Raw genomic sequence first — 119549 nt, 5'->3', positions numbered from 1 at the left:
GAAAAAGAATAGAGTATTTTATTATTTTTGAAGTATATTTTTTAATTTTGGTGTTTCTGATTTAAAACTTCCGCTATGGGACTTTAAATTACAAATGTATCTCGAAACTTATCCTGCATGATTTCCCTACTTATTAAATGGTCTCATTCATTTTAAAAATATTTTTTGAAGCAAAACAATGCGAGACAAAATAATTCTGATAAAATTGAAATCGAGGAGATAAAAAAGGCAAGAATGAAGGAAAGATACAATAGATATTTACATCAATGCGTATAGAGCAAAATTCTGTACCTCTGGTAACACTTCGCATGCTTTCACCAGTAGCGCGTGGAGAGTCATAGAAGAAGGAAGTACGTTAGATTCTGTCTTGATTTTCAAATAGAATAAAGTCTTTTAAGTTTGGAAACTATATGGAACTGACAGCTGCATTAATCATAGTTCTAAAAGAAAGCGTCATAGAAATTTCGAAAAATGTTTTTAACAATTAAATACGAGAAATATTAAGAAAAGGAAAAATATCGTAGTACATTTTTATACAACTGAAAAGAGGAGGAGAGGGAAGGGCCAAAGGCATGGAGCCGCTCTTCTCCCCAGATGGCATATTCCAGCTTTGCAATCCCCTATAATATTGAAATTAAATAAATATTATTAAAGAATCCTTTAAGATCTATCAATCGTAATAAAAGGAAAGAGAAGAATAATCATATGGATTTGGAGCCTTATATTTATGGGAAACACATTCCTCTCTTTTGCGAAGTACAATGTGCTGAATAAAATTTGACACCTCGTTCTACTAAAATGAAAAAAAATGGCGGTGTTTTTCGGACGGTATGTAAATGTTGCTTGAGAATGTGTCCACGAATACCAGCAGCGTAAAACTCACATCCACTTTTAAAGACGCTGAAACCGTAGCCAAATCCCATACGCATGAATAACGATTAAGCGATAACGGTGCTGACGATGATTAAGTTGGCCAATAAGATTACTCTATTTAGTTATTAGTCTCGGCTGCTAAGCAACGATCCTTAAGCACTTGTGAAGTTTTTAATGTTTTAGATTTCAGAAATTTGGCAACATTTTCATGTTTAAAAAATCAATAGATCAACCAAGTAAATTGATTACAGTTATCATTTCATAAATGGGATCATGTGGCGGGAACACTAGACTCCACGCGGGAACATCACTTTTGTTTATTTACAAAGAGCATGCTTAAATAATGTTTTGAGGAAACAATGTAACACCATCAAACTGACAAATCATAAAAGTTTTATCTGTTAGAAAGAATGTTACTATTTATACTTCATATTTTTCGATAACGTGTGCTTTTGTTTTCATTTCTTTCATATTTAGGGTGTAAGGGACGGGATGTTATTGCGCAATATTTTGGGGGCGTTCCGTGGGCCAAATGGAAAAAAGTATAATCATTTGGGTCCTACGCAGTTTAGTCAGATATTTATTTTAAAAGAAACAATGACAACGTGCGTTTACGAGGTACGAATTAAATTACCATATATTAGTAATATCAATAGTTATTCTTGTATCTGAAATAGTTCAATTAAAATTTTACCGATCATTATTAGTTCAATTAATATTAAAATGCATTAATTAGTTAATTTCCTCCTTGAAGTCTGTTAAATATTTTTTTAAAACAAAACATTTTATAGATATGAATATTTTTATACTCTAAAATTTCTAAATTATGACTAAACCATTAATAAAGTTAATTAATTAGTTAGAAAATATAAATTAGTTAGTATTTTCTTATAGTATAAATATGTTTCTTATAATATAAAATCTCTCAGTATAATATGTGTTTCTTTAATTATGTTTTTAAAATTTTATCTTTTTGTACTGGCTTGTGCAATTTGTGCCATTAATTTTATCTGTTTAATTTTTATGTAAAATTGTATTTTCATCTAGCAATCTTTCTATGATCAATATAATAAATTTGCACTTTAATGGTTCGATGTGTAGGAAATCCATATTTTAAATCGTTAGTAACTCACATGGTATATTGCAAAATTTATGATAAATAAATTTAGCAGTTTTAATTATAAAAATAAGATGAGAAAAACTTAGTTATAAACAAGCATTAAATTTAAAGATGACAATCAAGACTGTTTTTATAAGTTTAAATTTTCACACTGAAAAGAAGAGGTAAAAATATATGAATATATATATATATATTTTGTTAAAAATTTGAAATATAAAATTTTTTAAGCTATTTGAATTTAAACTTTTTTTCATGACATTATTTAATTTTTTTTAAATGTAAAGTATTAAATATTTTTTAAATGGAATTTTTTAGTTTGATTACTAATTTTATCTTTTATTTGTTCACTGTTACTAAGTTTTCTACTTAAATTGAATTAAGAATCATTTATTTTCAAATTTAATAGAACTCCTATTGATTATCTATTTTTTTTCTTACTGTATTTATTTATAGTAAAATGTAATTTCAACAAAAAAAAGAGACATAATTAATAAAAGATTAATTTTAATTAAAAAGTTAATTAAAATTGAAGATTTTTAAATTAAAAAAGATATTTATTATTATTTTATGAAGGCATTACAATGATTTTTTTTTATCTCAACAAAAATTAGAGTATAGTCTTATTGAGGCATTATTCCATTGATGTTACAGCTATAAGTTGCATATTAAAAGTGGTAGAAAATGTTTAAATAAATTTAACTATTTCTTATCTTCTAAATAGTGATATTAATTGTTTTCTTTTGTATGGAATTGCAACATGAAATGCACCATTGCTTTACCATTGGACAATTAATATTTTTATTCTTTTTTATACAATAGAAAGCTATTGCTGCTTTAAATGGATTACAAAGCAATGCTGCCTATCTTCAGAAAGCTAGAGCAGAACGAAGCAGTAAAGCTTATCAGAACATTATTGATACGAAGCATCATTTAGAAACACTTCATATAACAGTGAGTTTTGTGCAATGTTTCGTTCATTTTAATATTTTTTTAGATTGAGTTTTTCATTGAATAAAAGTTTTAGCTTTTTAAGTTAAAAGTTCACGTGTAGCATAAAGCAGTTTTAAACTTGCCTGCTGAATCAGTAAAAAATGAGTTAGGCATAAGGTTGTGTCTTATGAATTAGGAGTGCACAAGTTGCAGTCCAATTGCCAAATGTGTTTTGAATGGTCAAAGTTTGTCCCCTTGCCTTCAGCCAAAAAATAATTAGGAAAACTACAGTGTTAATGCAAGAAATTTTATGACTGTTTTTGTATCGAACTAACTTATATGAACCCAAAAATTTTTTACATAATTATAGCATTAAAAAACTAAAATGTAGAGATATTAATTGAATATAAGTATCATATGATTTATATATCTGTCATTTTGATAGTTTTTAAAGAAATATTTCTTTAACCAAAACTTGTTCAAAATAAATATATTTTATAAAATAAATAAAATTTTACAATAAATTTTATAAAATGAAAGCTATATGTTATTTATGCTATAAAAATCTATTGAAATTAATTTTTCCTTATGAAAATGCTTTTTTTTGAACTTTTCTTTTAACTTTGAAGTTAAATTGATATTGTTTTTACTACATATATGAATAACTAAGTTTTAAACAATTGATTATGGTATATAGAGTTATTAAATCATAATTTATTGCAATTATAGAAGTAAAAAATAATAATAATCTGTGTCTTTCTTAAGAAAAAAGTTGGGCTCCACTGTTTTATAGGTTGTTTTGTAGGTTCAGAATATTGTCTTGTCTACACTTAAAGAAATTTAACAATTTTAAAAGTTGCACTTAAGACCAATTACTTACATATTAAAAGTAGATTTTTTTTCTTCAAAATTATATTAAATGGTATTACTATTTGTTAATACATATACTCATTTACATGAATTTTTTTAGTTAAGTGATGTAGATTCCTTGAATATTATTCATATTGCTGGTACCAAAGGAAAAGGTTCAACATGTGCATTTACTGAAAATATTCTTAGAAATCATGGCTACAAAACTGGATTTTATAGGTGTGTATCCTGCTTAATTAATCAGCAATTTTTAGATTTAAATTTTTTTCTTCAACATTTTTATGGGATAGTTGATAAGTAGGACAAACCATTTAAAAATAGAAATAATTTGTTGTGTGTATCACAAAGGAATCTGTAAAATAATATTCAAAAAGTAAAGTAACAAAAAGTAAAGTATTCAAAAGTGGTAAAGTAAAGTTTAAAGTAAAATAAGCAAAAGTTTTCTGATAGTTCACTTTCCGAATTAAATTATTTTCATAACTATAAAAACCAACTTTTTTGATTAACTTGTTTTCTATTTTACAATAGCTCAGCTGAGAATATTTAAATTTTCCTTTGTTTGATATAGCACTATAGAAATTCTAATTTACTTACACTTTCATCTCTGTATAAATTTTTTTCTTCCAATTATCTTGTTAAAAGTTTGTTATCATGTATGAACATTAAAATTTACATAAATTTTGTTCCATTGAAATTCACTTGCTAAAAGTATTATTATTTTTTTTGCTAGGTTCTTGTGTGTTCTATTTACTAAAATTTATTTGATTTTTTACAAGATTTTTTAAAAGATAAATTTTTTCTAAACATTTTTATTGATTTTAGCTCTCCTCATTTAATATCTGTGAATGAAAGAATCCGTATAAATGGTAATCCATTATCCAAAGAAAAATTTGCTGTTTATTTCTGGGAAGTTTATGATGCTATAAAATGTAATTTAGTAAGTTGTTTAATTTTTATTGATAATATTTATGACCCTAAATTTTTCATTTTAAATTATATTATTAATTTTAAATTTACATTGTTTATTTTTAGAAAGAAGAGGAAAGAATGCCATCTTACTTTCTCTTTCTAACAGTAATGGCATTTTATGTTTTTATAAAAGAAAAAGTAAGTTTGCAATTAATTTGTAAATCAAAAATTTTTTTTTCAAGTACTGATTTATTATTCCTTTATAATGTTTTTGACTTTTTTTTAAATTTCAAATATCTTGCTTGGCTTTCTTTTAAAATTTTTAGTTAGTGATTTGGCTAAAATGTATTTTGAAGTGAATTATAAGCTGAACATTTAACCTGGGGCCGAGATAGCCTGGTAGGTAAGGTGTTGGACTCAGGTTTGTGAGAATGGGAGTTCAAATCCAGCTGGCTGTAGAATGCTCGTTTGGTTGCGTGTGCATGGTGAATAGTGATTGGTGCAGGTTAAATCTGTATGGGTCATGTCCAAGTTCCTATAACAAATTAATACTTTTGGGGGTACTGAAATGGAGATTGATAGTTCTCTAGTTCCAGTCAAAATTACGTATGAATAGGTCCGCCTTGTAAAAATGTACTGGGAGGTGTGTGTGGTTAAAGTCTTGTTCTTTCCCATAGATGGCACCACTGAAAAACAAGAAATGCACCCTCTGCCTTAAATTTGCTTGATTTTCCAAGTAGGCAATAGAAACACCAACAAACACATTTAATGTATTTGAAGTGATTTTTACCCAAGTGAATTTGTATGTTATATTTCCAGAAATACTAAACATATCCTCTATATCAAAATAAATGTTTATTTAAATGATTTAAAAGGATAGCTTATGTTTAAATAATTATTTATTGCATATGGGTTTGTTCACTGTTATGATAAAAAAATTTTTTTTTCTCAAATATCAAATACATTTTATTAAAGTGTAAATTTTTTTTTGTTCATGAAAGATTTCAATTTTTTTTTGTTGATAATATCAATATTTGAAAAATCTGTGTCTGGTTTAGTGCCCCTGTAGTTTAGAAAACTAAATAAACTATAAATTTATAACAGATAACTTATGATGCAAGAAGTTTCCAAAGTATTTTGGGAATTTTGGCTGCTCTTTTAGTTAAAGGGCATGACAAAAATATTTTCACAATAACTATTTAATAACACAAAATTAATGTACACAACTGCTGACGCAATTCAGACTTGATCCTTTTTCAACTCTAGTCTACGTATGGATTTATATTTGATGCAAAACTTTGGTTAAAAATTTTAGAATCCCCATTTGGGTGAAGGTATTGAGATTTGTCTCACGTATTAATTTATCGTGGAGGGTAACACATTTAGAAAATATTTTTTCTTCTAATTTTGATTAGTTACAAATTTCTATCAAAATAACACGTCTCTTTGTGATTTTCTCTTAAAATAGTAATAAAAGTAATTCTATGCTTCAGTTATATTTGTTATTAAATAAAACCTTATTGTCATGTATTTTTGAGAGTATTTAATTTTTTTCACATTCTTATATCAGAATATATTTGGTAAACAAATCATTTATTTATTTTAATAATACCCTTTATACAACATTATCAATGGTGGTGTTCCTTCCCCCTTTCTTTTAGAAGTGCTTTAGAGGCCTTTTTAGTTTTATTTTTATATACAAAATGGATTAGAATTAAGTAACTCTCTGAAATTGCTTTATACATTTAAGTTTTCAGTTTAAGCAGCAACTGTTGTGTTAAGTGAAGGAGTTATTAGGCCAATAATTTAAGAGAATAACTCTAATTTAATAATCTCATTAAATTTTTAGCTTTTTATCCTTAAATAAAAATTAAAAAATAGTATCTTGAATAGTAAACATCATGATGATACGGTTACATACATGTTGTAAATAAAAGCTTAAGAAATAGTTTTGTCATATTCTAGTTTCACAAATTCATTTAAAAATGTTTGAAGGTCAAAATTTTTTATTCTCATAATGTAAATGAAACTCTTTGTTTGCTTTTAAAATTTATGTGTTTGTTATTCTGGCTTTTGTTTTTATTTACTTTCTTGATTATTGTGTGTACAAACTGTTTTGATTTTATTTTTTGTTTTAACCTTTTATTAAATAAAGGTAAAAAAGTTATGCAAGTGTTTGAAAATATAAATATTTCATGTCTTTATGTAGGTTGAAGCTACAATCATAGAAGTTGGAATTGGTGGTCTTTATGATTGTACAAATTTTATCAGGTAGAAATTAATCCTTGCTAAACGAGTTAAAATTTTTTATTTAATATTTAAAAAATTTTTTTATTTAATATTTTTTTATTTTTTTATTTTCCTATAAAGCTTACGTCTTAAGAAAAAAATAGTGTATTTGTTACAGAATTTTATAACTTTTCATATTCTATTTAATAACTAAAATCTATCACTTATTTATGTGACCAAAACCCTTATCTTATGTTAAATTATACAATCTATTTAATAAAGATTTTTAATTATGGCATATTTCACCTGAGGGGGACCCTCCACTAATTGTTTAAACTTTTTATTTTACTTTATAACTTATAAAATTTTCAGTGCTGAGGTAGTATAGTTATTTTACTCTATATTATTTAAAGGCAAGAACTTAAAAAAATGTTTGAAGTCAGGCGCTTTTCACTATCTTAACATCTAACAAATGCAGTAAAAAAGTCTTTTGTTAATTCAGATTTGTCATTTCAAGAAACTTTAATTTTCTCTTTATTATGATTTGATTTAAAAACAATAGAAATAAAAATTCAATAAAATTAAAATTTGTTAAGTACTATGAATTTAGAGGGACTCTGTAATAAATTATTTGTGACAAAAATGTTTAGCTTCAATACTTATTTTAACTACATTGTAAATTTTTAAAATTTTTTATTTGATATTTAGCACTCTATAAAAATAACCTCAAATTGATTTGATATACAATTTGAGGTTATTGTTATAGAGTGTTAGTAAGTTTTTTGTGTTTGTTGCAAGATTGTTGAGTCACACTTTCTATGTTACCAAGTTTAATTATTTTTTGGTAAAGTTCCATTGATTATTTCTTAAATCCAATTATTTGTTAATTTTGTTGCAATGAACATAACAAATGTTTTTTTATATTCTAACATTTATATATTTCATAAAAAATGTGATAATTTTCTATTGATAAATATCAACTTTCAAGAAGAAAGACAAAAAAAAAAGATGAATGAAAGGCTGGGGTTGGTGAGAGGAGCAAGCAGGAGGCACAGCCTCCTAGTAATAAAAAAAAATGAAAAGGAAAACCATTATATTAACCTATGAACTTTTTGTATGTTTTGTTTTATTTATTGGTGATAGTTAGTTATAAAATTCGTTAAATCTAAATCGTAATTATATAATTTTGTTCTGAAACTGAACAAAAAGTTCATTTATAAACTTTTTTTTTATTAACTAATAATGCTAACATTTTAGAAAACCTGTTGCTGTTGGGATAACTACATTAGGAATAGATCATGTAAACCTTCTGGGTGGTACAATAACAGAAATTGCTGAACAGAAAGCTGGAATCATGAAATCAGGTGTCCCTGCATTCACTGTTTCCCAACCAGAAAATGCCTTAAGAGTCCTTCGTAAAAAAGCTCAAGTTGTCCAGGTTGTTTAACTATTTAATTTTCTATGTTAAAAGCTTTTTTTTTTAAATTACCAAAAATTGTTAACTGTTTCTCCATTAATGTTTTTCCTTTTTCGTACAATTTTTGTTAAAACATGTAGAGCTATACCACATTATGTTTTTTTTCCCATTGTTTAATGTCATCATTTTTTATTTTATTTTATTTATCACATTATTTATAAATAATAACTATACATAATTAAGAATTCATCAAACTTACATGCCATGATATGTTAATTTCAGTGTCCCCTGGTTTTATCACCTCCATTAGAGTCTTACGAGAATAAAATTTCTTTAGGGATCCAAGGAGTCGTTCAAAGTGTAAATGCCTCCCTTGCCCTTCAGTTGTCTCATTGTTGGTTGACTTCAATAAAATTTATTGGTTTGTATGATTATACTTTTTTGTCCTCTTGACAATGACAAACATTTTCTCCACTTAGAATATTTATTAAAATTTTTAGTAATTTCCTGACAATCTTTAAATAAACACAAAAATTAAAGACTCCAGTCAAGCAAAAGGTTAATTATGCGCTTCATTTCTTGCTTTTTTAATTAAAATAATCTAGATTTGTACTCTATATGGATGAAACCATAAATATCTCTTATCTAATCAATCAAAAGATAATGAGACCCATCCCAAACTTTAATTCAAAGACAGTATTGGGAAGCATTCTTATTTTTGAAATTTATGCTTTTGCATGATTTAAAACAATTGTTTTAAACTTATTGTATAAAATAGTTTAGATCAATTGTAAGGCTAGGTGCGATGTAGGTAAGGTGTCCTTTAGAAATAACACATTTTATTACTTTACTGTTCCAATACTTAAAATCCTATATAATTCATGAATATTTATCTATATTATTCCCTGTATCTTTTTTTTTTCTTTGAAATTATTTTTATATATCCTTATGTATACATTTTTATTTTCTTATTTAGTTCATACTTTTGAGAGAAGTTTCATGATTTCAATTTGTAATGGTGAAACGCAGTTAAAGTTAGAACTACATTAACAATTTCAATTTCTGTCCCAAAAAGAAAAATCCTTCGAAATAAAACTTTTTTTTCTTCATAAAAATGTAATTAAATTAATTAAGCAAAATTACTTTACCTGCGAACTGTGAATAAAATTTATAAAAATTTATTTTATAAGCAATGTTTCTACATTGAATATCAAAGATATTGTGTATCCAATCCTAATTTAAGCTGGGAGTTAAAAGATTAAACTGACATGTAAATTTAGTGTTTCAAAATTACATTGCAACTATGTCTGAGTCCTTCAATTTTCTACAAATATTTAAAATGTATCATAATGAAACATTTTGCGGCTGTCAAATATAAAATATATTTAATTGTAAACTCCAAAAAGCAGATTAAAAACTTAGTAGAAGTTTTAAATACATTTTCATTCCTAATGTCTACAACCAAGAATAGGATACCCTATAATTGCTATTTTTATTCTTTTTTCCTTAATTTTCAGAATAATCTTAATTTTCAATATCCCTATGAGCATGTCACAGCTTTTTCCTAACTTCCAACTGATTGCTCACCTGCATCAAAAAACTGATTTTCCCCATCTTATTTAATGGGAAAGCAAGTGCATTGCAGTGAAATTTTAATACAATTTTACCTAAGGGCTTTTTGTTTAGGGTTAATTGAATTAATCAAAGAAAGTAAACATATCAAGTCGATATTTTTTTTATAAATGTTATGTACTTTAATGTTGAAACTCGAGTTCTTATTTTTTCTAATAAATTTTTGTATTTTATTATTAGATCAAAACTCTTCAAGCACCCAACAATTGCAACACTTTGAAAATTTGTATTTAAATGAAGAACTTCCTCTAATGATTGCTGATACATTTTTTATTAATAAAGAAACACACCTAGGTAATATCCACCTCCCAAAACGTAAGAAACAAACTTAGTTTTTAATTTTTAACCTTATTTGTATAATTTAATTGTAGCTTTAGAAAACTGTATATGGCCTGGCAGATTTCAGACACTGGAAAAAGACCGACTAACATTTTATCTTGATGGTGCTCATACGCATGAAAGCATGAAACACTGTGGAAGGTGGTTTGAAGAGGCAGTTCTGAAACACAATACTAAATTTAAGTAAGTTACCTTCTGATTTCAAATAATAATAGGTGCAGTTATTTTTATGTTATATTATTTTTCATGATGCTTAATATTCAGTGATGCTTAATATTCACATTTTTTTGTGATGCTGACATTTATATTTGTGTCAATGTTATTTATTTTTCATTTGTGTCTATGTGGATGGTAACTAGTGCGGTTTTGGTAGAAAATAATTTTTCAATCATGCACAGAGAGTGTAGTAGAAATTAAAAAAAATATAATTTAATAAAATAATTTAGTAAATATAAAACAAAATAAAAGATAAAATAGCTACTGAGCATTTGTAAAAGTTCAGTCCATTTCATAAAGTACAAAATAAAATTGGACAACTTGAAAATGTTATAATAAATGAAAATAATGAATAACTGTTATAAATAAAAATTTTACAGTCAGTAATCAAATAAGCTTTTGAATTTCTAATTTAAAAAAAAATTTCATTAATATTAGAATTAATTCTTGAACCTAATTAGATATTATTATTTTTCAAAGTACCTTTGGATTGCACTGTTAAAAAAAACTCTGCAAAGCCACAGTGGCTCATGTTCATGTTTAACCATTTATGAATTATGTAGGAATTTCTAATATTCCAAAAATAGTTGAATGTAAGGATGATTAAAAAACAGCTACATCTGTTTTCATTATTTTGAAAATATTAGATTTTATTATTTCTAATCATAGAAAATGAGTTTCTTTCATCGAAGGTAAGTTGTCCATAACATTTCTGAGAATGTCATAAAGTTTTTATATAATTTAGTGCAAAATAAAACTAAAAATTTTCTTTTCTCCTTTTAAACCTAGCATTCATTAATGTGTATCTTTTAATGCTAACCCATTTAATCCTTAATTTTTTCCCCTCAACATTTTTACTGGCATATAACAATGCCAAATATAAAAGCAACCAAAGTCATTGTTCCAAAAGTTCTCTAAAATGCTAGTAGATTGCCATTTCAAAATCACCAAAAAGTTATGCATGTTGACAGAGAAGGTCTCAATTCAATGGATCTACTAAATAACAAAGGTGGCAGCCAAAGTTTAATTTTTTATTTTATTTGATGGAGTTGCTCTACCAGGCAGCCATGGTCAGTCAGATGCTGGATTGGGTAGCAATATCTGGATGTGGGTTGCAGTGCAAAAGATTCTGAAAACTGTGAGCTATGTTGTCATTGCAAGATTGTTTTGTTTTAAATTTAATTTTTTTAAAAAAAATGTATATCATTTATTTCTAATATTGATTTGTTTTTTTTTTTTATTCAAATTAAGTTGTGTTTGATTTAGAAATTTTTTAGTTACAAGATTTTAAGTTATTTACCTCTATTTAAGAACTATTATTTTTGTAGATTATATTGTAACCGCTTTACTAAAAGAAAACAAATATTTTTAATTCTAAATAGATAAAACTTCTTTGAAAAAAACGTGCTAAAAAGCAGCAGAAATTTCAGAAAAAAGCATCAATAAAGGAAACGGAGGAAATAAAAATATGACCACCGAAGCCGACGTCTTCAGGGGGTACCGGCCCCGGTAGCCATAAAAACGAAACCATTGTTTTTATGGCTACCGGGGCCGGTACCCCCCTGAAGACGTCGGTTTTGGTGGTCATATTTTTATTTTTATTTCCTTCGTTTCCTTTATTATAACCGCTTGTAATTAGTGCTAAATTTAATTATTAAAACAGGAACACTGATATAGATCGTACGGAACAGATAACATTCATATAGGTCATACTTTATATTAAGTACATTGAAGGCCAAATGTAGTTACTAGCAATTTATATTTAACAGCAACATCATAATTATTGAATTATTTAAATAATTTCTTTTGCACTAAATAAATCTGTATCTAGCTTTGTTTTTAAATGCATTTTAATGCTAACTAGTAAAATTAAAAAACAAAGCAGATTTCTATGTATCCATTAATTGCTAAGCAAACAAATTGTAATGAATGGGTATTTCCCCACCTTTTTCTGTCTAAGCTTTTCTATCACTGGATGTGAAACATATTTACTCTATTATAAAGTTTCTCTGATTTCTGTTCTTGTTTCTCATTCATAACTTTTACTCAATTGCTGAGATAAAAAAAATTGCTATCAGTTAAATTGTTTTTGTTTCTTTAACCTTTGAATTATCAATACATCATTGCCGACCCAAATTTAAGGCTAGAAACAATGGATTGATCTTTGGTTTCTAGTTGATATGTAATCTTTGTGTCATTTAAATATCTTTTTTTATTATTATTTCTTATCTGAAAATGGCATCACAAAACATATAATGCCTGCATTCTTTTATTAAAATATTAGTGGAAATAAATGGAGAGATAATACTAAAGAATGTTTACAAAATATCAGAAGTGCATTGAATAAAATTAAAAAAAAAATATTTTTCACTTTAAAGTAAACTTTTCTCAATGTGTGTTCAAGATGAACTGTATAGTTACTCTATTATTTAAATGTTAGACTTTGTCATGTCATAATAGATCTGACATATTTCTGAATTTTATTTAATACAATTTATTTCTTATATTAATATTTAATTCTCTTATCCTTTTTTTTTTTTAAAAATAAAAATAGCGGTGTATTTATTATTCCATGTAGTAGCAAAAAGACAGTTGTTAAATTTTAAAATTTTATATTGTTTCTTTAAGCTCTAACAAATTAGTATATAATTAAAGAGATGCTCTAAGTTTTGGCCATGCACCTGAAAATAAGCATTGCATTGACATTGTAGCAAATGTCTCAAATATACTAGAAGTACTTTGAAATGCATCCTTCTGCCATAAGAAGCTGGCCAAAATTTCTAGCATATACTGTAATAGCAGCAATGGGTGTAATATGTTTAAAAGCAATAAATATAAAATGATATAGAATGATTTTTGTTTCTTATTGTATGTTACATATTAGATAAATTTTAATGTATGCATGGGAGATTTGAAGTGTGACTCATCTAGTCAAAGGTCTTAAGAAGTATATTCTTTTATAGAAAAAAAAAAATAGCATGTATTTGTGAAAATTTTTTTTTCTTGAGCTGTATTGCTTATATAATAATCCAGTTATCATTAATTTTTTTTAAAATGTAAAAGGTATACAGGCCTCATTTTCAGGATGCAGGAAGATCGTACATCTAAAAACTATTCAATATTTGAAAAGTTTCTAAAAAAAATAAAAATTTAAATTTAAAAATGTCGTATATTTAAAATTTTAAATAATCGAATTTTTAAAATTCGATTTTTCAGGAACTTTTGCTCAAATTTTGTATTTCGTCATGTAAAATTAGATACTTTAAAATTATGAAAAAATTTATATACCTTACAATTCAAAAGTGTTACGACTGTTATTAAATAAAATAATAAAAAACAGTAAATATTTACAAAATTTTATTTTTTGTATAGAATTATTTTTGAATAAAAGAATTCTATAATCATGTGAAAAGATTTTTCAATTCACTTAAGAAGTTTGAGATACGGCAAAATACGCAAAACGTAAAATTTACATTAGGGGGTCCAAACTTTGGATCACTCTGTGACCAAACTATGGGGGCCATTTTTCTAGCCATTTTCTACCTTCCTGTATTTTGGGGGTCAAAAATCTGAATATGTTGAAAAAAAAAGATAAGCTTATTTAGAGAAAGTAAGTTTTTGTGTCTGATTTTGTAACTTAAAATATCATCCGTACCAAATAATTGGCATATTTGAGGTCTTCCCTCAAACCATTATGATGGTGTCTTAGAGCGTAAAGATCCGATCATTAGATCAAAAGTTATCCTGTGTGGTCTGTTTTTTTTTTGACGCACTGTACATATCTTGCAATGGTAAATCATTTGTTAAAATTTGCTTACAGGTTGCCTGCATTGAAAGTTCTTTATTTTAATTGCACTGGTGAGCGAAGGGCAGAAAGTTTACTTGATCCTTTGGCTGATATTCACTTTGATGTTGTTCTGTTTAGCCCTAACAAAATTTCTAACATTAAAGATACTGCTTCTGGTATGAAAACTTTTTCAGTATATTTTTTCCCCTTGTTATTTCTTAACCTTAAGTGATATTTCTATATTTTCCTTTAAGTTATTGTACTGCTAACTCTTCATAGTTTTATTTTCTTATTCATTGTGTTGCATGTGGCCAGTTCCAAATTTTGTTTTAATGGCTAAACATCTAGCCCATGTTTTTATAGCAGGTCCATATAATAGGAAAATAAGTACCAGACGTTCACAAACGCATTTAATAAGGAAGACTCAGATACAAAGATACATGGACAAGAAAAATAACAAACAAAATTCCGAGAGCTCTTCACTATCTAAAATCGTGAAGCCATCTGCCCATTCAATGTTAACGCCTGCATGTGTACACATAACTCAGAGTGAAAAATAAAACCACTCTCCACACATTCATTACTCAAAGCCTAGCATTCACGATCAAAATTAGTATTTTTTCAACGCATAGTTATACAATAAAAACTAAGTATGTTCAGTGTTTCCATCAATTACACGATATCCATCCTATTCGGCCAGATTTTTAATACTTGGTTATTACTCGTACTCGCCAAAAATGTTTTTACCGGGTACCCGGGCTTAGTTTTTAGTCTTGAGACCCAACACCATATCATTTTACCAAGTATCTAGTGCCGTGTATGTTCAATACAACCAAATTCGGCCTTTAACCATGGCAACTTTGTAGTTTATTAATGTAAAGTGCGAATATGTGAGAGAATGTAAAAGGGGAATAATGCAAAGTGAGAATATATTCTAAAATTGGTTTACATTTTCATTCTTTAAAGTTTGTAATTGTGTATTTTGTAATTTATTAAAGTAAAGTAAGAATATATCCTAAAATCATCCCACTCTTTCATTTTTTTAAAATTTGCAATACTTTAATGTAAAGGGAGAATATATCTTAAAATCATTTTACCTTTTTATTTTGTTTAGATTTGAGTAATTTTATGGTTGAACCTGCTCAAGAAATGCAACAGTGCATTGCAAACAATGAGATATGGTGTCACCTGATGAGAAGTTTGTATGAAAACCAGTTGAGTATTTCTAACTATTCCAGTTCAAATTTTGCTGGAAATGAAGCCTCTATAGACTGTGATAATACTGTGATATTTCCTTCCATAACAGACGCTATTGACTGGGTATCTTCTTCAAACTATCAGAGGACTGATCAAGAAATTAAAATTCGAAAATTAAGGGAAACTTTGTTGGGTGCTCATCATGTACACGTATTGGTTACGGGCAGTTTGCATCTTGTGGGTGGAGTATTGTCTTTAATTCAATCATAAATTGTTTTTATTTTATTTAAGCTTATTGTGCTTTATAATTGTGGAACAACAAATTTCAATTTTTATCTAATGAAAATGCAACGATTTCTGACTCAGAAACTAAAATTAAGTTCTTGTTATTAGGAGTAGACAAATCCAAAATTGGCATGTTGCTTAAATGTTTTGCGCTTTTTATTTTTCATTTGCTAAATAATGTGCCGGCAAGCATAAAACTATGTTAATACCAAACATACTTGTTTGTTTCAATTTCTTAATTTATAAAAAGTTTTGATACCACAGTAAAAATTATTAAAAAATTAATCATATGTAATACTTTAAATAATTTTCTTATATTAATACCGAATATACTTGGTTATTTCAAATAATTTTTTTTTATCTACGTATGATTCAAAAATTTAATGGATACCACAAACAATGTGGAGTATTGTCTTTAATTCAATCATAAGTTGCATTTTATTTAAGCTAATCATTGTACTTCATAATCGTGCAACAAACTAAAATTTTTATCTAATGAAAATGCAACAATCTGACTCGGAAACTAATATTACATTGTGGTTATTAGGAGTAGACAAATCCAAAATTGTCATGATGCTTAAATGTTTTGTATTATTAGTTATTTTTCATTTGTTAAATAATGTGATGGCACTTAAAAAATTGTTTTATTTATAAAAATTTTTGTATCACATTTGTACTTAAAAATGATATCCGTTCATCACTTTGTACAAATCTCAATTTTTATTTTATGATAAAAGGGCAACCTGTACCTCAGTATTAAACTGAAATGTTTGTTATTATAGTTGGACAAACCAAAATTGGTGCCAAGATTTTGCACTCATTTCTCACTTGTTAAATTATGTGCAGGCACTTAAAAAATGTCCTACTCATGTTGTTAAATATTTCATTTGTACTTGAAAATGATTCGTATCCATCACTCTGTACATGAGAATATTTATTCTTTTTTCATTCTTGGTATTATTTGTTTAAATAAATTTTTATTTTATTTTAATGAGGCTGTATGTCTAATTTCACTTTTAATCATAAATGTTAAAGAATTATGTATTAAATCTGATATGTAAATATAGCTTAAGATGATGTCATCTTTAGTAGCATTGGAAGGGGATCGGTTTCACCTTACAAAGGTCTATCAATATTCTTAATATTGTCTAGAAAGATATAAAATTTAGAAAGAGAGTATTGCAAAATTTATTTTCAGAATAAAACTTTATTTTTACAAATAAAATCAAAATACTTTCATACACTCTTTAAAACATATATTAAGTGAATATATCTATTTACATAATGCTGTATCTCATCTCTATTTGTGGAAGAGAGCAAAAATTACATGTTTAGGACAAAATCTGGGAAAGTTTAGGAATCATTTTAAAAATCGTGTATTCGTATACATTTCATATATTCTGCCGAGAAAATTTGTTTTTTCCCACATTTCTTAACCTGTGGTTTCCAATCTTTGCATCTTATAAATAAGTGCTCTGTTATTGGATGAGGAAAGTTTCCTTGTTTTTTCGGACACTTGAACCACTTTCTAACATCCCCAGTTTCTTTTATGATGCAGTCAACATCATGTTTTTCACAATCTGTTTCCGGAGGTCCGATAGGTTTCGGGGTAGTGTGAGTATGGTTTAAGCAAGGATGAATTGTTGAATGTTGATGTGTAGTATCGCTTGAATCATCTGGTGAACTGTTTGTGCTGTCTGTTACTTTATCTGTGTTATCTGTTTTATCAGATGTAATTTCAACTGGTGTGAAATCTGAACCTGTTTTGCCATCAGGTGTGCTGATTGAGACAATTTTGTCTTCAGGTGTATTACTTGAACTGGTTATGTCATCAGGTGTGCTGTTTGAACCTGTTATGTCATCAGGCGTACTTTTTGAACCAGCCCTATCATCAGGCGTGCTGTTTGAACCTGTTATGTCATCAGGTGTGCTGTTTGAACCTGTCATGTCATCAGGTGTGGTGTTTGAGCTTGTCATATCATCTGGTGTAATGCTTGAGCCAGCTTTATCATCTAATGTGCTTTGATTTTCATCTGAAGTGTTTTCATTGTTAGTGCTGCTATCCGTTACAGAATTTGTGTTCGTGATATCACTTGATGTAAAACCAGAAGTAGGATCATTTTCTGTTACATCTGTTAGTGGAGTTTTAGAATCTTCCGATCCTTTGCCTTCATCATCTGTACTAATTACTGTTGGTGCCAGTGTAGAATCATCTATCAACTTAGTGTTTTCAGTGATCGGTGTTTCATCCTTATTGGATGCAGTGCTAATTCCGTCATCAGTAATTGGTGATGAAGTAAAAGTGGAGTCTGTATTTTTTGTACCTGGGTTTTCTGTTCCACTTGGGGAAATACTGTTTCCATCATCGCTTTGTGCTGTTGTAATTTCAGAGACATCTTTTGTAATATCACCAGTTACTTCTAGCTTTGTACTGGCAGTTACATCTTGAGATAAGTTTGTTGTTTCTTCCGTTATTCTAGTTGGCTCATTTGTTTGAGTTGGCTCATTTGTTTGAATTTTATCATTGGTCACACCTGTTACCATTGTGGTGTCTTCAATTAATTTATCATTGATCTTTGTTGATATTGTTGATTCATCCTCAGTTGAAACTTTTGCTGTACTTATCTCTGATACTTCAGAAGTGCCCAGGCCATCGGTTACTGTCTTTTTATTGTCTGTTGCAGTTGAACCATCATCAGAATTTGTTCCCATATCTCCTGTAATAGGAGTTTCATCAATATCAGTTGAAATTGAATCTCGTGAAGATGTCTCTTCATCACTTTTTGTGATTGGAGTGTCTGGTAGTGGCGTGCTTGGCTTCTCTGATGACTCATCATCTTTGTTAGTTTTTGTAGAAAAGCTTTCAGTATTAGTGGATCCTTCAGTGGGATTATTAGTACTATCTGTTGGTATATGGGAATTAGTATTTTCCTTATTAGTACTCTCAGTATTAATATCTGTGTTAGGTTTGCTTGGAGTTGCGTTATCACTTGCAGTTATTTCATCTGATTTAGTTGGATCAGTGCCTCTTGTATAATTTGTACTGGGTGATGAGGTCCAGTTGTCTTTATTTTCTGTTGTACCTTTTTCGGTCGCTGTTACTGTATTTTCAGAAGTTGGCTGTGTATTTTCAGTTATTTTCTCTGTCTGTAAACTATCTCCTGTTATTTCAGTACCTCCAGTTTCTTTTTCTGTTGGACGTGTTGTCCCTAAAATAATAAAATAATTATTAGCTCATAATAGTTTACTGCTGTGTCTATGTTTGTATTTAAAATTGAAGCAAACTTGTTTTCATAAAGTTATAGCTTAAATAAAGTAAAAATAATTTTAAGAAGAATTAATGCACGGAAACTGAAGGTACTGAAAATTAGTAATGTTCCTCGCATTATGCATGTTAAAAAAAAGCACTCTCGTATCAAACACTTGTAGGCCAGGAAGTTTATCTAGACTAAGGGCCCATAATTTCCAGACTAACAACATAACAATGTGGTCAGCATTGCTCACTTTTACTTCCCAGACAAGCTGGTATTCAACAATCTGAACCTGGGTGGGCTTGAAGCCACACCTGGGATAGAGCCCCAGTACTTCACAAGGACAGCTCAGTGCCTTCACCACTGTGCCACTACAGCTAGATTGTTATGCCTGCTTAGGGTAACTTGCACTTTAAATTCCACAACAACTTTCACATTTTTAGGGAAAAAATAAAAGTTTTTCTTCTTCTGTAACTTAGAATAAGTCAAGTTTTTGTTTGCTCTTATACTCCTTTGCTGCATTGAATAGGTAAATTACTGAATGCAACAGGGTATTATATTCCACTACATGAAAGAATCAATAAAATATAACAACTTTTAATAGATGTACAGTAGAGCGCTGATTATCTGAACGTCCAATTATCCGAACTATGTCTGATTTCATTTTTTTTTTGAAGTTTAGAATACTTTTTAGCCTATCGACAATTTTTCTAAATCAAGAAGAATAAATTATATCCCCTACATCTGAAGACCATATTTAATTTACAACCTTTTTAGCAGTTTTCTTATAGTAGCCATACATACATGCATTGTGATACAATTAAACCTGCATACCCCTTTAACCCTTTACAAAAGAAAATTATCTTCCAAGAATGTAACCTTCATTTTGATAGTCTAGAATGGTTGGAATGCAGAAGGAGTTCATGAATAGATAAGTGCTGAAGTTCTGTAATTGGGGAATGGGTAGTTGACACTTATGGTTAATGATTACAGTGCTTGAAATCTTAAATCTTGGAATAAAATTCTTAACAGAAAAACAAACGAAACTGAAGTTTCTGAGCCCATAGATTTTTCGGATGAAAATGATGAAATTGTTACTGAAATTTTGAATGAAAATCGGAACTCCACAGACGAAGAGGAAGAAGTAGGTGATCAAGTTCAAGATAGTGGACCTTCTCATATAGAAGTGCAATTCATTAGATTTTGCAATGAATTGGCTAGAACGTCAAAATGATCTTGATCCAGTTCAGTTGATTTATTTAAAAAGAATAAGGGATATATGGCTGCTAAATAAACGCGTCTTCTTTGAAACGATATCTTTGCTGGATTTCTTTTGCAATGGAAAATAATGAAAAAAGTGGTAAAATCCGTAATTGACAAAAAAAGTATTAAGAAACTGAAATATGATAAAAATAATTCTAAATAAAAAAAAGTAATAAAATGTTTTTATTAGAAATATTTAAAAATTGAAAAAAAAAAAAAAACTTAAACCTGCCAGAGCTATTTTAGACAGTACTGCCAGTCCTAAGCCTACAAAAGGTGCGAAGGGAAGTTAATGCAAAAATAATAATCATTTAAACTAGATTTTAAGCAACTTTCCAATTATCCGAACTTTTCATTATCTGAACCATGTTCGGTCCCGAGCAGTTCGGATAATCGGCGCTCTACTGTATTATATCACCATATTTTATGCAACATTAAGTTGGTTCCAACCTTATAAGATATTTTACTTTTTATAAGTTTTATTATGCCTGCAATTAGCAATAATAATTGTAAATATAGATTTCTTGATGTTCACGAAAAATTATTTAGAACTACTTTTTATTTAACCTCTGTTAAACAATATATAATTCCAATTTTTTTAATACTTGATTGACTGTTCTATATAAATTTCCTTATCTGTGTTAACTATATTTTCAATTTAGTTGTAAAAAAAAAAAAAAAAACAACTTTCAAAAATTTGCAATTGACAACAGCTGCTGCGAGTTCTGTATTTTAAACATTCAAATCTTTATAAATTTTTAATGAATTCACTAAAATTTATAACATTTTTCTTTAATAATTGATTTTAATTTTTACTTTTGAAAAAGTTTATTTTTAAAAATTATATTTTTATCATGTTGATTACAGATGTGCGACATATTTGCATTCATGTAACTAACTTCAAAATTCGTTCCAAAAATAATCTTTAAATTGATAAGAATTGAAAGAATTAGTTCAAAAATTTTAGTATCCATAATAAATAGGGAAGCTACATCTAATATTTTTTTTATTGTAATAAATAAACATTTGTAAAAAAAAATCATAAGAACAGTAATTAATATAAATATAATAAAATAATTTATTTAATGCAGTGTAACAATGACAGGAAGTATTTTCCCTGAGAAATATTTTAAGTAACTTCCTGATTAAATACATGCTATTAACATTAAAATTATACAACCGTACCTTCATCAGTGCTGTTGTGAATTGGAGTTGTTAACGTTCGCAACCACTCGTCACACTCATCTGGTGTTTCAGTTGTTTCTATAAAATAAAAAAAATAAATAAAAAACTATATTGATACCAGACATGCTTGTTTATTTCAATCTGTTAATTTATATCAAGTTTTTATTTGGTTAGATGCCACAGTAAAAATTATTCAAAAATTTATGCATTTGTAACACTTTGAATAATTTTATATATTAATACCGAACATACTGGGTTATTTTAATTAATTATTTGTATCAAATTATGATTTGAAATTTGAATGGATAACACAAAATAAATATACAAAATGCTATGCATTTTTAGACGTTTTAAAGATTTTTCCAAATTAGTTAAGGAAACACTTGTTGATTTCAATATTTTTATCCACTTCTGATTAAAATGTATGCCTCTAAAAAAATAAACCAAAATTAATGCATGTTTTTGCATTCAAAAAATTTTCTGTATTAATAATGAAAACACTAATATAGAAATGGTTCAAACGATGCACCATAAAAAGAAAAATGATACAAAAGTAAATAAAAATTAATGCATGTTTAAACATTTTTTAAAAATTCTCTACATTAATGCGGAAAGTATTCGTCCATATAAATTAGTTATTTATATTATAGTTTTAAGGCCATACCGTTTTAACGTTTAACTTCAAAAATAACTATTTTGATTGTTTATATTTCCAGAATCTTAAATTTTAATCATTCTTCATTCCGCAACGCAACCCCATTATCTAAAAGTGGCAATTCTGTTATTAATTTTAATGGTACACGAATTATGCTAATATTTATGGTAAATGAAGTCTTAAAAAACCTATAGATTATGTATTGCAATGACGCGTTAGGATGTTTTAGAGGACAGCACTTCTATTTAAAATATTAAGCATTAAAGGGACTTACTCGGTGGCCGGTATCTATCGCCACAGTTTACTTTGTCTTCCTCGAAGCAAATTCTCATGACGTTGTCAAAAAGTGTACCGCTGGGGCATTCATTCTCTTGGAATTCACCGTCTTTGCAAGTGTAATACAATCTGCAATCTTTGGGATGGTGGAAGTCCCCATCTTCTTCTTTACACTCATCTTTAATTGGCTTTTCTGTTGTTGTACTTACTCCAGTAATTGTTGAAACTTTAAGAAAAAAAGTTAAAATGTGTTTCGTCTGTCGAAACTAGAATAATCTTGCACATTGCGCAAAAAAGAAAAGAAAAGAATTTTAATAGGATAACAATGTATCACTATGAATAACTTTTTTTCTAATCATTGAATTTTCCCGAGTGCCTATCTTAATGCTTTAAAATGGTGACTTCAAATATGGATATTTTTTTGGCCAACCAATATTTTAAGTCATCAGTTCATTAAAGGTGTTCCGTGTAGCCTTTGCTCTATGTTCCCTATACGCCTGTGTGTTTCCTATGTATATCTAGGGAGGTCCTAAATTATCCTTTTAAGGGGTGCAATGGGTCCTGATTTCATTTTTATAAACGACACCACACAGAGCACTTCTTGTCGACCATTTTCTGGTTATTGAAGATATTCGCTGGATGTATTGGCCAACCAGATCTCCAGACCTCAGCCTTATAGAGCATGCCTGGGAAGCCTTAAGGAGGGCAATTGCAGCACGTAACCTCGCTCCGAAAACCGCCCAGTATCTGAAAACAGCGTTATTGAACGAGCAGGACAAACTGCCGCAGGAATTCATTAACTCTCTTATTTCTATTATGAAATCACGATGTGAGACCTGTATATCCATACGAAGGGCCATACCTCCAATTAAGCTTTTTTTTAAAAATTCAATTCTGTAACCATTCATTGAAACCATTCAACACTGGTGAAGTTAAAATTGTACTAGTTCAATTAGCGTGCGAAAAATCAATCTTAATGGTTTCTGGGGTCAATTCAAATATGCTAATTAATTAGTAAAAGTCCTTAAGATAATAAATTTTAAGCCTAGTGTCCTTTTAAATAACGGTTTTTTCTTCACAAAAAAAAGTTGAACACAAGTGTTTTATAATTGAGGTTATTTTGCAGAAACAATATAATTTAGTTTTGCATACCAATATACATTAATATAATTTAGATTTTGATCTGAAATCAAGGCAGAGTGTTTTTTTGAAGCTGAAGTGCAAGAAAACAGAAAAAAACAGCATAAAAAATTTGTGCAACATACCACACTTTTTTTTATAAGTGTCTTTCATATATTGACAACTTTTGATAATTGAGCTACAACTTTATAAATAACTCAAACTTCGTTTTTTAAATTCGTTGAAAGAACCCTGAGTGCAAAAGGTTAACGTTGAACAATTAAATTCGCAGATTTTAAGCAGTATCTTGTCTAGTTCTGAATTTGTTTTTGATGTAAGCATAAGTTAGAAGTGGATAAAGTGAACAAAAAGTCTTTCAATTGTTAAGCATGGTTATCAGAGTAACTTAATTCTTTTCTTGAATTTGGCAGGTATTTAGAAGTACATAAAATCTTTCTTTTTCCTAACTCTGCCTCTCACATGGTGTGAGATGTGGGGAACTGCAGAGATGCATAATATAATCCTGTGGGCCTTATTCAGCGATGTAACAGTTAAGATAGACGCTGACAATTGCACTCTAGTAAAGTTGAATTCAGAAAGAAGTGTACTATCTTGCAGAAATTTAGGATTTTATCAATTACAATTACATTGCTTAAATTTATGCAAAAAAACTTGAATATTTTTTGGTTCTAAATAATTTCGATTATTATAAAAGAGAAAAAAATTAGAGGTTTTTTGCGGAATTAATAAATTCTATATTAGCAAGTCTAAATTATTGCGAATAACCTCAAATTTTGAAAGTCAAAAATACGAAACTGTTTAAGAAGGGAAAGTTTTCCCAGAGAAAGAACGTTATTATGTTTGACTTCATAATTTAAAATATCCATATCGCATATCTCCTACACTATTTAAATAGCATATTTAAAGCCAATCCCACCAACCATTAAGATTGTCTAATGAATAACCAATCCCACATATTAGGATTACATCTTATGCTAAAATCTGATTATTAGATAAAAAGTTATTAAGAAAAGTTGTTCTTTCTTTTTATCACCATCGTAATCGATTAGTATATTTTATGACCAAGTTACAAAAAATGTCAGTTATGAGTTGCAACACAATGGCATTAAACACACTATTAAACACATTATTAATGGCACTATTAAAAATTCGAAACTAATTTTCCGCATGTTACGTTATTTTAACTAAAGTTATCAATGTAACTTAAAATCTCCTGGTTAAAAGCCTGTTAATCTTAAATAATAAATTACTAAAATAAAATACTACTTACATACTGGCCTTTTTCTAGAATCACAATCTACCCAGTCTTCTCGATAACATTTTTTGACCATTCGATCGAAAACAGTGCCTTCAGGACACTTCATGAGGCTTGCCACACCATCTTTGCACTGAGTATAAAGTTCACAATCTTCCTCATGCGGGTAACTCTCATCCTCGTCATTGCATTCTATTGGGGTGACGACGGTGAAAGGTGAAACAGATGACTTTTCAGAATTTTTGTCAGTTGAAGCTGTATACTTTGGAGTTGAAATTTTTCCTTCCCTGTCATCAGTGGCTCCTGTCCCTTTTCTCCCGTCATCAGTAATGCCTGTTCCTTTCTTTCCGTCATCAGTGGCTCCTGTTCCTTCCCTCCCGTCATCAGTAACACCTGTTCCCTTTCTTCCGCCATCAGTGGCTCCTGTTCCTTCCCTTCCGTCATCAGTGACTCTTGTTCCTTCCCTTCCGTCATCAGTAACACCCGTTCCCTTTCTTCCGTCGTCGGTGGCTCCTGTTCCTTCCCTTCCGCCATCTGTAACGCCTGTTCCAGTGTCATCAGTGACTCCTGTTCCTTTCCTTCCGTCATCAGTGACTCCTGTTCCTTTCCTTTCGTCATCAGTAAAACCGGTTCCCTTTCTTCCGTCGTCGGTGGCTCCTGTTCCTTCCCTTCCGTCATCTGTAACACCTGTTCCTTTCCTTCCGCCATCAGTGACTCCTGTCTCTTCCCTTCCGTCATCAGTACCACCTGTTCCCTTTCTTCCGTCATCAGTTACACCTGTTCCCTTTCCGTCATCAGTGGCTCCTGTTCCTTCCCTTCCACCATCAGTAACACCTGTTCCTTCCCTTCCGTCATCAGTAACACCCGTTCCCTTTCTTCCGTCATCGGTGGCTCCTGTTCCTTTCCTTCCGTCATCAGTGACTCCTGTTCCTTCCTCTCCGTCATCAGTTACACCTGTTCCCTTTCTTCCGTCATCAGTTACGCCTGTTCCCTTTCTTCCGTCATCAGTGACTCCTGTCCCTTCCCTTCCGTCATCAGTAACGCCTGTTCCCTTTCTTCCGTCATCGGTGGCTCCTGTTCCTTCCCTTCCGTCATCTGTCGCTCCTGTTCCTTCCCTTCCGTCATCAGTAACGCCTGTTCCTTTCTTTCCGTCATCAGTGGCGCCTGTTCCTTCCCTTCCGTCTTCAGTAACACCTGTTCCCTTTCTTCCGTCATCAGTGACTCCTGTTCCTTCCCTTCCGTCATCAGTACCACCTGTTCCCTTTCTTCCGTCATCAGTGACTCCTGTTCCTTCCCTTCCGTCATCAGTACCTCCTGTTCCCTTTCTTCCGTCATCAGTGGCTCCTGTTCCTTCCCTTCCGTCATCAGTAACGCCTGTTCCTTTCCTTCCGTCATCAGTGGCTCCTGTTCCTTCCCTTCCGTCATCAGTAACGCCTGTTCCTTTCTTTCCGTCATCAGTGGCTCCTGTTCCTTCCCTTCCGTCATCAGTAACACCTGTTCCTTTTCTTCCGTCATCAGTGACACTTGTTCCTTTCCTTCCGTCATCAGTACCACCTGTTCCCTTTCTTCCGTCATCAGTGACTCCTGTTCCTTCCCTTCCGTCATCAGTGGCTCCTGTTCCTTCCTTTCCGTCATCAGTAACGCCTGTTCCTTTCCTTCCGTCATCAGTGGCTCCTGTTCCTTCCCTTCCGTCATCAGTAACGCCTGTTCCTTTCCTTCCGTCATCAGTGGCTCCTGTTCCTTCCCTTCCGTCATCAGTAACACCTGTTCCCTTTCTCCCGTCATCAGTGACTCTTGTTCCTTCCCTTCCGTCATCAGTACCACCTGTTCCCTTTCTTCCGTCATCAGTGACTCCTGTTCCTTCCCTTCCGTCATCAGTACCTCCTGTTCCCTTTCTTCCGTCATCAGTGGCTCCTGTTCCTTTCCTTCCGTCATCAGTGGCTCCTGTTCCTTCCCTTCCGTCATCAGTAACACCTGTTCCCTTTCTTCCGTCATCAGTGACTCTTGTTCCTTCCCTTCCGTCATCAGTACCACCTGTTCCCTTTCTTCCGTCATCAGTGACTCCTGTTCCTTCCCTTCCGTCATCAGTACCTCCTGTTCCTTTCCTTCCATCATCAGTGGCTCCTGTTCCTTCCCTTCCGTCATCAGTAACGCTTGTTCCTTTCCTTCCGTCATCAGTGGCTCCTGTTCCTTCCCTTCCGTCATCAGTAACGCCTGTTCCTTTCCTTCCGTCATCAGTGGCTCCTGTTCCTTCCCTTCCGTCATCAGTAACACCTGTTCCCTTTCTTCCGTCATCAGTGACTCTTGTTCCTTCCCTTCCGTCATCAGTACCACCTGTTCCCTTTCTCCCGTCATCAGTGACTCCTGTTCCTTCCCTTCCGTCATCAGTACCTCCTGTTCCCTTTCTTCCGTCATCAGTGGCCCCTGTTCCTTTCCTTCCGTCATCAGTAACGCCTGTTCCTTTCCTTCCGTCATCAGTGGCTCCTGTTCCTTCCCTTCCGTCATCAGTAACGCCTGTTCCTTTCTTTCCGTCATCAGTGGCTCCTGTTCCTTCCCTTCCGTCATCAGTAACACCTGTTCCTTTTCTTCCGTCATCAGTGACACTTGTTCCTTTCCTTCCGTCATCAGTACCACCTGTTCCCTTTCTTCCGTCATCAGTGACTCCTGTTCCTTCCCTTCCGTCATCAGTGGCTCCTGTTCCTTCCTTTCCGTCATCAGTAACGCCTGTTCCTTTCCTTCCGTCATCAGTGGCTCCTGTTCCTTCCCTTCCGTCATCAGTAACGCCTGTTCCTTTCCTTCCGTCATCAGTGGCTCCTGTTCCTTCCCTTCCGTCATCAGTAACACCTGTTCCCTTTCTCCCGTCATCAGTGACTCTTGTTCCTTCCCTTCCGTCATCAGTACCACCTGTTCCCTTTCTTCCGTCATCAGTGACTCCTGTTCCTTCCCTTCCGTCATCAGTACCTCCTGTTCCCTTTCTTCCGTCATCAGTGGCTCCTGTTCCTTTCCTTCCGTCATCAGTGGCTCCTGTTCCTTCCCTTCCGTCATCAGTAACACCTGTTCCCTTTCTTCCGTCATCAGTGACTCTTGTTCCTTCCCTTCCGTCATCAGTACCACCTGTTCCCTTTCTTCCGTCATCAGTGACTCCTGTTCCTTCCCTTCCGTCATCAGTACCTCCTGTTCCTTTCCTTCCATCATCAGTGGCTCCTGTTCCTTCCCTTCCGTCATCAGTAACGCTTGTTCCTTTCCTTCCGTCATCAGTGGCTCCTGTTCCTTCCCTTCCGTCATCAGTAACGCCTGTTCCTTTCCTTCCGTCATCAGTGGCTCCTGTTCCTTCCCTTCCGTCATCAGTAACACCTGTTCCCTTTCTTCCGTCATCAGTGACTCTTGTTCCTTCCCTTCCGTCATCAGTACCACCTGTTCCCTTTCTCCCGTCATCAGTGACTCCTGTTCCTTCCCTTCCGTCATCAGTACCTCCTGTTCCCTTTCTTCCGTCATCAGTGGCCCCTGTTCCTTTCCTTCCGTCATCAGTAACGCCTGTTCCTTTCCTTCCGTCATCAGTGGCTCCTGTTCCTTCCCTTCCGTCATCAGTAACACCCGTTCCTTTGTTTTCATCATGAGTAGATCTCGTAGAATCGTTTTCATCGTCGGATGTAACTGTTCCAGTTGGTTCTTTCGTTGCTAAAATAAAAATATTATTTGTTTTAACTCTTGTCATTAATAATTTATAATTTTAATTGAATGTTTGCTTTGGGGGGAAATTTCCTGGGTGTAGGTAGGAAAGGAGATAAAGAATGATTTACTACATGGAAGTAATGTACAGTGAGCAAAAAAGAAAAAAAAACCGGAACACCTTCAATTTCTTTTTGATTTCGATGTATATCAAAGAGAAAATATGAAAGATTTTTAGGCGAAATGTCCTATTAAATCCCAACAAAAACTTAAATATTCATTATAATTCATAATAATTTTACAAGCAAAAGAAGGAATAATTTTCTAATAAGGAAAGAGGGGCTGACCACAAATATGTTAGTTAGTTAGTGTAGACGATAATTTTCATTACGAATTCAGATGCAAAAAACACTCTCCATCATTGAACATGCCTTTTCTTTCGCTTGGATTATGATTCCTTACCTCGAAAATTAAAGGGGAGACGCAATTCGGGAAATATGGCCTCAATTGTTTGGTCAGGAGAGCGTTCGAAAGTTTGGACCCCTTAATGTAATTTTTTTTTATTATTTTCGCAAACAATTATTTCGTGCAAAAATTTTTTTAATAATTATTTATTATTTTTTATTATTTTATTTAATAAAAGTTGAGAAAATTTGGATTTGTAGGATATACAAATTTTACATAATTTTAAAGAATGTAATTTTATATGACAAAATACAAAATTTGAATGAAATCGATAGAGTAGTTATGAGAAATCAAAAAAGTATGAAGCTGAACTATGAAAATCATTCACATAAAGAAAGTCATCTTACAATCTTACTTTTTTAAAATTCGATTTCTCTGGAATTATTCGTCGACCAATTTCGATCAAATTGTGAATTTCGGTATGCAAAATTAGATACTTTATAGTTATTAAACGTTTTGAAATATATATATATATATATATAAGTTCAAAATGAAGAATAAAACAAAGAAAAATTATAGACATATGAAAAAAAGGGGGTGGGAAATAATAAGTAAAAAAAAAAAAAAAAAAAAAAAAAAAAAAAAAAAAAAAAAAAAAAAACAACAAACAATATTTTATTTAAAAAAAAAAAAAAAAAAAAAAAAAAGTGAAATGTTAATTAAAAAACCGGAAAAAAAATATAATCTTTTCTTCAGCCCACACGATTATATCCACAAAACAGAGTGCTTTCTGATATTGTATCAATAAAGCCAAAGCAAAATATATTAATACAATAGTGTGAGGAGCACTCAAAAAAATTTTTATTAAATAACTACGTAAAAATAGATCATAAAAAGTAAATATAACATGTAAAAACAGATAATAAAATAAAATAAAAAGAAAAAATAAAATAAAAATAAAAAACATTAAAAAGGGGGGACTATAAAGCGAGTAGCAAAATCATAACAACTTACTTGGACAGTTATTTTTCAAGAATGATTTAAAAATGTTTTCGCAGAAAGATTGCCAGATTACAAAATATGAAAACAAAAGATGAAAACAAAAGCGCAAATTGAGTGTAACAAAAGGGTTCTAAAGTGTCGTTCTTACTGCACTGCTGAAGTGATTTGTTATTCTGAGTTTTGATTTGTTAGTTACCAAGGATGGGCCCGAAATGGATGTGCACAAGGTAATATTATACTGGATAATTTTAAAAATTGATCATAAATAGTTTTAGAAGATAGATGTTTATTTAAGAAAAAATATAAAATAGAAAAGAGAAACATAAATTGCCTGCTTTGTAAATAATTTTAGCCGCGGATTTGCACGATATGGATTAGTACATAGAAAAATTATTTAAATTATCAAAGAAAAAATTTTAATAGATAATTTTTAACACGGATTTGCCCGAAATGGATTTGCACATGGAAAAATTTTCTTAATTTTCTTAGTGTTTTCTTGTATTTATTTATTTATTATATATATATATATATATATATATATATATATATATATATATATATATATATATATATATATATATATATATATATATATATATATATATATATATATATATATATATATATATATATGTATATATATATATATATATGGGCGAATCTCAGGAATCATTAACCTATATGTCTTCAAACTTTTCTTATAAATACATAACATAATAAGCGAAAACTAATTCTAATAAAATTACAGGAATAACTCTGCATTACTAACTTTAAGATACGTACAGTTTTGATCGCGAGTAACTTGGTTTTGGCTTTTATTTCTTACTTCAATCCTACATTTGACAACTTTTCATGAGTGTAGCTTAGAGTGTTTAACATATTTTTTTTTGAATATGTATTCTGTTTAACAAAAACTGAAAATCACTAAAAACATAATTTAGTAGCCCAGCTGTACTATCATATTTTCTTGAATGATATTTTTCGTGAATATTGACGTTTGCTAACACTTAAAGTTTGTCGCCAAATTTTGGCACGTCAAACCGTAACCAGCGAAAATTGAAAAAAAAGGTATACAATCCAATTCTGCGAGTTTTATGTTAGTGATATTCCAAAAGCTTATTTAAAGTAGAACAAACTTGTACCATTATTATAGATAAATATTTTTATTTGCAGTAATTATAAATTAATCGAATTTATCACTAACTGTCATTCGGTGAGGTAACAGTAACGATGTCAAGACCGAAACCAGACGCAGATCTGAAAAGTAAATGTTAAAATCAAAATTTTGATCACACGTTTGCAATAGCCTAATTTATTTTCTGTGTTGTGTGCTTTGCATTGCGTTGCATCTGAGTAAAGTTTTCGATCTATTCCTTAGGTTGTCCAGACCGTAACCCTGTCAAACCGTAACCTCAGGATTAATTAATTGAATTTAACATATTAGAACTTAGTTTTTTCCCTATGTTTTACTAATTGTTTTTTTTTACTGAAAATAATTAAAGTAAGCCTTTTTATACATTTTATAACAATTTAACTTAATATTAAAATTTTTCAATTCATTTATGATACTAATAATTTTTAATGAAAAATGAAGGGTAAGTATGGAAAATTCAAAAATTTTTATTTTTTGTTTATACTTATAAGGGCATCAAAATATTCGATGTTCACGATTACTTTCTGATATTTTATACATTTTCAAACAATTCTGGAGGTGTAAAAATAGTGTGCCTATTATTTATTATTATTTTTTTTATTATCAAAAGTTAAAGGTTCTAGAGATCTGCCCATATATATATATATATATATATATATATATATATATATATATATATATATATATATATATATATATATATATATATATATAAAAATCTCTTGTCACAGTTTTAGTGGTTAAACTCCTCCTAAACGGCTGGATCGATTTTGATGAAATTTTATATGTATATTCAGTAGGTATGAGAATAGGTTTATAACTAATTTTTTTTTCATTTTTTGGACAGATTTAACGTATATTTTAAATATATCTTTATTTAATCATATTCCAATCCAAACTAGACATAGAAATCTGATAAATCAAAAAGTAATATTCACGCACGTTGCAACAATTCACTTTAAACTCTAATACTTATGCTCGCCCTTAAAAGAAGAGCATCAAATATATTTGCAAGTATGTAAATAAAGGCAGTGATACGGCAGTATTTCGAGTTGAAAATACCAATGTGACCGCTTTTCCAGTGAATAACAACGACGAAATAACGTTCTACCAAATTGGCCGGTACATCAGCTCCAATGAAGCTGTTTGTCGCAACTTTGGATTCCCTATTCATGATCCAACCGTTAGTCATTTAGCCGTCCATCTTGAAAACGGTCAGCGCGTATATTTCATTGACCGAGCTATAAATCCACCAAGAACTACACTCACCGAATTTTTTGAATTGTGTAATCGTGCTGATCCTTTTGGTGCTTTTGCACTGACATTACTTTACTCAGAAGTATTTCACTATTCATATTATCAGAACTATCTCAGAACTATTTCATATGGTCTCAAACAAAAAAATGGATACCCCGCAAGCAAGGCACACCGGTTGAAGCATGTCCCGGTTTATTCAAATCAAACGCCTTGGGGAGAGTATTTACAGTCAATCCAAGGCAGACTGAGTGCTTTTATCTTCGACTGTTGTTGGTTAATCTCACCGGCTCATTGTCATTTCGCGATATACGTAAAGTCGATGGGCATCAGCATCCAACGTATAAAGATGCATGCCTTGCACTCGGCTTGCTGGAAGATGACAACCAGTGGGAATGTATGCTTGCTGAAGCAGCATTGAACTGTACTGCTAAGCAAATTCGTGTACTATTCGCTATAGTATTAACTACATGTTTCCCGGGCAGAATAGAAACTTTATGGGATAATCACAAAGATTCGATGACTGATGATATACTGTATCACCATCGCACACGTTGTAACGATCTAACGATAGCATTCAGCGATGCTATGTACAATGAAGCACTGATTGCTATTGAGGATCTTTGCATTACTATTGCCAACTTGCCTCTCAGTCATTTCGGTATGCTTTCGCCAAATCGAAGTGCATCTGATTTTTTAAACAATGACATGAATCGTGAACTTCATTACAATACAGTAGAAATTGCAGCTATTGTGACTCGCAATGTTCCACTGATGAATGAGGAACAAAGAAACATATATGACCGCATTATGCTCGCAGTTTCGGCAGGTCAAGGTGGATTTTTTTTTTGGAAGCACCAGGTGGAACTGGCAAAACATTTATTATTTCGGTAATTCTCGCTGAAATACGATCAAATAATGGCATCGCGTTGGCCGTTGCATCATCTGGCATTGCGGCAACTTTATTGGATGGAGGCAGAACAGCTCATTCAGTATTTAAGCTGCCACTAAATATTCAAAACAACCCGGACGCAGCGTGCAGCATAAAAAAGCAATCGTCTATGGCCACAGTGTTGAAACACTGTAAAATTATCATCTGGGATGAATGCACAATGGCACACAAACATTCGCTTGAGGCGTTGAATAGGACATTGAAAGATATAAAGAACAATGACAAATTATTTGGCGGCACTCTGCTACTCCTTTCAGGTGATTTCAGGCAAACACTTCCCGTCATTCCGCGTTCAACGTACGCTGATGAGATCAATGCTTGCTTGAAATCATCTCCACTGTGGTATAATGTTGAAAAAGTTCAACTAACAGTAAATATGCGAGTCCAAATGCTTCAGGATCCATCTGCTGAAACATTCTCAAAACAATTGCTAGATATCGGTGATGGAAAAGTTACCAAGGATGAGACAGGATGCATAAAATTACCGGAGGATTTCTGCACAATCATTGATTCAAAAGATGCTCTCATTAACCTTATATTTCCCGATTTACACACGCAATACATTAATCATGAGTGGCTTGCAGAAAGGGCGATTTTAGCAGCAAAAAATGTGGACGTCAACGAATTGAATCTGAAAATACAACAGTTATTGCCAGGTAACATGGTGACATACAAATCCGTTGATGCAGTTTGCGATCCTATGGAAGTTGCATATTTTCCAACAGAGTTTTTAAATTCATTGGATTTACCAGGCATGCCACCGCATAATTTAGTACTTAAAGTTGGATCTCCTGTTATTTTGCTTCGTAATTTGAACCCACCACAGCTGTGCAACGGCACGCGATTGGTCGTTAAAAAATTAATGAACAACGTTATCGAAGTCATTCTTTTAAATGGAAAATTCCGGGGTGAAAGTGTATTACTTCCACGAATCCCTATTATACCCACAGATGTGCCAATTCAATTTAAACGCATTCAATTCCCCATTAGATTGGCATTTGCAATGACTATTAATAAATCTCAAGGCCAAACAATGTCTGTTTGTGGCTTAGATTTGAGCACACCATGTTTTTCACACGGACAATTATACGTGGCATGCTCTCGAGTGGGTAAACCATCCAGTTTATTTGTGTTAGCAAAAGACGGAATGACAAAAAATATTGTACACTCCATTGCACTAAGAGATTAATATTGTTTACTAATATTTTCAGAATTAGTTGTATTTATAATTTATAAAAAAAAGTTACAATAAATTTAAAAAATTATTATTTGGTGTGTTGTTATTTTCACCTTCCGTCATCGTTCACAGCGCTCCATGCCACTGCCACTCACATACCACATACGCACACACTTACAATAAATAAGATATATTTTCATACTCTAGAAATAAATCATATGGCAAAACAACGTTTGCCGGGTCAGCTAGTATATATATATATATATATATATATATATATATATATATATATATATATATATATATATATATATATATATATATATATATATATATATATATATATATATATATATATATATATATATATATATATATATATATACAGAATTAGAATAACACAGTTATTCTGCAGTTAGAAAAAATTCTAGTAATATTACCTTACTGTATGGTAATAACATTTCTGGTAAAGAAAAGAAACTATAATTCTGGTAATAAAACCAAAATCTAAAGTTTTTAAACCATTCATTTGGTAGTTTTACCACTTATATAGTAATGTTTTGCCTGAAATCCTGGTTTTCAAAATTAGTCCTAATTAACCCACATTTATTACAAAACTGAAAGATAAATTTAACCAAAAAAATTTTTTGGTTACGCCATGATCTTAGGTACCATAATGAAATGTCAAATTTTATCACATATTATAAAACCATATTTTATTGTTAATTTTACCAAAATTATTACTAAACCATGCTGGTAAAAATTACCTGCCTTTTCGGTAAATTTTACCATATCGCTCATGGGCTGCAATAGCGGCACAACTCAAAAAAATCATGTTTTGAGATAAGTGGGTGTAAAGTTTTCATTGCTAAGGAAAATGCGTAAGAAATGCTTTAGTTTGCTTAAACGAAGATTACCTTCAAGTTGAATTATGAGTAGTGCTAGTATTGCTGCTGAAAGAATGTGTATTTTCATATTTACACCTGTTCTTAATACAAAACGCAGGTGTTTTTTAGTTGTGCCACTAATGCAGCCCATGAGCGATATTCTGATTGTTTTGACCATATTTTTTTCTTAATGTGGATGATTTCTTGTTTTTCTTCACTTTACAGTTTTAAGTCCTAACTTACTCTACTTATGACAGGTAATTTACTTTAAAACTATAAAACTACCATAAAACTTCAAATCTTCTGAACTACTCGATCTTTTCCATCCCTTTATTATGGTTGCTGCATAAATAGAAACATTATTTCAAATTAAATCAAATGTTTTTTCATCCACGTAAAGAATGTTTTTATTACTAGAATTAACTGAGGTATTTGTCTTATTCATAACACTGACCTTCAAAAGCAAAGATTTGGCGAAGCATTTAATCATGAGAGTCAATGTCTCAAAAGTTCCTTTATTTTTTCTTAAAATTACAGGTAACGGAATCCAGTTCTTATGTCTGATTAATTTCATAGAACTATAAAAGTATTTAGCTACTAGGATTCGGCATGCTATTATTATTTCAGTAGATGAGGTAATTAGAAATGGGGAAAAAAATGCATAAACATTATCATTTTGAGCATGGCGATTACTTATAGAATCGATCTGTGCTAAAAAAATGACTTTATATTATAAAGCTGCTTTATGTTCATTTACCCAATAGAGAATCTATTAAAAAGAAAATTCCTTCTTTTAAATATTCTCGTTCGTCAAATTTGGTTATGACACTCCTTCGATAACCTGAGCTTCAACGTAAATTGTTTAACTGTTTGTGAATTCAAACGGTTTCCCTGAGAAAATTCGAATCCTTTCTATTAGCGATCTTTTTAAAAGTAATATAAATCTTAAATCATATAATTGCTGGTTTTAATTTAGAAACTGTAAGAAAACATTTTGTTTTTGAAGAATTCGTCAGTTTCTAACAATCATAATTAGCCAATCAATGAATAATCTCTAAGATTAAAACCATCTTCAAATTTAGCAATAATAACAAATACAGAACGTAAAATTACCTCCCAGTATTTTTTATTGTTTAGATGTTTAGATGTTGAAGTATCTAATTCTGGAAATTTTAATATTCCAACTCGATATGAAAAATGTTTTTTTTTTTCCGTGCTTAGTCTGGAAAACTTTAAAAGTTTAAAAGAGTTAAAAAAAAAAAAAAAAAAAAATCGTTTAATGCATCGTACAAAAATTTATGTTCATAGTTTTGCAAAGGTAATTGATAGGTGCTAGTGTAAAAGGAACATATGGATTTAAATAAAAATATAAAAAAATGAAGTTTATATTTTGTCGACTTCTTTGTTAAACGACAGAAATAAAACTCAGACTGAATCGAGTTTTGAACCTAACATCTATTATTTGTCATCATGTACAGTCCGCAAAAAAAAAAAGATATCACCCTGAATAACTTTCGTTCTAATGATCCGATTTTCGCGAACTAAGTGTCAATCTTAATGGTTCCTGGGGGTGACCTCAAATATGCTAATTAATTAGTGCTAACTATTAATTAAGTTACGAAATCAGACACAAAAACGTACTTTCTCTGAATAAACATATATTTTTTTTTACATATTTGGAATCTAGACACTTGAATTAGGGGGGGTAGACAAAATTTTAAAACAATTGGGTCGTAAATTGGGTTGCAATAAAGGTTTATATATTTGGCGATAGTCCAGAAAACCGCCAAAAAAAGTCGCCTGCGCAAATAAATATTTTAAGATAACCCTTGACTGATTCAAAAGAGAAACGCTTAATTTTACTAGGTTGCTAGGCAACCAATTTCTGACTGTAAAAAAATTTAAATAATGTTTTGTGATTGCTCTGAGAGGTTTAATTAATAGTTAATAGAAAACACCTCGAAGTTTCTAGGCAATAGACAATTTTTAAGTTCATTTATGTCCAAAAAGCAAAATAAATAAATAAATAAATAAAATAAAAAATTATTTTAATCTCTTTTGAAAAGAAAATTTGAATCGATTTATAAGTTTTCAGAATTTAAATACATGAACTTTTTATCTGATATTATTTAGATTATGCTATTTTTGCTATGTTTATTCGAGGATTTCATACTAAAATCAAATTAACGTAACTTATAATAGCTATATACAAAATTTTAGGGATAGAGATTTTTACAGCTTTAATCGAGTCTTCTAGTCATAAAAGTTTGAAGGAAAAAAAAGTGCATGAAAAATAAAATGTAGATTGTATAGTAATTGTAATGCACATTCACAAGGTTTTCTGTAATTTACGATTTCTTTTTTCTATAACTCAATGAATTGCTGAATGTTTAGTGGCATTTTAAAAACATTGAAATATGTTATGTTTAAGAATAAGATATAGAAATAATATGTTGCATATTGTATGATTCATTCAGGGCCGGATTTACGTATAAGCTAAATAAGCTGTAGCTTGGGGCCCCGAGATGGCAAGGGCCCCCAGATCCAACTTTTTCCTTCTTTTTTTAAGGTTTTATTCGGAGCTGGAGCCCTCTGAAGCCTAAAATAATTTTTTTTTCTTTTTCACATTGGCGAACGCTTTTCAAAATCTAATAGAAGTGTTTACAAATATAAAATAATTGTTACTCTTCACTTTTTTAACCAAAACAACAATAAAAAGGCCTTTTGACAGATGAAAATATCCTGTAGCTTTCGTAGCTAGCAGTGATGGCAGTAGTCCATGGATCTTAAAAAGCGGTACTCCGTGGAGTAGTCAAATAGCAGCCTCAATTTTCACTGTGGGAAATGTTTTCAGTTTCTTTAAATTGCTGTGGGCTCTTCTGTCCACAGAAACACCCTTTTGTCTGATTTCTGGACAAAAAATTTCTAGGGCTGTGGGAGAATCTTGTTTAGGGTCACTCTGTTTCGAGATTTCCGTTGTGTCTCATTGTCGTTAAAGAGCTTCTCGTTTAATTTTAACTTTTCTTTTTTGCAAAATTTATTATTTCCAATTTATTAGAAAAGCTTTTTTTCCTTTTAATTATCCTAAATGTTTTAACTAGCTTAATTGTTTAATTTACTTAATTATTGCAATTGATTTTAATTTGTTATTTTCCAAATTAATCGTACATGAATCCGTGAACTCCTTTCTTTATTTATTTAAATGGTGGGCCACTATTCAATTCCCTCTTTGACAGGCCTATCTGCCAAAATTCTTGATTTGGTTTATTTTGAATGAAATTGAGATAATAGATGTGGTTTTACTTTAATTTTACTTACTGCTAATAGACAGAAGCAACATGTGATATTGCTTGATAGAGCATAGAAATCAAGTGATCATCAGCTAAGCAAATGTTTAAATATATATGTAAAAAATATTGTTCAAACCTCCTGTCTGACCAAATTTTCCATGTATCTCCAAAATATGAATTATGTTTAATTTGTAAAATATGATATTTCGTACACAAAATTCATTTATTTAGTTAGCTTATGATTTTATTGTTTATTGATCATACTTGTTTCTATTTTTAACTCCCTGATTTTTGTTGTTATTATGTGTTTAAAGTTAATAAGGCATCTAAATTTTTAATTTATAAGGATTTCAAATTTTTAAAGCAAAGTCGAAATAACTTCTTAAAATTGCAAATTGAAACTAATAAAATTTTGGGAGATTTGTTTTTATTTTAAATCTGTGCATTTAATTTAATAAAATAAAAAAAATAAAAAATAAGTTTGAAAAATATAAATAAATGACTAGATAAAATATAAAACTGTGTTGTCAATGAAAAGGAACATATCTTTTAAACAATATGAGTATTAATAAATTATTTAAAAATAAACAATTTTAAAAGGTAAAAAAGTTTTTTGATTTGTTTAAAAGGCAAATTTTGTCCCATTATTTGATCAAGAGACTATTTAATATCCGTTTCTAAGAAGCAGTAGGTCACGTGTGGGTGTGTGGATGATGTAAGTAAAAGAGGCATACAAAAAAGCCAATTTAACTTCAGTTATGGCCTCGATATTATATTTTTAAATTCCTCGCAAAAATGTAGTAAAAAAGTTATACAAATTAATTGTCGCAAACAAATTAATCTTAAGTAAGAACGAATCAAAAATGATATCGAAATATGCTGAATCACTAATGAGACAGGCGGGATGAAAGACATCGAAACCAATTAGATTAATTAGTAAAACTAGAAAGTGTTTCAAAAATCCGGACATGTATCAGGCTTAAATTTTTCTTTTCTGTCACAAAATTTATCAGGGACAATTCGTTAGATTTCAATACGGGTTATGTTTTTTCTTTAATTAAATATTATTAAACAATAACTAGTATTTGTCTTTCAAAGCTTTTCATTCTGTAATAACGAATGTCAAGCATTTAAAGTATCCAGTTCAAGAATGTCAAGTATCCAAATGACTTCATTTATTAAATTTAAAAAATAATAATAATAATAATAAATAAATATCCGCAAGGCAGGTGTGAATATTCGGGGCTGATGATTATGAAATCTAACAGAAAACTGTGAGATCGCGGGTTCTATTCCAGCTGATGACAGTTTTTAATTATTATTTCTTAATACTGAAAAATGTATTTCTTATTTTTTTTTAAGTATGCATGTTAAAAACTAATAATTTAACAAGTATTTAAAAAACTAGAAAGCTGCACCCCCTGTTCATTTTGCACACTAACCCTCATGGTTGCTTCTGATTAATGATTGCAGATTAAGAGGAAAAACGGTTTATTTCCATCTTTTTATTCTACAAAAATTACGACTGAATTTCTACTTACATTTTGAAGATGACTAAAATTTGGCAATTCAATAAAATTGGTACCTCCTGCAGAGTTATTACCCAGTGAAGATGGACTCAAGGGCACTGAGTTCGAATCCCAGTGTTGACTGGTCGATACGAATTCTACACCCGGCTTACAGCAGCCACTGTGCCGAAGTAAAATATCCTCAGTGGTAGACGGATCATAGGTTAGAGTCCCCTTATTGTCAGACTGACAGTAGAAAGCTTTTGTGGTTTTCCTCATCATGTAACTTAAATGCTGGTCAGTTCCATCAAAACGTCCCCCTCCAAGACAAAAATTTCTTCCAATACTTGATCCTGGAGTTCCCTTGTGTTCTGAACTGAGTTTAAAATTAGAAGTCTAATAAGTTGAACATTAGTAGTCGTGAACTCGAAATTAGGTTGGCTTTTCAATGACTATTATAAAATAAACTAATAATTTGGCGGGGATAGCCTGGTTGGTAGGGCGTTGAACTCGTGTTCGTGAGAATGGGATTTCGACTCCAGCCGGCCGAAGAATACCCATGTATAAAATGGTGACTGGTGCATGTTAAATCTGCCGTGGTCACAAAGTCCTCTAAGTTCTCACAACAAATCAATACCTCTGGGTACTGATCCAATTCTCTTGTGTTCTGGATTGAGTTCAAAATTATAAGGTGATTATTCAATATTATACGGAGTTAAACACTTGTAGCCGTAAACTCAAAATTAAGTCGGTTGTTCAACGGCGGTTACAAAAAAAAAAAAAAAAACTAATAATCAAATTGTATTTTCTTATGTTCTTTCTAACTCCTTGCTTATTTTTGACACACCTTCATAATTTAATGTTCCTAAGTGATAGAGCAGCAAAGCGAAATGTAACGTTAAAGAAAAAAAAACACAATTTAGAAAAAAAATTCGCAAAAAAAGGAAAAGAAAAAAAAAATCATTTAAAATTCCAAATAACATATATTCATAATTTCAAGGAAAAAAAAACTCTGTTAAACATATAATGGTTCTTCTAACATGCCAAATCTTTACTCTGAACTTATGATGTTCTTAAAAAGAGTTTCAGTTTTTTTCCTCGTTCAAAAAATATGTGCAATAATTGAAAGGCTCTATATTATAGTCCCATCACAATCAATATATTTAACAATCAAGCAATATTATAAAATTTTTAATAATATAATGTTAATATTCAGCAATAAAAAATACGACAGTTTACTTTAGGTGTATAGAAATAGAATTGATCTTAAAAGGGCCCCATCATTTTCAGTAGCTTAGGGCCCCGCCAAGCTTAAATCCAGCCCTGGATTCATTGTTTAAAAAATTGCTTTATTTTGCTAGATATTTACGTTACATGGTTTTCTTTGGATAAAGATGATTAGCAAATAGCATCCACATGTTTCGATACATTCTGAAACTTACGTTCGCAAATTCACCATAAAATGTCGCACAGCATATTCTTCAATTACGATAAGCTACATTTACCACCAAATACTGCTACTATGATTATTTTTGTTATATATATATCAGATATATATATATATATATATATATATATATATATATATATATATATATATATATATATATATATATATATATATATATATATATATATATATATATATATATATATATATATATATATATATATAACGTCGTTGCCGAGTGGAAGGATTAAAACAGGTCATAGGTCGGGAAGGAGGGTACAAAATTTATTTATTAATTATTAGACAAGAGCAGTCATGAGAATGAGTGAAAGTGCACATGAAAAGTTGCGCTCCTTGGTTATATGTTAGAGAAAATCTTGCAAAGTAAAATCCGTAATATGTCTTAATTTAGGGAAAGAGGGAACTCTTAGTAGTTGCTATTGGTTTATGAAATAGATCGAACGTTTCCCACACAAGAGCAAAGGGAAAAATGTCCTGCTCTTAATTAAATGCATACTTGAGCCAAAAATAGATTTAAGAACAGGATGTGGTTTTTAAAAGTGTGAGAAAGCATTTCGTTTAGAATAATTAATTAGGATGAAGTTTTATAGCAAAGAAACTAACATAAAAAGATTAATTGAAGCTTTTTATGTTACATATATATATATATATATATATATATATATATATATATCTTATACACTCTCTTTTTAAACAGAGCTCGTAAGGCCCTTAAGATACTGAAATGGGGGCACGAAAACTTAAAAGATTTTTTTTTCCTAATGCCCGCCTGTGTTAACATCAGTCAATTCAGGCATCTACAGGGCGACAGATATCTGTGTGGCCTAAGGATTCCTAACGAGCATCAAACATTCTCAAAATTAAGTGTTCATTCACTGGAAAATTTAGTATTTATTCAATTTAAGAACTGTTCCTTCACATGGTTATCTTACTACTTATTATTTAAACCACCAAAAGCTTAAAACAATATTATGTAAGTTATCTAAATTTTTTTTTACATAATTTGCATTTAATAACAAATATGTTGACATGCATTTAATAACAAATACGTCATTTAGCTAAAATTACAAATTTTGAAATTTTTATGATTTTTTTTTTAAAGACAAGCTAAGCTTAAGTATTCCTTCACTGGTTAGTTTACCCTATAAGATTTTGAGAAATTTGCGATGTTGTGAGAGATGCTTAAAAATGTTAACTGCGTATTTTTATTAATATTTATAAAATATATATTCAAGAAATTGATGAATATTTTATTCCAAATTTATTCATTCGTATGTATATTATTGAAATTTTATCAGTTATTGAGAAAATAAAAGAAAATCACATTAAAGAAGCACAATCTGTTGTATAATCATATTCTATCAGAAGCATGCTTTTATAAAACTCCACATTCTCTGAATAAAGTATATTTTATTCAATAAAATGTTTTATTCAAATTTCTTTACTAAATTGCAAATAGAATTTTAGGCGACTAAAGAAGAAACATCGTATTTTATAGCGTAAAAAAATAAAAATGAAAAGATAAGCAAACGATTATTAGCGAAAAAAATATGAATGAAATTTTATGCTAAGCGCGCGAAGTCAAGTTCCTCGCAAGTTTATCACATTTTAATATTAATCGCTCCATTTAATCATTTCTTCATTGTCGCCAAATTATTTTTTTAAAAATAATTAATTTTAATTTTTCTCAGCTTCTAATAAATAAAAACAGTTGAAACTTTAGATTTTTCAATTGAAAAATATGTAGATTAATATGGTATAAAAAAACTCATACCTTATAATTCAAAAATTTTTCAACCTTAATTTAATTAAATAATAAAAAATAATTAACAATTATTAAAAATTATTTTTTTCGTGAAATTATCTTTGGGTAAATGAGTTTTATGACTGGGTGAAATTTTCTTCGAATTGCTTTATTAGTTTTTAAAATATGACTAAAAACGTAAAAAGTGAAATTAACATTAAGGGGTACGAACTTTGAATCGCTCTCCTGACCAAACTATGGGGACCATATTTCCCAGATTGCGGCTACCCCCTATATTTTGAAGGTTAAGAATCCAAATGTGTAAGAAAAAATATATGTTTATTCAGAGAAAGTACGTTTTTGTGTCTGATTTCGTAACTTAATTAATAGTTAGCACTAATTAATTAGCATATTTGAGGTCACCCCCAGGAACCATTAAGATTAACACTTAGTTCGTGAAAATCCGATCATTAGAACGAAAATTATTCAGGGTGATATCTTTTTTTTTTTGCCGACTGTACTAAAGATAATTTAAGATATATCTATTAGTATATTTTTCTCCTTTCTGTTATGCAGCATAATACCGTGTTTCTTTTTTTTTTCCTTTTATCTTTTTTTGTGAATAACTTAGAAATCATTTAAAAGACCTTTAAATAGAACAATCAAATTCAGCACTTCGAAAGTAAAAAAATTTTGCTCAATGGCAAAATTTAATATTTTTTTTGTGTGCCATTTCTTTGTTAGAGACGAGATTTCTTTTCCTTTCTCTTTCTTTTTCTCTCTTACCGAATTATTGAAAGCAGATTGAGTTGTTATAGAATATTCGATATATCTTCGATGCTTCATATTAGATTATATAGAGAAGAGAGAGGTACTTCTTCAGAGGTACTTACTTTCTGGGTCAGTTATTCTTTTGTCACAGACAACCATCCACCATTCCAAGCATTTATTTCTCTCAGAGTCGAAGTACCTGTCTCCAGAACATTCTCTCACTTCTGATCTATTATCATGGCAATAATAGTACCACTTGCACATCCGCTCATGTGTGAAGCAGCCATGCCGATTGGTGCAATTGAATTCAGATTCTTCTTCCACAACTTTGTTGTTTCGATCATCTGCACGAAGACATAATGTCAAGTCAAAAGAATGAAATATTTAATGAATAGGTAAATAAATGAATTAAATAATAGTGGTATTGAATAAATTATTTTTTATCGAAGTTGTCGCATATGTGACAGTATAGTAAAACTCTACATTCATATTTTCTAGAAAAATGCGTGGTGTTAAAATAAACTTTAAAAATTTGAACAAATGGTAGAATATCTAAATACCAAATTTTTTTATTTTCCTTGTTAAAAATTTAAATTTGAAAAATGATTAAAGTAATGCAACATTTGTATCTATTATATTCTATTACCTTTATGATAGGACTTACTAACTCCCTAACAGAGCAAAGGAGTTTTACGTTATTTTATAAGTTCTTTTTTTTATTATAAAATTATTAATGCTGATTAGATAAATTTTCATATTCTTCACAAGTTTCGTTATATCTATAAAAATTAAGTGGAATGTTTATGTGCATGTGTGTAGTTTTTTTATTTTTGCATTTTTATTTTATTTTTTAAATGGCGGGCACTTGGGTTTGTCCCATTGACCACAGAAATGCCAGAACTGCTACTCTCTTCTCGTTACCCAGTGGGCACCAGTGGCGAAGCTACGGTGGCGGAGCAGCGTCGCCCACGTCACGCAACCACAAACCCGTTTATAGGGTGGGTCACATTCACACAAAGGAGAAAGAAACATTCATGCCCTGAGCAGGATTCTAACCCGCGACCAGCGGCTCCGCAGTCAAACACGCTAACCACTCGGCTACCTGGTCGGCTGTATGTGTGTATATAATATACAAATCCGCTATTCTGAACCAATCCGCTCCAAATTTGGTGTAAATACATTTGATAACGCGGCGGACCTAACTGTCAACTTTAAAACTACATCTCAAAGAATGAGTTTCCCATAAGATTTGATGCATATTTTATTTTAAGGCGGTTTGGTAGCTTGCAGGTCTAATCAATCAAAAATTAGCTTTATTGCACATTTTTATGAATTATTTATCATTGGTTTAATATGTTGCAGATTATTACAAGTAAAATCAACGTTAAAAATTTCAAAATGTATGGTGATGACGTCACCGATTCGTATTTTATACGGTTGAAACCACAAGTTTCTTTCATTGATACTTGTGACTATAAAACGTGTCTCTATAAACTTAAACATTGGAAACTCAAGGTATACTAGTGAAATAGAATTGAAGTTACCATTTGAGCCATGGAAAAATTATGGTTAAGTATGAGTATCTCATTTTAAATGATACTATATGTATAGTTAATCTCTTTTTAGTGAGTTGAACGTCTTACTTATTTTATAATAAATATAATATTATGAAGTCGTTGCGAAATATACAATCAATAGCAGAAAAAAAATGGTTATGTATGTGTATTATGGTGATATTGGGGTACTCATCAGTTTCGGAAGACGGCAAAAAAACCTTTCAACACAGTACCTATGTTGGTTTAATAGGTTCTCATTACCATATCACCTGTAAAGACTGTAAAAGTAGTATTTAATACCATATTCAATTAAGCATTTATGGCACCAATAATACTTTCGTAATTTTTTATGGCATTCGAAATAAGTACCGATGTTATTTCATTCACCAAAAGTGATCCTAAAAATATTAATGTTATAAGTTGCTTTCGAAAATTACAATTATTTAATTTTGGTGAAAGGTACAAAAAATTAATGGAGAAATTAATGGTGAAAAGGTACTTATTCATCTAGGAAAACCACAAAAAATAGCTTTATTGTTGTTGATGCCAACTTCAGCTAACTTTATTAATATACACAACTGCTATTGTGTTAATTGAAGTTTTTTAATAAGCACTAAATAAACTACGATTGGTATCAAGATACCTCTGGGAAAATAGGTAAATAGGTTTTTACAGCACACCGAAATGGATGTGTAAAGGAGAAAACTGTTGATTCGGGTAATTTTTGACTATCAGGAGTCGACATCGAGCATTATGGAAATGACTCTAAATGTAATTAATATTTATTTTAGAGAGATGCACTTCTATAATGCATGTTTTGCTTAATTTGATAAACTAAAGCTGCTGGGAAGGGCAACAATATTTTTTTTTAAAAAAAGAATTGTTTTAGCATAATTTATTGTTTCAGTATATGTCTTTCAGTTTCGTGCCTGATTTCACAGTGCTGATTAATACTGATTTATTAATTATTAACTTTTTTCCACCACGTACGAAGAACGGGTATTCAGCTGGTTTATAAATATAGTATACAAGTTGTTTTATCACTATTATGCACATAGTTTAGGCATTTTGTATATCTCTATAATATATAAAAAAATTTACAATTTACCATATTTTAATGTATCAAAAATATGAACAGAAACTTAAACAGAAGACAAGGATCTGACCATTTTTGAAGTCTGAAAACTGTTTTGGTTTTAGGCACTACTGGAGAAAAAACGGAACAGTAAATTTATGAGAATAACATTGGGGATTGCATTTATACTAATACTTGATATTGCTTAATTCGGGTAATAATTTCAAATATGAAATTAGCTTTGCCCCTAAAAATACAGATCTTTTTAAATGACATTTTTAGTCTATTTTTTGTTAAGATGTAAAAGGTTTAAAGCGTTATATATAACAGGAGGTCACGTAAATGTTGCGGTAAACTTCTAAGGGAGTTAGGGACATCGTTTGGACTAAAACTTAATAAGAGCCCATGCCCGGGAATGTTGTCGTAGGAGGCTAAGGAAGCGTCCCTATTATTACCTATACACAAAGAAACAGTTCTTAATAGAGAAGCTCCTCTAGTATGGCGACATTTTTCATGACAGGTTCCTATGCAATTTTGGTTTTGATGATGTACCCTAACTCCCCTAGAAGTCGTAACATTTAGGTGACCTACTATCATGTATAACGTGTTTAAAAAGTTTGTACATTTCGACAAAAAATAGACTAAAATTGTCGTTTAAAAAATGAATAAAAACTAGCTTGGAGAGAAAAACCGATTGCAGATTTGAAATCAGATATGTTAAAATATTCAAGATCCGTTAAAAAAAATCTCATGCAACAGATAAGAAAAAATATTGTTCCCCATCGTAATAGTTACGAAAAAAGTCGAATAATTATATTTAATCATCTGTTCTTCCAATTAATGCGCATATTTTTGATTAAAAAAAGGGCCGCCTTTATAATAACTCAGTCTTGTCTATGAGGTAAATGTTCAATAGCCAAAAGGTTTGCGCTTTTCTGTCATCAATTAAAATATCAAAAAGTTTAAGCAAAGTTTCATTAAATTTAATAAGTTTCTGAGAAAATTAAAGACCAGATTTGTTGATGTTGATAAACGCAATCGTGTTCATCACAAAATATTTAAAATGATAAGATACATGACTTAAGTTTGCATCTGAGCTGTTAAGAGTTTTTTCTTTAGAAATGTTAGTTAAAAGAGGCTATTCAGCACTCTTGTGTCCTGCACCAATAGACTATGTAGCTTTTTTCTCTTGCAGTGCTAGCTTATCAATTATTTTACAAAAAGTTCTTTAGGTTTATTATAATTCAGCATTTTTTTAATGTTTTTTAAAATGCCATCGAAAGAAATCATAACCCATTAAAAAAAAACGTAACTTTTAAATTTACTAATCTTTAGCTTTGAGCAATCTGTCATACCTTTAGGGTGTATACGTTTTCCACAGGTAGTTTCTTCTTCGTCGATGCATTTATTTTGTTCTAAATTGAAAAGTTCCTTATCTGGACACAGTTTAGTTTCGACCACTCCACCTTTGCACACATGGTATTTCCCACAGTTTGTTTCGTGTGGATAAATTCCGTTTTCTGTTGGACACACAAACGGTGTTTCTGTGGTACTGCCTGAAAGAGATGCTTATGGAAGTCAGATACATTTAAATTTTCCTTTAGCTTTAAATCCAAGTTTACGTTTTTTCTATTTGTCATTGATTAAGAGTAAAGTGAAACCCGTGTATGTAATACCAACATGATTTATATCATGTCATTCCTATGTATCCCAATAAATATAAAATGCATTAATTTTTCTTAACCTGACTTAAAAATTTTACTTAGCAAATACCACATATATCTTAAGAAATAACTGTAATTACCTCATTGTGAGATATTATGAGATTAATTATTGGAATGAATTACAATTAGTAATATAAATTTAATGCTTAACTGGATATAGTTAAAAACCAAAAATGATATGTTTTCACCTTTTATTCCTGATGGAGGTTCTCTCTGTTATCAGCAGATGGCAGTACAATAAGAGGCATTTATAACTTCCTCTTGATGATACGAATGCATTGATTTACTCTAATTTGAACTATGACGTCATAGGTAAACTGCAAGACTTCCGGTTTGATAATTTTTTTTTAGGATACAGAGTGAATATTTTATTAGTTCTATATGCCAGTTGCTTTCGTATAGTAAATAATTTCTTAAAATATCGCAACTAATGAAATTCGACTACTTTACATTCTTTATGTTACACTAAAATTTTGTGGCTTAATCGGATAAGCCTCAAAATTTAATACATAATTATAATGAAAGTACAAAAGTGAGCTGCAAAATGTACAGGGAGTGCGATGAAATGTTGCCAGATGCTTAGATGTTGCTAGATCTTCATTTATATTGAATTTTTTAATAAATAAAAACGTAACTCAAGAATGATAAAAAACTGTTACCTACAAGATCTTATATAACGACGTTAGGATATCGCTAACGAGTAAAATTACTTCATATTGTATCACACATTCCGTTTTCTAAGCTTAATTTTTTTTTATTAAGTACAGTTTGTAATTTTTCTAATCCAGGAAATCATTCATTTCATTTCGATTAACATTTTAAGTAAATGTTCGTGCATAAAATTATGTATTTTATAAGTAAAATGATATTTGCTTTTTTGAAAAGGAGCGGAACCACCTAGAATTTATTGCTTTATTATGATTATTTACTAATCAATTGCTATACAAGTCCTTAATAGATTTCCCCTGCGTTACACTTACCACTGAGTTTGTTAAACTTTCAATCCGATTTCCCCAATCCGCGGAAATGCTAAAGCATAACATTGAATATTTCCAGAAGTTTTTTTTCCCTTCTCGTCAGCAGATAAAAGTTGAGGATAGCAATTCAATAGCATTCTTAGATAAATATGGTTTATTTAAGCGGTCAACATGCAAGTAAGACGGGTGGTCAGGTTACAAGGACTTTGCTCATTTTTATTACATGCACGGAGAAAAAAATTCTTTTAAAATTACCGTACTGTATAGTAATGACATTTCTAGTAAAAAACAAACAAACATTGTTCTGGTATAAAAAGCAAATTCAATCGTACGTAAACTATTCATTTGGTACTTTTTTCATTCATATGGTAACGGTTTACCAGAAATTCTGATTTTCAAAACTATAGTTTGTAATACCACACGTTTAGTAAAAAAATACAAAATTGAGAAGTCAATTTAACTTAAATGATTTTTTCGCCATTCTCTAAGATATGATAAAATTACCAATTTTTTTTAAACTTTTACCAAATTTTATCAACTGTTATAAAACCATATATCATGATTAATCTTACCAAAACCTTTACCAACCAAAGTGCTTTGGTAAAAAGTACCCAGCTTTCTTGGTGTTCCCATATTCTGGTAGTTTTGGCAATACTTTTTTCCTCAGCATATAGGATCAATTCGGTTTTATTGTATCTATCAATTAATCTAATACAGAGTGTAAATAAAGTCAATATGTAAAAACTGATACAATAAAGAGAAAAATAATATATTTTAGTTACGTATACTATTTTTCTCTTTATTATACTATTATTCTTGCGCTGTAAGTATACTATTTTTCTCGAGTTACATTACCTGGAGTAGTTCTAGTGAATGGATAAGGAGTAGAAGTTCTTCTATCTTCATAAGTGCTTTGGAAATCATCAAACGTATGATCAAGTTCTAAAAGAAAAAGATTATTTCATTTATTTCAGTTTATTTTTAACCTCACCCTTATTTTAATTCTTAATTACGAAACCATTTTTAATATTAGCTTAAAGTATTGCAACCACATAAATTTGAAGTTTAAAAACCTTGATGTAATTGGTTTTCACTTCATGTCCTGTGGAATGATTTATAATTAAAATATGTATTTGTAAAAACATTTAGTGTATCTTACCACGAAAAATGAATTACTACTACTGTAAATTAAGTACTACGGCAACTACTCTAAATCTTAAGTGGCGTAGTGAAACTCCAGGAATGTTACCTTTCACCACTTTTGGTGTCTAGTAGTTTACCCATTTCTGATATTTTGATAACACTATGTTTCAGTAACACTAGCATTTATAATTATAATATAAGATACGCACAAGAGTCAATAAAATTATATTTAGGATACAATTTAAAGTAAGAGCAATTTGTTCAGGATGCAAGCACACACTAATTATTAAAATAAATTTAGTTTGTTAATCAATGAAACATATAGTAAATAAAAAATATTGAAAGCTCGAATTAGGCTTAACAGAACGGAAGGAAATATAATTTGATTATAATAAACTTAATTAATATAATTGACAGAGATTTGAAAATTAAAGTTTAATTATCCTGTAGCGTATCTACCACTACAAAATTACAACTACAATTCACTAGTATTTAAGATATGTTAACTCGTTTCTATATTGGGGTACCTTTTCACAGATGAAGGTGGGCATTTTCGATAACTGCTACTCAGCGTGTTATACACTTTTGTATTTTAATTTATTTTAAGTTAGTCACTCAGTTTTGTGACTGTACCTTTTTCCGGAAAATAAATATTTTATTTTTATCCTCTGATGTATTCATATTGTCTTTGGTTCCCGAAAATATGAGAACGTTATTCTAGTTTCTACAATCCTTACTGTGCAACTAGAATCATGTGTACATTTTGTTACAGTAAATTTCCATTTCTGCAAATGTAGAGCATAGTGCAAGATAATAAGCTCATGCCATTTCGTAAATCTACTGAAGATATTCAAAATACACCAAAATGTGTACTAATGCCCGAATGGTATGAATGCGCACGAGCTAGGTACAAGCATTCTTAATTATTAGTGATTAGATTTAACTACACCCTACTAAACTACTAGCCCTCTAACAATTAAAATGTATATGAATGCTCGATTTCATGGTAACTTAAAGTAAAGAGTTTTTTCACCTATTCAACTCAAATTCGGAGAGGTATTGCACGACAGTTTTTACAGTGAGTGAAGATAATTATAAAAATATTACTTTACATACCATCAGGTCGAAGTCTGTTTCCACAATGTACCAAGTACCAATCTTCGCAGCGTTCCCTGTGACTATCAAAAGCTTGACCTTGAGGGCATTCTTTTAGAACTGCCTTATTGTTTTTGCAAGTGTAATAATAATTGCAGTGTTTCTCATGAGCAAACAATCCATCAGTTTCAGCGCAATCATAATCTGGGTTTTCATTTATTACATTATCTTTATTTTTATCTGTCAAAAGTATAGAAATAAAACATAAATATGATTTTGTATTTAATGAGTAATTTTTAGAAAATTAGAAATGATCAATTTTTAAATTTAATGAATGCTTTTTAAAGAGTTTTTTTAATGATGTTCGCACTCTCTCATCAGGAACAGCTAAGCATTTCTTTGCTTCAATAAGCTGAATAATTTTTCTGAAACTCTTTTTAACTGAATTGTGTCATTTTAGTTCTTATAAATTAAGTGCATATGTAGTTATAAAAAAATCATTGAAATATTATATGTGAAATGATAATTATTTTTTTTTTTAATCGAAGTATATTTTTTAAGCAAAATCATTTAGTCTGTGTCAAGTACTTTCAATGCACAGTAATACGGAAAACACTTCAAGTTTTATAATTCTATGCAGGATACTCCATAAATATTGGTAGGAACTTTAAGGGAGGTAGAAGTATATCGTAAGAATTGACAGTTGCACTGTAATCCATGGCCGAAAATTCGTCGTTCGCCACCAGACGTACCTCTGTATTATAGGCTAGTGCGTCTAGTGTTAATTTTAGGTTTTCTACTAACTATTGTCGGAAATTGCTTCAAATAGGCTCTATAAAAGTTGTTTTATATCAATATAATTATTTTGGGGACTCACTTGATAGTTGTCAACTCATCATCCTCAGTCAAATTTTGCAATTTTCAATTCTTATGATGTGCCCCAGATCTCCTTAAAGTTCGTATTAATATTTATGAGACACCCTGTATAGCATTAAAAGATAGTGATCTTAACTGTTTCTCGTTGTTGCATGGCGCATTCTTATTAGGTAGAAAAAGCCATTTAATGAGATCCTTAACTAAAATAGAATATTCGGAAATCTTTGGCTGCCATCAGCATAAAATTAATTTAAGTAATAATCTCTTTTTAACTGTGAAGTCCTTATCATCTGTAAAATATTTATTTCTTATTCAATGTTGTTTTTGTTTTATTTTATGTGATACGATGTGGCTAACATAGTCTACACATAAACCTGTGACGGACAAAAAACTTGTAAAAGACAATGATTAGGTACCTTTATGCCTATAAAACTACAACCGTATTGCTGAGACGGACATTGATAGTATTGAAAATATGGATAGAATTAATTTACCAGTGGAATGTATGTCGGGTCACCATGGGCTTACGTGTAAGAATTGTAGTAAGTAACTATCTGAGCATATCTTTCCGTACCTTTCTACCATATGTACCTCCCACCTTTGTACAAATGGAATTAGTTTACTAGTGGTTCGTGTATCGGGTAACCAAGGAGACGTAGAAGGTTTATACTATATAATAGAAATTTGTTGAGTGTACGTATCTTTTCATGTATCACCTGCTCTTGAACAGAGAGAATTATTTTTCCAGTGGCGTGTGTGTTGGGTAACTAAGGGACACGCAAGGTGAATGAACACCTTGATCAACTGGATCTAAAATATCAAAGGGTTTAGATTTATAGCATAAAATAGAAACTTGGTGAAGGTATCTTTCATGCATCACCTGCTCTTGTACAGACAGAATTAGTTTTACCATTGACATGTGTGTCGGTAACTAAGGGGCACACATTGAAGATTTAAAGCACAAAACAGAAGCTTTCCATGAATCTTGTATCTTTCCATGATTCATCCATGAATCTTTCCATGAATCATCCATGAATGGAAGCTTTCCATGAACAGAAGTTTTGGACTGATAGAATTAGTTTACCATTGGCATGTGTGTCAGTAACTAAGGGGCACACATTGAAGATTTAAAGCATAAAACAGAAGCTTTCCATGAATCTTGCATCTTTCCATGAATCATCCATGAATCTTTCCATGAATCATCCATGAATCTTGCTATGAATCATCCATGAATGGAAGCTTTCCATGAACAGAAGCTTTGGACTGATAGAATTAGTTTACCATTGGCATGTGTGTCGGTAATTAAGGGGCACACATTGAAGATTTAAAGCATAAAACAGAAGCTTTCCATGAATCTTGCATCTATCCATGAATCATCCATGAATCTTTCCATGAATCATCCATGAATCTTGCTATGAATCATCCATGAATGGAAGCTTTCCATGAACAGAAGCTTTGGACTGATAGAATTAGTTTACCAGTGGCATGTGTGTCGGTAATTAAGGGGCACACATTGAAGATTTAAAGCATAAAACAGAAGCTTTCCATGAATCTTGTATCTTTCCATGAATCATCCATGCATGGAAGCTTTCCATGAACAGAAGCTTTGGACTGATAGAATTAGTTTATCATTGGCAGGTGTGTCGGGTAACTAAGGGGCACACATTGATGATTTAAAGCATAAAACAGAAACTTAGCGATTGTACGTTTCCTCTCGTGTATCACTCGCCTTTATAAGGTGAATGCTTTGTACTGTTTGAAACTGGATAGATATTTTAGGGTAACCTTGTGATTTCAATAATCCATCGTTTATTATCACTTACCTAAATGGGTTGTTGTTTCGGGAATTATTGTTGGAATGATTTCAGAAGCAGTAGATATACGATTTGTGATTTTTGATGTTTTTCCTTCAGTTACGATTCTTTTAGTCGTTGCTTCCTGCTCTGTTTGAGTTGAAGGTACCTCTGTAACAGTAGATCTATCTTCAAGAGTTGTTTCTGATACTTTGGTTACAATTTCTTCTGACGTTCCTCTCTCGGTGGAATCTGTAAAAATGTTCTTAGGGGTAGGTGGTACATCCGTTAATGTTGTTTCGGTTGAAGTATTTTCTCTCGTTGTGCCTAAAAAAAGACAGCATTAAAAAAAAAAGAAAAAATAGTTTTATAGCAAAAGAGAAAGTGTTCATATGCCATTGTTATATATACCTCACATGTCGTTAAGAATTTTTCTTTTCATAATTAAGATAAATTAAATGTTTTTCGTATAAAGTAAATATTCATTACAAACTAAATTTATTTTTCTTTAAAAGCTTAATCCCGTTCCTCCCAGTAAAATACGTCGCAATTTTAATAATAATAATAATAAAAATAAAAAAATACACGAGGCATAACAATGTGTTTTTTTAACACTTTTTACTCAACTAATTTCTAACCCCTTTATATATGTTTTTTCTGGATCGCTTAGTTCAAGCAAAAATAAATAGGTAGGGTGATTTTTAATTATTAAAATTGTCTAATAGTTACTGTAAAAAATCTGTTAGATTATCGGAATTATATATGTACTAAAATATAAAATCCGGAAAAAAAGTAGTTTGAAAAGTTTTTTTTTTGTTATATTCAAAAATTTATGAATAATTGATTTTGTAAAATTAAAACTTTCAATGATGAATAACAATTTTTTTAGATCCAAATAACTACAAATGAGCTCAAATTATAAAAATTATTGTTTTGAAGTGAACCGTGTTTGGAAGATTTTATCATTTTCTCTGAAAAAGAGACCAGTGTTCCATGCTGTATTCCATAAATATAAATTATTAAGAAGCTCAATGTAATATTTACCCCTTATTTTGACCTAATTTAATACAAAAGAATGAAACAAAGTATTAAAAATATGTTTAATAAAAATTTTCCACCAAAGGGTTAAGGGCCCTGTTAGCTCGCAGCTGTATTTTGTTAAAATCTTTAAGATTAAATATTTGGATGCAGATAGTTCATTCTAGCCACAATATTGCATTTTTATTCACAGTTCATTCTAGCTACAATATTGCATCTAGCTACAATATGGCATTTTTTCGTAAAAATAATTAAAAAAAAAACATTGAGAGCTACATTTACATAGTAGCAATAAAGGTAATCAATTTTACAGCAGAAATCATCATGAAAGAGGTTGGAATAACCATTCAATCCTACACATTTTGGAAAAAGTTTTGATAAAATCTGAGTAGTTGAGTTTCTGAATAGTTTAGAGACACTGAATCCTTGCATTTATTCCAAAACGAAGATTTTTGAATTGGCTGGGAGCACTGCAAAATGACGGTGCGAATAAAAAGAGAGATAGATTTTTTTAAAATTAGCCTAAAACAAGCGTTTTGGCTTGCATCTTATAGGGTAAACCAACCAGTGAAGGAACACCACCCAGTGAGGGAACATTTCATATATATTGATAAAAAATAAGAATTTGAAAGTTTTTCTTTAGATTAATTGGTAACAATAGCTAACTGCCAAACAATAGAAAGTCATCTAGCAATGTTTTGGATTACCTAGTCAAATAGACTTCTCTGGAAAAATTTTTGAATTTGTTATTATCTCTGCAACACCTTGTTTCTTTGAAAAAATTATAAGGTGAGTGTTTGTATTCATATGTTTGAAGTGGAATTAATTGCATGTAATAGTTTTATTTTTTTTACTGTGAAAAAGAGAATTCAAAATATAGTTATTGAAGTTACGTTTTATTTTTTTTAAGCATTATAGCATGATAAAGTACTGAGATAAGTTGGTGTTTATTCACTGGATCACCAAACGATGAAAAACCAGTGAAGGAACAAGTGTTCCTTTACTGGTTTTTTTTCTAAGTTAATGAAAATAAAGGATAAACTTTAATTTTCTTGTACCTTTAGTGATGTTCCGCATCAAAAGTATGTTAAAAATACGAAAAACAACTTTTAACCAGTGAAGGAATAGGCATGTTCCCTTACTGGGCATAGATTTCCCAGGGAATGAACAATATGTGTTAATATGTTGACACTTTAATTTTCAATTCATGATTACAAAAAATAGTTAACATTTTCCAAGTATATATGTTAAAATTTCAAGAATAGGCTTGTTTTTAAATATTTGTATGGCTTATAAATTCATAAAGAGCATTAAAAAATAACCAAAATTAAGTGTTCCTTCACTGGGTGTTCATTCACTGGTAAGAGCTGTTCCTTCACTTGGTCTTCTTACTACTTGTTATTTGAACCTCCAAAATTTTAAAACAATATTATGTAAGTTCTCTACAATTTTTTTTACATAATTTGCAATTAGTAACAAATATGTTGACACTGTCATTTAACTAAAATTACGGATTTTGAAATTAATATGATTTCTTAAAAGGCAAGCGAAGCTTAAGTGTTCCTTCACTGGTTAGTTTACCCTACATTTGAACAATATTTAAATTTTTGACTCATCATTAATGTCACCTGCAAAATACCTTCCACTAAATTAAAAGATTTCTACACCTTAATGTCAGAGCTGTGGTAAGTCGGTAATTGGAATTAAATATTTGTTAATTTCAAGCACTAGATACAAGGTGCGGCAAAAAATAAAAAAAAACTCATACAAAGTTATTGAATCACAGAGTAGAAGTTAACTAATTTCTTTTTAATTTGCGTCATTTCTTTTTGTCCACCAGTTTAATTATAAAATAAACTATATCTCTCAGTTTGCGTATTTTTTTGTGTGACTTTTTTTAGAATATCAAGCAAAAGATTCGTTAATTTAGTTGTTTAGTTGTTGCTTAATGAGTTACCTCGGCAACCTGCACTAAACCCCACTAAAGTTTGGACTATCTAAAGTACTCGCTTCAACGGGAATGAGATAGATTAAAAGAAGAAGACTTGTGGTTTATTAGCACACTAGATTGCCCAAGGAAGTCATTATGACTGCTTTTTAATTTCAATTAGAAAAATAATGATGTATATAATGACACAATTTCTTAGAATCGTGAGACTTTTTTGTACAACATATAATTTTTTTAAATTAATATTTACTAATAACTTGCTATATAACTGTGAATACTATAAAAAATATTAAAAATTAATTTTGAAATTTTTTTTACACAATAGTTATTCTTTCACAATCCAATTTTTTTTACTGCTTCAGGGGAATATAGGTATATATTAAGTTTCAGTCTTTCTATTGTGTTAATGAAAATTTCAAAATGCGTTTGTGCCTCTGAATCGTTGCAAAAGGTGGCTACTTTGAAAGTAATTAAATTCATTAATTAGTGGACGCCTATTTTTATTATTATTTGTTGCATTTGTTAATTTATTTATTTTTAATTAAATTATATTAAAAACTATTTGTCCTATTTTTTGGCCCACCCCGTACTTCTATTTTTTTAATGCTCATTTGCATCATCAAAAGCACTTCATTTAGAATTACATTTTGTATTACAATATAGCAGTTGAATAAATACATTTCTAAATATATATGTTTATACCATATTTGAAATTGTACAGAAACGGAATAGTAGCTAATTACCAATATCTCAGACTCACACATATAAACGTCTTATGTCAAAAATTATTTAGTGAATTTTCATGAACTTGGAAACTATTACATTACGGTATTTTTAAATTCATTTGCATATTTTTCAATAGCTTAATAGCTGAGCTAAATAAGTTTGTTTTGGGAGTTTTTAAAGTAAAAGATAACTTCAATTAATTTTCCGGGTTCTTTTCTAACCCCTTAACTGTCGCATTATTTTGAATAAAACGGTTTTATAAGTGTCTATATTTTTTTATTCAAGAACATCATATAAAAGTGCATGTACAATATATTCATAGTTTTTTTAGTTTTTGGGCTAATTTTTGAGTTTATATTTGATGAGTGCTGATAACTAGACTAAATAAAGCTAACTATCTCTAAACACATTACAAATAATCCGGTACTGCTATCTGGTGTATATATTGAGAAATAAATTCTGGGCTTAAGAAATAAATTGTTTTATTCTTCCTGGTGTTTCACTTTTATAGTTTTTTTAAAAACTCAAGCCAGGGAGCAATATAGGCGTGAGAAAAGAGCGCTAGGGTGACACAGTTGGTTTAGGCATATCTCACACCTCTCGCTGGAGAGCTAGGGGTTTTGAGTTCGATCCTGATGGCCGCGAAAAACGACCGGATTGCATACGCATCAACGTGCACGCTAAATTTGTTGTGGCTGATAATTCCTCTGAGGAAGTTTGGAGAGAGGGGTACCAGCTCAGTCGCTGTTCACGTCGTCTGGCTCGAGTCAAAATTATGTGGCATTCTTACCACGAGGCCTTTAAAATATAGAGCCCTAAAAATGGGGCTAGGTGCTTGGTCATGGTTGGATAATGATGGGCACGAGAAATAGAAGGGAAAACTTCATCCCGTCATTGTGATAGAGGCGTGAGGGGGTTACTAACTCTGTTCATAGGCTCAAAACTGTTAAAATGCAATTAAGTTTGTGATGTGTCATAATTTGAAAAATTTTCATAACATTTATTAGAGTGATATTTTTGTTTACATAATTATAAATATTTATCTAAATAATTTGTGTAAGATCAAAATTTATTTTTTACCCTCTTTTAATCTACAAGACCTAACTTTTAATTTGTCGGAGTAGCGTAAATTATTTCGATTTCAACTCCGACTCAGCAACCCTTTTAGAAACCACTTTATTTAGTTGGACTAGATCAGTGTTTCCCAAAGTGTGGTACGCGTACCCCCAGGGGTACGTTCTTATGCGAAATATCTTGCAACAAACGAAAATTTCAAAAACTTTAATTTAAAAACAAAGCTAGCCATGAAAATTTACGATTACGTATTTTTCTATTAGCTATTTTTTGCAGAGTTAACAGTTAATAATTAGTGGTGTCAACAGCCAATTGTGATTTTTAACTTTTGAACAATTTTTTTATAGTAAAAAAATACATTCATTTTTTATTAGTGGTACACAGCGTTACGAAAAATTTAGAAAGGATACGCATAAGTTTGGGAAACACTAGACTAGATTAATGACTTGTTAAGTGTGAAAAGATTGACTTATGTCTTGTAAATTTTACATAGTCCCAAAATTTTTTTTTTTCAATTGAAAGACTATCTTGTGTAATTAATGTAATCATTATGACACCATAGCAATGGTGTTTGAATTCTAGCAGTAACCTTCGAAAGATATACTAAAATAGATTTAGTATACAGCGAATATATGAAAACAATAATGATTGCAAATGTTAATTACAAATTAATAATGATAATAATTGCAGTAAAAGTGTTTTAATTTACCTTTGTCTTCTGTTTCAGTAGGAATAGATTCAGTTGTTGTTGTAACTGTTGTTGGAGACGTAGTTGGCTCTAGAAAAAAATATTCATTATTTCCCATGCTTAATGAATGATAATTTGTATAATTGATACGAACTTTTTATGCTGGTTGTTTAATTTGGTATGCACCTAATACGTATCAATTCAAATCGTTTAAATAAGCAAATTAAGTACTTCAAGACCAAAGTACTAAAGCAATGCAATACAGAACACATGATACATAAAAAAGACACAATATGCAATATTCTGTAATAAAAGGTAGGTAAACTATTTGATTTGCGCTCTTATCTCTGAGTAAGTTATTTATTAGCGAAAATAACGTGTACTGCAAGAGTTTTTTATTGTCTAGTGTGTGATATTCATTTTTAGTTTTTATTTTGCTGCACATTATACTAAAATACGTTACAAATTTGTAAAATACGAATAAATAGTTAAATTTGTTTTTTTAAAAAAAGATGGTTATTTATTCTTTCATACTAATTTACAAGAAGATGATGTCGTTATAAAAGTAATATATTCCTTTATTTCTTATAACTTATTTTTTAATCAATAGAAAAACGGCGGATATCATATCTGAGTTAGAAATAATTATTTTCCATTTGTGTTAAATGAAATTAATGTAACACAACACTTCTACGCGAATCAATGTTAGCAAAGTATTCGCGCAACAACCTGTTAGGGGACAGGGGAAAGGAAGATTAAGGTTCCGCAGTTTCACCAACGGTATAATTGTAGCATTGTAGTCATCACTGCATAGCGATCACCTTACTTCCTAGAAAAGCTATCACCGGGGTATGAACTTCTGTCCCTCACAATGACTCTTAGTGCTTTAACCACTGTTCCATCTCTGCTCCCGCAAATCCTTATTTGAGAATATAAAATGATATATTGCATTTGGACATGGAAAAGCAAACGTTTGAAAATAATTTTGGAATTGCGAACCGGATTAAAATATGACGAATAATAAGTCATAGTTTCTAATTAATAAAGTGAGGGTATCGTTTGACCAAAAAGTTTGGACAGACATTCAACTTTGTAATTTTGAATAATAAATAGAAATTAATAATAAATCGAAGTAATTAAAATGGCATTTGTAAAATAAACCACTAAAAAACATTTTACCTGGACGTATTTTTTTTATATCTCAGGAGTGATAAGATAAGAACTGTCTTTTTTACTTTTGGAACCACCGAAATTTAAAAAATCTTTATTTCTTTACAATCAAAATTTTTTTCTATATTCAAGTTGACCACAGCTAAACCTTTCGTCTTAGATATTCTAATCCAAGACTACAACTGTTAGATTGAGTCTCGACAAAATTAAAGTTTTTATTCAGCAAAAGTTTAAAGAAGTTCAGACTTAAATTAGTATGCAGTGATTTTAATATGATGGCGATTAAAAAATGCCGCCAAGCTCTTATGAAGATGTTATAGGGGGGTCAACAATCTTTTCATATTAACCGAAGTAGAATAATATGAATTCTTTCATATTAACCGAAGTAGAATAATATGAATCCTTTCATATTAACAGAAGTAAAATACCGTCACATAAAACATTCAGCATGGTATCCAAATAAAGAGGCCTTTTTTATTTTAGCAACTGGAACTTCAATACTAATAATTAAAGTGCTAGTAAGTAAAGGTAAAGCTCGCTAATAAATTTTTTCAGAGTCAACTCGTCGATCGACACTACTCAACTCATCGTTATGGCTCATCTTGAGTTCAGTTGGTTACGTCACCTATTGCAATCATAACCCCGATTGCTACCTTAGTTCGAGAAAAAAATGCATTTATTTCTCTTTTTCAATGAAGAAAAGTGATTAGTTTGCAAATAAGAACGCAATGAAGAGTTTTTGTTTCAGTAAGTGTAATATGTGCTTCGTCCTAAATGGGATAAAACTAAATGGGTATTGTATGTTCGCATTAAAGGATTTATTTAAAATTGTTGCTCAAGTTAGCGTGACAGGGAAGCTTTTTTGTTGTTGTCTTAAACGAAAATTCGTGTTAAACGATTTTATTTGATTGTAAAATAAAAATTTCATATGTTTCAAAACAGTCTATTGTATTTAAAACAGAGGAGTTTTATATGCCACTTTTTTATTACTGTCGTTGAACAGCCAACTGAATTTTCAGTTTACGACTACTAATGTTTAACTCCGAATCCTTGCAAGTTTGAACCCAATCCAGAAAACAAGGGAACTCCTCGATCAAGTATTAAGAGAAATTTGACTTTTTTTGATGCAACTAATCTGCAATTGCGTTACGTGGAGAGGGAAATCACGAGAAAAAACCTCCCACGGTTAGCCTGACGGCAAAGGGACTCTAACCCATGATCCGTCTACTACTGAGGATATTTCATGTCAGCGCTGCGGTCGGTGCGAGGTGGGTGCGGAATTCGAATCAACCTGCCATCGCCAGGATTCGAACCCGGTTCACCTCATTGGAAGGCGAGTGCCCTGAGCCTCCACAGCTCTATATGCCACTTATATAAGATTTCAGGATCTTTTAAAGAACAGCGGAAACATAATAGCAGCTCAAATAAACAGCGTGAAAAGTTATAAATTTTACACTTGCAGGAGACTTTAGCACGCAACTGTATGTAAAGAAAATAATTTTTTGTTTTTACTTTTAAACTTACCAATTATCTCTGTTGGAATAGTTTCTGTTGTAATTTGTTCATTTGATAAATTAGTAAATTAGTAACTGGATACATTTACAAAACTGATAAATCAATAGTGTTTTAATAAATTATAATGAAAAGAGTATTATTCAACGCTATTATCGATAAAGTGTTTTTTTTGAGATTTTCCTTTTTTTTTTTTTCAAATTGGAATTACATTTTTATATGTTGAATAAAAAATTAAATGATTACAAAAGAAAAAAAACTTACTTTTACTGAATTTTAAAAATAGTTTTTCTGCAATAAAATTGAACATTTATAAGACTACTGCTATTCAATTATTTTTTTTATTAATTTCAAACCATTAAACATTGTATAACACATATTTGTACAAGCTACTTGCTGTAAAATTCATGCATTAATATTTTTTAATGTTTGATATGATGTATTTCATAAAATTTGAGCATTACTTACTAAAAATTTGGAAAAGTTTTTCATATTTATACAAATTTAAACAAAAATGTAGGCAGGTGAATTACAATTTTATTGATTAGCCATAGGTAAATAGCATGATGCCTAGGCATAGTGGGAAATCTTATTTTAAATCTAGTTACTAAAATGAAAAAAAAAATATTTGTATCAATGAGGAATTGATTATAGAAATTTACAAGTGTGATTCATGGTGGCTCAGGGAATGGAGTATTTGCTTTACTTTCCATCGAATCCCAGCGATGACTGGTTGATACGATTTCCGCACCCAGTTCACACTGACCACAGAGCTGACGTAAATTATCAGTGGTAGACGGATCTTGGGTTAGAATCCCCTTTCCGTCAGGCTACCCGTGGAGTTTCTTCGTTATTTTCCTCTCCACGTAAAGCAAATGCGGGTTAGTTCCAACAAAAAGTCCTCCACGAAGGCAAATTTCTCCAAATACCTGATCCAGGAGTTCTCTTGTCTTCTGGATTGGGTTCAAAATTACAAGGCTACAGAGTTGAACATTAGTAGTCGAAAATCCAAAATATTGGGTCGGCTGTTCAACGACTGTTATAGAAAAATTACATGTGTATTTAAAATTTAAAAAAATATTTTTACCAGTTGGTTTTTCTCTGTCGCCACAGTTAACATCTTTTTCATCGTAACATTTTTTCCTATAAGAGTCGAAATATTTTCCTTTCTTGCATTTACGCAAAGATGGTTTATAATCGTGGCAGTTGTAATACAAGTTACAATATTCTTCATGAGCCCATCTACCGTGATTGTAGCAGTTGTAGTCTGGAACATCCGGCTCAACAATTTCGTCATCAGGGTCATCAGGAAACACTGCAAAGAGTTTAAGAAAAATTAGTTTGTAAATACTTAACAAAATGCATTTGGTTATGCCAGTGGAATGCTATGAGATATAAACTCAAAAATTAACAATGTTTTAATTTTCAGAAAAAAAATGTTGTTCAAAGATCCGTCTTTAATTAAAAAGGAAAAAAAAACACGTTATTCAAAATGTTTTAACTTAAGATCCATCTTACCGATTGCCTTTAAATTTTGGGTTAATAAATAAGAGGATTGTAAAAATTTGTATACTTTATAATTCAAAATTGTTTCAATGATTATTAAATTAAATAGTAAAAATAAATTAAGTAATCAAAAATGAATTTTTGCATGGGATTATTACGAGTTTCATAATTGTGCTTAAGAAAAATCTTGATTTAGTTAAGGTTTCTTGCCTAGAGGTCTGACTTGAGTCTCATTTTTAGCATTTTCAGTGAAATAGAAGGATAAGTTGTATAATTATTTTATGGTTTTCTTTCTTTCGGATAGATTTTAAATACTTTCTAGCCAGAAATAATTATAAATTAACATGTGATAAATGATGGAATGATGGCAATGCACGCCAGGAACCGATGGACTGGTGCAGCTTGATCTTCATTCTGTATAGTCTGAAACAGATGAGATTAAAAATTCACAAATAACGATTATGTAATTGCAGGGTTGCCGCAGTAAAAAATGAACAAAAATAGTTGCTTTTAGTAGCCTCAATGAAAATAGTTGCCTGAACAGGAACAAAATTTCTCAAAAATAGTAGCCAAATAACTTAAATTATAGATTAATTGTCAAATACTGTGCTCCAATTTAAAAAAAGTTTTGTGCAAACATAAAAGGTATACATATTAGAAAATAGGTACCTAAATAAAAGTCGAATTACAATAAAATATGAATGTTAATAGAAGGAAAAAACAATTAAAAATAACAAATCTGCCCCTCAGAGAGAAAATATAACAAGTACTTTATAAAATCTAATGAAAATTTAAATATTTGGCTTTTTGGACATAAATGATTGTATAAAAGTTTGCTTTCTTTTATTAACGTTCTGAAAAGTATCGTTCATTTTTGCGAAAAAACTTCGCTAAGAGTAGAAAAGTGTCCCAATAGTCGCCTATTCCTGAAAATAGTTGCTTTTTTAGCCTTTTCAGGCAAAAAAAGTCGCCATAGTCACCTAAGGCCGAAAATAGTAGCATTTTAGTAGTCTGTGGCAACCCTGTAGTTGCTTAGCTATGGTTTGAAACAAAAAAAAATCTGCAAAAATGTTATTTTTTTTTTAGAAAATGGCAGTGATTTTTCAAAAAAGAAACTAGCACGAATAAATTTTTTTGACATTTAAACGTAGAAAAATGTCATCGAAATTTCGGAGAATGCTTAACTTTCGTTGATTCCAACCAAAGTCACATCAATTTCCAAAGTGATGTAAATCTATCGAGTAGTTTTTCTGCTATCCCAACGCCCAACACAAAAAAACAGGCTTTTTGAGAAATTGTGTGCAAAGTATTTTTTTGACGTTTCCTCCCGGTTTTAGGGTATTTATCATCAAAAGGTGATACACCACACAGCATTTCTTCTTCCTCGAACTGATGCATTTCGTCGACGTGCTCTGCTTTCTCTTGGGCAGCAGATCTGGCTTTTTTGATGCAAATCTGGCTTCGAGCGTACGAGGTGATTTCCGTTGCACCTTTTGTAAACTCCAAACGTTCTGTTGCCAATTCGAATATCCACGACGCCCACTATGCTGCTTACCTGCATGAAACCGTCGTTGAGCATTACCGTGGCCAAATAATTAGCAATTTCGTTTGTTTCGTTTTAACGAAAACGACCAGATAAGCGAATTTAGCGATTTCTTATTGTTTTAGGGTTCACGCCGACTCATCCATCCAGTAAATTGTCATTTGACAGGTATTCGAATATATGTCAGATAGCTTCCTACATTGATTGCCTCATGCTCTGTCGGTGAGTCCTCGACGATGCGGAACGACAATTCTGATGATCGCTTTTTTCAACGATATCATACACTTTCCGGGCAAAACGCTCACATATACCCCATAGTATCAGATATCGAAAAATACAATAAAAAATCAGTTTTTTGAAATTTCTGAAACAGAAAACCCCTAAGAAGTTACCGAGATGGTGAAATGCGAGATCATATCTTACAAAGAGGCCATATTTCTGGGATTGCGAATTTCCAGAGTTTTTTCAAGTTAATAATTTTTACAAAATTATTACTATTGTGGTGTACTTAGCCGTTTGAGGTTATGTATGTTAACTATTATATCACGCATGCGTAATCGAATCTGAACTTTCTTTCCTCCCACTCGGGATATTACGCTTTAGATTTCTCACCAGATAGTGTTGCGTTATGACGCATCTTCTGTATTCAGAATTTTAAAAATTGTAAATTGTGCTTGTTAAATGAAAGAGTGTTTAATCCTAAGAAACAGCTCAACTATTTAGTTGAATTAACCAAAAGAATATAGAAAATTCCGTTTTTATGCGATCTACTAAGAATACCAGTTGTTCTTTTCCCCCAAATTCCACAATTAGATGCAAGTTTTGTAACAGAGTTGCCAAGTTTAAAAATTCTGAAACAATGCTTTTAAAATAACCGTGACATGGTGTAGTTGTGATTAAAATTAATTGATGACCCAGCAAAGATTTTATTCGGAATGATCTAATGCGCAGAAGTAAACAATGTTTAATAGTTTTTCAGTCAGCAGCACCATCTGTTGACAAACTTTTCAACTAATTTTAAAGCTTCCTGAAAGTTAATAAGCAGAGGGTAGCAAAATGTGTAACATTCTGTTTCCATTTTTCCTTTGATTGATTTTTCATATTATCGACCATTTTCGGGACAAACGTTTTAGGCAGGCCCGGGAGTGTACATTTAAGTATTTTAAGTACATTAAGTACATTTGAAAATTATCTCATCTTTAGATGTTAGTTTTTGGTATAAAATATAAATTTAAAACTGAATTTATATTAACCAATTAACTCATTTAACTTATCATTGATATTGGGCAAATTTAAAAAAATAACCAATGTAAGACAGTTTGAAATTTAGCACAAATAAAGATAAAGTATTAAAAATAAAAGATGGCCTTACTATCAGGATGCACTCTGCTTCCACACTTGGCATGCTTATCTGGCTCGCATTTCCATTTTTTGTCATCAAAGAGTTGGTTTTTCGGACACTTGTGCTCTTTGTGTTTTCCTTTTTTGCAGTCGTAAAACTTACTGCAATCTCTCTCGTGAGGAAATTTACCCTCCTTTTTAGGACACACGAATGGGGCAAGCGTTGTTATCGTCTCTAAAAATTAAATAAAAATAGTTAGTAGCTTAAATCAATGAATTTTATCTAAAGAATAAAATATCAAAATATTTCGAATACTTATCGAGAGAAAATTTTATTTACCTGTTGATATTTCAGGCTCTAATTCTGAAAATAGACAAAAGTTTTGTTAAGAAATATTTTGTTTATTTCTTTGACAGTTAATGAAAGTAGGCACACTGATATTTATTTGTACATTTTATTTTATTTTCAGTTCATGTTTGTAGTTTTTATCAATTAGTGACCATTTTTTTAGAAGTTTTTATTACATGTGTCTGGGGAGCCAGTTCCATGTTTAGAGCCTTTCACTCTCTTCTCTCTGCTCAGTTATATTCGAATAAATTACGATTTTCCCCTTCCTTAATACTTTTCGAATTTAGAATGTCTAAAATTTTTTTTTTAAATTTCCAAGACTTTAAGAACCATGTTTAAGGCAGTTTTAATTTCCATACAGTTTTCAAACTTAAACATTTTTAATCAATTTGAAAATCAAGGCAGACACCAGCGTACTTCCTACCTCTATGACTAACTACACGCTAACAAAGAAAGTATGTGCTATTGATAAAGAGATTTGTCTTATGTTGCTATTCATCTATGTGCCCTATGCAGCCTATCTCGATTACCAACTTTATACCAATTTATTTTTTAACAAATGTGTACTTAAATTTATTATTTTGTGAAAAAAAAATTGAAACCTAAATTATATCCTTATTAACTTGCATATCTCGTTTTAAAAAATAATTTTATTTGGCATAAAATACAATATATTGTAATATTAATTGTTGTGCACGATATGCCTACCTTTACACATTTCATTAACGTAGAAATGCTGAGTAGGGGAGAGTGTTGTACTTTTGGATCACATTTATTTCGATCATCGAAAGGGTGAAATTCTGCATTTAGTATAAGTTGTTGATAACTGTAATAGCAAGTTCCATCTGTTGTGTTAGGAGCCAATATAAGTTTTTCAGTCAAGTGTTTAATAACTTTTTTGTTTGATTTTATAGTTGCTGCGTAACTTTTTCAATCAATTTGATTGGAAAATAAAATCCTATAGAACTTAGCCTTAATAATGATAAATACCAAAATTCCATTCTCTATGAGATAAAATACCAACTTTTTCTTTTTGTTAGGTTTACCAAAAAAAAGTGCATACTTGTATCTTGGACCAGTGTCAATGTTGTACTTTGGACCGGTCTAAGGTAAATGCTACATGTGCGTCCGAACAGAAATATATTTCTCTGTAGACTTTCCTCTTAACAAAATATCCAAACATTTTTGCGTCACGAATTTTTATGTAGAGTTTCAGAAATTTCATTAAAAATAAGTTTCAATTTTATGAATATTTAATTTCAACCAACTAACAAGTAAAAGATAACCACTCTGGGGCCTGGATAACCTGACTGATAGGACGTTGGTCTCGTGTTCGGGAAACGGGAGATCCCACCGACCAAAGAAACCTCATGTATTAAATTGTCTATAAACTGTTATGGTCTTAACAACCTTTGATTGTCAGAATTCATAACTATGTAAGAGATTTTACCTCCAACCAAGCCTTACATTCGAGCTAATGTTTTGTAAGTATTAATTTAATTTGAAAGAAAGTTAATTTTTCACGTAGGCAATACTTTTTTTAGAAACATTTTTCTTTTTCTTTAAAGTATTGTGCTCCTTTTTCCATGTTTATGTTAAAACCAAACTATAAAAAATGCGTTTTTTAAGTTAGCTTAAAATTTTTTACAACTGGCTAATGTAACCATTTACAACTAGCAAGATTTCAAAACCTCAAAAAAAGTAATTTAACTGGATATTGGAGCTAGGCTTTTCGTTAGGTAATGGACATATGACTTAGGTAGTGGTTGAGAACCGTGGAATTCAATTTAATTTGTGTATCTGCTTGTTTCATCAATGTTAACACTCGATTGTAATAGATAGGGAATACTAGACTTTTTTGTGTTAAGCAGTTTTTTGGTTCTGCCATTTATGCGTGAATGAGAGTATCGTATTCTTATAGTCCATGGTAACAAATTGGGAAGTGCAGGATATTGGAAACCTTTTCTGAGTTGAAGAAAATGGAGGAGATTTTGTGGTGTCAACGCTGTGACTCGAATCCCCGATATAGATTAGCCCTCTCGTCATTAATATGTACCCAGCTACAAGGAAAGTTAGGTGGGCCTAATTAAAGCGAAAAACGTTTTGTTTAACAGTTTTAGGTTAACGGTGTTAATGAACGGTTCTCTCCCAGTTAACAGTTTGAATATCATCTTATTTATTCTTATTTGACTGTTTTATTTGAATATGGTAAAATAACAGTCAAATAAGTTGCTATTTAACCTTTTTTTCCGAGAAAATTCTAACAGTTAGAAAAGCGTGAATATTTAGTTTCTGCCGAGTTTTCGCTGTTTATTTCCTCGATTCTGTGGGATTGATAAAGTGCTCTGAAGATCAGATTCACCTGACTATTTTATACTAAACATTATACGTGATTATTTTCTATTATACGTCACAACATTTTCTTAAAATGTGATGGTTCTATGTCATAAAAGAATTTTCTTAAGTCTAAATTTGTCTTTAGAACTTTGTTGCAGTAAATTTCACACTCCTGGCATACAAAATGTCACTCTTCTGGCGTTTTTCAAGCCAGAAGATGGACTTCACAGCCGAAATCGTTAAAGTGAGTTCTCTTTATATTTCTCTTATAAACTGTCTTTTTTGTAAGTATGAATTTTTCCAGATTTTTTAAAGCATTTTAAGTTTCAAGAATTTGTGATTCCAAAATATCAAGGTTTTAGAGAATCTCCGTTACGCTTTTGCTATCCTAATTCATGCCCATTTGGGGCTTCTGACAATTGCGTTTTTTGGGAAGTCCTTAATTTAAGCAAAGAGTATGCATTATTCTTTTATATATTACTGAATTACTTTTAAATAAATTGCTTTCATAAAGTTTAACGTTTATGATTTTCAAATAAATTAAAACAAAATATAAAATGTAAAATCATTTTACCAGTGGTGGTCTTCACTTCTCGATCTGAAAAATACATAAATATGTTTACAGATATTATGCGTACTTTAAAATTTTAAACAACTACTAGTTTTTAGTCACATAAAAGATTGCCAATACTATGTGCAATATAGGGTGATTCTAACAGAAGTATACAGTTTCAATGCACTAACAATCAAGAACAATGCATGATATTATATGTTATCTGCAACAGAATTGTATGAAATTAAAATCTTGTTTGAGACAGTTACAGTTGTTGTATGTGTGACCACTTAACAGCACGACACACATCGAGCAGGTAATCCATTTTCGCCCCTAACGTATGTTGAGATATATGAATTAAGTCCATCAATAGTGATCAATTACGTTTAGTTTTCACCAAATGATGCTACATTTCACGTCAATGGGACGGTAAACAAGCAAAATGCTCGCTTTTGGAGAACAGAGAATCTCAAATTGCGAGATTTGTCCAAGGTAAATGTGTTCTGTGCGCAGTGTCCAGAAAGAAAGTGTTCAGCTCTTTCTTTTTTCCAAGACCAAACTGTCAAGGAAGCCACTTTTTTTTATTATCTTAACTCTTTGGTTGATGCCAGAGTTGCAAGATTTTTATTTTATAATCATCGTTGAACAGCTGATCCAATTTTTCGGGTTTACGACTGCTAAGTTCAACTCTGTAGCCATGTAATTTTTAACCCAATCCAGAAGACACGTGAACTCCTGGATCAAGTATTGGGAGTAATTTGCTTTCGTGTAGGACTTTTTTTCGGGAACTAACCCTCATTTGCGTTATACGGAGAGGAAAACCACGAAAACCTCCCACGGTTAGCCTGATGGCAAGGGGACTCTGACCCTTGAGCCGTCTACCACTCAGGATATTTTTTAAGTCAGCACTGTGGTTGATGCAAGTCGGACGCGGAATTCATTTCGACCAACCATCGCTGGGATTCGAACCCGGTTCACCTCATTGGTAGGCGAACGCTCTATCACCAGAGCCATCATGGCTCACAGGAAGACATTGGCAACTTCATTCTTCAATTGGAGGGTATGCGTGTGAGTTTACCTTACCTCTCTCATGGATTTGGCGAACCGTGGACTGCAACATGTCTCCCAATTACCACCCATAAGTCCGAACCTAATCTCTAACACCTTGTGATTTCTTCTTGCAGGTTTACTTAAAGGACAAGGTATTTGTCCATCTTCTTCCTGTTTTTCTATAGGAGCTGAAACAGCGTATCACAGCCATTATCAATGTATTTGATACAGTTACATTAACAGTAGTTTGAACCGAAATGGATTACAGACTAGATTTGAGCCGTGTGACATAAGGGATCACGCGTAGAACATCTGCGACTGTCGCTGATAAAACTTAAAATATTCCCATACAATTATGCTGTTGGCAACATATAACATCTTACATTGTTCTTAATTTATTGTGCATTGAAATTGTATACTTCTTTATAAACTACCCTGTATAATCACGTTGTCGCATCACTATCACAATATAGTTGTATTTAGATATATACAATCAGCAAATGCGTGTTTTTCGAATATCACAGCCACAAAAATTTAAAATTATTTTTTGGGAAAAATTAATTTTGAAGATAATTAGTTTATGAATTGTGAAATTTATTTTCTTATAAGATATCGAGCAAATTAATAAGCAGAAATAAAACTAAACAACCAGATTTAGCTACTTTAACAGCTGAATCGAAGAAAGTATGCTGCTACGGAATTTCCGCTTTGGGCAGAGATTAACAGGAAAAAAAAATCGAAAACAATTTATGAAGAAACAAGCTGTTTTTATTTGTGCTTAAATAACTTCTTTTATAATTTATCGCATAAATAAATTATTTTATTTTGCATTTTTAGTGTCAGGTTCATTTTTATTGCATTCTTAAGTCACTTAATTGTCTTTTCTCACAGTAAATTTAACAGTAGAAGGACTGAAACTTAGTATATATGTCCTTAGTGATATTGCCCAAAAGCAGTCAAAATGACTGGATTGTAAAAGAATGAATAATGGGTAAAGAAATTTGTTTATAAAAATATAAAAAATTAATTTTATTCTTTACAGTTATATAACAAGTTATTAGTTAATATAAACAATAAAAATTTATATGTTGTACAAAATTCTAAGAAATTGTGTCATTATATACATCATTGCTTTTCTAATTGAAATTAAAAGCAGTCAAAATGACTTCCTTAGGCAATCTAGTGTTAAATGAAAAAATTTTTTTTGCAAAGAGAAGTTTTAAATGCCTTTTGCAGATAGCAGTTCATGGTGATTAGATTTTGTAAGTGATTAATAATTTGATGTTCTATAAACAAAGAGACAGAACGATGTATAGTAAAAAGGTTTACAAAATAATGGTAATAGATTTATTCTAGTTCTAAGAAAACCAATTTTTTGAGGAATCATGTTGTTCGGTACAAGTTTTCCTATTTCGATATCAACTCAGTGCTTTTGAAAATACATCGCTGTTACGATCTCTTGGAAAAATTTTTAAAAATCATAATATTTGCAAAGAATCTACTTGATTTTTTTTTAAATTTCCAAAATATTTTGGTTCAAATCCTAAAAAATACCGAAAAAAATAAATGGCGCAACTATATACGAAGCTTAAGGCTCCTATACTATCAGAGCTGACCTATCAAGCAATATTGGAGCAAAAAAGTTCACAAGTATTGTGCTTATGTTAGCACAATACTAACATAAAAGATACTAATAAAATAATATAAAAATAACTTGGAAAAAATGCGTGACGTCACAGAGTTTTCTTATAGTATTGCTAATAGAAGATCGAGATTTGCAAGCAAGATCTTCACTTCGCTAGCAAACACAAAAGGTAATTAAAGTAAAACAAGTAGAAGGGTCTTTCTTCGATAACATTTCACAATAGTTTTATTACAATTTCAAGGAGAGATGAGAATCAGTTTGTTAAAATTAATACTAATGAAATTTTTCTTTTTTAACTTTTGTCTTTAACACACAAAACCTTTTACACCTAATAAAATTATCGTTACCTTCGGATGGTTTTCTTCCGTCACAAGTCACGTCCTTGGAGTCAATGCATTTCCTTTTATGTGAATCATAGTATTTTCCCCTGCGGCATTTTCGTAGAGAGGATTTTTTATCGTGGCAGTTATAAAACCAATCACAGTATTTGTCATGAGTATACCGACCATAATTTCTCTCGCATTGAAAATCTGGATTTGGATTGATCACTTCATCATTAGTTTCATCAGGATCCACTGAAAACAAATTGTCACTGTTAAAATTATGGCAAATTTATTGGCATGTGTACACTGCGCAAAATAAAAAACTTGAATAATTTTTAATCTAATGATCTTCACGTTTCAGGATTCAATCTTAAATGGTTCAAGGGGGTTACCTCAAATAATTTACTTAATAATTGCACACGATATTTTGATTGGGGGTGGATGAATGAAGAATGAATGGGTCCGCCGTCCGCCCTATAAACGGGTGTGATGTACGGTGTGGCAGAGTTCGAATTCTTGTCCATAGATGGCGCCACTGAAAAGCAAGAACAATCTCATCCCTCTGTCTAAACAGGCATACGTAAACAACAACACGATATCTAAAGTTACTAAATCATTCACAAAAATGTATTTTCGCCAAATAAACATACCTTTATTGCGACAGATTCAGATTTCTGATCCCTGAAATATAGGGGTAAACGCAATCTACGAAATATGGTCTCAATAGTTTGGTTAGGAGAGCTGACTCCTCAATGTTAATTTTGCTAAGACTCCTCTACTATCAGAGCTGACCTATCAAGCAATATGGGAGCAAAAAAGTTCACAAGTTAACGTTATGTTAGTATTGTGCTTATGTTAGCTCTTTGAAGCAAAAATAGATGATGAGTCGGCCTGCTTTTCGCGTATTTCGTCATACGAGAATTTTATACGAGAATTGAAAACTTTTTGCACACAATTAAGACATTCGTTTTGCAAAGATAATTTCATGCAAAGTATAACTTAAGAGAGTATTTAGTATTTTATTTAATAAAAATTTAAAAAATTTTGAATTGTAAAATTTTTTTATGTTATTTTGAAGTATGCAACATTAAATGGCAAAATAAAATTTTTTAATGAAATAGGTCGAGTAGTTCTAGAGAAATCGACTTTTAAAATAGTCGTTTTTTAAAAATATTTTATTCCTCCGGAAATATTTGACCGATTTCGCTCAAATTTCATATCAATAAAATTTTGTACCATTTAAAATTACGTTCTTTAAAATGATGTAGATTTTCTTTTTTTTTTTTATATAATTCAAATCTTTTCGACTATTTTTTAATAAAATAATAAAAAATAATGAATGCTTACTAAAAGTTATATTTTGCATGAAATTATCTTTGGATAAACTAATTTTTTAATTGTTTGCGAAATTTTTTTAATTCGCTTAAAAAGTTCTCGAGACAAGGTAAAATACACAAAAAGTAAACCCAACATTAAGGGATCAGAACTTTGAACCGATCTCCTGACCAAATTATTGAGACCATATTTCCTAGATTTAGGCTATCCTCTATATTTTGAGGCTCAGAAATCAAATTCTGTCGAAGAGAAGGAATATTTATTCTGAGAAAGAACGTTTTTGTGTCCAATTCTGCAACTTAAAATTTCGTCTGCACTTATTAATATACTTATTTAAGGGTATCCGTAATATCCATTAAGATTGAGCCCTAAAATCATTACATCAAAAGTTATTCCGCTTATTTTTTTGCGCATTGTGCATGAAAAGTTATAACTTAGAAGAAAAAAAAAATGAGTAAGGATGCATGAAGCTTAATTTCCAACGATTAAGTAATGTGCAAAATTTTACACTTGCTTTGGTTATCTGTTTTTCATTAAAAAATTAAGATATGTGTCTGGAATGAACTTTAACTTTCATTCCAACTCTTTTAATTGCTTCAGCTATAAAATAAATTTCTTATATGTAACAGCGATTAGAATTTCCCTTATGAAATCAATTCTATGAGAAACATGATATTGTGGAGTTGGCGTTAACTTGATACTTATTAAAGTACTTAAAATTGTCTTGGAAAAACTTAGAAAAATTATTATAATGTTTTCAATTCCAGATTATCCTTTGAGATGCAGAAATAAACTGCTTTTGTTCCATTTTACAAGAAGAATTTTTTTTTTAAAAAATAAAACGAGTTACTTATATTGAACCGTAGATGATTGTGGGTAGCGGACTAGTGTTTTAAAATTTTTCCATAATTTGTATTCATCAATGACGGTGATGCAAAAACGGGACTTATTTTTTACAACAACAAATGTTATGGTTCGAAAAAAAAATGGAAATGATGTATGTAATTGCATATGTCTCAATTAGTTTACGTGTAGCTTTAGAATGAAAATTAGTTTTCTTTGGGAAATTTCTTTTCATAGTTATTTAAAATTCTTAAGACGCATAATGTTTCAAGTTTAAAATAAAATGGTGCATGCGCAGAATCTCTTCGATTAAGTTTTTCTTTTAGAAGGGTTTGTGGAAACATCAGTAGTACTTTCAGTTTTGAAGTTGCCCTTAGTTAAACCTGATTTTAAGTGCAAAAAGCCGTAGCAGAATGGAAAAAATTGTATTATATCAAAAACGATGTTCTTTATTAAAAAAAAAAAAAAAAACAAATTTCAAAAAAAGAAATTTACGAAAAATATTTATAACTAAACTCCCGTTTAATAAAACGAAATTATCCTATGTACTACAGCGAAGAATGCAGTTCTATATTTGAAGAAAATTGGCAAAGGCTTGTAGAGTTACGAGTTAGATTTACTGCTAACCGGTTATACGTTTTTAAAAGGCTAAACAAATATTCAGAATTCGAGCCTCAGATATTTTTTTTTGGTAGTAGTAGCCAATAAAAATCGTGGGGATAAGTAGTTTGGATAAATTGCTGATTTAGAAAGGATAAGAAAACAAGAACGATTTGGTACTTGTTCTTCAAGAAGAAGAGGATCATAGATACCCACACATGTGACCTATGACGTAAGCTCCAGCTGATCGCTTATAAGCAAAATGGCGTGTTAAAGTTTAACTAAGTGTCTCCACATAAGTTAGAATGTTAATTAACGTGGAGTTTATTAAATGCAGCACCTTATCGCACATCGAATTAATGGAAATGTAATTCTTTCTCCTCTACATGTTTTAGTTAGATTTATTATTTGCTTATGCATTTTATTGTAACAGTGATATATTTATGTTTTGTGTACTTGGCAACTTCGTTGCATAATTATTTTATTTATGTTTTACGTGGCTTCAACCCTGCATTTATGTTAAGTAAGAAATATATACTGAAAGAATTGAAATCCTTGTGAAAGAATCCTTGTGTAAATATAGAATGCGTCACTTTGAAAATCGATACATGACGGGCTTGGCTTACTCGAAATAGAATAGAAAGAATAATTGCTAGCGTAAACAAATGACACGATTTAACAATCAATCAGGATCGAGATACCCACACTACGTCACTTGAAGGTATCCCATTTTCTTTCTCAAAATTTTAGCGTGATCTTAACCTTTATGGAAATTGATGATTTTAAAAACCAGTAGGGCAATATAAATAAAAGATCAGAGTAAATAGTTAGAATGAACTTACTGTCTGGATGAATTCGGTTACCACATGATACTTGCACTTCATTTGCGCAACTCCTCCATTTCTCGTGGTACAACTTTCCCTTTGGGCAATGCACCAGCTTGTGCTTACTTCGTTCACAAGTATAGTAGGCTCCACAGTTCCGGGGATGAGCATACTTACCACTTTTGGTGGGACATACGAATTCACGTGGCTTAGGAGTGGTAACAACATCATCTGAAAAAGAAAGATTTTCTTTGTTTCGGTAGTCTTCATTAGAAAGAATTATTGATGTGCACACAATTATTGATTTAAGTGTAATACAATCAAATGATATTATCCTCACAAGCTTTATGTGGTTAGTGATAAGTAACTGATAGAAGGTAATCACGTCTGCGTTGATAATTAAAAAAACTAAACATCCATATTATGTGTTAGAAAAATGAAGTGAATAGTACTTACTGTGCTGAATAATACTTACTCTTGAAGAGTTTTGATAACATATTAATACAAGCAATAATTTGTTAATGCAAGCTACAAGCTGTTATTAATACAAGCAATAATATGTTTATATAATAATTATTAAAACTCCAAGAGAAATCATAATATGATCTCTATTAGATTCATGCAATAATCTTCCTTAGATTTATAATACTCATAATTACGTTAAGACTCATGCAATGTCATTTTTGGGAGAAACTTTTGTTTGGATAATTTTTTTTATTTTTAAAAAAATATAAAATTATGTTACGAATATTATTAAAATTTTGAAAATTAACTATTTATTTAAAATTTATTACATCAATGTCAACTATAAAATTTAGCTTTTGTTTGTAACATTTAAGAATCGAATTATAAAAATGTTAAGCAAAAAGGATAGTTTCTTAAAAATTAGTTTATGAAAAAGAATGAAAGATTTAAAAGAAAAAACAAGCAATTATCCAAATAACTTTCTTTTGTTTAACATTTAATGGGATTATTTTCTTCCTAATATATATTTGCCAGTTAATAGTTCTTCATACATTAAAATAGAAACTTAAAATCTGAATAATGAAAATAAATAAAAAACCAATTTATTTTATTCAGCAATTTTTCTAAATTAGTATGCGAAAGATTTTTAATTTAAAAAACTTTTTTCTAAAAGTTAACATTTTTGTTGACTTGAGTGTTTTAAAGTTAAGAGTAAAAAATACATAAAAATATCAAGTTTTGTAAATTTTTATTTCTCTTAATAAAATGCACTTGTTAGCGAATAAAAACAATACTATTTAAAAGGCCAATTTAAATATTGGTTTTGAAATATAATTAATTATACGAATTAGGCAAAACTGGTAATGGAGTTGAAGTCACCAAACATAAAAAGAAAGCAGAATTAATTTTAATATTTCACCAAGGATACTTTAAAAATTAAAATTTTGAAATATTAAACTTTTTTCTTGAATTGTAGTTAATTTAGCCTCGCATAAACTGTGTAAAATGTCAAGGTTGTTTAATATTGGTGTTAATCCAATTTGCTTGCAGAATGAGCCATTCTTAATTTGAAAATTATGCGCGTCCGATACCTTACTATTTCCTGATGCTATTATAATGAACAACCTTCGACAAGGTTTTTACCTTCCTTCGGCTTTCTCTTTCCGCAATCCACTTCCTCATAACATATGTTCCGATCGCTGTCGTAATATTTTCCCCTGCGGCAATTGCGGACCGATGGTTTTCCATCTTTGCAGTGATAGTAGTAGTTGCAGATTTCTTCGTGGGTAAATCGGCCATGTCGTTTGCTGCACTCGTATTTAGGATCAGGATCTACTACATTGTCTCCTTCTTCTTCTTCAGGGTCGTCTGCAAAAAAGATAGAGTTAGCTCTTAAGATTTAATCTATAAGTTAAATTTATAGTCCAAGTGTTAATCGCCTTAATAAACTTATATCTGTTGGTGATTGGGAACAAGCGAATGTATGTCATATTTTGTCTTCTTTGAAATGGCGCGTAAGGACAGGCATTAACATGCATCATGATGCATCGGAATTGCAATAGATGTTTGAAGGGCATTAAGAATAATGTCCATGTTCACGTTATTATAGAAATATTATATAGGATACAATCACAATCTATGCAATGAATAGGATACAATTTATAGGTTAAAATTATAGTCAAAGTGTTAATCGCCTTAATAAACTTATATCTGTTGGTGATTGGAAACAAGCGAATGTATGTCATATTTTGTCTTCTTTGAAATGGTGCGTAAGGACAGGCATTAACATGCATCATGATGCATCGGAATTACAATAGATGTTTGAAGGACATTAAGAATAATGTCCATGTTCACGTCATTATAGAAATATTAGATAGGATACAATCACAATATATGCAATGAATAGGATACAATTTATAGGTTAAAATTATAGTCAAAGTATTAATCGCCTTAATAAACTTATATCTGTTGGTGATTGGGAACAAACGAATGTATGTCATATTCTGCCTTCTTTGAAATGGCGCGTAAGGACAGGTATTAACTTGCATCATGATGCACCGGAATTACAATAGATGTTTGAAGGACATTAAGAATAATGTCCATGTTTACGAGATTATAGAAATATGAGATAGGATAGAAGCACCAGTATATTTTGAATACTTACAGTGAAGCTTCTTTGCATTCCAATGACGTGATTGGCTATAAAACTTAATTAAACTAAAATTTAGCGACCATGAAATGTATGCTCTTATAGTACTAACAACATATCCAGATGCTTTTTTCTTTCACTATTGCTTTGCGCCGCGTCTGGAACTATGGATTTGGGTTTCTGAATAACTGTGCATTCCGTAGCTCTAATCTGACAAGCAATGTATCATCACTTCTTATCACTATTGTACGATTGTTAAGGGAAGGACACAATTTTAAGCGATGCCATCGATTTGTTAAAATGAAAATAAAATTTAAACAGCCATGCTATTCAAGCAGAGTATATAAAGAAGAAAATAATTTTATTTTTATCAGTTTCGAAAAATGCGAGAAGTTTTTTTTCTGGAAGTGGTATACCATAGAATTTTCGTTTAAGTCTGACAAAAATAAAATTATTTCTTCCTTTTTAATCTTCGTGAAAAACTTGGCTAAATTGAAAGAGGTCACATTTTCGGTTGGTGATAAATTACGTTTTTACCATTTAAGACGTTTTACGTCTGTACCGTTATTGATAGATATAGGATATAACTAAAATTTTTTTTCTCCAAATAGTACAAATAGCCTGTTAAAATATGAGAACACTACATGTCGGAAAGTGGACAAAATTTTGATTTCGGGTAAACTCCTAATGTCAAAAATGTCTGATGGTGATGATGGGATAGAGCGCTCGCCGCTCAATGAGATGATCCAGTTTCGAATCCCAGCGATGGTTGGTCGATAAAAATCTCCGAGCTCTCACCGACCACATGCTGATACAAGATATCCTCAATAGTAGATGGATCATGGGATAGAATTCCATTGTTGTTGGGACAAGCAGAGGGTTTTCCTCGTGGGTTTTCTCTTCATATAGCTTAAATGTGAGCAAGTTCCATCGAAAAACTTCCATAGAGACTGGTTTGTCTCAATGCCTTCATCCGGGAGTTCCTTTTCTTCTGAATAAGGTTCAAAATTACAAGGGAAAAGAGTTGAACATTGATAGTTACAAACCCAGAACACGAACTAACTGGGCAACACCGGTATTAAAATACAATGAATACTGCCAGAAGCGATCATGAAATGGTTCAAGCTTGCATTGGTATCAGACACCAAATGATATTTGAGCATTAAATTCAATCAAAAAGTGGTTGAATTTGATTGACAATACAATAAGGATAAATTCTGCTTGTAGTGGAGAAGAACGATTGAAAGCTGCGTTTTCATCACGTACGGAACTCTAACCAAGATTTGAGCACTTCAGCTAGTCCAAAAGTGGACAAAATTGGGATTGGACACCCCACACACACGGTAGCGACCTCCGTACAATAAATTTCAGTACTGTATATGAGCATTAATGTATTTTGAGTACATAAAATGAAACTTGATTATAAAACCAAAAAACTAAACCTTAGTGATCTTGAAATGTATGTTCTAATTAAATCAATAATCTATTTACTATTTAATGATAAATCAATGGTCTAATTAAACCAAGGATCTAATTAAACTAACCTGTCACAACGTGGAGTATATAGTTACAGTATGCTAAGCTGTCTGTCCCTCCATGTAACTATTCACGGGCTTAAAATAGACATTTGGATCAATTTATCTCATAAATTAACTTAAGTTCATTTTGTACCCATCTCACTATTGCATCACTCTAGCTTTTGGACCCATCTCAAAGATTGATGAAGTCACGCGGTTTAATTTGTCCCATAACAGTGAGTTAGATACAAGGCAATAACTTGTACCTCTCAAATCAAACCGTCAAATTTGTCTCGATCGATTATCTTGGTCAAATTTGTCTCATAAGAGTGTGTTAACAGAATGCTTTCATTTTGTTCCTATCTCAATACGTCAAAACTTGATGATGCCACGTGGTTTGATATTTCTTGCAAGAGTAAATTAGTTATAATGCATTCATTTTTTTTAACCAAATATACGCTTGAAAATAAATTAATTTTAGACAAAATAATTTAAATTAATTTCACGCAAAACAATCAAAGACATATCTTATATGACAATATTGATTTTGTACTGTTTACCTCCTGGAAGTATCCTTTCTCCGCATGTCACATCGTCTTCATCATTGCACGATTTCCAGTCTGTGTCAAAGAGTTCACCTTCATCGCATGTCAAATGCTGAGCTTTACCATGTTTGCACTTGTAGTAAGAACCACAATTCTCTTCGTCTTTAAATATACCTTCCTTAGCTGGGCATATGAACTCTTCATCTAGGAGAATTTAACATGCATAAGATTTATTGGGAAAGAGTTAAAAAAATTCGATTAATGCTTTCCTAAGTGTATATTATTAAATTTTAAGCAGCTTGAATTTTCGCCTCTTTGCTAAAATTGGATTCTCACTTTGAATCAGAATATAAAAATCATTATTTATCTATAGTTCTCTTTTATACTCGATGATATAGAACTTTCGGTAAAAATTCGGTTGCATTTTAAAAATTTACGCAATAAATAAAAAAAACGATTAAGAACTGCTCTTTTTAAGAGGACTAAAAATTTGAAAAAATTTTGTTTTTCACTACGCCATAAGTGTGGAAACGTAGGACGCATCACTTTCGGAAAAACGCGAGGGAGATTTTCGGTGAATTAATCACTTTTTAAAAATTTAATGCTTCCTATGACTTCTGTTTTAAAACAAAATAAGAATTATTTTATTTTTTTAATAATAAAACGAAGTTTTTAAAATTTTTATTTTATTTTATTATTTGATCTCAACTAAAGTTATATAGTACATTGATTAAGACTTTAATAACATTTATTAAAATAGAAAGAAAAATATATAAATAATTTTTGCACGTGATTTATGAATTGTAATATTCAGCCGTGTATACCAGAATCCTGAAAATTTACGCTATACTTTCTTTACGTAAATCATAACTTGAATTATTTTGATACTTTAAAAAAAAATTGTTTGCGATAGTTAAATTTATATCGAATTTGAAAAGAATTTGAAGATTCAAAAAAGTACCTTCTTCATCAACAATTTCTCGTTCACATACTACTTCTGTCTCTTTTTTGCATGTCTTCAGTTTTGAATCATATAATTTGTCTTGGGGACATTCGTACAACTTAGCATCACCTGATTTACACTCGTAGAACTTGGCGCAGTCTTCATGTGAGAAACGACCCTTATTGGCTGGACAATCGAAATCTGGAAATTCTTCCAACAGTTTTGGTAATTCATCATCTTCGAAATCTGAGAAAATAAATAAAATAGTTAAGAGTTTGAATGAAATTTAATTAATTGTTTTATAGATTGCGAATCGCCAGCGGATACCAGATATTCTGCCTAGATGAACCTTTATGTATGTATGTACGAACTCAACGATTCGCGGTTCCACCTTGTCCTAGACCTGCACAAACACGCCGCTTCACGGCTCCGCGTCGGTTCCTGATACCTTTGGTGCCATTGTCCTAAATTCTCGGCATTAATGTAAGAGCTAATAAGCGGGCTAAAACTCTTCCTCGGACTCGTCTGTGGTGCACAGTGGGCCAGCATCCAAGGTTTCGTGGACAAAATTAGTATTTCGATAAAATTTGTTTCAAAATTTGGGGGGTTTTATTTAGGGGTTTTTATGTGCAGGTAAATTGAATTCATAGTTGAAATTTTGAAATACACTCAAAATACCCCAAAAAACAAAATGGCGGCTGAAATATGGCTAGCAAAAATAAAAAAAATAATATAATACTTTTAAATAATTAAATATAGCAATGAAAATATAATTTTCATAATTTTTTATTAAAACGGAAAAGCAAATTATATTTCCGAAGTAATATTACAAAATTACGCGAAAACATGAAGAAAAACATAATTTTTGTTTTTCGGTACATTTAGTCCACCTTTGGAATGCGGGCAAAATGGGGCAGGTTTTTTCGAAAGAAGAAACAACAAAGAAGACAATTAAAAAAAAGTTTAGCTAATTACCTCGTGGAACTTTTTGGAACTAAATTTCGAAAGTCATTCAAACATTGTAAAATGTCAAATGATAAGATATAAACTATAAATTAGTCAAGAGTATTAACTAATCCAACAAACTGAAAAACTGTACAATAATTTTAGACTAATTACTCTGATAAAAATGTAACAGTAAGGTGAAATTCCTATATATATATATTTCGGAAATAAAAATTAAAAGTTAAATTTAAGAAAAATTTTTAAACATATTTTTCATTACATCGTACTCTCGTCGGTTCAAAAAGTAAATTATAATGTTTGGAATGATTATGAATACTTAATTTGGGCTATATTAAAACTGCTTACACATATTTTAGTTGAAAATTTAATTTTAGACTTTTAGCCAAAGATCATGGTTTTCTGGCTCACAGTGCGGTGGTCAGTCGTTCCGCCTAAGCAAGCTCAACACTTCGCTGCTTTACATAGTTGATAGTTGTTGATAGTAGTATGAACTTACTTCCTTACCGTTTAATGACACATAAGCCGTAATTAGTAATGCTGCCCCAAACACCTCGTGTAAATTCATGGGTGTAAATTTACCATAGTTATGATAGATAGTGTAAATAGTGCAATTAGTGTAGGTAGCCCTTAATTACTCCAATAATTACAAATTATCAAGACCCATATTTTTGTTTAAGTTTTCTTATAATCCCATAAAAAGACATTAGCAAAAATCTTGACATCTACCTTGGTAAAAACGCGTTATTAAGCATTGCTGTCAATTCCCCTAATTACATGCAATTACAAAATATCGAGAAAATTTCTTTTTTAGTTTTTTTTATACATCGCATAAAGAATCCATGGTTTAAATTTTTTAGCTTTCTAACTTCATGTGAATTGGGAGAATCAATGATAAGCGAGTGAAACATTAGCTACTTTTTTAAAATCCAGATTAGTGAGTTGCAAATTAATCTTTTTTATTTTACGGCATTTGCCGTAAAAGTCTTTATATATTTCTCTGTGGCTATATTAGTAATTTTTAAATTTGAAAAAAAGAATTACCGTATGGATCTTTTCTGTCTTCACAATGTACGAACTCCTTTGAACGACATTTTTTGAGATCTATATCGTAAAGAGTATCCTTTGGACAAACGTAGACATCTCCAACGCTGAACCAGCATCGAATAAATTTATTGCAATGTTTTGGGTGAGGGTACACACCAGAACTCTCAGGACAGCTATAGGTATCTTCGCTGGAATCGGGTTCAACCACTTCACTGCTATCATCCTCTGAAAATAAGTAAGGATTAGACAGAGAATATTTACATATTAAAATTTACAGGGAAATTTATATTCAAGGGTACTTTACTACCAAGTGTTTAAGGAAAGTTAAAGATCTGGAAAACTAATTTTCGAAAAATAATGCTAGGTGCTAAAAAAATTCACAGCTTGCTATGTTCTGTTTTGAAAATCTAAAATTCTTTTTTATCAAGTTAGTTGTAGGTTTAGCAGATGCACGCGCAAATATTCTAATCGGAATAATCTGACATGCAACAGAAAACTAACATTGTTTTTAAGTCAGCTGCATGATTGGCGAACTTTGTAGCGAGTTTTGAAAAGTGAGTGGAAAAGACTAATCTCCAGGGACCGATCAAGACAAATTCAGGCCAAAGGCCCTCCAAATTTTCCGGAGCACATTACGAAATATTTTGAAACTAAGTTTCTGAAGAGTAGTCCTAACAATAAAAAAGTATCCATTAAACTGCATGATTCAAGAGAAGCATTCTGAAAAATTTTGAAAGCAGTCAATTGAAGATCATTTTACTAAGATAAAGTTCTCGCATCTATATATTAAAGCAAAATATAAAACAACAAAACAATGTTGTGTCAAAATAAAAATAGCTTGGTTACCACAAACAATTGAAAATCAGTGATTGTTGCTAAAAGTCACTGATTAGTAGAATTATTTTTTATTGTAAGCAGTAATTATTTTTTTTATTTAGTATTTAAGCCAACACAAAGCTAGCCGACTTTTCATTAGATTTAACGATAAGTTCAGCATGTATGCTAAGATATTAGGGTCATTAATTATAATTTTTATTAAAAAATACACACACAAAATATTCAAAAGAGCCAAAATTATAGCTACTCATAGAAAATTAAAAACACATTAAAATAATAATTTATTTAAATATAACACTTTAAGAAAATTAAAATTCATATTCAGTGCATTCACTTAAGCCGTTGACGTAAAAATTGCACCAATTCAAATTCAGCTGTACTTTCGAATTTGATTAGTGCAATGTTTACACGAGTTTGGTTTATCACAATATAAAGAAAATTTGAAAAAAAAAGTGCATTCTTTGAGAAAAACTGTTTCTTTCAGTATCTAAAATTTACTAATTTTTGAGCCCCCCCCCCAGAAAGAGCGGGCCCTAGGCCCGTGCCTATTGGGCTTAGGCGATAATCAGGCCCTGCTAGTTTTCTAAGCAAAACGCAGAAAACCACACACTTTTATCACATTTTTTAATGACTTTTAAAATCGTTTGACATTTTTGGGACTACTGGTATAAACTCAATAATATAAGAAAGTATTCCTTTATATTTACCATAAATATCGATTTTCCTGTTGCAGTCGACGGAACCTCTATTAACACATTTTCCAGCCTTGGTGTCGAAAAGCAATCCAGGAGGGCACATCATCAACTCGGGCTTCTTTGACTGACAGTTGTAATAGAGGTGGCAATAGTGCTCATGAGCATAGAAACCACTCCATTTGGGACATTTATAGTGAATGTGCCCTATGTGTTTTTCCTCACTACTATCTGTGGAAGAAAATAATTACGTTAAAACAGCTATGGATAAGGGCAATTATTATAGATTTATAGCATTTCAAAAACTTGACATCTATTATTTTGTATCGTATGTATTTTAACCGTCGTTGAACAGCTGACTCAATTTTATGGGTTTACAACTACTAAAGTTCAACTCCGTAGCCTTGTAATTTTGAACCCAATCCAGAAGACAAGGGAACTCCTGGATTGAGTATTGGGAGAAATTTGCCTTCGTGGAGGACTTTTTTGATGGAGCTAACCCGCATTTGCGTTACATTGAGAGGAAGACCACGAGAACCTCCCGCGGTCAGCCTGATGGCAAGGGGACTCTAATCCATGATCCGTCTACCACTGAGGATATTTCACGTCAGCACTGTGATCGGTGCAAGCCGGATGCGAATTCGTATCGATTGGGATTCGAACTCGGTTCGCCTCATTGGAAGACGAACGCTCTATTCCCTGAGCCATCGCGGCTCCAAAAAGGAACCACCCAACGTGGGGATTGAACCCACGACCCCGAGATTAAGAATCTCGCGCTCTACCGACTGAGCTCAATTCCTTTTTCTCATATTGCCTCCATTTTATATTAAGTTTTCAATAGCTTAAAATGATGAATGTTTAAAACTTTAAATCGCTCATATGCGATATGGATGAAACGATCCTACTTACATATTTACATATTTTGAATAAAAATGGAAAAAAGTGATTTCAATTTAACAAGATTGGTATAGTTCAGTTAATATCTCTAATAATATAATTTCCTTTATCATTTGAATTGAAGTAGGTATTAGGCAATTTAGTTGTTTTTCTCTGAAAAGCTGTAATGAAAAAAATTTTCAACATCATTTTAATTATGGAATACTACTACTTAGCATTAAAATTACGAGATGTATCTTATTTATTAGATAATTATAAAAATATACTTATTGCAAAAATGTATTTGAAATAACATTATCAACAGAAAAAAAAAACTTAAAGTAAATTCTAATCGTTTTAAAAAAATTATATTTCTTTTTTTGCTAATTTTACACATTTTACATATTTAATACTTGAAGTCTATTACTTTAAGGTAAAATAACTTAACGAGAACCAATACTCGCATCCTCGGTCCCTTCGCAAGCTGATGAAGGTGGTTAGTGTCCTCCTCACTGACCGCTGCCAGTGATGCTTGACTTTAATGACCCTCTGGAAACCGAGTCTTACGATCCACTGTGGGACGCAGGTTTTCCGTTTTTTTACAATTATTTTTAAAAAATTAATGATTTTTTAAAAACGCTTTGCTAAATCTAGTGCCTGCTTCAAAATTCATAATTTTTTTTTTTTTTATAAAATTGTATTAGTTTTGGTCCAAATAATTAAAAATGAAGAGCAAAAAATCGAAAATACAAATAAATATTTCTTCGAGTATCATTATAAATATTTATAATAAAGTGAAATTATTAAAAAAAAATTGTTGAAAATTTGTTTTGAAAAATTTATTAAAAAACCAATTTTTTTTTTTTAAATTTTCAAAATGAATGAAATAGTTTCTTTAAGTAATCGTTAAGTAATAAATGTAATCGTTTCTTTAACTGTTACATAATTCTCCAAAATGCCAAACCTTCGCATTCACATAAAATTTGGTTAAGTATGTGAAATTTAAGAAACCAATTCACGGGTAAGTTTAAACTCATTTATCCAATTTTAACCAGTTCGAATGCAACAAATGTGCCATGAAATTACATTCAACTCGGTTCTGATCTTTTCTGTGTTAAACGTTTTAAATGAACGTGTTTAGTATCCGCACAAAACTCATATATTATTCATACATAACTTTATATGTATTTGGATATTTACTGTTTCTGTATCTGAAATACTAATTTATTTAGATTCCATATAACAAAATGCAATTTTTTTTAATTAAAACTCGACCACGCTTAATTATTTTGATAATGTACAGTGTTCCGATGTCACAAAGATTACAGACACGATAAACATTTGTCATATTTTTTCAAAATCTATGGTGGTTTTTAGTTCTTTCGTTTTAATTTTCAAAAAAATTAAATTTAAATTGAATTTTATGGCAAAGTTTAAAAGCATTAAAATCAAACTTTAAAATTGCTCAAGGATATTCCTTAATCACTTGTATTATGCAGATTCTTAAAATCTTTATAAAAAATAAAATAGCGTACTTTAGGAGGCGAAATTTATATTTAATTTTTAATAAACCAAAACCAAACACTTTATCAAAAACTGACGAAACATTATTAAGGTGAAGCATAGTCAAGAAGGCAGGAAAAAATTCACAACAAATTTAGTTATTAGATGTAATAGAAAAGTAGAAAAATGCAAATTAGCTTAATTTATTTTATAATATGAGCAGGTACTAATTTGGACAGGAACTAATAAGGAATGTTCAACTATGTTTCGATTATAAACACGTGATTTTACTTTGCTGTTTGCTTATGTTCATATTAACATCTAAAAATTTCGATTGCAGAGAACTTTTTCTTTCGTGATCTCTTAACACACTTCCTTTAATTTAAATTCATTGTTGCAACTTCATGATAAAAAAAGCAATCACGCTAATGTATTTTTTTACTATACTACTGACATCAAACGTGTTGGAAATATGAAAACATTTAATACTGTTTTGACTATAAATAAGGTTAAAAAATGAAAAAGATATGTTAGCAATAATACATGGGATACCATTTGAATTCTAGGTGACACTTATGTGTTATATCTGATGGTGAAACGAACATTAAAATTTTGTCCACAATATCTACTTTTATCATGCTTATTCAAAGTGTAGATATTTATCATACCTATATTCTTTTAGTAATTTTATGGCAAACGTATTCATATGTTACAAATAATGCTATACAGCAAAGATAATTTGTTATTCTATACATCGCTTAAATGATATTTTACAACCATTTGTTCATTTTAATAACAAATGGTTCATTAAATTGTTACAATTTCTTATTCTTGATTTACAAACGGGCTTCCCAAACTTCTTAAATCATTTCACATCAATTAATAACTAAAATAGATATGCATGTCATGTAATGATTTTTAGTTTCAGTTCTGAACATTATACTTCTAACTAAAATACAATAGGTATGTTGCAACGGTGATTAAATATGGAATGTTGCAATGTAATTATTACATACGTTACATTATTTTGGGTAGAGTTTTATCCTACGTTAGGCTACATTTTTAAACGCTACTCTTACATTGTCTGTAACGTTAGAACTTTTGATATTAGAGAGATCCCGCAGTATTATGTTAGATTTCGTACGCACTCGTACGCAAGATTTGAAGCAACTACTCATGCTCGCTTTTATTTTTGATGCTACGTATCTTTACGCTATATTGGCGTGATTAACGTTTCGAAGACAAAGCTACAAACACCCTGCTCGATGCTATAGCTAAGACCATATTAAGTATGGTTTTCTGGTTAAGTCTACCTTCGAACTAAAAACATGCAAATAGAATGCAAATTTGAGGAAAATTGATGAAATTTAGAAATGAATCGTATCGTAGTACAGCAATTTGTTGATTTAATTATAAATTGTAAATGTTTATTTTGATTCTCTGGTCAAAGTTAAAAAGATATTCAACTACATTAGCGTTTTTAATCTACGAGTTCTTGTACAATCTAATTTTTTCATTTACCTAGGTTTGATATTTTTTTCACGGGCGATAACGCATTTCACTTGAAGTGCGCAATTGCTTCAAATCTTACCGTACGGGAGTATACGGATGCTAACGTAAATTTGCGAAGTCACTCAATCAATTTAAATATCCTTTTGTTTTCTTAATTCTTAAAAAATCAAATTAAAAAGCCATTTCATCGCCTTTTTTCTGTATTTTGTACTGATGATACTGTTGCAAAATTGCATCGAAACTTGCATGCAATTTTAGTAACTGAATATTTTTGATATGTGAATTTTAACGCTGGCTTTTATCTTTATGAATGATTTCGGTGTACTGCACGCATTTTAGAAATTAGCGTTTTAAATACAGTACAGAATCCGTTATCCGGAAATCAGAAAACCGGAACGAAGTTTGATAAATTTTCCCGCAATTTTTTAAAAAAAAATTTTTTTTACTCATAAGATTTTAAGATTTTTCTTTCTTTTTTGAAAGATGTTTACCTTACCAACATTTCAGAAATAATCATTAGTGTATTACCTCATCGTTTTTTCTTATTTTTAAGATTATTTCCAAATATTTTTTTTTTTAGTTAGGTTTAACACTAAAAAAACGGCTTTTTGTAGCGATTCAGAAAACCGGAAAAATCAGTTATCCAGAATAGCGATAGTCCCGATCGTTCCGGATAATCGGTTCTCTACTGTATTAAGAACTGCGTATCATTTAATTTAACCAGCTGCTTATTCCTAAAGAGAAACCTAAACCAGTAGTTATTTAGAACTTAATAGATGACGCTGACGTCTGCATTAAAAATAAATTTTGGCATTCGTACTACTTTAATTTAGACTGTGAATTAAGGGCAGTACTCTTTGCCACAATATGCTTCAAATGCGCATGTCATAATTTATTAAAACCGTTTTGGTAAATAATTAGGATTTCATTTTCTATGATATACCTTATAATTAAGAATAAAACCTGCAAATTGCTGTAAGAAACAGAGAGGAGTTAAAAGGCAATTATTAAAAACATCTCGCTGTTTTCCAGGCCAGTAAGAATTTGATTTTGATAATACTTGATTAAATAATTTCATTCGCTTCAAAAATATACAGATTGGAAATAACAGTTGACAACATGTCGACTGTTATTTCGAATCTGTAGATTTTTGACTGACGTCTTACTAGCTGTTAGGTAGATTTCGATATCGTTTTTTTTAAAGGTTAAATGTTACGAACTTTCAAGTCCGTATTTTTCAATTTAATTTCAAAATTACATGGATTAAAGGCGGTCAGTCTGAAGGACCCCGTATTTTTTTGACAGTCAGTTTGAAACACCCCGTACACATTTGATGAAAAAATAATTTTTATATTTTTACAGAACTCTTTTTACACACTACACTATAATTTGTCCCCCGTGTAGCTGAACACTAAAAATGGCGGCAACTACTTTGAAAGTGGGGTTACCACCAAGAACCAAGGATAGTTCCTGGTGCAGTGAGTCACTTAGAATCTTCTTTTGCACTACTTGGTATAAAATAGCCATCAATATGTTTGTTATTCAGTAATACTAAAATTTAGTAGATATGATACACATAATAATCAGTAAAGTTATTTTTACTAGAAATTTATATAAAAATAAGAATCAGTAATTTAGGTTGCATACATATACTTTATTTTAAAATAAAATAAGTTTGTAAGTCAAGCATGCGTGTAGCACGGAGAATATTAAGACTAATTTGAACTAGGCTTAACAGAGTAGAGTGTTTAGAAATCATACATTATAAAGGACTTAAAAATTAAAATATAAATATTTTTTCTACACAACTAAAACATGCACTCAAAAAACTCTGTGGTGTAATATCTTTCCAACTTTGATATTGAACAACACTAAAAATTTGCGTAAAGGAAACTACTTTTTAAGTTAAAGGCCATACCAAGCTTTCATATAAAATTTAAATGGTGTATAAAAGCTCTAAACACCTAAAATGCAAATCGTTGACACCAAGATAGCGCTTCTTTACACCATACATTAAATACTTTCTCTTCCGAAACTCCGATGCTGGCGCGTTTTGGACATCTTCTGCAATGGCTTACAATTACTTTAATGCTGCTTTTCAACTACAAAAATTAAAATTCGCCTTTAAAAAGATGCGTGAATGTTTTTTAGTTATGTAAGAAGGATATTTATATCTAAAATTTTAAGTTTCCGTCAACTATTTTCAATAATTTTATAATGTATAATTTCTTTCTCTTTCTTCTCTGTTCAGCCTAGGCATAAGTCGCTTAGTATTCTCTCTGTGCCACGCGTATATTTGATTTGCAAAATAATATTATTTTAAGAATTAGTGTATGCATGCCCGATAAATTACTGATCATTACTTTAGATAAATTTCTCCTAAAAATAACTTTACTGATTCCTATGTGTATTATATCTTTCTGCTATTGAAGCTCTTTAAGAAGCTCTTTAAGAGCTCTTTAAGAACAAGCATGGAGGCGATTTCTGTACACCAAGTACACATTATTTGGTGTAAAGTAGCCGCTACCATGATAGAATCTAGATTATTACTCACCCAGAAAAAAACTTTCTGGGTGTGTAAAATACTAGTACTATGATGAACATTCTAGAATAATTTAACATGAAAAACAGGGTTCCTCCACAAAACTTATATAGGTTTTTACAACTTTAAATTTGGATAGACTTAACAGCTTTTAATTTAGAGGCAGTTCTGAGAGAGCTTTGGACGTAATAGTTGTGTTTACTTATTAAAGAACATTCTGGAATAATTTAACTTGAAAATCAGCGCTCCTTCGCACAATGTTTAGGTTTTTTTTTACCATCAAATTCAAAAAAATATTGCGTAACAGCTTATAATTTAGATGCATTTCTTATAGAACTTTAGTTACAATAATTGTGTTTAAAACTATCGTAGAACTAAAAATTGCCAGGCAAATTTCAGGTTTTTTCCTTTTTAAATTCCGAGAGATATTGCGTAACAGTTTATAATTTAGATGCATTTCTCACAGAACTTTAGTTACAATAATTGTGTTTAAAACTATCATAGAACTAAAAATTGTGTACAACTTTTACGTTTTTCTTTATTTTCAAATTCGGAGAGATATTACGTAACAGCTTATAATTTAGATGCATTTCTCTCAGAAATTTAGACATATTAGTTGTGTCAGTGACATAATAATAAAGGAAAATTCTAGTACGATTTAACTTGAAAAACAGCTCTCCTTCACACAATTTTTAGGTTTTTTTAACGTCAAATTCGAAAACAGCTTATACTTTAGATGCATTTCTCATAGAACTTTAGATATAATGATGTTTAAAACTATCATAGAACTGGAAATTGCATACAGCACTTAGCTTTCTTCAACTTCAATTTCGAAGAGATATTACGCAGTAGCTTATAATTTAGATGCAGTTCTCATAGAACTTGAGGCTTAATAGTTGCGTTTGTGACATAATAATTAAAGAAAATTCTAATACGATTTAACTTGAAAAACAGTGCTCTTTCACACAATTTTTAGGGTTTTTTTAACGTCAAATTGGAAAACAGCTTATACTTTAACTGCATTTCTCATAGAACTTAAGATATAATAATTGTGTTTAAAACTATCATATAACTAAAACACCATACTTACTTATACTTTTCTTCCTCTTTCCGCAATCAACTGATCTTGATTTCAGGCATTGTAATTTCTTAGAATCGAAATAGTATCCTTTCGAGCAGCTGAAGACATTACTTTCTTTGCCATCAAAGACATAAAAATACTGGCAGTATTTTTCATGTGGCAGGAAAATGGCGTCCTCAGAGATGGTAACTTTTTTGTATTTGTCATCCTTTTTTATGTAAACATCAGCTTGTACTTTATTATAAACTTGAGGCTCTTCTAAAGAATTATTCTCTTCCACATTATTCAAGAGAGATACAGCATCGCCATAAACTGAAAGAGTAAATTTTTAATTTCATATATTTTAATAAATACAGGGAAAAAATCGATTTTCACAGGATCATAGTGGCCATTATTGACTTAATTACTGTTTAGTGTCTTTTTAAAAATACTTCTCATGAAAAAGCATATTATCTTTAATGATCTATGTTTTTCGATTCATAATAAAAATGTTATTGTCATCTTATCGTTTCATGCATTTTCATTGGACAGAAAAATCACATGATATGCTCAATAATAAACAAAAAAGATATAAATATTTTAGGTTGTCATTAGCATGAAATTTAGAACGGTATATACCTCTTAATTATATATTTATACCATACCTAACAATATTTAAATACAATATTTATTCACCATTTCAATTTAATATTACTCTCTGTTAATATTATGTTTTTGATTTAAATTGTTATTATGTTAATTAAAACTGAAAGTGTTGTTCTTTTATTGCAATATTATTTTTACTGTTTTATTAAATTTTTCATTAAAAAAAGTATTCTTTTTTTATTTTAAAATTGTCGTATAATAAATCTTTATTATACTGCATTTGATGCAACAAAACATTCAGTGATTATTTTACACTTATTTAATGGTAAATAATTTATTCATACTTTGTGCTAAATTTACTTTTGTAATAAATTCTATGGAAAACTGTGCTCAGTCAACGCATTTAATTAAAATAATAAATACAAAATAGATGTTTAAAATTCTAAAATATGTTTAAGAATAAACTTTTGCTCTATTAGTTAAGTAATCTCGTTGGTGAGAAATATTTAACGAGTTTTTATAGTTACTTAAATTTAATTATGTACTTTAAAAACAATGAACAAATGAAGCTGCAATGGTAAGCGAACAAAAATATTAGGTTTAAATTTTATCATAATACAAATTTCCGACACCTATTTGTTAAATAATTTTTAATTTTGGTATTACAATTTGCTTATACTCAAGAAACAAAAGGGATTGAGAAGCAATCATGGGCGTCTGTGAGAGAAGCGAGTCATTGCCTTCTAGTTAAGCCATAAAAAGTATTTAATTTAATTTAATTCAATAATGCATTTACCTGAAAAATTTTATTGAAAAAAAAAACTTTCTTTAAATGTTATATGTTCTTTTGAGAGGATGATTATAAACCAATGTTTCTTGTAAAATGAATATATTATCATCGATGTTTTAAATATTAAATGCATATTTGCCTAGAAAACTGTATATTATAAGATTTTTTGTATTGATTTTTCCAAAACGTAATATGACTATAATAATTAAACTCAATAATGACATTTCTTCCTTTTTTTTGAAAACCATAAACTATTCTTCAAAAACATTTCAAATCTTAGAAGTTTTTTTCAATGATCAATGAGATGTTGCATAAACAAAATAAAAAACGGTTTCAAAAATATTTGTTTAAATCAGTATCAAATATTCAGCCAATGATCGTATATTGTACTAATAAATTGTTTAAATATTAAATTAAACAATCCGTTTGATTATTAAGAATACATCTACTCATTATTCTGATTCCCCATATATTAGATATACATAACAATCCAATTTCTCTTTATAGAAATTCAATCATATTTTGGCATTCAAAATCATAGATATCGTATAAAAATATAAAGATTTCAAATGCAAGATGTCTGCCTGTAAACTTAAATTTCTAGGAAAAAAAACGTAGTTCATTTATTATTTTAATAATTTATTTCTTCAAACTTAATATTTTAACTAACGAATACGTGAAAAGTTTATTCATATCTCGAAGATGATTCTGAGATAATTTACCTAAAGTTGTGCCCATGATTTCTTTGTGAGGTAAATTAAAAATAGATCTTCCGTTTTTAATAAATTTCTTTAAGACGAATTCGTTATAAAAAAAGGTAAATAAACGTACATTATTAAAATATCAGTAGAAGTTTTGTGCGATAAAATTCTATTAAATAAAATTTTATATTATAAATAAAAAAGGAATCTTAATTTTTTAAAATGTTCCTTTAAAATGAATTCGTTGATAAACAAAAAGTAACTAAACGTACATTATTAAAATATCAGTAAAAGTTTTGTGGGATAAAATTCGATCGAATAAAATTTTGTTTGATAAATAAAAAGGAATCTTTCTTTTTTAATAAATTACTTTAAAATGAATTCGTTGATAAACGTACGTTATTAAAATATCAATAGAAATTTTGAGCGATAAAATTCTATTAAATAAAATTATAACAGAATTACAATTTTTCGTTAAATAAAACTTCGTTTGTGGAACTCATACATAAATTTTAAACACAATAAATATTTTACTGTGCATCAATTAAGAAATTTTTCAAGCAATAATTTTGCTTCATAATTTTTTTTTAAAATTTCAAATAGCCCATTTTGATTTTAAGTTTGCGTAAATTAGACTGAATCTCTTTTGTGTTACAGAAAGAGCTCAATCATTTTTTAAACATACTTCACATCGTATTATTATAAGTTTACTATAAATTTTAATTACCACAGCACATTTTACAGTAACGCGATTTTTGATTTTCAAATGCCTACCTGCGATTAACAATATCATCCATAGTGGAACTAAACGTTCCATTGCGTAGGCTGTGGTTTGCAGCCTGTAACAGTTTCTAAGGAAAAGAACGATTAACGATAATTTTGCTCTCTTTGTACTCTGTTCAGATGTTAAAATTCTTACTTAAATTAAAATTACTAAAAAATGTGATAGATGCCAACGTCAACTAAGGTGATCACACATGGCGTTTTTCCCACGTTCGAGTCAAAATTGATGTGATGCAATGTTTACGGAACCAATAGTTTTGAAATTTTTAACCGTTGATAAAATTGCCGTTATATGGTAACACCTGTAGTTTCCCCTGATCGGGTTATCCCTTTGATCACTTAAAACGTATTAGTTGAGTTGTTATCTTCGAAAATAAAATCGATTGCTTGCGTAAAATAAGATTAAATTGTTATTAGAATGGATATTTTTTTATTATAAAATTATTAGAATTTGGATTAAATTATTGATCTTAGCTACTGTATAAAAGTAATCAATGCCTGTGCTTACTTTATATTGCTCAGGATTAACCTAACGTGATTTAAATTTTTGTTTACTATAATGTATAGTTTATGTCGAAAGTTGCATACGTTATTGAAACAGAAGTAGGAATTGTTTTATCATGGAATTAAGGGAAAGAATTTTACACTGAGAAAAAAGTATGGTCAAAACTACTAAAATATGATTAAATTCGACGTGTTTCTTGCCCTATAGGAACATCAAAAAGCTCGGTAATTTTTACCAAAGCTCTATAGTATTCATTTTGGTTAAATTAACCATAGTGTTAAATATGTAATAAAATTTAGTGAATGTTTCAAAATTTAGTAATCTTATCATGATTTCTTAGAGCATGACATAAAAGTCATTTATTTAGTAAAATTTAGTTTTCAGTTTTGTATTTTTAAGTAAATGTGTGGTAAAAAGAACTATACTTTTGAAAACCAGAATTTGTGGTAAACCGTTACCAATTGAACAAAAGAATTAAAAAATATGTGGTTTAAATACCGCATATTAGGGTTTTTGTAAACCAAAAGTATATTTTTTTTACCCGAAATGTTATTTGCATATAGTATGGTAAATTTACCAGAACTCTTATCCTCGTGTGTCCTGTTCTTCTCTTTCATATTTTGTTAACATCAATTAAAGACGCTTTTATCTCGACTCACTTGCCTTTGAAAAAAAAGTTTTCTTTTACAGAAAGATTTTTTCCGATATAACATAATAAGTTAATCGCATAAAACCGTGGACAATTTTATGGACCAAAAAATACTCTTAATAAACAAAGAAGCTTTAAATTTCTTTGCCATCAACATAAAATTAAAAGTTCTAAAAATAATTTTTGCATGTAAAACATTTTATTTTTTGTTTAAAGGCATTAACCTTCTGTATTTATTTAGAAATCATTACGAAAATTTAAAGGTTTAAAACTGAAAGAGATGTGTTTTTAAATATAAAATAAATTTTATGATATTTAACTTGACAAGGATTTTTTTGTTTGACATATTGAGTATTTTTAAATATTATTTTAGAATTTTGGGGAAACAACTTTGAATACAATTTAGCTACATTAACCAGATGTGAAAATAAAAATTAAAAGTGAAGAAAAAAAATGAAAATGAAAAAATAAATAAAACAACTCTTATTAATTTACACACATAATTTTTTATAGAACCACAGTGTGACGCGCGGTGGCTGAGTGATAGCACTTCGCGCTCTTGTGCCACAGGTCCTGAGTTCGATCCTCCGGCCGGGAAAGGTTGACTCAGCCTTTCATCCCTTCAGTGGGTCGATAAATGAGTACCAAGCATGCTTGGGAACTAAACGCTGGGGGTTTCGCGTTTGGTTGATCACCTAACCGGAACATCTGCTCCTGCACCCCAGAACCCAATGTCAAGAAAACTGAAATGGGCACAGTAGGCCTTGCTCTCTATGAACTGTGAGCCAATGAGTTTAGTTTTTTGGAACCACAGAGTTAATTAAATTTGTAATTTTTTAAAGAATTTTTTATTGTATTTGAAATCAGCAAAATAAGAAAAGAAGGAGAAGGTTGTGAAAGAGTTGTAATATTTGATAAACAAAATATAAAAATTATTGCAAAATAAATGTTATGTAATTAAAAGTCTTAAAAATGGATAGGTACGCCAAAGAGTCCACAAAAACATAAAACTTCCAGATAAGTATTTTTTTCAAATGTTTTACAATTGTGTTAAATGTTTTACAATTGTGTTAAATGTTTTCCAATTATATTTAGAAAAATCGGTTTAAAAACATTATGTTTAAAATTGTCTTTGAAACCTCCTTAAACCCTATAAGTTTCTATATTTTCTGATCTAAAAATGCACTGGACGCATTACGCCTAATGTCACAAACATAGTGTTATAAAAATGCGTTTATTAATAAATAAGCCTATTTTTTCTAAATGTTTTTGCTGAAAGATAGTTAAACAGAATAGATAATGCAAGATTGAAAAATAAGGCTTATATAGAATTGAGACATTTTTATGGAAGTTTTCCGTTATTAGGAGAAAAAAAGCACTGTAGAGTACTGTAAGTAAAATAATGAATTTTTAGATTTATATTTGTGAGAAAAAAGTAGAACTTGGGATTAACTACCTAAAGCCATTAAGAGAAGCATTCGTTTTATTTTTGAAAAAGTACCATATTTAAATATTTTCAGTAAATAAATTGCTTAAATTATTTTTATATTTACAATTGAGTGGATTATACTTATTTCAATTTAAAAAAGGTTATTTTTTCTTGATAGAAAGATAAGGAACCATTGTGGATCATAAGTTTTCTTTTCTTGTGTACTGATTTATTAAGGAATTATATTATATTATATTTGTTTCTAAAATAAATGTCCACGAAATTTTTTAGAATACGCATTAATTAAGACAAAATGACAAAGCAATAATTAAATAATCAACGAAAGGAGAAACTTCTCGCAATCCACCTTACAACTGAGTGTGTCATCAAAATTCATTAAAAATGCTATCTTTAAAAAAATTTAAATGTAATAAATATTTTTTCATTAAAAGTATAATTTTTTACTTAACAATTTTAAGGGTTTTGCTCTGTAAATGAATTAAGTGTTCTAAAATGACTGAGATACATTTAGAAATATTTTGATTGATTTTAAAATTTTGGTTATAAATCATAACATTAAAAAACTGTTGAAAAGCTTAATTAAACTGCTAAAAGTAAAATTTAATCTCATATTTTCTCAGCTTATTACAATCAAAGAGAATGTTATCAGGCTAAATAAAAGTGAAAAATTATTCAATGCGCTTAATTTTACTTTGGCTTCTTGTAAACAGTCTTCTACTCTAACGATGCTTTGAATAGAGAACCGTATCTGGTCTTAAATTTTACTAATTCCCTTTGTTTGAATCCTTTGAATAAAAAAAAATGATGGTTGTGAATCCATAGATAGATATTAATGTTTATAAATTTTAGATATAATCGGCTTCCAAAAAATTTTGTATCTAGCAAGCAGAATTTTTCGTAAGGTGTGAAAAAGGAAAAAGAAAATAATAAAGGCAGTACTGAACTATACGACAAAATTATGCACTTAATTAATTTCAATTTCTTTATTTATTATTTTTGTGACCCTTCCCTTTATATTCGATGACCACTCATGAGAAGCATAATTTACCACAATCAAGCAATTTTCTCTGGTATTGATCCCTTTCGAGGGGCTGTATAAACTTATTTCTACAATATCTATATTAAAACTGCCGAGTATTGGTACAATTTAAGTGGGTACCAAATGTACTAATGTAATATTTTGTATATTTAGTTTTGTATATTTTCTATATTAGTATATTTGGTATCTATTAAAACTGAAAACATTACCTTTATGCCAGTAGTGCCTATTACCAAAACTAATTAAGCATCTTTTGCGTCAATAATACGAGTAGTATGGCAAGTTCTTATTGTTCTCTTAACAAAGTACTTTTTTTTCTCCATTAATTTTGATTTTTAGAAGATAAATTAATTTTTTATTTCATTAAGTACCTATTTCCAAAATTAAAAAAAAAAAAAACATCATTTGAGTCAATTATAGTATAGCGATTTCTTTTACAAATTGGCTTTAGCGAATAAGTAGTTTAAAGCAAAAAAATAATGCGAATAACGCACAAATAAAGTACGGAAATGAAAATATTATAATTTAGATTCTCTGAGCAAGAACTTTCCCCCAAATGACAGTGGAAAAGTTAAGAGATAAACATTTGCAAAGTGGTTTATTCAAATGAGACAGAGAAGCATGTTTAAACAAGATGAAATGAAGGGTGATAAGTATTTTATTTTGCTCAAACCTGTTCCTTTGTCCGCAATTGGTTAAACCTTTCTTTTCTACTGATATTAGGTGATTATACATTGTTTTTATTTAGAGTATTTTCATTTCTGTACTTCATTTGTGCGTTATTCGCATTTTTTTTGTTGCTTTAGTCTTCATCGTACGAGGAATACCCTATCCTCTTTCTGAATTAGTACCTTTTAACTTCTAATCTTTATTTTCCTTACACAACTTATTATTTATTTTTTACTTTCAGTTACCGTTAATTTTGAATTTAGTTTTATAGAAGAACGTTTTAAAAACATAATTATAAGCAATATAAACTTTAAATACTAATTTGGTGGCGTAATCCATCTATGCTACCACGATAACGTTGGCTCTTGAGTTTATCTGACATAACGAATAAAAAATAAAATATTAAAGAACTTTCAATAAACTCTTTTTTATTTGATTAAGCATTGTTATAAGCTAGCAAACATCACTGATGTTATTTTTAGATATTCGGAAACAAAATTGAGTTGAACAGAATTGTCCGCAGTTTTATTTATATCAATGACACTTGCTAAAGCCAATGAGAAAATTCTACTTTTCAAACGTCTCTTAAGAACGAACTAATTGAAAATTTTGAACTATTTTAATCATCAGGAGCTAAAATTACCCGTTTTACCAATCATCCAAATTTCAGGCCCTTTGCGCAAATGGCTCTTAAGTTAAAGGAAAGACATACAAACAAACACATTCTAATTCTTCATTTTATTATTATAGATATTCTCTTAATACAAACTGGTAAATTATTCTATAAGATTCATTTTGAACGAAGAAGGTAGAAGTGAATCAAATAATAATAAGATTATCTCAGATCATTACTCAACAACGACGATAATAACTCAAACTTTTTTTCTCCTCTTTTTTACCACATTTTTTGTCATATGCATACTAAAATTGAAAAAAAAAGAGAAATTCTTCATTGCCTGTTTTATTTAAACGTGAGAAGAAAATGAGATGCTCTTCAGTTTTATATCTTAATCTTTTTCTAGCCTTGGTGAACTGGTTTTCTTCTATGCTCAGACGGAATCCAAAAGGGGGAAAAACTTAATCTTTACCCTTGAACTATTTTAGGGCAGTGACACTGCTAAACATACCATTAGGTACTAAAACTTGATAAAGGGTTTCGAGCAATAATTATTGAAAAAAAAAGACATAGCATTCTTTTTTGGAAAAAAATTATTTTGAAGTCGCATCGTACTTAGGGGAAATAGTGCTAGAATAAATCATATAATTAGGGGCATGAATGATTGAAATTTTTGAAAACTCATTAACCAATCGATTTACTTCTTATTACGATTTTTTCTATTATTTACTTAATACAAAGCATACCAAAGTGGTCATATAAAAGCTTTGGAGACTGAAAAATCTTTGGATCGAAATTGTTAAATTCCAGGTTTACATTAATCTCACCATTTTTTTAAAATAATATAAAGCTTCTTAATAGTTTCATATCTATTTCTCTTCATTTTTTATTTTTCCTGATAATCATATATACTCTACCGTTATCTACCGTAAGCGAACTTTTGACCACTAAAAATATATGAAATTTTATAATGTTATTTGTATTGAAATCTCACACTTACTACGAATTTTAAGTTTTCGAAGAAAATAGTCATTCGATTGTGTTATGTAAAATTGCTTTATGCTGGGACAGAGTGCTGACTGCTGGTAACCAGCGAGGCAAAATGACGATCATTCAAATTCGAACACTAGTTCTGTACGTAACATTTCAAATATTTGCTGCGTAATCTGCTCTATCTGTAATAATGAAATAGGCTACCAACTTTGGGTAATAAGAAAAAAGAACTAATTTTATATTTTATTACTGATGAATTATTCAAAAATTTAGCTCTAAAATGTCATTTAAAAGGAAATTGTTGGAAGAAATAAATGATAAAAGCATACTCTGAAATAGATGAAAAAGACAATTCTGGAAGTGAGGAGGGTATACATGATCGATTGGATACTGATGCTGAGCTATTCAATACGATAGTGAAGGAAAGAACGTTGTAAATATACAAGGGGACGAAAAAGACTGAAATTGTTCTTCAGTTTCGAAGACGAGTGTGAAAGAACAATCGGAGTGTTGAAATTTCGATTGATGGGACTGTTTGGCAAAAGATTCAACAAGGTTCTGGACTTGGAATATCCTCACTTCGTACTATTTTCAGAGAAATATCAGAACCAACCGAATTTGTGAAACTCAATATGAGAAGGATATTGTACGGAGTGTTTTTTTGTTGAAAATAGCCAAAGCTGCTACTAACGAGCCCTGTGGCGGAATTCTTTTGGGTTTTCTGTGACATATCTCGTACTAATATCTTTCTGCAACATACTTTTAATAATCACAAATATGCCTGTTACTAATTTAAAGAAACAGAAGCATCAAAATAAAAATAAAAAAACTTTTTGTAAAGCAGTATTTCTAGAGAACAAAACTGTCTTAAAACCATTAAAATTCACATAAAACACCAGTAAATCAACAAAGCATGAAAAAGCATAAATGTTTTTTAAATCAATTATTAATTAAAAGGCTTCAGTTAGTCAACAAAGGATGAAATCATCATTTTATAATAGCAAGAACATTTGAAAACTAAAGTTGATAAAATCACACTTAAAACTGCAGAGTTAAAATAAAGGGTAAAAAAAAAACAAGTTATTTGTAAAGTTTAAAAAGTTCGTTAAAATTTTTGGCACGTTGATATCAAGGTAAACAAACTCGCAGGAGAGTAATGGAGGAACTACAACTATTAGTTCGGATGGCATCGAGAAAATCATTTCAGAGAGTCCGGCAATCTATTTTTGAAAAGTGTTTTAACTATTTCTTCTAAGCCTTTTCTCCAATTGTTTTCTTAAAGACATGTTTATAGTTTGATTCCGCGCAATAATTTTTAAGGAGAAACTTTTCTCTAATATTGTCGTATTTTACTGATAAGATGTAGCACATTTTCGTGTTCGTGACAAACCGGACAGTCTAGTTGCTTTCCAAAGAAATTATTCTGGTGAACATTCAGTGCACCGTGGCTCATGATGATTTGGTTAAGGTAAAAAGCAGATTCTAAACGATTTTGATTCACATGAGGGATGAACGCGTGTAAGTGTCTGCCTTTTGTTTCTGATGCTAGTCCACCTCTTTTCCATCTTTTTTGCCAGGCTTGATTTGCAAGTAATTTTATTTCATTCTTTAGATGCATTCGAGTTTCCTTATATTTATATGTCACATAATCTAAAGTTGTTGCAGGTTCATTTCTAACTAGCCCGATGTGGGTTTTAATGCAATGTAGTTTCATACTGTCTTGATGGATCATTTCAATAATTTTGTCGATAATACTGATATTTCCTGGATCATTTAGGGCTTGCAATGCTGATCTCGAATCCGAGTATAAATCTAAATTTTTCTTTCCAGATTAATTTGTCCATGTTAAAGCTCCTTTAATGTCGCGCAATTCGACCTGGAATGCAGTATTGAGATTATCCGGTCTTTCTGTCTATGGAGTGGATCTCTAAGCCGTCAAAATAGGCTACAAAAGCACTTCCCGTCCTATTCTCATCTGCGTTTATAATTTTGCCTCCATCTGTATAAATTTCTAGATTTTTGTTTGTTGGGGGAATCATATTCCAGTAGATTGTTTACTTGTTAGCGGGATGGATCCATTCTATGTTCACCTCATCTAGCTCAAAAATAATACCAAAGGCTCTTGCTTGTTTCTTTAAGGTGAAAATGTTTCTCAATGCTGCCTCCGGCTCAGCCTTTAAGTCTCATGGGACGACACCAGCTAACACTTGCGAAGCATCAGTTTAAACTATTCTAGTGGCTTTGGTAATTATTATCAACGGAAGTCTCTGAATTGAATTTAGTTGATTTCTTTGTCTTACTGTTCCGTTATACCAAATTGGAGCTCCGTATAGGGCTACTCTCTCTATTGCTTTGTAATATATCTGTTTTAGAGTTTTCAGCTTGATTCCCCAATCGAACTTGTTATTTTTTTTCCAGATTGTTATTCAGAGCTAGTAATCTTCCTTGAATTTGATCGAGGTGCATGGTCCAAGTCAGATTTGAATCAATGCAGAAACCCAAATATTTTAGGGCACTGACATTTTTCGAAGATTTACCACCAATTTTGTCACATGGAAGTCTTCTGAGCTTGTTTTTTATCTCTTGTGAAGCTAATGCACTTCGTGCGAGATCTCCAGTCCATGATTTTTTTTTTAGCCAAGCTTCAATTTTGTTTTAGTAGGATGGAGGGGTCATTATCAAATTGGTAATAAATTATTTTTGATATGAGAATTAAGATATATCTGCATATAAAATCATTCTGGCAACAGGGTCGAGCACGACATTAGTAACTCCATTAATCAAGGTAATCCAGAGAATCTGTCTCAAATTTGACCCCTATGGAACTCCAACGTTATATGTTCATGTAGTCTTTAGGTGATATCAACAAAAGTTGCGATTCTGTCACAGAGAAAACTCCTGAACAAACCATAAATGTCTCTCTCGTAATTTGTTTTTCTGATTGCCTCTAGAATAAACGGCTATCTGGCATTATTAAAGGCTTACTTTGTATCAAGAGCTATTGCTATCGTGTGTCTCTGTTACACCTTGCCTATGACACGTGAATCTGAAAAATTGATTTTTTTAAAAAAGAAGTGATTGGTTGTTTCAGTATCCACTAAAAACTGCTGTTAAGCTCATTAACTTATTTTGTGTTTAAGTTTTTGAAAACTTCGTAACGATCAACAAAGTTTTTTTATTCATAGGATAACATTCTTTTGTTTTTGCTAAATCTTCTTGGAAAATGCCCAACTGTAGATAAGAGCTGGAAACTCCAATATGTAAGAGATAAGTTAAATAGCAGTGCCACTGTTGCATTATAGCTTTGATCTTATACATTTGTTTAATTTTTACACGATTTTAAACTTCGAAATACTTCTAATGTTTTGCATTTAAAAAGGTGGACCTTGAAAGCGAAACTTTATACGTTTTACTTCGTGTCTTTTTCACCTTTCATAATAAAAAAAATGCCCTACAGGGTTAAGGGATTTCCTTGCAGTTTTTTTGCTAAAAACTGTAAGTTTGAAATTCTGAACAAATTTCAATTTTTGCTTACATAATTATATATGCTAGCTTGTTGAAAAGAATTATTTTAACCGGGGATTTCTTAACATTCCAAGCTTCCCCTTTAGCGGGGATCCATCGTTATTCAAATATTTAGATACCTGTAGTTTATAGTTAATTCATGATTAATAAATTAATCAGCAGATTCTTAATTAAGTGGTGCTAGGGATATCACGTTGAAAAGAATCTTTATATAGGCGTTTTCCAAATTGGGATAAAATCTGGAATACAAACATTAAATTGAACTGTCTGAAATAAATAAGTAGTGAAATGAACAATAATTAGAAATACATTTTAATATCCAGGCATCCAAATAATTGGGTAAAACATAGCTGTTTTAGTTTGTACAATTTCGAAATGTTTGATTTAATTTTGATAACTGTTGAGAAATAGCAGATTCCGCATTTATACAATTTCTGTATTTAGTTTTTCTGGCAGCACAGAGATAGAAATTCAGATACGATGAGGTAAATTAAGGCAAATGAATAAAGAACTTGCTTTCTTGTTTTTCAACATAAGGTGGAATCAGTAACGTTTAATAACGTTTCGTTTTTCGTAATGTCTTAATAAAGTGGAAACAGTAATGTTAAAGGCAACATGTAATTTATAGTAATTCTTATCTCGAAGTAGAATTTTTTTTATTGTTCTTTGAGTTTGGAGGTAAGATCTGTGTTATGCTATCACCTTTTCAAAATAGTCCACAAGTGCTTGGGAATTTTTTGTTCTTCAGACGGATTAAAAAAAAGGAGGTAACTATCAGCCTGGAATATTGGTAAATTAAGTCTATTACTATTCATATACATCACTTAATGATAGACTGATTAGCTTTATAGAAATTGAACACGATTTGATAGCAGTCTTTATGGTTTTGTTGGTTTGTATTTCAAGCTGTTGGGCAATAGTGCTCAATAGACATTTTATCAATCAAAGAGCTGTTTGCATTGATCCACTTTAATTTCCATTAAAAGATTCATTTAACGCAAGAAAACGCCAGAGAGATTCATTTAACGTATGCCTTTTTTTCATTAAACTCAATCTACAACTGTATTTTTCTTCTTGGGGCAGGAACTTTACCACTATCTTTAAAAGATGTGATAAAGATTAATTTAAGTTATTTTTAAGGAGACTTTTTATAAATACAGAAGAACGCATTGCCATTTTTTATCATTGAAAGCGTTGGTCAATTGGACATAGTGATCCATCGACTGAGAAAAGGTTTCCGAACGTAATTCCTGTAATAGTGAAAGTGAAAAAAAATTTGGATCATAAACGCTGTTTACTTCGACTAAACTAAGGCTATTTTATTCTAAGGCTATTCTTAACGTTGGTGTTTTGCGCAGTTTGTTTATTATGCATAAAAAGCGCTGGTTAAGAGGGACAAAACGCAACCTTAAAGATATAAATAACTGTTACAAACTTGCAATAGTTATAAAAACTTTATATTATTTGCTAAAAAGCGTTATTTTACTCGGCAACGGGTATTTCGAAGAGCAACCTCGAGACACAAAAGTTTCTTTTGCGGTGAGATTTTCGAATGGAGTTTTCTTTAATATTTGTGGTCAAGGATTTTTTTCAACCTACCCGAAAAGGCCAGAGAACTCCTGGATCAAGCATTGGGACATATCAGACTTGTTAGCAGACTTTTTAATGGAACTCACCAGCCTTTATGTTACATGCAGAGAAAAACCACGAAAATCTCCTACGGTTTAGCAAGACGGTCAAGGCATTCTAACCCATGATTCGTCTACCACTGAGATTGTTTTATGTCAGCATTGTGGGTCGTAATATAATTTTTTAAATTTTATTTTCTAACCGTCGTTGAGCAGTCAACCCAATTTTGGGTTTACGACTATCATTGTTCAGCCCCGTGGCTTTGTAATTTCGATAACGATCCAGAAGACAAGGGAACTCCTGTATCAAATAGTAGGAGAAATTTGCCTTCAAGAAGGACTTTTTAAAAGAAAACCACGAAAACATGGAGAGGAAAACCACGAAAAACTCTCATCGTTAGCTTGTTGGCAAGGGGACTCTAACCCATGACCCGTTTACCACTGAGTATATTTTACGCCAGCATTGTGGCCGGTGCGAGCTGGGCGTGGAATTAGTATCAACCAGAGATTCGAATCCGAGTCATCTCATTGGGAGGCTAGCAATCTATCCCTCGAGCCCCCACTACTCCAGGGAAGGATTTTGTCATCATGATGCATAATTTTTTTTATATATAACTTGTACTCAGTTATCTGCTACTCGCCAATCTCCGAAACCAATTTCGGATTTCTTCCCTCACTCATTCGATATTAAAACATAATAATCTTGTATTAAGCAATATGTGTAGTAAATGGTGACTGGTGCACGTTAAATTTGTCGGGTCAGGAAGTCCTCCATGTGTCCATAACAAATCAATACCTCTGGAGGTCCTGAATTGGAGATTGATCGTTCTCTGGTTCAGGTCAAAATTACGATCTGTGGACGAATGAATGAATGTATGAATGGGTTCGCCCTATAAACGGGTGTGACGCATGGGTTTGGCAGAAGTCGAATTCTTGGCCAAAGATGGCGCCACTGGAAAACAAGATAATTAGACAGCAATAATAAAGATAATTAGATAACAATAGATGAAAAAGACAACAAAAGCAGCGCATCTGCCTCAATGGCCGACGACAACAGCATTAAGCAATATGCTCCAACGTAAGCCAAAATTTTTCTGGAATTTCGACGCACTCGGAAAGTGAACATTTACGTCGTAAGTTTTTGAAAGTAATAGTACTCACAATAATTAAAGTGAATGTTCTTATTTCTCTTTTGCATAAAAGCATATTGGACTTGCCAAGTAAGAAGAGCGTAATCTCCTATTTGTTTTCTTTTAAAAATGAATTATGATCAAGAAAACTTATCTCCCTTATAGATTATAACAAGCGTATTTATTCTACTTAAAAGTTACACTTGGTAAGTATCATAAAATAAAATTTTGCTCATTATGGTGAACAAATTCTTTTATGTTTGCTTCTCCATAACTAACTAAAAATCGACTATTTCACACTGATTACTGGCACTGGCTATTGAATGCGCATTTATTTAATTTTTGTTTTGTGAATCATCTGATTGTGAGCATTGCAGAAATAAATAAATCTATGTTGTGAATCATTAGGTTTGGAAAAAAGCTATGATTGTACAAAATGGTAGTAATTTAAATGTTTTGGATTTTTTAAAAATACCATAAATTTTTTTGTTTCGAAATAAATAATCACTTTGGGGCAAGGTTTCATAAGATAATTTTTCATTTTTCTTGGCGGTACTTATGTAATACTAATTTACAAAATTTAAAAATGTGACTAAAAAGCTGCTAATTACAGCTTTTTTCAGACATTTTCAATTAGTTAATAACTTTCAGAAAAAAAATGTTAGAAGCGCAATTAAATCATTAAAAGACGCATTAAAACAGTGAAAAATCTCCATACTGGTACTCAACCTTCGTGCATTAGAGCAGGCGATTTGTGTGCTCTCAGCATCGCGATATTAGTAGTTAAATTTCGTTTACTTAGTTTCATAAAATAAATAAATATGAAAAAAATGCTATTTTCATATATTAGTGATTTCGGAATTCATTGTTCAGTAAGTTTAATGTTATTTCATTTATACTTAAAATTAGTTAGATAAAAATAGCATACATATCTTAAAATCTGTATTTTATAAAAAGATGTCAATGATGTTTGAGTAATTTCAAATCGTCATCAAAATAGAGAAATACATCTACTTTTCATAAGCATACATATTAGTATCATTTCATTTATTAGCGTGTAATTTACAGAAAACGTATCATGGATTGCTCAAATTTTTTTTAATAGTATAGAAATTTTATTTTCTTTCTCGTTTTTTTGTTGTCAATTACACAATGCTAGAGTATTGAGTATAGTAAAGTGCGGCGTGCTCTCTGCTTTCGCTTATAGCACTGCGTTTCAATAGGTAAGGCTTAATTTAGCCTAATAAGATATATTTGAGCTCTGAGGCTCTTCTTTAAATTCAACATGCTTCCACCACAAACCACGGACTTACCAGATATTGTTATCGAGATTCTTTTTTTGCCCTTGGATTTAGCTGATTTACGCAATGCTTTCATTTATTTATATTCAATTTATACATTGCCGTTGCCACCCGTAAGAAACAAATTCGGTTACGTTTGAGATTTCTAATTATATGCAGGATTTTTGGTGTTCTTCACAGAATTTATAAGGGAAAAAAATTGCTGTGAAGTTATGAACTTTCACTTTCGCATCATCTGCAATTATAAAGCAGCAAAAAAGTGTCAAAATAAGACATATCGGTTAATTGTTACTGATCAGTTCATGAAACAGGTCGTATATTGCTGCCAGCCAATATCATGGGTTTTCCCAACATTTGTTAAACGACCTTGAAATTCTTGGTTATTCAGAATGTTGGGTCAGATATTGACCTCCAGTTTCAATGGCTGTCAGTCGATCATTAAAGAAAGTCTTTTTTTCAGAATGTTTGAAAATGTGTCATTAATGAATGTTAATGTGTAATTTAGTTATCTCGAAGGTGATATGATGTCTATTTCTTTATTTTAATAAAGCATGCTTTTCTTTTTTGTTAACAAAATTTTCAAAAGGGGTTTTTAAGATTAAAAATGAAATCATAAATAAATACATGCTGTCAATGAAAAATACTATCGAAATGCTTTTTTATCATGTAGGCAATTTCCTGTTATGACGCTTGCCTCATAGCCAAATTTGAAAAAGTGAGATTTTAAGACCATCATTATTCAAATATTTTTTTGCGTATTTTTGAAATTAATTTAACTAAACTGTTAATTCTAATAATCAAATACTTTAAAAACAATTGCTAAATATCCTTACAAAAATATATTTTTAGTCATAGATGAATAATATTTAAGGACGTTTTATTGTGACGTCGTAAGCAGTACATGTATCAAAGTTTGTTTGTATTTCATCTCCATCAAGTTACTCCATCTTCTTAAGCAACTCCAAATCTGCTGTATACATGGGATGCTGTATACATGTTTTAACCCTTTCCGAAACAGCAAATTTTAGTCAGGCAGAAAATTAGCAAGTGTGACCTAAGATTGTACATTATAAGTGAAGTGACATAGTTTTGCTGTCTTTTGTTTAAAGAATAGTGGCCTTATTTATTAGTTTATTGACATTACATACATTTGCAGGCATGTGTGCTCAATTTAGGCTTATAAGGCTTTGTCAAATATAAGAACATATATCACAATACAGCGAAGGACAACCCGAAGATACATTCAAGGTAAAAGCGGGATCCACAACCTTCACGCTTTGTACAGCATTTGGCGAGTGATACCGCTCAACCAGGGATGCCCCATTAAAGAACAGTGGCTGATAAATGTATAAGAGCAATTAGTGTTACATTTCTAGTGGTTTGTAACATTTGTTGAATTAGTGTAGTCAGTCTGGCTACACTGCATCGCAAGGGGTTAAGACAGCGACACGTTCTCTCACTTTTGAAGAAACTTGTTTGTTTTATCACCTGTTGAAATTAGAGTTGAAACTCATTAACAGTGTTTTTTGAAACTCTTTCGTCAAAGAAAGACACAGCTCTAATGCCTTATACTTGAGTTAAAGTTATAATTTTAATTATATCTGGATCTTGAAACAGACAGATAACAAATATTTTAAAAGTTATTTAACCTCTTTAACAATCACAAATTAGGCGAGATCATGGCCGATGCAGGGGTCTTATTTTTGAATAGAAGAAAATTGAATTCACAATTACAATTGTTCTCTAACATAAAAAAAATTCTTATATCTGCTAAAGATGTATAAAAATATTAGTTTTTTTAATTCATTTCTTGTCTCTAACTTTGATAAATTGAATTCGATTTTGGTTCATGAACGTTTTCTTTATTTGTCTGAAATATTGAGAGGGACTTTTCGAGATTTATAATTATTGACGTATACCCACCATCCACTCTGCCAACGAAGCCAAGAGTGAGATATTTACACCTACATAATCAATGAATATCAACACCAATGAATAATTTTCAATTTTTAAAATTTTTCATAAGCCCAGCTTAAGTAGTATTGGGTTATTAGAAAATTACTTTCATAACGCTTTTCGCATTTTCACAAAACTGTGACTTTTCTTCAGATTAATATCCTCCGCCATTTTCAAGATTAGCAAAGTTAAGATCTCACTTGCTAAAATTGATCTCACAGTCGAGAATAACTGTTGCCAACTCACAGCAATTATGAATAAAACATATTACTAACAAGAAAGTGTAATTTCATGTGGCGACGGAAAAACAGCCTTAATATTTCTTTGTGATTTTAACGTAATTTCGTCATATTTATAGTAAACTAGCTGTACCCTGCTTGCATTGCAACACTTTCAGTTTGAATTTTAATTTTGTATTTAAGTGTGTAAATGAGATTTGCGATTATGATTTGAAAAGAAAATTTTATTTTATGGTGAAAAAAACAGTGGTAGTCTCAGCAGTTAGTGCATTTTCAAACAAACATGTATGATGATGCACACGAACCCATGAAACATATTTTGAATGATGATCTGAAATAAGACTGGATCAATGGCGACATCAGGTATTTCTGCTGATATGAACTGACTGATTTGGCATGGTGTGATTTTTTCAATAAGCCAAATCATGTGGCGATTCTCTTTTTTTGCCATTCAATAGAATACATCAAGCACCGTGTCTCTCCAAAAACATGACGCTTCGCAATAAAACCAAGTATAGAGCTTAATATTTGCTTTAACTCACGTGCGGTAATATCATGAAGATCAGATGATGTTTGCCTAGGTTACAAAAGCTCTTAAATTTTAGCTCAAGAAGAACTGCATGTGAATGTAATAAATAACTCTGGCTGTCCATGTGCACACCGATACTTGTAGCACCGAATGAAGTCATTTGGAAACACGAATATACCGACGTATATTCGCCAAGAAAATTTTCAATTGATTTGCTTGACCCGATAACAACATTTATAATGTGTCAGTTGGCGACGTTAAATCTGGTATCCAATCCACCAGAACAGCAAATTCCAGCTGTTTCATTCTTAAATTTGAGAGCATTACGAAACACACATAAATGATCAATTTTTTTATAATAACTACAATACTATTATTAGTAATTGGATCATAATGAAATACACTAAGATTTAAACCAGCATATTGGCCGCGTTTGAATAGAGAAGTGAGTTTTTGATCGGTTTTCATTCTTGCTTCCCGTTGTGTCAGCAGTGAATTGTTAAGACACGGTTCCCAGCAGATCACCGAAGTCAAGCATCACTGGCTGCGGTCAGTGTGCGGGTGGGCGACCACTTGGATCAGTCTGAGTAGAGACCGAGGGTGTGCGGTATTGGTCCTCGTTAAACTGTTCTACCGTAAAGTGCTCGACTTAGCGTTCAGTTCGTCGGGTTACCGAATCGGGGGTGCCATCCCCTCTGAAGAGGATCAAAATTGTGACGGAATGTCTTCGCATCATTCTCAGGAATGTTTCCCGACCGTCGCCAATAGAAGGTGTCCCTTGGAGAAATTGGCGACTTATGTTTGGCACCATTCCTGTTATTCCTGTTCGGAACACCGTGGTAACAGGAATGGCGGTCAAAATATAATGATATTTCAATACAACATTGGAAAATTTCAACAAAACATAGGCCAAAACTTTAAAAAATTGCAATGTCAATAAAATGCCTTTTGAATCGAAACAAAAATTAATGGAGTAAGCACAGAAGGAAAAGGAAAAAAACAGCTCACTTCTTGATTAAGCTTAAATATCCTCCGATTTAGGTGCACAGAATTCTCTAATAGCAGTTAGATACTGTGTAAATTTGTCATGAATAGAATCTATGAACCTCCATCACTACATAAATTCGGCGAAATACAAATCGAAAATAACGTCTGTGGTACCGGAATGGCGGAGACATTTTTTTCTGAAGTCTCTTTTTATGACTACCCACATACTTTCGATCTTATTGACTAGAAGCAAAAGTAACCTTAATAGCCAGTATCCCACTTAGAACTAACTGATCTCTGAAATTATATATACACAGTTGAACATTTAAAAATTACGCAAAAATCTAAACCAATTAGAATCACGATTGGGCTTCAACATCGCCCAGTTTGGCGATCAACCGCGATTACAACTTCGCGAGAATCAAGGGGCACCCTCAAATATAGTCTACCCAAAGCTTTTTGTACATTTCTTTTCAGAATGTGGATAATACGTAAAAGAGCGCAAAAATTATACTATAGATTGCATATTTTTATCATATTTTATTGGTTATACGAGTTTTACTTTCCATAATGGCAGCGATTCTCAACCTGTGGGGCGCGCCCCCTAGGGGGGCGCGAGCACACTAGAGGGGTGGCGCGAGAATATTCAAGAGAAAATATTATTTAAAAAAATTGATTAACTGGAAGAAAGGAAAGCGCACATACTAATAGAAAACAAAATATATTTCGACATGTTTAATAACTTATTAAAGTGAAACAACTTATTAAATCAAAACTTAAGGTGCTTTGAGGATTTTTTCTAATTTTCTGATTAAGTCTGTGTGGCTGAATTTTTTTCTGTAACATCTTACATCTATCTCTAATATATACCACGTATACTTTTAATTGTAAAATAAAATTTCATTTATTTTCTAGTTCAATTTCAAAATTGTAGCTTCTGCGCCTAAGGTTTCCCACAGGTTCCATATATTGAAATCACTTTTTCAGTTACTCAAATTATCTTTAGCAAAAACACTTGGACTGGCAAACGTCTTTTTAAAAAGCACTTTAAGTGTCTTGCTGGTAGGAACAAGTTTCCCGACTTTAAGAAAGATATTTGTTTTCAGAGTGTATAATTTGTTTATTGATTTTACATTGATAGTCCTTGTGTGAAATCACTAGCGATTCTTTCGAGTTAACTCATTAGAATTAATTAAGAATTACCAAGTTAATTTTTTCAAAAGGATTAACTAACAAGTAAGAGTTAAATAACCATACTAGAGTTAACTTACCTAACCCATAACCAGTATAAAAATACCCAAATTTACAAGAAAATATCAGAATCGACCACGAAAACACTCATAACTACCACAAAAATAAAAAAATACCTGAAAAATAACTTAAAAATGCAAACAAAACAAAAAACTTGAAACAAAATATCGCAAACTTTACTAAAGTGCAAAAAAAGTCAAAATATTATAAAAATTTAAAAAATACCAAAGTTTCACATTTGCTTAAAATAAATTAAATCAATTGGCATTCAATTCAATCATTCCTTTTTGAGAAATAATATGCTACGTAATGATTTATAATTAACACTCTTATAGATTTCACGTTTTTTTCCGAAGGTGGCCCACGTGTCCCCAAGGTGGCACCGGTGTCGGGCCACCTTGGGAACATGCATATGGTCTCTCTCACCATTTGCACGACTTAAAACTATTAATCTGATAGATTAATTCGAATTAAAGTGATGTGGTTATAGAAAAAGAAATACATTTTCAGAAAACATATCATAACTCAAAGTTCTAAGAATTTAAACACATATAAATTACAATATCTTCTCACCCGGATATTAGAATGACAACTGCAAAAATTAAATCACTTCATACAATGGAGGCCATTCAAAGAAATATCTTCCAATTAAGCCTCGTGCACCTCAGATACAAGATTTACAATGCAGCAGGGACATCTTATGATTCAAAATAAATTTAATTTTACTTCGGGGGGTGGGTTACGTTAGGAGCACTGGCCACCTTTGGCTTACCCACCTTACTTAATCAAAACATACTAAATTAAAAAAAAAAAAAAAAAAAAAAAAAATTAGCGACTTCCTTGGGGTTGTCTTACAGAACAAAAATTTTTGAGGTGAGGTTTAATATTAGAAATAGACACTCTTAGTTCTGTTTCTATATTTAGCCGTGATCTATATTTTGTCTTCAAAGAAGCCACAGCAGAAAATCCAGTTTCACAAAGGTAGGATATTGAAAATGGTAATAGAATGCAGAATGCCCTTGTTTTCAGTGCAGAAAAATCATCCTCCTGCCAAAATTCAAATAGTTATTTATTACTAAATTGTATTTTGGTTTCGCCACTTGTCCTGAAGTCTATGAATTTTCCTTCCTTAGCAATTGAGAGTCCTTCGGGAGTTTTATGAAATGGATTCCTAACCCACTCGTAACTTGCTATCAGTTTGTCGTCAGCAGGAAAATACTTTTTAAAATTCGTTGCCTGCATGGCTAAATGATTCTCAATGGTAACAAAAACATATTTTACAGGTTCTTCTTCAGCCTTTTAAGTTTTAGTACAATTATCCACATTTGCAAACATTGTTAAGTTTTTTTGCTTTAAATTTCTGCCCCACAATTCCAATTTTCTACAAAAAGCATTAACTTTATCACTCGTATCCAACATATGTGTATTTGCTCCTTGGAGTTGAAGATTCAAGTTATTTAATTTCTCGAATATGACGACCAAGTAGCTCAATTTCATCACAAATAAACAATAGTGAAAATTCTCGGTTTCCGGTCTATTATCGTCTTTTAAGAAAATGGCGATTTCTTCTCTTAATTCATAAACACGTTGCGGGAATTTCTCACGTGATAAGCATCTTGCCTCGCATTTAAATAGTAACTCTGAATGTACTGAACCCATGTCTTTACAAAGTGCGGAAAAGATTCTCGTTCTCAGGGTTCTCATTTTTATATAATTTACAACATTTACAACAGTAGTTAACAGAATATTCAAACCAGTACTCATTTCTTTCGAAACCAAAGCTTCTCTGTGGATCATGCAATGTGTCCAGACGCATTGAGGCGATTTTTGTTTTACAAGTGCTTGTATGCCTTTGAACCTTCCTGATATTGAACGAGCACCATCGGTGCATATTCCGATGCAATTTTTACATTCTATGTTTGCCTCATTCATAACATCATTTAAAATAGCAAATAATGCTAGCGCTGTTGTTTTGAGTTCCATTGATTTGAAGAAAATTAGTTCTACTACTGACATAATATCACAAAATCAAACATAGGCAATTAAATGAGCATCTTTATTAATATATGTTGCTTCATCAAACTGTATTGAAAACATTTTGTCACGCAACATCGAGAAAAGCTGACACTACATTTTCAGCTGTATCACCAATTCGACAAGCAACAGTATCATTTGAAAGAGGTATGGACTGTAATTGTTTTGAAAAATTAACTCCAGACATAGTTTCTACAATCTCAATTACTACAGGTTTTTACTTTACTTTTGTTTTGGCAGCTAGTTAAAAATAATTTAAGGACAGAATTCAAAATACTCAATATACATTACTGTTGTATACATTTTACTGTAAGTGGGGGGCGCAATGAAAATTATGATTGAAAACTGGGCCGCGAATACTGAAAGGTTGAGAAACGCTACATAATGGCATATTAGTTAAGACACCTTGTTGTCATTAAGTAGGAATAATATTCTACCCATTGTGGCGGCTTTAGATTAATGAGTTCCAGCCTAAATAAAAGCAGCCGTTTCACAATACTGATCAAACTGTCATTGGTCTCGCAATTGTGGAGAAATAACCTTCATAACCCCCTTGGAAAAAAAACTAACTGTTGGCCAAGTGGGTAATAAAAATGGTTGTAAAAAGCTAAAGCTTCAAGCAGAAGTTTTACTTCAATGGATGATAAATTTAAAACTAAAGCTTTGGTAAGATTCTTTCAACAGATTAACTGTTTCTGACTGTTCATTATTTTGCTCGCTCATAATTTTTATTTCTTTTATATCTAAGATTTTATTTTATTTATTTATTTTTTGCTTGTAAGTGTAAGTGGCGTAAGTCTTCCCTGTTGAATTGAGAGCATTGTACCAGTTTTGTAACTATTGAGCACCTATTATAGCTAGCTCTGAATCATAGCTATGGAATTTTTGAAGTGAAACTTCTAATACGATTTCCAACAAGGTTGCGTTAAACGTTTAACGTAACGATAAACAAAACAAAACATCAATAACAAGAAAAAGTCGTTTGGTTGCATAGCAACCAGCTAGAGTTGCAGTTATTGCATCAGCAGACGATTTAAAACAATTATTTAAACGAACTGTTTATTGATGACGGAACATCTTTATTGCCACTATCACTATCCACTGCATTTTCACAAGCTCTGGCAGACGTTACTGGTGGAGAAATTGATTATTGTGAGCGGCCTGCGATCCTTGCAGGAAATTTTAATGTGAATTTCTCGTTACCTGAAGCTGAAACGTTATTAATCTTCCATAAAGACAAATTTGGATTGGAAATGATAAATGGTAGGAATGATCCAACAGCCAAAGGGGGAACTACCATTGATGCAGTTTTTGCAAGAAATATTAAAAAATAGAACTCAAACATTTCGTATCTTGCTTTAGTTATCATAATCCTATTGTAAATGTTATAGATTATTTCTTATAATATTTCTCCACTCGAAAATGATAGTTAAAAGATGCAATCAATTGTGAATTGTAAGCAATGTTAATAAAGTTTTTTTTTAAAGAAACAATATGATTTCACTAAAAATCAATTTCTACCCCTTTCTATTTTCATTTCCACATTACGAAGTTTCACTTCTTCCGCGCGGAGGGACTCCACGCACTATTTTCTACCCATGAAATTTTATTCATTTACTATTTTCTCGGAATATTTATCACTAGCCGACTAAGGCGGCCAGCTGTCTGCCACGCTAAAGGTTTTCACAAATAAAGTTTTTTGAAACATAGCAGGAAATCTGAAGATTAGTGGACAATTAAAGCGTTCCTGTCCTGCAATTTTGTCTTCATGTCCAGTTCTGCTGCAGATGTGTTATAGCTCTTGAGGATGTTTGAAGATGTAACTTTGTTATGGTAATCTAAGGCCTATGGTAACCTAACCTATAATATAACTATCAGGTGGAGACTTTTTTTTAATTTTTTTTATTTATTTAAAGGCCTCAGAAATTGTAAAAGCATACAAAAGTTGCTTTCGAAATCATCATTGGCCAATAGCTGAAAATTAAAACGCAGTTAATAACATATTTAAGAAACAGCAATAAAATAAAACTTGTGTCAGTCAGCATACAGACAGTATATAATTCTTCCTATTCTTGTAAAACTTCGTTATAAACAATATTTTTAGTTTTTCCATTTGGTACTTATAAGTTCTTATCATCACCAACTCTTGAGCAGACAATCGGGTTTTTAAGAAGTCAACGAATACTTTAGAATAACAATTACTACGAAGGCAAATCATAAAACTTCAATATTAAAATCTAAGTGCTTACCTGCAAACTGAAACTTTCTGAAAATAACTAATTACATTTTATAAAAACTGTTAAAATAAAGAATAGAAAAGCCAAAGAGATCCAAGGTAAGTGTGATCGTTCCTTCAAAAACAATTAAATTCCTATTTTATATATTATATAGCTACAACGTTTAAGAAAAAAAAAATAAAATGCTAAATACATGAAAAGAACACGAAAACGAATTAATTTTTTATGGTATCAACTTCTATTTCTATATCGCTACAAAAATTATCGTCTTCGCTTAAGAAAAAAAATAGAGCGTGGAAAGAAGAAGAAAAACTTATCATAACAATTATGAACAGCGGCAAATATATCAAAGCGAAGCGTTCTATTTACGTATCGAATATGTTGCCACATTTTTAATTCGCGATCGCAACGCTCGAGTACGCCGTCTAGCGGGAGCCTGTAAATATCGGACATTAATTTATCACGTTTTCATTTAGTTCCATCAAAATCATTGACTGAATAAGACGCCATTTTTTAGCAGCAAA

General features: G+C 30.8%; 2 protein-coding genes across 4 annotated transcripts; one reads left to right on the top strand and one right to left on the bottom strand.

Annotated features, from left to right (window-relative positions):
* The first annotated feature begins 1120 nt into the window (after window positions 1-1120).
* LOC107457013 (folylpolyglutamate synthase, mitochondrial) lies at window positions 1121-16795 on the top strand. Its single transcript, XM_016075034.4, has 12 exons — window positions 1121-1491; window positions 2813-2944; window positions 3894-4012; window positions 4616-4730; window positions 4826-4900; window positions 6912-6973; window positions 8189-8369; window positions 8631-8769; window positions 10161-10274; window positions 10352-10502; window positions 14356-14498; window positions 15437-16795. The coding sequence occupies exons 1-12, from the start codon at window positions 1366-1368 to the stop codon at window positions 15787-15789; spliced, it is 1710 nt and encodes a 569-aa protein (XP_015930520.3). The 5' UTR covers window positions 1121-1365; the 3' UTR covers window positions 15790-16795.
* Window positions 16796-16991: 196 nt separating this feature from the next.
* On the bottom strand, window positions 16992-96435 carry LOC107446911 (uncharacterized). Of its 3 annotated transcripts, none has more exons than XM_087160318.1 (24): window positions 96279-96435; window positions 93438-93740; window positions 85930-86145; window positions 84383-84610; window positions 82394-82621; window positions 81448-81636; window positions 78365-78589; window positions 76775-76987; window positions 73179-73406; window positions 70158-70181; window positions 67238-67261; window positions 66929-67132; window positions 63595-63822; window positions 59847-59915; window positions 54382-54678; window positions 51704-51922; window positions 50300-50386; window positions 48099-48299; window positions 44235-44456; window positions 26024-28507; window positions 24845-25576; window positions 22433-22660; window positions 21504-21581; window positions 16992-19013 (listed from the first exon to the last, which is right to left on the bottom strand). In XM_087160318.1, exons 1-24 carry the CDS (start codon window positions 96319-96321, stop codon window positions 17170-17172), a joined length of 8814 nt encoding a protein of 2937 aa, XP_087016444.1. In that variant the 5' UTR covers window positions 96322-96435; the 3' UTR covers window positions 16992-17169. The 3 variants fall into 3 exon arrangements, with proteins under 3 accessions (XP_087016444.1, XP_087016443.1, XP_087016442.1); XM_087160317.1 differs by having other exon boundaries at window positions 24845-26323; window positions 26384-28507; XM_087160316.1 differs by having other exon boundaries at window positions 24845-28507.
* Window positions 96436-119549: the final 23114 nt, after the last annotated feature.

This window comes from Parasteatoda tepidariorum, chromosome 1, assembly GCF_982258835.1.
Source record: "Parasteatoda tepidariorum strain Cologne lab strain chromosome 1, Ptep-v5.0, whole genome shotgun sequence".
Lineage (NCBI taxonomy): Eukaryota > Metazoa > Arthropoda > Arachnida > Araneae > Theridiidae > Parasteatoda > Parasteatoda tepidariorum.
The sequence above is the reverse complement of the archived record's forward strand: the minus strand, read 5'-3'. Positions and strand labels throughout refer to the sequence as shown.

Coding starts and splice junctions, on each gene's coding strand:
- LOC107457013 (XM_016075034.4), top strand. CDS start 1,366: ATGTTATTGCGCAATATTTTGGGGGCGTTCCGTGGGCCAAATGGAAAA. Junction 8,770..10,160: donor GACTTCAATAAAATTTATTG/GTTTGTATGATT, acceptor TTTTATTATTAG/ATCAAAACTCTTCAAGCACC. Junction 10,503..14,355: donor AAACACAATACTAAATTTAA/GTAAGTTACCTT, acceptor ATTTGCTTACAG/GTTGCCTGCATTGAAAGTTC.
- LOC107446911 (XM_087160316.1), bottom strand. CDS start 96,321: ATGGAACGTTTAGTTCCACTATGGATGATATTGTTAATCGCAG. Junction 67,262..70,157: donor AGAAGTGAAGACCACCACTG/GTAAAATGATTT, acceptor GTCTATTTTCAG/AATTAGAGCCTGAAATATCA. Junction 50,387..51,703: donor AAACAGACTTCGACCTGATG/GTATGTAAAGTA, acceptor TTTTTCTTTTAG/AACTTGATCATACGTTTGAT.